The 144179-nt window shown below is 42.1% G+C and overlaps 2 protein-coding genes across 2 annotated transcripts; both read left to right on the top strand.

Annotated features, from left to right (window-relative positions):
* The first annotated feature begins 618 nt into the window (after positions 1–618).
* On the top strand, positions 619–50782 carry CTSD (cathepsin D). The gene is made up of 9 exons (XM_060261320.1): positions 619–812; positions 3835–3991; positions 28343–28466; positions 35792–35910; positions 39763–39962; positions 41233–41355; positions 42907–43051; positions 47755–47853; positions 48283–50782. Exons 1-9 carry the CDS (start codon positions 751–753, stop codon positions 48451–48453), a joined length of 1200 nt encoding a protein of 399 aa, XP_060117303.1. The 5' UTR covers positions 619–750; the 3' UTR covers positions 48454–50782.
* A 4840-nt stretch (positions 50783–55622) lies between these two features.
* IFITM10 (interferon induced transmembrane protein 10) lies at positions 55623–114376 on the top strand. The gene is made up of 3 exons (XM_060261321.1): positions 55623–55687; positions 56832–57264; positions 113341–114376. Exons 2-3 carry the CDS (start codon positions 57052–57054, stop codon positions 113488–113490), a joined length of 363 nt encoding a protein of 120 aa, XP_060117304.1. The 5' UTR covers positions 55623–55687; positions 56832–57051; the 3' UTR covers positions 113491–114376.
* Positions 114377–144179: the final 29803 nt, after the last annotated feature.

A 144179-nucleotide genomic window follows, 5' to 3' on the forward strand; every position in this document is an offset into this window, starting at 1 on the left:
CTGTGTATAGTGTGTTATCACAGAAACTCTCTTCTCCTGTAACCCATATTCTTTTGAAATATAAAATGACTAACAATCAGGCTAGCTCCCAGGCTTATCGATTTTTTTTCCTCCTCAGATGTGATCTTTCATGTCCATTAAAGACTTGCTCCTGATGACACCCCAATGTTGTTTTTGGTAGTTGTCACAAAGAAGGGTACCTTTCCTGGAAGACTTTTACTGAAATGAAAATAATTTCAATAAATATAAATGTGCGTTCAGATGATATTGTTCAAAATAAAGAATTTGTGTGAGGGCTGAGTGTGTCCAAAATGGCAAAATAAGAACTCAGCCTTTGCTATTTTTAAATAACTCTCTTTCGTTTCAGGACAAAATCATGAGTGCTTGAATCAAGTAGCCTGAATGTTTGGCGCTGGTTGTGCTGTACCAAACAGTCACGCTCGCTTCTTGCACCCAACATGGAAGCACGTCGCATATAGCCGCCCCGCGCCCCGCCCCCCTCTCTACCAATATCCAACGGCATATCCAGGGTTAAATAGATCCCCCTCCGCCTCTTCTCTGATCACATGGTACAGAGTTGCAATTTTAGACGGTCAGCTGACTATGCAGTCATAGGACCGGATTGCTCAATCATCCCCTTAATATCAGCGGGTGCAAGGGTGCAGGCACAAGCGAAACCGGGTTTGCAAAGTAGCAAATCAGCCTCAGCACGTAACCGAGCATCTGCGATCCTGCACAGCCGCTGCAGTCATGGGGCTCCGCTCTTTGCTACTGCTGGCCTCTCTTGTAGCCGTTTGCTCTTCGCTGATCAGGTGAGGAGGGTCGGAGAAGGCTGAAGGAGGTGGCGGGTCGGGGCTGACAAGGATGTACACAGGGGCTTTGGGAGAAGATTGCAATACAAAAGCAACCGGCCGCATGCTCCTGAGAGTGGCCTTGTAGTGCTTTGTAAAGCAACGCTGATTCCCTTTCGGATTCTTCCAGTCATTTCGGAGGGCGTGCCTGGATGCAGCCGGCATCGCGATGCTCTTGTCAGTTCAGTTTGCCTGTTCCAGTGATGATGTTGTTTTCGCCATTGTTAATGAGCGTGACTGAGAGATCATGGAGGATTTGGGAAGAGCTTGGTGCTCTCATGTTAGTTCTCTGGGTCTATTTGTAAGAGAACAAAGATCCTTTCTGTTAAAAGAAATTGGGGTTAAGGATTAGATTGCAGTGACGTCGGGGATCCCCAAAACAGAGCTAGTTTTTCTCTTGATGTATATTATCAGCGTTGACCGTGCTTTCTCTTAGAAATTTGTACACGGGCCTCAAGAGATGAGTAGTACACTCCTTTTTAAACGTTACTGAGTTCAGTGGGACTTGCTTCCTCATAGGTGTTGTGGGATTGTTAGCCTAATTCTGACAGGTTAAGATAACATTCTCAGTATCTTTAATTTAGGAACAATGATTTAGTTATCAGTTTGATAGTCACAGATTCAGTTCTGAAAGATTTCCTCCCCCCCACCCCCCACCCCCAAAATTGGGCATTGCTTGGGGCCCTTGATGACCCTGGCTCTCCATATATCAGCACCTTGTCGAATTTCAGGGGTTTATTTTCTGAGACCTTCAAGACGGGGGGGGGGGGGGAGTGGAGAGCGAAAAATATAGATTTGGGTTGTCTTGCAGTTTGTAGAGTTGAAGTGGAGCAACAGGTTATTGCCACAGAAAAAGGCCCAAAGAATGTTAAGAGGGTTATTAAGAAATGTATGCTTTGGCGTGTAAAGATATGTATTGAGAAATCTGATTCCCCCCACCCCTATCCATTTTAAAATAGACATTTGTGTGGTGTAGAATGGCAAAGAGACATTTTTATTCATACCTTTTGAAAAACTGCAGGAGTAAAGTGGCAAACACTAGATGTACAAGAGTATTCACACTCAAACAACATGAGGTCTTTTCTTAAAAGATAAAAATCTTAAAGTGAAATTTGCTGGTATCCCCCCCCCCCTTTTTAATGTGCATGTACATTTGTGCATATGCTCTCATACACACCCCTGCACATAAGACACCACCTTTCGGAAGAGATGGTACTAGATAAAAAAGAAAAATTATCACACTTTCATAGTGAGCAAACAAGTTTCATTGTTGATGTACTGACATGCAGAAAATACCTCCTACACGATTGGCAATGCTGCATAAGTCCGACACCTTACTTGTTCTAAGTATCTAAAAACAGGAGGAACGGCCACACTTTTTAAAAAAGTAAAAAGCCCTTTACAAGAAACCATATCCCGAGGACCTCCACTCCCCCCCCCCCCCCAAAAGGCTACTAATTTTACCAAATGTATTTGAAAGGAGGCACATGGAGAGGCAAAACTGAGATATTCTATAGTTGGTTCTGTACTGGAATCCGCAAATGCAGTCACCCATGTAAATCATACATTTCTTTCTACCAACCAACAAGAAATGAGAAGACCCATCTACTCCCAAGACTTCCAGCGTTGCAGAAAACTCAGCATGGCATCTCTAGTCTTGTACTAGTTAAGAGAGTCTGTTTCAATCCCTGTCTTGGGCATAAGGAACTATCTCAGGAGTCAATTTCTCTCACTTTTTATGGGGCTTTCAAGACATTCATAAGCAGTGTGTGTGAGAGAGCTCCCTACTAGGTTTCTCATAGCCTCTTCATGAAGTGAGAAACTGACCCCTCTCAAAAATGCTTCACCATGAGGCAGAAATGGTGACCAGGATGGTGCCAGAATTCAGTAGGTGGCCAGCCAAAATATATGGGCTCCTGTTTTCCATAGGTACTGTGAACTAAAGAGGCCTTAAATTTGAAGTGATACTTGATTGCTAGCATCTCAGTATATGAAAGCTAGCAAGACCAGTTTGCCAAGGTTTTAGACTTGATTCTCTGCAACTACTAATGTGGGTTGAACTGCAGTTTTCATTAGAATTCTGCTGCTGTCTCTTTAATGTGAATGTCTCCTAGCCAAACTGTGAAATTAGCAGTTTTCTCTGAAACCCCTTTGACTTCCTGTGATGGGTTTTGATGGGTGCTGCAGCTCAAAAGCTTACCTAAGCAATCTCTTATACCCCATAGTGGTTCGCTACAGCTGATGTTGTTGCTGTGTTCAAATTCCTGTTTAACCATGAACTTGATGGGTAGCTTTGTTACCATTTTGTTTTTAAGACTGAACACTAGGGTCCCAAAGTGTTGTGAATGTTGCTACTGATTTAAAGGGCTTAAGTATAGAATGGGAATGGTAGCAGGTAGTGTTCTGGAAGTAGATGGCAGTTTTATACCTTGGATGTTCAGATTGTGCTTGTGATGGTTACTGTAAGACTGTTTTTCCTGTACTTCTTTTAAATGCAAGTCTAACTTTAAAGCATTTATATTTACAGATGAAAGGTGTCATTTAAAAGCATTGTAATTAAATGTTGGATAGTAAATTTCCAGCAGTTTGCCTTGCAGCAAGCATGACATTTTTTTAAAGGAACTTCTAAAACTTGATCCAGTAGGGAGGTTCCCATTAGATAGTGCCAAATTCCTCTCAGGAGTAAATTAACAAGGATCCCTCAACTGTTCAGCAGCCAAACCAGTAAACACCAATGAAGAATGTGATACCCACAGAACCTGTTGTGTATCTGCCCTTCAGAAGGAAAAGATTCTGCCTTTGCTGCAAAGGGAAGTGTCTCACTGGACTGCTTTGGTGTTTAACCTTTGACACTTGCTAGTCCTAAATTAAAAATAAAACACTTTCCTTAGCAGCACTGCCTAGCTCCAGTAGTGGGGGGGGGGAGGAGATGTCAGAAGGGCTACCTACTCCAGCTAACGCAATGTGTGTCTTTTAAAATCAGAATCCCATTGAAGAAGTTCCCTTCCATGCGCAGCATCTATACTGAATATGGGAACAATATCCAAGACCTGATTGAGATGGGGGAGGTGCTAAAGTACAAATATGGGGCTCCAGGTGCAGATACTCCTACCCCAGAAGCTTTGAAGAACTACATGGATGTAAGTATAACAGGTGATCTTTCCTTCTTTAAGGGTTGTGTAAAGAAACACTTTTGCCTTTTCTAATAATCAAGTTCTTGCATTGTGGCAGAGCCCTATTTACTCCATGTTCCTACAGTAAACCAGGAAAGTAGGAAAAAGGTTTGTTTATGTTTTGTACTCAGAGCTTTCAAACAGCACACCTTTTATATATATATGTAGTCATTTCAGTGATGGAATGGCTTGTTCTTAGCTTTATTCTTTTGGCAAGCAATTTTATTTTGCTATTATCCCATCCACACCCAGTGAAGTGCTTCGCTCCTTGGGATGTGGCCTGCTTTTGGAGAAATCCATGTGCGTATGGGATGGGATCTGAGATAGGCTAACTTTGATGGTGGTGATTGCTTCATGCAGTTGGAGCTACTGAAATAAATGGCGATGTGTAGGAGGAGAATGAAGAAATCAGTGACACTAAGGATGAGTCCATTGTTTCCAAGGTTTTGACTTCTGAAATCTTACCCATCCTGTTCAAAGATGTTTATGCTGGAGAAGGAGCAACGGCTGTAAACAGGTTATTACTGAATGTAATTATCAGATAACCATGAAGAAGTGGACTGGAATATAAGGCTGGAAGCTGCAAATCTGGGATTGTTGGCTCTTCTACTGGTTTACTTGAATCTGTCTTGGAAAGCCCCTCCTCTTCTTTCTGAGCACTCCACTCAGCAAAGTCTGGAGCCTTCTCCAGGCTGAGAAGCCTTTTTCCAGTTTCAGGGGCTTTTTCTTCACTTATGTTGGAGGACGAGGCTACAGGAAGGTCTAAAACTTGGTTAACCAGAGTAGTAAGGTACATACCTGTCTTATGTATTTAATTTATTTATTCAAAACATTTATTAGTCTTTCTTCCTTATGGGGCTCAAGGCAGCTTACAACATAGATCAAATATATTAAAAACATAGATCAAATATATTAAAAACATAGAAGCCAAAATTTAAAATTGAATTCAGAACTTAACCAAATTTGGTCCTAAATAAATTGACTTCAACTGCCTCCGAAAGGTTCACATTGAGGGAAGCATCAGTGGCTTTTATTGGAAAATGGGAGGTCCCGCAGCCTCTGCAGACTGTCTTTCCTCTTTGACTATTCCTCAGAAGGCTGAAGAGTAATGTTTGCTGGTAAGGTAATAGATGAATGAGAGAAAGACATTTGAGATTAGTGAAGGAATAACTTATATTGGGATCAGCTAATGCTCAGCTGCAGTACACAAGCTTTTGAGTTGCACAACTGTTCTCCATCTGGATGTTCAAAGAGAAAAGGTTTCAAAGGGAAAAAATAGAAGATGTGGTTGATCCTGAGCATGACGTCAAAACCACCTTATATCTGTATTTGTGAATTTTCATAATTAGGTTAAGAGCAGGCCATATGCTATTCTTCAGTCAATTATATCACACTAAATTCTTCTGAGACAGGGCACTAGTAGGGCTAATTGCCTTCAAAAACATACAGATCATTCACAAGCCATATTTGTCCGGGCTAGGGCTAATCAGAACTTGCAAGGAAATACAGTGAGTAATGCCAGAACTGTAGGAGGTGAACTGTTGAACATTTAAGCCAATGTTCTAGGATAAGCACAATTTATGCATATACTTTTACTGGAAGAAAGTTGATTTTGAACTGATATCCAGGACACTTCAGAAGTTTAGATTTTCAGCTCTTGAGCTCCGAATGTACAACAGCAATATTTAGGGCATTTTGTGAATCATTGAGAGATTTTTTGTATGCACTAATGTGGAAATGCTGAATCTCAGTTAAAAAAAAAATGAAATCCCCCCCCCCCCCCCAAAAAAAATAACATATGTCTTGGTAAAAAGTTCTTTGTAATATTCCAGTACTCAGAGGTACTTCTGTAAATAGCCGTCAATGCTGGATTTTGTGTTTATCCCATTATTTTACGACACATTCTTTGACAGATTGAGCTGGTTGCTCAAATGGTAGATTGTTCCCTATTTCTTGCAGCTGTCAGGATGAAGGAAAGCTTGATCATGGGGTCAGAAATAAGCACAGAATTATTTTTTATTACTCTTTAATTACTCCATTGAAAACATAAAAGTATACTAAAAAGATTGCATTTTTGTTTAATTCTTCAGTGGCATTCTTATGGGTGAAGCATAGATTCTGTTCTGGTTGCTGAGAGTATTGGAGCTAGTAGTTTGTTGGGTAAGGAGAACGCTAGGCAAGCTTTTGATTCCTTGACTCTCATTGTATGATGTATATAGGACCTCTGTAAAATATTTTGTCTTGTCTTTTCTCCAAGAAGCTCAGGGCAGTGTGTATAAATCTCCTGTCCTCCATTTTTTCCTTGTAAAAACCCTGTGCAGTAGATTTGGTTGAGCTCTCCCTGTTCCTAATCTGAAACTTTAAGCACTATACCGTGCAGCAGCCACACCTTGAAGGGCTGAAAAGAGAATTTACAAGCTAATAACAGTATTTTGTCATGGCTGTCAATATTTTGCATTAGGCAAAGACTAGCAACTTCCAGTCATGCTAGCTATTTCACGTAATGAGGTCTCTGTGCTTTTTGTTTCTATACATTGTTTTGAATCTGGAAACCTGGAGTCTGATAGTTACAGCTGGGAGGATCTTTATGTTCAAGCAATTCCAGTGAAGTCAGAGGATTTATTTTGAGGAAATAAGGTTAGGATTCGGCTGTTTGCATTCTTATATTCTGGCTCTTATTTAAAAAAACAAATTTGCAAGTCTCATGTGAGCTGAGAAAATATGCTAATTGCTGAAATGAACCAGAGGGTTGGGTGTCTGTGCTCCTGAACAATTTCCTCTCCCTGTTGACTTAATTAATGTCTCCCTCCCTTATTGTTATCTTTTCTTCTCTTATTCTTTGCCTCCCTTCATCCCAAATTTGGGTTGTGGCAGGACACAACTTTTCCTAATTATGAAAAATCTAAATCTTACATTTCAAGGGACCCTTATAATGTTACCTTTGTGGTATAGAAGCAACTGCAAAGTGAGTCTTTCCTCCCCCTCCTCCTGTGGGTAACACAGAAAGAACCAGGAGAGGAGCTCACACTGTAGTCTCTGTACAGAAATTGGGACAGTGTTGATACAGAAAAGAGCTGTATTTTAAACTCTTGGTCCAAGACTTTCCATGTTACTGAGTTGGTAAGGACACTCACTCCATTAGCTCCCACATCACAAGGGTGATGAGAGAAGGGGCCTTGTATGATTAACTAACTAAATGTGTAATGTTGATTGATCTGCAGGTTTTTGATAATAAAAAAATGAATTTCATGGTACAGAACTTTTCGTTTGTACCAGATGCACAGAGGCTGCCTATATCATCACTCTTCCTAAAAGTGTATAGATCCTGTACCAGTCATGAGAGCAGCCAAACAAGGCAACCCGCAGACAATTTAGGGGTCTGTATACATAAGTGATCCCCAAAGTTTGCAAATAAATATTTTTTTAAAGATGCCTGATGAAGACTGAGCATGCCTAGGGGCACAGAATGTGAGATGTAACTTGACAGTCAGTAGGGAAGTGGGGAAATCAAGCTTCTGAGGACTTACATAATCCTGAAGTGGGGGAGATCTGGGGAGATGAAGAGAAAAATTCTGCGTTCTTCCCATACTTACCATGATTTCTTGAGGGCCCCAAACTTATACATACATAATTTTGATCTTTTAAAATAAATCACACTGAAGAGTCAATGAAGAAAAAGACCTCATGTATTAAAGATAGCAGCAACTGTCTGAGACGTCTAACATGCAGTAGTAAATAGATGGTTCATGATTGTGCTCTGCATTCCTGCTAGAGAATCAGCCTCATGATTCTGAAGTGGGAATTGGCATCTGTGATCTTTTTAGGCCAAGGAGCCCAAATGAAGTGTTGCTATTTTCTGCAAAGGGAATAGTGAAAATACAGAAAGTATCTAGGTCAGTTTTTGCCTGGTTTTTGAACTTGGAAGGGAAACATGCCCTCAACCATTTGGTGAGTGAGCAAAGACACAGAGATATAACTGTGCATGAGAACACAATCTACAGTTTCAGAATCAGGGCTAGCGCATCCAGGTTGGTGAAGTAGGTGGCCACCTATAGCACTATCTGGTGGAAGGTGTGACTCCTGCATGCCTACTTTGCCCAGCTGGCAAAAGGGGTAACCACAGCAGCTGCCCAGGCTGACTTGGACACGCTGGCCCTGCCCAAGACGGCCATTTAAAGGCAGCACCGGGAGTCCGTCTGCCTGTATCTTTGTGCCATTGGGCCATGCGGGCACCAGCCGTTCCTTCCTGCCGCTGCCTCCTTCTCCCTCCCATCCTGCTGCATTGATGCCCTTCAGCTTTTCCTCCCTCTCTGCAGAGCATCATCAATGAAGCTTAGCTTCTCCCTGTCCCGCAGCATCTGAGGTAACCACCACTGCCATGTACGGTTGTTTGGGAGAGATCTTGGTTCCTGCCTGTGCCGCTGGCTTTGCCTTGTCCCTCTCCAGTGGGGGAGCCCTGTTTGGTGGCAGCCACTCTGCTGGTGGGAAATGGTCCCAGGAGGAGGCCCTGCGGTGGCAGTGCCTCAGACTCTGCCAGCCAGCACCATTATAACCAGGTTGTCAATAAGGATGGTGACATTCTCGGCAGGGCAGTAGGTGCACTCTGCTCCTCCATGCAGCCCCCAGCAGGTGCAGCAGCTGTCCCTGAGCCGAGCCAGCATGCAGGAGCCACAGCAGCCACCTGTCCTTTCCTGATGGGGGCAGCGCAGCACCAGGTGTGTACCTCCTCCCAGCGCCTTGAGGGCAGGGATGCCCTTGGCTTGGGCCCGCTGCCATGGCACTCTCCCTTGCCGCCTCCAGCCCCTCTGGCGAACTCTGGGGACTAAGGTAAGTACCTGCACAGGGGCAGGTCAGGAAGCAGGGCCGGCTTGCCCACTAGGCAAACTAGGCAGTTGGCTAGGACGCCGGGAGGGTGGGGGTGCCAAATTGGGCTCCCCCCTCCCGGTGCCCCATGCAAGCGCCTAGTTTGCTTGCCTTCTTTGCCACCGTGTGTGCCCACCACCCCTCCTTTCCCTTCCCCCACCACGCTCCTTCCCACCCCCCTCCCTGCCACGCTGAGGCGCAGCACCCACCCCATTCTCTCTTTCCCATCGCTGACTGCCCACATGAACACTGCCCTGGGGCCCCACAGAGATCCATCCCACCCCGGGCTGGCAGGGTTCCGGCGCAGCGATGGGATGGGACAGGAAGGGAAGGGGGGAGGAGGAGGACGGGGGTGCCTTGGCTTGGCGCGGCACCCAGGGGGGTGGGATGGAGCACGGTGCTGTGTTGCAGCACCACGGAGGGCGGCGGGGGGCCCTGTGACCTAGGACACCAAAAACCTTGGTGCTGGACCTGTTCAGAATGTAAGGTCTTAGGAAGTATACAGTGGAGGAGAGGATGTGAAGGAAGCAGACTGGGGTTCTAGAAGATCATCACCATAGTTTTAGTGTATGTCAGGGGTGGCCAACGGTAGCTCTTCAGATGTTTTTTGCCTACAACTCTCTTCAGCCCCAGCCAGCATGGCCAATGGCTGGGGCTGGTGGGAGTTTTAGGCAAAAAACACCTGGAGAGCTACCGTTGGCCACCCCTGGTATATGTGGCAACTTTTTGCATTGTTTTTACTGGATTCATAAATATTTTGCAATCTTTATTGAACCTTAATAAGAAAGGTGGATGATAAACTTTAGCTTAAAAAATTGTGCCTGCTGTATGGGCTAAGCTAAGATGTCAGTTACAAAATTCCATTATGTTTTGATTATGGATTAGGGATGCTACAGTTAGAATTCTTCTGAAGACCATTTATTTGGCTGAGGCATGTAGTAGGGTACTCACAGTACTTTTAGAAAAAAAATTTTTTAGAAATGCTAAGCCCCAGCTTATGACACTGGATGAAAATCCAGACTCAAAATGGGCATCCAAATGAAACACTTGTATTTGGAGAGAACTGGGGATAAGAAAAGGAGACTAGGGATGTGCATTTGGCATAAATCTAGCCAGAAGAATACCCTCCAAAATAACTTACTGGCAATTTTCAGGTATTTTAAAGCTGGTTATGGAATGGGGTTGGATAGCCAAACTTAAAGGGTTTGCAGTCACTTTAAATGCCTTCTCCATGCATGACTCCATGGTGAGTTCACCCATAAGATGTTTAAATGGTTCACAGTCCTTTAAATGACTTCTGGGTGAACTTGCTGCTTGGAGAAGGCATGTAAAGGGGCTGCAAGCTCTTTAAATGCCTTTGGATTTCAGCTGTGCCTTGCAAAAGGCATTTAAAGTTTCCAGTGGAGGATGGGGGGCACCTACTTCTGGTTCAGTCTTTTTAAACTGGGAGGGGGGGTCTGAGGAGAAGCACCAGCAGCTCTGCTGCAAATTTGATACCTCTACCTCAAAAAATAGCCCAGCTGAGCTCCAGATTAATTTTGCATTACAGCCTATGGGAACTGTTGACTGTAAGGGTCCTCATAGGGTGTAATGGAGCTGAAAAAATGTGGCCTTCCCAAATATTTACTGAATCTGAATAACATACTGGTATTGGGATTCAGGAATATTGGGAAGTATCTATATTTTTCAGTTTTAGTATACCGGAACCTGAAAAATACTTTTTTCCTTCACATCGCTAGAGGAGACTAGCCAGTGGGGCTGCTGGAATCTCAGTACAGTAACACTATCTGTCCATTGGAGATGCCCACCTGTACTTGCTGTGCTCTGAATTTTTAAATCTTTTTCTTGGGAAAACGAACATCGTGGCTTCTCTTTTCTCTTACCTCAGGCTGCTGTCAGCTGCCCAATTTTCTTCTCCTGTGATTTGTCACCTCTTTGCCAATCCCAAAGAAGTTCTACAAGTGTTTAATCAAGAACCTTTGATGATGAAATGTAAAGGTTGCACAATGCAGTACAACCCCAAAATGTCTTTCTTTTTGCAAAGAGCTGCTCATTGGTTCTTTTCTTTCCATGTCTGGAGTTAGTTCCAAATTGTTTATACTTGCAGTGAATTTCAAACTGTTCACAAAAACTCATAACTGACCATGGTTTGTCTTACTTTTCCAACACAGAATTTCAGGTACAGCAAATATTTCCTAAATGGCTGTCAAAATCCAGTACATTTTTCCCTTCCTTGTTTTCTGCTCAATGAGATAGGTTAGGCGGAGAAACTGACTGGCTCAAGGTGTTCAAGTAAGGATCACGATGGGGGGCATTCGAAGCTGGTCTTCCATGCCTGTTCCAGCACCCTGCCCACTAGAGCACACAAGCTCTTTTTAGAGGAATCAATGTGGAATTTTGCCTTGGTTAGGGATGGGCAAACGGGTAGACAATGCAATATAAAATATTGTTTCTGGCATTATGTGATCCATCGCAGTAGCACAAGTTTTGGAAGATAAAGACCTCTGTTACTTTGCATTCAGTGATTATTCATAAGCATGCCTTCTTATGGGGAAAGGAGAACTATATTAAGGTCAGGCATAAAACTGGCTTGGCAGGCTTTATATTTTATATTTATTTATTTATTTTATTAGATTTGTATCCCGCTCTCCCCGCCAAAGCAGGCTCAGGGAAGCTCACAACAATTTAAAACATAGAACCATTATAAAAACACTGAAACATTAAACTATAACAGGTGCTATATAACAACTATATATCAAAATACTAGGCAAGTTCTTTTAACTTCTTCACCATCGCAACTACATTCTGGAGGTCCAGATGATGTTAAAGTGCAGGTGCATGCTGCAGGTTAAAATGCAGGTGCATGCTTGAAAACACATATATAAAACACATTGTGTGTTCCTCTGCTGAAATTTAGTACTGGCCTCCTCCTTGTGTTTGAAACAATCAGATTATCCTGACCATCTTTATTCTTTATCCACTAAAGTCTAGAGGAGCCAGTCCTTCTGAGAATGGGCACTTCTCCTCCTTGGTTGCCATTGAGCAAACTGATGATTTCAGTATCTTTTACGGCATTCCATGCCTCAGCGCTATGACATGTAACTGTTCATGTAACCAGATCACTGAAGCTGTTGGGTATTCAAGAAAAGAGTGCAAAAGAAGGGTGCAGACAATGTGGTTCTGAGCTTCTCTCTGCTCACAAAAAAATCCATGGAATAGTGCCCTCTTCATCTAGTTTTTGTCCCTGGCTTACTGTAAAGCATTTTTGTGCGTCTGTTCAAATACCTTAGACTGTGGTTGTGTAACACCGCTTCTGTAAATACCCTTCCATTTCCCATGATAGTTTGACTCTTTTTTTCCTAATATCTTTCTTCTTCAGAGAATTAGTGCATCCTATGGGAACAAGTTCCTGTCTTTCTGTGAGGAGCATTCATCTTCCCATTCTTCCACTGTTCTACATTACATTTGGCTTTAGTGGTGCAAAGTTGTCTAACAGGTTTTTTTCCCCTCCTGTTCCATGAACATATTAGGCAACTGCTGCTGTCTGGTCTGTCCCAGGACTAGATTTCTGAATAATTTTAACTGGATCTTCTTTCTTCCTCCTCCTCCAGTTTGTCAGTATGCTGTGAAGTTTAATTCTTTTCTCCTCCCCAACATCCCAGATTACTGTAGATAGCAAGTGTGCACAGGCCTTCTTATATATCTCATGTCTGAGGGGGTACAACATAACGTTTTTGAGGTGTGCAGGAATATCACTGCTTAAGTGGGCTAAGATACCTTCTGCTTTGAAACAGCAGTAATGCATCCCTAATTCCTTAATACCAGATTCCTGAATTTGTACAATGCTGTTCTAGGCAGTTTCCTAAAAATGGAAAAGCCTGGTTAATATTAACCTTCTGATATTCACACTATCATCTTTGCTTTGTCATTCAGGATTAAGGTGTAGAGCTGGGATGTCAGGTCAACAGTGATGCTTGTGAGATTTTTCTGTATCTGCCAGCTTTGTGCAGGCTGTCCTGGGGAATCTCAGTGTGTCCCTTCCTTCCTTCAACTAATGTCACTGTCCATGCAGTGGAAGAGAGGATGGATCAGTACTGCACAGGGCCTTTCCCTTCTGTTAGTAATGTGGTCCTAGTTTTGCAAGTAACATTTATTTCTCTTGTTTGACATTTTGCCTCTTCAGCTCTTCTTGGAATATACCACTTCAGAGTCACTGTCCTAAAAACACAATTCAGAAAAAAACCACATCCCTTCATTTAAAAAAAAAATGTCAGCAAGGGGATTATTTGCATAGGTTAGTATTATTGGGTTAAGTGTAAAAAAATGTATTTACCTTGGAAGCACAGGAGCTTTTTTCTCCCCCTGCAGTATCCCTGATTCTCCAGGTTTCCCAGTTAAGGGAAATTCTGTTCAAACAAATACAAAAATGATATGACTTCACTGGTAACAAGAAAAAGAATTTATACTTACAAAAACAGGAGCACATCTTACATGAATATGTCATGTAGGTACATTTAATTTATTGTGGACAGATTAACTTTAGAAAGGTTAAGTTGCTACAGCTCCAGGCCTAGGTAAGAGAGAGAAGGCGCTATATAAGATAAAACACAGAAGCCACAGCCAAAGAGGCTCAACAGCTGACCAATAAGAGGGTGGAACCAATTGCCAAGTGTACCTGAGTGAGAGAATTCTCTTAATCTTACCTTCCCAGATCCTCTTGCATGCAGAGTTGCAATATCCTATATCCGTTCTTAACATTGCTTACAAAGGTTCTCAAATTTCAGTTTATCTCATAGTTTTTCACATCTGTCTCTTGAAAGAGGCTTGTTCTGGATGTTGGCCACCATCTCTTCTGTTGAGCTGTATTCCATCTCTATTATGCCCCTCTCTGTTAGGTCACACACTAAGTGAAACTTTATACCAATGTGCTTAGTATATGCAGCCGGGGTCATTTCGTAGAAAAAGAGGTGCCAGAGCTCATTAGCACAACTCATATGCAGATGCCACACACCCCTGACATCACTGGAAGGTGTACTAAATTGTATCAGCTCAGCATCTACCTTAAAATGCTTCTTGAATTATAATTGTCATAATAAAACCTTACTTCCATCATAATAATAATAATAATAATAAATTTTATTTTTATATCCCGCCCTCCCCCACCAAAAGGCGGGCTCAGGGCGGCTCACAGACATGACTACGTCATGATTCAATTAAAAGCAGATAAACATTATAAGTACAATACAATTACATATATAGATTAAAATACATAAAGATAGGTGCTATAATTTCTGGTGTCACAATTACATATTAACAGCTTCAGTTACAACATAAGATGGCTAGAGTAGAATGATTTTATCAAGTTAGTCTGGTCCTAATTCAAATGCGAGTTGGAAAAGAGAGGTTTTGCAAGCCCTGCGGAACTGGTTCAGGTCCCGCAGGGCTCGCACCCCCTCTGGGAGTTGATTCCACCAGCGCGGGGCCACTAATGAGAAGGCTTGCTCCCGAGTTATCTTCATTCTAGCCTCTCTTGGCCCAGGGATTTGTAGGAGGTTTTGGGAGCTAGATCTTAACGCTCTCCTGGGGATATATGGGGAGAGGCGGTCCCTGAGGTAGGCAGGTCCTCGGCCATATAGGGCTTTAAAGGTAATAACCAGCACCTTATACCGAACGCGGTAGACGACCGGTAGCCAATGCAGATCCCGCAGCACCGGCCGCACATGTTCCCACCTAGGTAGTCCCATCAACAGCCTGGCCGCTGCGTTCTGCACTACCTGAAGTCTTCGCGTTCGGCACAAGGGCAGCCCCATCATACTTTTTACTTTCTCCTATGTGGCCACAGTGGCATGATGTCTGCTTTATATGTTTTGGTTATTTCTCCATTTTTTGTGGGGGGAAATATTAGAAAGTTTGTCAAACCTTAGAGTTCAGCAAAATTCTCACAGGGGGGTTGAACAATGGAGCCCAAAAGCAATTATTTGGGAGGAGGGAGAAGAAAGAAAGAGCACAATAAAATTTAGCGTTTCTGGAGCTCTGCTCCTGTGAGCTCCTGCCCAAAATGAGGTCTGCATGCAGCCATTTTTTTCTGATTTAGAAATTTTAATGCAACTCTGCTTGTTTTCTATAAGTTTAATTGGCTTTTGCTCGTCAGCTCCAAAGTCCTTTATTAATGGTCTAGCCACAGCAGAGTTCTCTACATGCTATATATTCAGACTCTGTGAAAGACAAACATAGTATAGTTTGCTTTCAACTGGCTCAGGAGATTGGTCCTCCTCCATATGGGAACTTGGGGATTTATAATATTCCAGTACTAAACTGTCTATACTGTTTCCTGCCTAGTTTGCATCCATGTAACCAACTAATTTTGGATTACTGGTGGATAACAATTTTACTTTCAGGTCTAAAGTTCCTTTTAGATATCTAGCCACCCTTTTTTACTGCAACCCACTCTTTCCTGCTAGCTGCACTTGTCTTTCTACTAAGGATCCCAACACTGGTTGCAATACTGGGTCTGCTAGTGGTGCTTAGGTACAGAAGTTTTCCTATGGTGCTTCTGTAATGATTATCTTTAGGTAAAGGCTCACTTATTTCAGTATTCACAAGAAAGTCAGTTTCTGTAGGTGTTGCCACTGTGTTAACATTTTCTAGACCTAACATCTGTAAGAGTTCAATTATTTTCTGTCTCTGGTTTAGAAAAAATGAACCATCTTCCCCCCTTTAGTTTGTATGCCTAGGTAGTAAGACACATTTCCTAGCTCCTTGATTTCTTCTTCTCTCTTTAGTCATTTGCCTGTCATAACCCAGAAATTCTGGGCCAGAATCAAGTTTCATCAAAGTCCTGATCATATTTTTGTGAGAAGCCTTTAACAACTAATCTTGCTTTGCAGCGTTCCACGTTTCTATCTGCAATTTGTTTGACCTTAAACACCAACTTGCATCCAATAAGATTCTTTCTTGCTGGTAGCTTCATCAAAGCCCACGTTTTATTTTTGTGTAGAGAATCAATCTCCTCTTGTGCCGCCTTCTTCCACCTACTGGCTTCGGTTGCTGGCATCTGTTCTGCTTCCTTTCAGGTAGAAGGTTCAGATGGTAACATCAACTTTGTGAGGTAGGACAGGTGTAAGGCTGGTATGCTTTTGTTTGGTCGCAGTGAGCATCAGAAGTGTAGCCCTGGATTTTCATCTGCTGTTACATAGCCATTCAGGCCACCTGTCCTCATTCTCACTTGCTTCCCCTTCCTGTGTTGTACTGCCCTGAATCTCTGGCATGATTGCTTTGGAATCTGCTTTCTCAGGTTGATATTTCATCACTGTGCACTGGTTCAAGGTCCAAGAGCCAGTATTGGTCATCTGCCTTTTCTAAGTAACAGGATAACAGTTCCTTCTCTACTAGTTCTGCTTTCATCAAAGTGAATCACATGCCTGACACGGATTTCACCTGTTTCTAGGTACAGCACTCTGTACCCCTTACATCCCAAATCATATCCTAAGGAAACACTTTCTCTAGTTCTGGGATCTAGTTTTTATCCTTTCACCCTAAGTTGAAGCATGAAGGCCTTGCTGCCAGATACTCCAATGTGTCTCATGTCTGGTACCTTGCCATGCCATATTTGATAAGGTGTACATGTACTTTCTTTTGTGGGCAGTTCTGGAGATAGTTTGCAGTCAGGATTGCTTCCTCCCACTGTTTATTGGGTAGGCTACATCCATGAGCATGCATTTGCTCACCTCCAGTAAAGATCTCCATTTCCTTCCAGCAGTACCATTCTCAGGTGAAACGCTTGCTGACTCTCTGTGCAGAATATCTTCCTCTACCAAGAAGGTTTGTGTGGAATGTGATCTAAAACCCACCACTAGTGGATAATGTTTGAAACCATAGCGATGTATCTCTTGAGGAATTTGTAAACTTTTTCCTCAACAGATATGCAACTGAGTACCTTGAGAAATCATCCAGAAAGATATCTATTTCCACCATTTGATGTTTCATGTACTGGTCCACTCCAAGGACATCACTATGAATTAATTCTAATTGCTTGATTTTACATTTCTCAGTTTTGGGTGGAAATGAGGGTCTAACTCAGAGCCAGTGCATGGGAGTAGGCAGGGTTGGCAGCTGCCTAGAGCACTACCCTGCCTTGGGGGTGCCACTAGGCGCCCCATTGCTCCCCCTTGCCCCTGCAGAGCACTGCTCCGAGCCTGCCTCTGAGCCTTGCCCCTGCCGTTGTGGGAAAGCGCCACTCGGCCGCTTTCAACCTGAAAGCAGCTGGGCACTGTTGAAACAGTGCGCTCTTCAGAGGCTTCCTTGGAAAGGGAAAGCGGCAGCGTGGCAGCACTCCTGTGCTCCGCCCGTCACCCCTCTTCCTGCCCTGTGTGATTCGCATGCTTTGCGCGTGAGAGGATTTCCCTTAAGGGAGCTTGCAGGAGGAGGTGGTGCAGCGCGGGGGCTTGTCTTGAGCTGCAGAACCTCTAGCACCGGGGCTGGTCTAACTCCTTTTACTCCTATACAACATGCAAATTTGTTTATATCATTGATGTCCACATGGCTTTACCTTAATGCCTTTTGTGAGATTCTTGTTCTGAAGGTCTAGGTTTACCTTTGGATTACAGTATCCTAGGTATCTGTTACACAGTTCCAGGTTCTCTTCGTCTTACAAGTGTTCCTGTTCACCTGCAAGACTCAATTCATGTACTTTTCCCTTTTGGTTATCTTGTGCATATAGAACATTGTATTTGCTAATATAACATTTCTTATTTCCAAAATTATGTCAAAGCCTTTTTTATATAGACACATTCAGTAAATTACAGTTTGATTCAGGTACATACAGGACATCCCCAACTTCATTTAAGATTTTTTTTTAGGTATGCTACAGCATAAAGTGCCAGTACCTATGCCTTGAATCTGTATGCATTCACCATTAGAAATGTTCATTTCTCTTTTCTCACTTTCATTAAGTTCATCAAAGAAATCCTTACAGTGTGTGCGGTGACTAGATACTCTACTAGATGCCACTTACTCTTTTTCGATTCTGATTCAGCATCCTCATAAATAAGGTTTTTCTGGTCAATTAATCAATTTTTTTTCCTATGTATGCTGCATTAGGACCATCATGCTTTCAATTTCAAATAGCCTCTCTGTTTATAGCATGTGTGTTGTTCCTGTGCATCTTAGAAAAACTACCATTAGCTGGTGACTCTCTACAGTCCTTTGCAAAGTGATCTCATTTATTGCAATTAAAGCAATGCTGTGATTGTTTTTTTTTCCCCTCCCTTTTTGTAGGTTGGATTTGCTCTTTCACATTCTTTCTAGAAATATAACTTGCCATTCCATGATTCAAATTCTATATGCTGTTTTGAGTTTTCCTCCTGCAATTCTTTTAATGCCTGGTTGAAGTTTTTGCATCTCTCTTTTGGCTTTGACTCTGCATACTCACAAACACAGAAGAATCTTCCCTCAAAGTCCCAAGTATAAAATTTGCCTTTTGCCTCTTCCCTCAAAGTCCCAAGTATAAAATTTGCCTCATCAGTTAGATTAAAGCCACAGATTGAAACACTTACCTCAGTTCATTACATATATTATATATATATATATATATATATATATATATATATATATATTTCACAATTTCCCATTACGTAATTTTGTCTTGCAAGGTTTTCTTATCCGTACTCCTTGAGATTTAATACTAGTAACTCCCCCCCCCCCCCAAAAAAATCCCCCTCTTCTAGACTCTTAAGCATTTCTTTTGCTGTCTGGGAATTTTCAAACATGAAAGTCTCACAGACCTCCAATGATACCATAATAATGTTCTTGGCAATCCCATTTTTTATTATCCAGGAGCCTTTCTTTGTTGGTTTTTCTTCCTCTAGGATTCCAGCAGCTCCTTTTGCTTCAAGGAGTATATGAAATCTTTTAACCCAGCTTCTGTAGTTTTCATCTGTAAGTTTGGGAATCTTCAGCCATCCTTATCCAACGTGGAAAAGAGCAATAGATAATTTTTAGATTAAAAAACACCAACAACAATAGAATCTGCTAATCAGAGACTTTTAAGTCATTCTTAAACATTAGCTTCTGATAAGACTCTGAGATCATAACCAATACTCCCTTTAAGCTGTGGAGTCTTGTGAGCAAAAATTCAGCTGTTCACTCACACAAAAAAGTGCATTATTAATGCTTTTCATATCTTGCTCTGCTTAGTCCACCTAATGCTAAATTCTTAGGACTAGAAACTACTGACATTTACCTAGATATCAAAGCTACTTCCAAAATGGTTGTTCAGTTGATGTTACTCTCTTTTTCCTAAGAGTAACCATTAAACTTGAAAAACTGGCTTAGTTTAACGCCTTCCCTGAAGCTCGGGTGGCCTTTTTATGTATGTGTGCAGGTTCAGGGAGGAACTCCCTAGAAGCCTGAAGCCTAAACCTTGTAGCCAGCTTGGTGCCACTCCTCTTAACACCCCCTTCCTTGCATCTTGGAAGAACAGGACACTTCTGAGTCAGCTTTTTAAAATTATTACCACTTTAGAAAACATAATCTGATTCTGTGTCTCTAGGTTTTATAAGAACTCCATATCCTTCTGGGCTTCATTCTATTTTTCTTTGTAATCATGATGTGGTTCTCACACAATAAACTAAATAGGGAAAAGGTTTTGTGTCTTGAAGTGATTTGCTGAGGAGAACTGCCCAAATGCAAGGACCACTGTAACCTTCATTGCTTGGCTCATGCTCTTTTCCTTCTGAACGTGCTTGTCTACAGCCCTGTCCAGATGCTACATTTCTGGTGCTCATATCCTGAATAATGGGAAAACACACTAGGTGGCATGTGCTATCACTGTTTTTCTGAAACAGGCAACATGCTCATTTTACAGCCGTGGTACATGCTACTTGAAACCCAAATTTGGAGAGGTACATATTTGTACATACTGAAGCTGGAAAATGATGATCATGCATACCAAGAAGATAATGTGTAGCATGCTTTCTGGGTATATGGGAAAGGAATGTCAGAAATTTACTGCCCGAAAAATTTAATACCTCTTCTTGGTATATACTGAGTCAATGTGAAAGCAGTGGTTAGAGTGCTGGGAATAGAACTTGGGAAACCTAGGTTCAGATCCTTATTCTGCCATGGAAGCTTACTGGATGACTTTGGGCCAGTCGTTCTCATGGTCTAGCCTACTCCACAGGCTTGTTGTAAAATGAAAGAGAATCACATGTCTGAACTGAGGAAGGGTGAGATAAAAATGTGACAGATAGCTTTTTTCCTGCCAGTGCCATTCTTCCCTTCAGCAGGACTGATAGACAGTCATTCTGTCTGCTGGACAGTACCTTTGGATTACTTAAGTGTAGGTTAATTGCTGAGTGAGTAAGGGGTGAGAGATGTACTTGTGCAGCTGAAATGTCAGGCTTAATGTGAAAGGGTAATTGTGGGGACTCATCCTGAATAATGGAGAAAGAGAAAAATGGAACAGAGCAAAATAAAACAAGGGTGGGGGGGCAAGCCTTTAGCCAGAGTCTGTGGTGTGGGGAAGGTGCAAACCACTGGAAGTGGATGTTATACGTACATAATATATTCAGTTTAGCCAGTATAAGATAAGAAATCCAACTGCTCACTTTTGTGAAGGTAGACTTTGTGGAAAACTGTACACTGCAGAAATGGAATAAAGGTAAGACTGTTGCGCGGTTATGACCAAGATGTAAAACTCCTCCATTTTAAAAGAGGTATGAGCATGGGCAGTAAATATTTTGGGGGACGCATCAGGTCAGTGCTCACCAGGCATGCTGCTTAATTAGTATATCCAATGGGTACAAAATAACACCATGCACTGCAGCATTCTTCTAACAGGTGTACTGTAAAGAGGTCAGATGCACCTGATAATTTCAGTTCAGCAGTCCAGAACTTGTGCTTGCCAACCAGCCACCAGCAAGAAAAATTATCTAATTTGAGCTAGAAAAATTAATGCCATGCTAAATCAGCAGATTTGTTCCCAGGCCCAAAAAATGCTATATACCTAGGGTGATTGCTTGTTTGTTTTTCTTCCTGGCATGACTACTGAGTTTTAACAGCCATATGACAAGTAAAAAATCAACAGCACTACTTTTCTTCAGCATGGAAATTCAGCGATGGAGAAAGCGTCTGTTACTGAATTTGTCCACCACAGCCTGAATAAAAATGGCATGTGCAGGGCCAGCACGTGGGAGTAGGTGGCGTAGGTGACTCCCCTTGCTCAGTGCCCAGCACACTATGGTATTTTAGTAGTGCCTGGCCGCTTTCGAGTTGAAAGCAGCTGGGTGCTGCTAAAACACCGGGCTCTTCGGAGGCTTCCAAAGAAGCCTCCAAAGAGTGTGTCTGCAGGGGGAAAGCGGCAGTGCAGCAGCACTCTTGTGCACCACCTGTCACTCTTTTGTCCACCTCACGATGATGTCAGTTCTAGTAAAAAATAAAGGGAGCTTGCGGGGGGGGGGGGGGGCGGCGCAGGGGTCTGCCTCAAGTGGCAGAACCCCTAGCACCAGCCCTGGGAATGTGTGCTTACCAGAAACAGGGAAGTGGCATTTATTGTTCTCAGTAGGCTGTCCCCACCTCCTTCTCACCAGAAAGGGGAAGGCAGGTGACCTCTTCCAAAACAAAGTCCACATCCAGGAACCTGCATGTAATAGAGCTTGATGTGAGAGATAAATTCTTTGTAAGTCAGTCCCCCTTCTGTTTTTCAGTGGTCAGTGTGTACAGTCAATCAGGGCACTGCTGCTTCTGTTGCTATCACTTCTACCAGTTAGCTTTTCACTAACTGCCAAGAACTCGGGGCCAGATAGCAGTGAGCTGCTGATCAGTTGGGCTGAGTACTTCATGTACTGTATGTGTTTACTTCTATACTTTAGTGAAAGATGACCGTTTAGGGAAGGATCCTGGGATACAGGAAAGGGGTGGGGTGGGTCTGGGCAGGGATGATAACATTGCACAACCATCTCTTGCTAAGCAAGTGGTTCATTAGGCTCCTCACCCACAACTATTTCTCAGCTGCCTAGGTCTGGAGTGAAGTCTTGTACAAAGGTATTCTATCAAAGAAAAGGATACAGTTGCCAGAGACCTCTGTAAGAGTAATTATTCCCAGCTGCACCTACATGTTGGGTATTTCATCCTTTCTTTCTGAGCAAAAGTGTGGACATAGTACAGGCACATAGTACCCTTTAAAGTCCAAGGATGCTGTGATTCATTTGGAGCAGAACAAATGTGATCTGGACCCATGCCCCTCCTGGTTAATTAAGGCCTGCCAGGAGGAGCTAAGATGTCCTATACGGGACATCATAAATAGATGTCTTTCAGAGGGTTTCTTTCCAATGCCCCTGAAAGAGGCAGTGGTCCACCCTCTCCTGAAAAAGGTTACATCAGATCCGGCCGAATTGGCTCACTATCGGCCAGTCTCAAATTTGCCCTTTTTGGGCAAAATCATTGAGAGGGCTGTGGCGTTGCAGTTACAGGGCTTCCTGGATGACGCTTCCACCTTAGACCCATACCAGTCCGGCTTCTACCCGGGCCACGGGACGGAGACAGTGTTGGTCGCCCTCAAGGATGACCTCCGGTGACATCTGGATCGAGGCGGCTTGGCGGTATTGCTGTTGTTAGACCTATCGGCTGCGTTCGATATGGTCGACCATCAGCTGCTGACCCGCCGCCTCGCTGATGCAGGAATTCGGGGGCTAGCCTTACAGTGGCTTTCCTCCTTCCTTCAGGGTCAGGGACAAAGGGTGGCGATTGGAGGAGAGCTGTCCCAGAGACACCTACTTAATTGTGGGTTGCCTCAGGGGGCAGTTCTCTCCCCGATGTTGTTTAACATCTACATGCGCCCCCTTGCCCAGATTGCCCGGAGGCACGGGCTGGGTTGCCATCAGTACGCTGATGACACCCAGCTCTATCTATTGATGGGCGACCAGACTGACAACGTCCCTATAAATCTGGACCGGGTGTTGCAAGCCGTGGCAGGTGGGATTAAGCTGAGTGGGCTGAAGCTGAAGACAGAGGTCCTTTGCTTAGGTCACAGCGGGCTGGGAGAGGAGATTTCCCTACCAGCCTTTGACAGTGCGTTACTGATACCAGTGCGCAGGGTCAAGAACCTGGAAGTGCTACTGGAGCCCTCCTTGACAATGGAGGCACAGATAGCAGCCACTGCTAAATCCGCCTTTTTCCATCTTAGGAGGGCGAGGCAGTTGGCCCCCTTCCTGGAACGTAGCGACCTGGCAACAGTGATCCATGCAACGGTCACCTCGAGGTTGGACTGCTGTAATGCCCTCTACAAGGGGCTGCCCCTGTACCGAACTCGGAAACTGCAGCTAATGCAGAATGCAGCAGCTAGGCTGTTAGTGGGACTTCCTCGGTGGGAACATGTACAGCCTAGGCTGCGGGAACTGCACTGGCTGCCAATTGTGTTCCGAGTTCATTACAAGGTGCTGGTTATCACCTTTAAAGCCCTATATGGCCGAGGACCTGCCTACCTTAGGGACCGCCTCTCTCCATATGTTCCCCAGAGATCACTGAGATCTAGTTCTCAAAATCTTCTAAAAATCCCTGGACCAAGGGAGGCCAAACTGAAAACAACGAGGGAGCAGGCCTTCTCAATAATGGCTCCTCATTGGTGGAATCAACTACCAGAGGAGCTGCGAGCCCTGCGGGACTTCAATCAGTTCCGCAGGGCTTGTAAAACTGTCCTCTTTGAACTGGCTTATAAGGTGGAATCCTGAAAGTGACATCTAGCCATCTTGATATATATGTATTGTACTGTAGCACCTCAATTTATAGTGGTTTTAATTTATTTATCAAATTGTGTTTTAACTGCATTTTATTGTATTAATTGTATTTATTGTAATCATGGTACACACCATGTCTTGTGACCCGCCCTGAGCCTGCCTTGGCGGGGAGGGTGGGATATAAATAAAAGTTGTATTATTATTATTATTATTATTATTATTATTATTATTATTATTATTATTATTATTATTATTATTATTATTATTATTAATTTTGAGTCAAGTTGCACCTTTAAGACCAACAAAGATTTATTCAAGGTGTGAGCTTTCATGTGCACACACTTCCTCAGATACTGCTGCTCACCTGGATTATTTGGAGGAGATTAGTTGCATTTCTTGGAGCAGCTTGTGCAAAGCACACACTGTTCTGAGGCATGTGAGAATCTGTTCAGTGCAAAGACATGTGCCACTTCCATTTCTTTGTAAAGGGCCTTGGCGAGAACAGAAGGCAGTGCCCTTCAGATGCTGGGTTAATAATTCATGTCTCATGACCCTCTTCATTCTCAGACCATAAATGTTGCACGAAGCACTGGACCTTGGAAGGGCCAGTTGCATAGCAAAGAGTGAAAATCAAAGGCAGCATCCTACATAATTACAAGACAGTTCCAGTGGAGACATCTGGAGTGGTACTCTGAAAGTAGCAGCTGGTATCCTTGGCTTATGCTAAGTGTTGTCCAAGTACTTAATAAGAGAACACAGCATTTCCTAATACAGTAAGCTTTGGAGATCCAAAAAGTGAAGAAATCCATTTATTTTTGATCTTGCGTGCTGTAAACATAGCACTTAAAAGCTCATATGCATGAAGAGGACTCAAAAAGCAGTAGAGTTTCTCTTTCCTGTTAATAACATTTATTGAAGCATGTACACCAAGGACATCCTACTGCAGTGCCCAGGTAGCTTGTCCAGGGGAAAGAAGACCTTCTTCTCACCTAGACTGATGGGACTGTTGAGAAAGCAAGCACCCTAGTCAACATGTCTTTTCCTTTTCTTTTGGAATACGTACTGTTCCCATTTGCCACCAGCATGCACGTACAACAGTTTAAGGGATCCCAGAATGGTGTGGAGAAATGGGTAGCTCAGCTATTGTGTTCTTAAACTGCCCCTACCCATTACAATGTGTCAACAGAAATAACAAAACATTGGAGATAGTGAAGTAAAGTTTTTGGTCTAACTCGTAGCCTGTTTTGTTTAGTGTAGTAAGCCTGAGCATTAATATATTGGCACACAATTTGATATAACATTCTATGCTCCAAGTGTGAACACTGAGCTGACATCCCCACACAAGTTAGAACAAATGTAAAACAGATTGTAAGGCTGTATCTAATGTCAAGATTGAGATCCTATATCTTAAAGCCAAAGTCTATTGGCACTTTCCAGCTCTCCCTTTGGCTGTGGTGTGCACTCCATCAGCCATTGGCTGGTCTGCTGTCACCTTTGTTCCATTGCATGGTTGAGTCCACTCCTCTCCCACCCACTGTCACCTACCCATTCTCTGTGGCATTCGGAAGAGAAAGTAGGCAACGACGGTGAGAAGACAGTGAAAAAATAGGGAATGAAGATGGCAGTGTGACTAGATGGCAAGGCCTTGTCCCACTGGGAGCATTTCCTTAGAGGCCATGGTGACTGCCTCTTTGCTGTCACTCCCTCCTCTGCTCAGCCTCACCCCAAGACAGATGGGGATTGGGCCACTGGGGAAGTTGGTAGGCAGTGGCTGTTGCTAGGCAGCCAAGGTTGGTTCTGTCAGTAAAGGGAGGGACCTCAGCTGAATATAATACTATAGACTTCACCCTCCAAAACAGTTATTTTCTCCAGGGGGTAGAGAGAGCAGTTTTTTGGAGTTCAGTTGCGATACCAAGAGATCTTCAAGCTCCACATGAAGGTTGGCTACCCTAGGCCTAGCTGCTTTCTACTGTTTAGCAGCAGCCCCCTATGACAGCCAGTGTGGCATAGATGTTAGTACTTCAGAGCAGGGTCTGCCAGACCCAGATTCTTGCTGTGGAAGCTTACTGGGTGATTCTGGACCAGTCACAGACTTTCACCCTAACTTACCTCATAGGGTTGTTGTGGATATCAAAAAGGGGAGAGAAGAATTATGTCAGCTGCTTTGGTTCTCATTGTGGAGAAAGACTGTCCTTTTTCTAAGTAGAGGCTGCGGGGGGGAGATGGAAAGCTGAAGTGAGAGGGACAGATAAAGGTAGGCTAATGTTTGGCTGAGAAGCAGATAGGGCTGTAAACTCCAAGTTGGGAAATTCCTGAATACTTGAGGGGTGGAGCATGGAGAGGGTGGGGTTTGAGGAGGGGTGGGACCTCAGACAGGTACAATGCCATAGACTCCACCCTCCAAACCAGCCATTTCCTCCTGGGGAGCCATTGTTGTCAGTCTCCAAGTGAGGGCTAGAGATCACTCAGAATTACAACTGCTCTCTAGATGGCAGGGATCAGTTCCCCTGAAGAAAATGGCTGCTTCGCAGGTTGGACTCTGTATTGTTATATCCTGCTGAGGTTTTCCCTCCTTCTTTGGTCCCCACTATGGAGAAAGACTGCACTTTTCCTAGGTAGACGCTGCAGGGAGAGAGGGAGGAGATGGAAAGCTGGGGTCAGGTCAATTGCCCTACAGAAAACAGATTCCATAAGGCACATACTCTATTGTATACAATAGCACAATTAGGCCAGCCCCCCCCCAAAAAACCCAAACCAGGTCATACCACAGGCGCACACTGATGCTAAACATCACAAGGCTGAATATGACAGAAAAGGCAGCAGCAATGCACTGTGAACAAAAGAAATACTGAGTTTCAGCATCTGTGTGACTGTCATGGGGGGGGGGGGTTGTAACAGGAACACCTTTGCATATTAGGCCACACTGCCCTGATATAGCCAATCCTCCAAGAGCTTACAGAGCTCTTAGTACAGGCCCTACTCCAGGAGGATTGGCTACATCAGGGGTGGGTGGCCAAATATGAAAAGGAGTTCCTGCTACAAAAAAAGCCCCGACAGTTGTCATGCCCCCCCCAATACCTCCCATAATTATTTCTTCCTTATCTCCATTCTGGGCCTCTTTCAGGGTTTTGAGCCACCACAGACAGGAAATGCATGTCATTTGGCATCACATGTGCGGGAGAGGGAAGCCAGTATCTGTTTCAGCTGCAGGGTGTGTGGAGAAGACAACAAGGGGGAAGGGGTTATTGCTAGTATCTAAATAAAATTTGTTGTGCACATTCTGAACACAATTCATTAAGCTGAAATGCTAGCTTAGCCCTTGCTTCTGTCTTCCAAGTGGGCTATGAGAGATGCAGAATATATTGTGATTCAGTATCTGAAACAAGACCTCTCACAAATGTTCTACTTCAGTAGTTTGGGCACATTTCAATGCCATTTGTTTTATGCTGTCTTCAGCAAGGGAATCAAAGTGATTAACAAAGTTAAGCCATACTGCCTTCATAGTGCTTATTCATACATTATTCATACTTTTTAAAATAAATTAGTTCCTTGCAGTCTGTTGTGCTCAGGAATGACCAACATTGCTATCCTATGGGAGAGATCCAATCTGAGCCCACTGAAAACAACTGGAATAATTCTGTATAGGATTGCACTGTAACACACCAAACCCAGGATGGGAATATGCAGAAAAGGAACATTGATTTTCAGTGGCTGAGATAACAGGAGGCAGAAAGCACACTTAGTTCCTGAGTGCCATGAGAGTATTCTTTCTTTGTACATAAAGAATGAATTCATTTCCCCAAGGGAATAAATAGAGTGCCACGTCTTGTAAAACTGTTGGGATAAAAGCATTCTGTTCTGTGTGATGAAGCACAGGTATCCCATAGAAGGTGTGTGTGTGGGGGGGGGGACACATAAAGATTCACTGCATATCCCACAACTTCTGCTGAAATATAAGCCTTCCCTCCCCACACATACCATTTACCATATCAATACATTGTTAATCTGTAGTAATTTCCAGTGGAGCCCTCTCAGTCTAAACAAACTGCATATGGATTTTGTGTGTGTTTATGAGAGAAACAGATCACTGGCTGATTCTTGAGGAATGAATTCTCTCTTGGGATGAGCATACAGTGGCACAATAAAGAACTTCAAAGTCTGTTAAATTCCGGAAGAACTTTGCTTACCTGTCCCCTCAACTGTACCAAAGCCAAGCTAAGAAGCAGGACTTCTGGCGGCCAAGTAGAGAATGGACAGGTGTTAAATAGTGTTTGATGCTAACCACATTCTTGATTTTTATGGCATTCTCTGTGACTACTGTTGCTAAATGAGGCTCGTATCAGGAATCACCAGATCATTCCGCAGGCAATTCCACCTCTGCTTAATCACTTGCCCTGAAAACCCTATGCAGTCTCTATATATCAGCTGTGACTTGACAGCACTTTACACAAACATACACATATATGCTTAAGTGGGATGCTGTAGGAATGTGCTTCTTGCATTGAAGTATTCCCTGACATATCTCTTTCCTATAGTCAGTCTCTCTCTGATAAAACAATCTGTTTGCAGTCATCCTTTCATCTATGCACTTGGGGTAACAGGCACTGCAATTTGTACAGTGATTCCACAAACATGGTATATATTTTGATCCTATATAAAATTACCTGGAGTTTTCTTTTCACTAGTGGAGCTCTCACCTTTGTTTTTGTGTCTCACTCTTCAGGCTCAGTATTATGGAGAGATTGGCATTGGGACACCACCACAGAAGTTTACTGTAGTCTTTGACACTGGATCATCCAACCTCTGGGTGCCCTCAGTGCACTGTCATTTGTTGGACATTGCTTGCTGTAAGTATATAGAGAGAACTTCTGTAGATCTTCCTGGTTGCCTTCTTATACATGTGTGCTATGACTAAATTTGAGAAGGTGTTGAAGAGGTGGTTCACTCTTCCCCATTTCTGCAAAGGGTGTTCTTCACACACCTATGTAGCAGGCAGTTGCTTTCCTGTGTCTCTGACTGGCCCTAGTCATGTGGTTGGGATATACAGTCATATACAGAAGCTGCATGGAATAATACCACAGGAAAGCAGATCCAGGGAGCCTATGAAGGGAACTCTGCATCCTATTTCTACACAGAATGAGTTGCAAGAAGCTCAGCTCACCACAGGCTCCACAAGTGCGCAGTGGAGTCTGTAATAAGCTCCCATCTGGTTTTTGAGACTGCGGCTGCGTGAGAGGAATTTCCTGTATGGGTATCACTTCCAAAGCCCCTGCATGTCCATGTGGTGGGATGGCCCTGATTGGCTGCACACCTGATTGAACATGTATGCAGTAAGGTATGTGCAGGTATGAATCCTGTGTAAGAAAAATTCCTCTGTGTGAAGTGGATGTAGAGTCCACCATCCTCCAGTATCTTAACCATTTGTCAGCCACACCTTAACTAAACCAGCAGCAACTAGCTTTGAAACACTGAATTTATTTTCCATATTTCATTAACTGAGGATTTTATTTTGAGAAGCTCATATAATTGTGCAATATTTCTTAATGCTTTTTTTACGTTTACTTTTTCTCTACACACATTCTTTTTAAGGACCATATCTGAAAGAACTGTGAGGGCACTTGGAATGTGTATGTGTGTGAGAAATGCCAGGGCTTTTTTTGTAGAAAAAACCCCAGCAGGAACTCATTTGCTATTAGGCCACACACCCCTGACATCACCATTATTGTGCACATGACTTTTTTGTAGAAAAAGTCCATCAGGAACTCATTTGCATATTGGGCCACACACCCTGATACCAAGCCAACCAGAACTGCATTCCTGTGCATTCCAGCTCAAAAAAAGCCCTGGGAAATGCTAATATTTCTATATTGTTTATCATTTATAGAACTCAACTAGTTACTATTTCCACTGCATTTTCCAAAAAACCATTAGAAGCATTTAAATAAACAGATTTTGACTAATGCTAACTACTGTCCTATTCTCACTTATCTGCAAGCAATGACAGTAATGTTTTTGCCTTTTAACTAATTCAAATTATTTCCCTTGCTATTGAAATGAGGCTGCAACCACTTGTGATGAGATCCTTGTACACATTAGAACTCTACCCAATATCTGGCAAACATATCTAAGCACTTATGTGTGTATAGAAGCTCCACTTCTGAAATGAATGGGGACTGCCAAATATTACATTAAGCCACTTTACCTTTTGCATGGGGAAGGTCTGCATTTAAAAGTCTGAGGGAGGGGTGGTAAGCTCCATTGTATTTGCAGCTGTTAAGATTTTTCTGTATTTAAGCCAGCCTCTCGGTGCCCTTAAGCCACAAGATCCAGTATTCTCTTTATATGTTTCTAAGATTGATTAATCAATTGCCTTAGGATGGAGACAGACAGTGTTCGGTGTTTTTCCTCTCTCAGAGGCTTAAAATGCAATCTGTTTTAGAGTTACTGCAGTCTGAGACCGATTTCTCACTAGCAGTGCTCTGCCCCCAGGCTTCTGTTTCCCTTGGTACAATTAATCAAGTTCCCATCAGTTGCTCCGCAGGCGCATCTTAACGTGGGGCTCCTTCCAATTTCCCACACAGTATCTTAATCCTTAAAAGACAGGATCACAAAGCCGCGAGGGGAACTGGAGGGAGCCCCACGTCGAAATGTGCCCATGGAGCAATTGGTGGAAAATCAGTTGCTTGCACCAGGAAAAACAGAAGCCTGGAGGCGGAGCAACGCTAGTGAGAAATCAGTCTGAGTCAATTAAAATCAGTGGCCTTAGACTGGAACAACTCTGTATAGGATTGCACACCTGTATAGGATTTCAAACCTTTCAAAACGGTTTGAAAGAGAAAGCCTTACTTATGGTATATACATTCATCTGGTTTTGCAGGTTTTAGTGTTTTATTTCAAAAATATGTTTGATCAGAAATAAAAGTGGGACAAAAGAAATATGTGTACATATCATGCAAAATAAAACTTCTGTTAAATTAAGCTCCCTCAAAGCACCACAGCTGTTTATTTATATACTTTCAGGTTTCTCTAGTCTTGGGCACCCTTGAGAAAAGAACCAGCCAGAGTGTACTTCTGTTTCAAAATGTTCTTGCCAAATCAAGATGGGTAGCTGTGTTAGTCAGTCTGTAAGCAGTAGAAAAGAGTAAGAGTCCAGTAGCACCTTAAAGACTAACAAAATTTGTGGCAGGGTATGAGCTTTTATGACTCACTGCTCACTTCATCAAATACAGTTAGAAGGTGAGTCCATCAGTCCTATAAATTGGAAAGTGGAGCTCTGACCTGGATAGCCCAGACTAGCCCAGTCTTGTCAAATCTCAGAAGCTAAGCGGGGTCAGCCTTGGCTAGTAATTTGGAGGGCGACCTCCAAGGAATACCAGGATCGTGATGCAGGAACATGCAAACCACCTCTGAAACATCTATTGCCTAAAAAACAAGTCTAGCTCATCACCTAATGGTGCATAATGGTGCACGACCCTAGGAAAGGCACAAACAGGCATAAGAAAAGGCCTGCGTGGTTAACAAACAAAGTAATGGAAGCTGTAAAAGGTAAGAAGGACTCCTTTAAGTGGTGGAAAACCAGTCCAAGTGAGATTAGTAAAAGGGAACACAGACTGTGGCAAATCAAATGCAAGACTGTGATCAGGCAGGCAAAAAGGGACTATGAGGAGCATATTGCAAAAAACATAAAGACCAACAATAAAACTTTCTTCAAATATATTAGAAGTAGGAAACCAGCCAGGGAGGCAGTGGGGCCCTTGGATGACCATGGGGTAAAAGGATTACTGAAGGAGGATAGGGAAATGGCTGAGAAGCTAAATGAATTTTTTGCCTCCGTCTTCACTGTGGAAGATGAGAACTTTTTACCCGCCCCAGAACCACTAATTTTGGAAGGGATGTTGAAAGACCTGAGTCAGATTGAGGTGACAAAAGAGGAGGTCCTACAACTGATAGACAAATTAAAAACTAATAAGTCACCAGGTCCGGATAGCATACATCTGAGAGTTCTGAAAGAACTCAAAGTTGAACTTGTGGATCTTCTAACAAAAATCTGTAATCTTTCATTGAAATCTGCCTCCGTTCCTGAGGACTGGAAGGTAGCAAATGTCACCCCCATCTTTAAAAAGGGTTCCAGAGGAGATCCGGGAAATTACAGGCCAGTCAGTCTGACTTCAATACCGGGAAAGTTGGTAGAAACCATTATCAAGGACAGAATGAGTAGGCACATTGATGAACACGGGGTTTTGAGGAAGACTCAGCATGGGTTCTGCAAGGGAAGATCTTGCCTCACTAACCTGTTACATTTCTTTGAGGGGGTGAACAAACATGTGGACAAAGGAGATTCGATAGATGTTGTTTACCTTGACTTCCAGAAAGCTTTTGATAAAGTTCCTCATCAAAGGCTCCTTAGAAAGCTTGAGAGTCATGGAGTAAAAGGACAGGTCCTCTTGTGGATCAAAAACTGGCTGAGTAATAGGAAGCAGAGAGTCAGTATAAATGGGCAGTCTTCGCAGTGGAGGACGGTAAGCAGTGGGGTGCCGCAGGGCTCGGTACTGGGTCCCATGCTCTTTAAATTGTTCATAAATGATTTAGAGTTGGCAGTGAGCAGTGAAGTGGCCAAGTTTGCGGATGACACTAAATTGTTCAGGGTGGTGAGAACCAGAGAGGATTGTGAGGAACTCCAAAGGGATCTGTTGAGGCTGGGTGAGTGGGCGTCACCGTGGCAGATGCGGTTCAATGTGGCCAAGAGCAAAGTAATGCACATTGGGGCCAAGAATCCCAGCTACAAATACAAGTTGATGGGGTGTGAACTGGCAGAGACGGACCAAGAGAGAGATCTTGGGGTCGTGGTAGATAACTCACTGAAAATGTCAAGACAGTGTGCGTTTGCAATAAAAAAGGCCAACGCCATGCTGGGAATTATTAGGAAGGGAATTGAAAACAAATCAGCCAGTATCATAATGCCCCTGTATAAATCGATGGTGCGGTCTCATTTGGAGTACTGTGTGCAGTTCTGGTCGCCGCACCTCAAAAAGGATATTATAGCATTGGAGAAAGTCCAGAAAAGGGCAACTAGAATGATTAAAGGGCTGGAGCACTTTCCCTATGAAGAAAGGTTGAAACGCTTGGGACTCTTTAGCTTGGAGAAACGTCGACTGCGGGGTGACATGATAGAGGTTTACAAGATAATGCATGGGATGGAGAAAGTAGAGAAAGAAGTACTTTTCTCCCTTTCTCACAATACAAGAACTCGTGGGCATTCGATGAAATTGCTGAGCAGACAGGTTAAAACAGATAAAAGGAAGTACTTCTTCACCCAAAGGGTGATTAACATGTGGAATTCACTGCCACAGGAGGTGGTGGCGGCCACAAGTATAGCCACCTTCAAGAGGGGGTTAGATAAAAATATGGAGCAGAGGTCCATCAATGGATATTAGCCACAGTGTATGTGTGTATATAAAATTTTTGGCCACTGTGTGACACAGAGTGTTGGACTGGATGGGCCGTTGGCCTGATCCAACATGGCTTCTCTTATGTTCTTATGTTCATAATGCTAAAAGAGTTTAGAACTTCTGGCTACCAGACAATCTTAGGATCTCCTGACTATACACACAAGGCTATACAATCGTAATAATAATTTATTATTACTGGAAAGTGGAGTGAGTTCAGATGCCAAATGACATTTGCAGGCAAATGACAATGGCAAGTGTGATTGGATTAGATGTGATATGAAGAAGTGGAAGGCGTGGAGAAATCAACATTGGTAATGACAGGAAATCTAAATTTTGATTTAATCCAGGTGGATGCATTATCTTGAGCTTTGTTATTAGTTGCAATTCAGCCGTCTTTCTTTCTAATCTCACTTTGAAATTCCTTTGTAAGATAATTGCTACTTTTAGGTCAGCAAGTTAATGTCTGGAAGGTTAAAATGTCCCCCCACTGTTTTTTGAATTTCGTGGTTTCTGATGTCAGACTTATGTCCATTAATTCTTTGTTGAAGAGACTGAGCTGTTTGTCCAATATAAAGGGTGGGAAGGGCACTGCCAACATGTAATGGGATAAGTCCCATTAGAGTATGAGCAGGAGTATGACCCTGAGATGGTTTGGCTGATGTTGCTGGGTCTACTGATGGTGTTGCTAGGATTTATATGAGAGCAAAGTTGGCATCTTGGTTCGTTGCAATCCTTGGTACCAGAGTCCATGTTATTATTAAGTAGTTTATCATTGTGGATGAGAAGTTTTAGGATAACAGGCTGTCTGTAAGCAAGAAAAGGTTGGCCCCCCAGTGCCTGTGCAAGGGAAATTTTACATGGGTTACAAACCATTAATAATGCATTGAACAGGCGTGAGTTGTGAGCTGCAGGTGACCACCAGTGGTGTTCTGTTATTTTCTTTGTACATGTCTTGAAGCAAGCTGTGCCTGGGTATCATTCTGGCCTTTCCATTCATCTTACCATATCAGGAGGATATTGTAGTAACAAAAATGCCTGTTACTCACTTGAAGGATCTGCATCTCTTTCTGAGGAGTTGGAGCAGATGTGACTATAGCATAGGGCTTGGCTATACATAATGGATTGTTTGATGTAGTTGAGGTGGCAGCTGGAGGTACATAGATATGTTTGCTGATCTGTCAGTTTCCAATATAATGTGGTACTTATGTGTCCCTTGTGAATCCCCTCTTCAGGTGTCCAGGAAGTTCATTTCTTGTGTAGAGTAATTCATAGATTGATGGTGGGGTTGAAGTCGTGGAAAGGTTGATGAAATTTCGTGAAGGCTTCTTTGCCGTGAGTTTAGACAATAAAATTGTCATCAGTGAATCTAAAGCAAAGGAGAGGTGCCAATGGGTAGCAGTTCAGAGAATGCTGTTCTAGATCCACCATGAAAATGTTGGCATACTATGGAGCCATACAGGTGCCCATGGCTATGCCACTGATTTGGAGGTATGAATTCTCGCCAAACCTGAAATAGTTGTGGGTGAGAACAAACATATGCAGAGTTCAGTGGCAAGGTCTGCTGTGGTGTTGTCAGGGATGATGTTTCTAATGGCTTGTAGTCCATCTTGATGAACCTGAGATGGTACGGCTGATGTCGATGTACAGAGATTCAACATCCATATTGACTAGAATATTGTTTTCTGGGAGAGTGGTTGGAATGCAGTTTTCTCAGGAAGTCTGTGATATCAAAGACAGATGGACTCACATTCTAGCTGTATCTGAAGAAATGAGCCGTGAGTCATGGAAGCTCATACCCTACCGCAAATATTGTAAGTTTTTAAGGTGCTAGTGGACTTTTTCTCTTTTCTATTGCCAAATCAGTTTAATTATTCATATGTTAGAACAGCTTTAGAAAGTAGTTTGTATTAATGTTTCCTGCTGAAGAATTTTCTGCTGGTAGCCATTTTGCCATACTTAGAAGTTTCATTGATTCAAAGACATGAAAAACAACAGTTACCAGCAGATGGCACTTGGAACTTCTAAATGTGCATTCTTTGTTCTGATAATGGGGCACTGCAAGCATATTGCAGACTAAACTGAATATCAGATTTTGTAGTGATTTATAATGACTGCCTCCTAGCTGCAGAAGTTCAGAGAGTAGTGCTGAGGGTTACAGTTAAATATGAGTTACTTACTTACATACAATTAATATTATGATAGGCATGTGGGTTTTGTATCAATTAAACAAACAGCACTGCTTAAAAAGTGGTGTTTTCCTGGGGAAACAAAGATTAGAACTAGGTTCATATAAAAACAGGATATGGAAATAGTAAGCCACACTGCTGATTTTTAGATCTCTCAACTTAGTATGAGTCCATAGATTTCCAAGATTTTCACTCAAAGTCTGGTTTGTTGTTGTGTGTAAACCGTGCATTAGGTTTCACAGAAATATACCTCTAGACCAGGTCTTTACGTGTCTAGTTACTTTTGTCTGTTTGCTATGGGCATCTGTCTGGGAATCCTGAAAGCTGAGTCAATAATTATATAGCTTTCAAGCAATCCTGGCTTCAATTCTTAGTTAGAAAGATGGTAGGAAAAGGTTTACAAATAGGCTCATTGTTTCTACTTAAACACTTGCAAGTTGTTTCTTTTAAAAAGAAAAATGTCCAGTGTTCCGTGTGGGCAATAATATATGCATGGCATCCATGTGCTGATCTCTTGTTTTCCTGTTCCTCTTGCAGTGCTACATCACAAATATGATTCTTCCAAATCCAGCACGTATAAGAAAAATGGAACTGACTTTGCCATCCATTATGGTACTGGAAGCCTTTCAGGATATCTCAGCGAAGATACTGTAACGGTTAGTATGATATCATGAGTTCTCTGAGCCATTTAAGCCATGAGTATGGTTGCAAGACCCCTGTCCCCCACTGCCAGACCATGTCTCCCAGCCACCAATCATCGGGCCAGCAGGGGGACTTACCAGAAAAAAGAGAAAGGCCCAAGCCACATTGCCACTGTTGCACAGGAAATGACATCATCACGCCAGTGACTTCTAGGTGATGCTCTGGTATTTGGGCAAAAACTCTATGGTAGAAGCCAGTTTTACTATAGACCTTTTGCTCAAATACTGGAGCATCACCATTTAAGTCACTGATTTGATGATGTCATTTCTTGTATGATGCTGGCACTTGGTCTTTCTCTTTCTCCTGGTAAGTTCTCTCCATCCCCCACCAGTTCCCAGAAGGGACCTGGCAACCCTAGCCATGATGCATATTAATATGCATGTTGCCATATTTTGTCTCAGATACTTCTGTATGTGACACTGCCCTGCAGGAGGAATCTTATTAATACTCTTGTTCTCTTCTGCTATCTGAACAGAGCAGGAGATGATTACAAAGATGAAAGAAAGATACTGAAAAAATTATCTTTTAAAATTATATTTATTAAAATATCTCTATTTTTAAAGCAAATGACCTTTATTAACAGAAAACTAACCTTAAATTACAAAAAAAAATTATCAAGTTTCATATAGATTTTTTTTTTAAAAAAATGAGATATGGCTATGCGTGAGATGAAATAGTCCTTAATAGGGTAAAATTGTTCTTTGTCTCAAGAAAGGAAGATTTCTGATTATTTATTTCTACAACATTTATACCCTGCTTTTCTATCCTCACGAGGCCACCAAGGTAGTTAACAAATTGAAACATACATCATAAAATCACATTTTAAAACCATTAAAATCCACCCCCCAAAGAAAAGCACGCGCACACACATCAAGAAAACAATTTAAAACAGAGCTAAAACACATACAAAAACATAAAAATAGCAATTAAAAGTATTAAACCATTGGTCAGGAAGGAGAGATCACTGAGGGAATGCCAAATGAAATACAAGTGACTAAAAGCTGTAACTAATACAGCCACTACCACCCCTAAAAGATGATGATGGGTCTAGAAACCAATTCCTACAAGGAAAGGTTGAAGGAGCTTGATATGTTTTATCTTGCAAACTGAGAAGTGATATAACCCATCTTCAAGTACTTGAAGGGGCTATCAGATAGAGCAGCGGTGTCAAACATGCAGCCTGGGTGCTGAATCAGGTCCCAGGGGGCTTCTATCAGGCCCCTGAGCAACTGGCTGTCATTTGCTTTTTTCGCCTTCTCTTTTGCTTCCTTCTGCATCACAACTTGCTTTGCTAGGCTTCCTCAATTGCACAGGGGCTACAGAGAAAAACCTCTATTTTCTCATTGACTGAGGCTCCTCCCTTGGGGAGGAAGAGGGGGAGGGAGAGCTTGCTTTGCCAAGCTCTCTCAATCACACAGCACAGTTACTGAGCCGAGCTTCTCTTCCTTCTATTGGCTGAGGCTCTTCCCCCTCCTGTTCCCCTGGGGAAGGAAAGAGCCAGAGCTTCCTTTGCCCAGTTCCATGGATCCCATGGGAGAGAAAAAAAGAAAGCACCTTTACAACCAACAAGTGCTAATGTTTTAAGCATGTTTTATTTAAAGAGTTTTTAAAATATATATATATTTAATTATGTTTGTCTGTGTCCTTTATAGAGTTTATATCTCTGCTACCTGGCATTTCACTTTATGACACACATGGCCTGGCCCAACAAGGTCTCATTTATGTCAGATCCAACCCTCATAACAATTGAGTTTGACACCCCTGATAGAGGATAGTTGCTTTCTGTTGCCCCAGAAGGTCAGAGCAGAACCAATGTTGAAATTAAATCAAAAGAAGTTTTGGCTAAACATTAGGAAGAACTTCCTGACAGTTAGAGTGGTTCCTCAGTGGAACTGACTTCCTTGGGAGGTGGTGGATTCTTCTTCTTCGGAGGTTTTCTAACAGAGGCTAGATGTCCATCTGACACCAATGCTGATTCTGTGACTTTAGGCAGATCGTGAGAAGGAGGGCAAGAAGGGTTGCCTCCGTGCTTAGTTCTCGCATCCCTTTCTTACACGCCCAGGGCACTTTGTGGTTTGGAAGCAATTTTCTCCAGGCCAGGTTGGCCAGGGATCCTGGAGGATTTTTTTTTTTTTGCCATCTTCTGGGAATGTACCACCATATGGCGCTCCGGACCATAGGACGCACCTTCCTCCTGGGAGGCGATCCGCTGCCTCCGCCTCCGATCCCGGCGCTTCACCCACGCCTGCCTGCCTGGCTCCAGCTTCTTCCAGCAAGCGCTGGGATCGCTCCACACTGCCCCCACCGCAAACCCAGAGCTTTGCAAGCGCCGGCTGCAGAGGGGGCAGCGTGCTTCCTCCGTGCTTGTCTGCCTGGCTCCAGCTCTGACGCTTACAGCAAGCGCCAGGATCGCTCCCTCTGCCCTCCAATCCCGGCGCTTGCTGTAAGCATCAGAGCTGGAGCCAGGCAGACAGGCACGGAGGAAGCACCCGCCCCCTCTGCAAACCCAGTGCTTTGCGAGCGCAGGCTGTGGAGAGGGCAGCGTGCTTCCTCCGTGCCTGTCTGCCTGGCTCCAGCTCTGATGCTTACAGCAAGCGCCGGCATCAGAGGGCAGAGGGAGCGATCCTGGCACTTGCTGTAAGCGTCAGAGCTGGAGCGATCCCAGCGCTTGCTGGGCAGCGTGGAGCGATCCCAGCTCTTGCTGGGCAGCGTGGAGCGATCCCAGCGCTTGCTGGAAGAAGCTGGAGCCAGGCAGGCAGGCGCGGGGGAAGCGCCTAGATCAGAGGCAGAGGCAGCGGATTGCCCCCCCCACCAGGAAGGTACCTTCGCTCCATAAGACGCACACACTTTTCCCCCCACTTTTTTTGGAGGAAAAAGTGTGTCTTATGGTGCGAAAAATATGGTATGTGTTTGTGTGTGTGTGTGTGGGGGGGTCTTTGTGTGAATTTCCTGCATTGTGCAAGGGGTTGGACTAGATGACCCTGAAGGTTCCTTCCAACTCTATGATTCTAAGCAAACTTTAGAATGACTTTTTTCTGTACCCTTAGAAGCTCACTGATTCAGAAATCTTGAATAGCAGAAGACACATTTCTTATTTTTTGATGCAAGGGTTAAAAGGACTGAGACAAATTTTGTGTTTGCTAGAGTGATCTTAAGATCCTTATCACTGAGCAAAAGAGCCGGAGTTTCCAGAGTATTAGGGGACAGTTGGTTGAATAAAGGCTTAATATAATAATTGGCGGGGAGGGCGGGGTATAAATCAAATTAAACATAAACATAATCTCGCATAATCTCAAAAAATCTGCATTCTAGCAGAGCATGAAAGGATGTATCAATCCTGTTAAGGCCACAGGGCAGATTCTATCAGTATAGGATCTATTCAAAAAATCTCCGTTGCAAAACCATTATAAGAAGAATGCTCAGTCTTGCAAACAAAAAAGCTCTGCAATAACAGGATGGCAAGATAGTACATATAGGGGATTGCAGAAGGTGCTGTCTATGTGAATCCTGCTAAGGTAGTAAGGTGGCTTCCAAGACAGTAACTGTACACATTTTGTGCCATTTATCAGCTTTTGCATGTAGTGGTATGTCCTTGAGTTTCAATTCACCTCTATTTGTCCATTTTATCTGATTGGCATCAAATGGTATATTTGGAGGAGAGAGGAAAAGGGGAGAGATTCTGGCATTTGGACTAAAGTATCCTACCTGTCTGTCAAATTATGTTTCATCTTGTTACCAAGAGAATCTATAATACTTCCTGATCCACAACTTGTTTTTAATGTGTCCCTACCACCACTTTCTTTCAGATTGGTGACTTATGCGTTAAAGGTCAGTCATTTGGTGAAGCTGTCAGCCAACCTGGCGTCACATTCATTGCTGCAAAGTTTGATGGCATCTTGGGCATGGCATTCCCCAAGATCTCTGTGAAGAAAGCTACACCTTTCTTTGACAATGCGATGAACCAAAGACTGTTGGAAAGGAACATATTTTCCTTTTACCTCAACAGGTGATGCTGGCTTTGTCAAAAATAAATGTTACATGAATTCTTTTTATTCTTGCAGTCAGTTCATAAGGCATGTGGGTCAAATACAGAGATCCTTTTGTTCAGGAATAAAGTGCTTCATTTTTTCCTGGATAGAAAGGAGTAACCCTATACCACAGGGAGCCAGGGAATAAGTACAGTGTAGGTGCAGAGTCTGAATAGTCTTTAAGGCCTATGAAGAGTTTTTCTGCTGAACCTAAACAAGTCTGGCCCTGTAAGCTGCCTTGATGGTAAACCACCTTGGAAGCCATGTGTAAATACTCCAAGCTCTTCAGAAGAACATGCTTTAGTTGACAAATATGTATAATACAAGTTAAGGTATAGCTACTTGGATATAGTCCCACTGAGTTTCAGTGGGCTTAATGGAAACTGTCAAAACGCATTCTTACAAAATATATAGAGGCAACTCTGGATAAGAGTACTTGCTTTGAGTTCTGTGAGTTTACCCCATGTTCTACATGATCTGTAATTTGGGGGTTTTATTTGACTTTCAATTACCATAATTCTGCAAGTAGTCTTTACCAAAATGTGAGAGACAGGATCCTTGTTGGAGTGCTGTTGTATTTCTTCTGAAAAAATCCGTATTAGGAATGGACACAAACTGGGAAAATGGTGGTTCATGTGGTTTGTCTGACTGCACAAACCAAACAAACCACCATCTTTCCTGAATCAGTTCATGGTTTGTTGGTTTATTATGGCTGGGGGAGGGAGAGGGAGGCATTTAAATGTGACCCCCACCCTCCCCCAGCCCACAAGCTCTTCATTGTACCCAATGGGCCAATAGGATTCAATGGAAAGATTGTGCCATGGTAGTGGCACAACTCTAGAAAAAAGGAGACCTCTCCCCAGGGGCTCAGCTGGGGCTTGGAGAGAAGGCACCCCTGGCCATGGAAGCCAATCCCAGAAAGGGAAGGCAGTTCAAGCTGCCTCCCTTTGTCTTCCCTAGGAGCCCTTTAGCCACTTGGTGCCTGGGGAAGCCAAGGTTTCGAGGGTGGGCACAAACCGTCACCTAACCTCTCAAAGTTCCAGGGGGAGTTTGGGAATGGTTCATGGGAGGCACAGCTCCTGAACCCCTGGTTTGTGAACCATGAACCAACCTGGTTCATCATAAACTGTGGCAATGCTTGGAACTACTTTGTGGAAATAACATGATTAGAGGATACAGAGCTCCATTGGTCTCCTTATTTGTATTGTTTTTTGTTTCTAAAATTGTGTGCTTTTTTTTTTCTTCAAGGGACCCAAAATCAACACCTGGAGGAGAATTGCTTCTAGGAGGAACAGACCCACAGTATTATAGTGGAGACTTCAACTATGTGAATGTTACTCGCAAAGCTTATTGGCAGGTCCACATGGACAAGTGAGTTATTCCTTATGTTTAATAAATATGCAAATATATATAGTTTGTATGAATACTATATTTAAATACTCTACATTGCTTGTCAAAGCAAAACACATATGGCCTGAAACATTTGCCGCTTAAGGAGTTACTGATAGCCAGGGCTTTTTTTGGTAGAAAAAAAGCCAGAAGGAACTCATTTGCATATTAGGCCACACCAAGCCAGCTGAAACTGCGTTCCTATGTGTTCCTGCTAAAAAAAGAAAAAAGCCCTGCTGATAGCAAAATATTCTTGGATACCAATCTCTATAGAGAGGCTTTAGCTGTTTGTACAGATAGGAAAAAGACCAGAATATGTGTTTTTCACCCTGTCCCCAGATGTGGTAGAATAAATTCAGATTTTCAGTTGAAATGAGATGCTTTCTCTTGTGAACAAGATAAATGACTTTTTTAAACCTGTTGCTTATCATGACTCCAGGCAACATATAAAAATGTAAAGGCAGCCATGTTTAGCTGCCCCATCTGCTGTCAATCAAACTTAGCATCAGGAACAGGTTATTTGATCACATCTAACTCTTGTACTTTTCTGAAGCACTTGTGTTGGATATTCACTTCAAAAGTTGCTACCCAGTGGCCTCTGATCTCAGGATGGATGGTTTGGGGGATGCGGGTTTATTTTTCTCCTGTGTTCTTTCTCCTCATTGAATCTCTCCCCCTTACTCCTGCAACACTATTGTTAACCAAAGCACAGAAACAGGACAAGCACCTATATTCTACCTCCCCTCCTTCACAGCACATCTGCAGGGAGTGGACAATTTTCAGTAAGAAAAATAGTGTGAAAGGTGTTTTAGCCCCTCTCCAGCACTGTAATTCTTATCCAGTTAGGTGCCCCACTCAGCTGTATTGAACCCTTTTTTAAAAAAGACATCCGCTATGCTGTCCTAAGTAAAGTTATACCTTTATAAGTCCATCAAAGTCAATAGTTTTAAAAGCGTATGCATTACATTGCCAATCACAGGTCCTCCATGTGTCATGCCAAGGTAGGTAGACCTTGGGCTTATACCTGCAGCATGTTATTGTAATTATACCTGGGGTTGCAGAATAATTCCTTCTGCATTTGACAGTGCTTTCTCCAAAATGCAGCATGACTGGTCTTCTGTGCCAGTAGCCAATGGACATTAGTGAGCTGAGGATTGTCTGTCTGTAGAAACAATCCTTCTGGTTTTTTGACAATTCCTAAGGATCATTTCTACTCTCTGTTTTAAACTCAATTCACTTCTGATGTTTGAAGTAAATAAATGCAGAGAATGTGAATGAGGAAAATATTCCATGACATCAGAGAGCTCTCCTGCCTATGCTGAATTCAGCGTACAATGTCTCCAAACCCTTTCTCTTTTGCATGGCCTAGTAAGATTTCCACCTCATATTCCTTTTAAATTAAAATGGTCTTTTTCCCCTTCTTTTTTTTCTGGTTTGTTTTAAACATAGATAAAGTAGCCATCTTGTACTCCAGTTGTACCAAAATGGATAGGTTTGAATACATTTGTTCATTGAATGGTCTGTCTTTTACAGGGTTGATATTGGCAATGGCCTGACTGTGTGCGAAGACGGCTGTGAAGCTATTGTAGACACTGGAACCTCTCTCATTACTGGGCCAACTGATGAGATTCAGAAGCTGCAGAAAGCTATTGGCGCCAAGCCAATAATTAAAGGACAGGTAAAATGCAGGCAGGGTGGAGTGTCTGTTCTGATGTTGGTAAATGACTAAATGGGGATCAAACTGCTATTTATGTATTGGTTTTACTCTGGCTTGGATTCAGGTGTGTTTAGTGGCTTAGGTTTGAGTCGCTTCAAACTACCCAAAAGGCAATTTGGTAACAAGTTCAAACTGGTTATATCAAATGATTTATGCTACAGTACTTGGCTTAAATAAGAGCTGCCCATAATAAAGAGTTGGTAATTCCTGCCTTTGATGTTTTCCTGTACCTTTAGTAGCTGAAGGACAATGAGAAGCCTAGCAGGTATTGTTTTTTGGATCGCGGTGCTCCAGTAATGAGAGGCAATGCTTGCCAAGTATTGTTGTGCCAACTGACAACTGAAGACCTGGAAGCATCTTTGTTTTTTTACAAACAAAACTAGGTCCCCCATCTATTCCTGGATGTACTCAGTGATAACATTTCTTTAAAAAGTTGTCAGTCACCCTACCAGTGGAAATATCATGTTGATTTGAAGCTAAGAAGTTACAAGGAAAGAGATTTTGGGTTGTAGTGGACTATTAAGTGAAAATGGCTAACTAGATACCCGTCAGTGATGAAAAAGACAGATTCTGTGCTAGGTATTAAGATAGAAATTGAAAATAAGACTACCATTATCTTAATGTCTTTATATAACTCTGCAGTGCAGCCGCATTTTGGGTGCTGTATATACTTCAGGTCTCTCCAGCTTAAAAATGGTATTATAGAGCTGGAAGAGTCTTTATAGAAGAGAGGTGGATTAAACATGCTGTACAATGTAATCCTCAAAAGATTTACCTCCTCCTAAATCCATTGAAGTCAGTGGTTTTAGAGGGATGTAATTCTCATTAGGATTGCACATAAGTTTTTAAAATGCAGGGAACGACAACCAAAATTATCAAAGGTTTGGAATACATGTTTTAGAAGTTTGGGGGAGGGGAGACAACTCAAGGAGGGGAATATGATAGACCTTTATTTAATGATGGGATTGAATGCTGCCGGGTTTTCCACTTGCTCTCATCCTATTCCCTTCCTAACTTTACCACCCCCACCCTCCATCCCATGTGGCTTTTATTCATGAGGGTTTTGTGATCCCTTAATAGTGGTCTTTCACTAGCAGAAAGCCTGGAAGAATCCAAACTGTGGTGTGGAGAAAGTTGATGGAGAGAGAAACATTCCTGTCTCTCATACTACTGGAACTCATAATTGCACAATAAAATTGATTGGCAGTAGATTGAGGACAGGTAAAATATGCATTTATATTGTGCATAATTAACATTAAGTTTGCTGCCACAAGATGTGGCAATGCCTACTGGTTCAGGTGTCTTGAGAGGGGGAGTAAACTGGGGAATAGGTCTATCAGTTGCTGTTAGCCATGATAGCTAAATTAAACCTCTAGGTTCAGAAACAGTGCACCTCTGAATACCAGTTTCTGAGGGGTAAACAGTGAGTGAAGGGCTATTACCTTCAGCCTAATTTGTGAGCTTCCTGAAACCACCTTAATGAGCACTGTGGGAAATGATGCTGAGCAAGGTGGACTCAGAAGAAGAGCCAGTTTGGTGTAGTGGCTGATAGTAAGAGATTCATTTGTTCCTCCGTGGATCAGAGAAATGGAGTCCAAGTTGGGCTATTATGGACTATCTAAACAATTTTTGCTCAATATGGAGCATAATCTGGTTAAACCCTTTCTTAAACAGAGGATCTTGGATGTTGAAAGACAGCATGATCTGAATCAGCTTAAAGGCTATTTACCAGGAATAGAGGAGTTACATAAAATAACACTGATGCCATACTTGCAAAGTCTTGACAAAGCAGAGTATAGGAGAGCATTTACTCTTCTCAGATTTGATATGTTACCGTCAGCTATTATTGAAGGCAGATACACAGGACAATTATACGAGGAGAGACTGTGTATTTGTGGGGACAATAAACCGGAAGATAGGGAGCATGTACTATTCCAATGTAAATTATATCAGCATATTAGGGCCGAGTATATACTCCCGATCTGTGCCAGTGTCCCTGGAAGAAATATTAGATTTCAGCTAGACAGATTATTGGCTGATAGGAACAAAGGAACCACTTTATGTGTGGCAAAGTTTGCTTCGCGAGCCATAAGTCTCCGGAAGCAATTCTTAAGGGGAATACCCAATTGAACGCCTTGGTTCTGGAATTTAATCAGTGTTTTGGGGAGGAAATTATATTTTATACTGTCTATGTTTTATTCTCATTATAGTATTGCCTAATTATATTTTATACTGTGTATGTTTTATTCCCATTTTACTATTGCCTGACTGTATCTTATTAAGTTATTTGTATTTAATTGATTGGTCTTTGACCGTATTAAACTTTCATTCAGTTTGGTGTAGTGGTTAAGCGCATGGCCGGGTTTGATTCCCTACTCCTCCATATGCAACTCCCGGAGTGACCTTGGGTCAGTCATAACTCTCTCAGAGTTGTTCTCTCAAGAGCATTCTCTCTCTCAGCCCCACCTACCTCACAAGGTGTCTGTGATGGGGAGGAGAAGGGAAGAGAGATTGTAAACCACCCTCCTCTTCTTCTTCATTGTCTTCTTTCATTGAGTCTTTATGAGGAGAGTTAAAATGAACTAGATCTGGAACTGGCAGCTGAGGTGTTTGGTTTAAGTAGGGTAGAGTCTGACCAGTTGTTTGATAGGACCTACTTACAAGGAGCCTGCCTTTAAAGCAGAGGTAAGAAGAGGATGTTTGTTGTTGGCTTTTTCACTGGTGATGGCTAGACTGAAAAAAACCTAGAGCATTGAGTATAGAAGCAGTGTTGCATGGATTATCCGCAGATTACAAAAACAAATGGGAAAAATTGTATAAATACAAACATTCTAGGTATTTGTAATAACTTCTCTGTGGAAGTGTAAACTTATATGTAGTCGTGTCTGGAAAGACCAGATAAGCTCAGTCCAAGAATACTGAAAAGCTAGCATGTGAAAAAATTGTTTGCACTAATAAATTGGCATAACTTGGGGTGGGTGGCACCAAACAACTGGGAAATAACTGGTATTCTGGCCACGGTTTTAACACTTTTTAATGCTTGGAAGAGGTAGGCTGTTTCAGCACACATAAATCACAATATCTCATGAGGCCTTTTCCTGCACTGGAAAGGAAATTATCTGACAGTGGCAGCATAGTGCTGTTGTGCAATGGCACGCAGCGCTTAGTGTCTGCTAGGTGTTGCTCTTCCTTCCACATCACCAAGTCAGCCTTGGGTTGTTAATCCAGACTGTAACAGCACCATCCTAAAGCACCCTTCTAAGCCCACTGACTTCAATGGACTTAGAAGGGTATAATTCTGCTTAGAGCTCTTCTCAGGGATTTTCCATAGAAGGCAGAATCCTACCAAATGTCACTTCAGCGCTTAGGGAAATGCTGCACATGATGATTCTTCCTTCCCTGAAGTTTTAAAATGTACAGGAGGGTGGAATCGTTTGGTTTATGAATCTGCTAACTAACTACTGCTCAGAAGTAAGGTTTTTATTTATTTACTTATTCTTCATATTTATATCCCACCCTCCCCGCTGAAGCAGGCTTTTTGGAGATGCGAGCAGGATGAGTCATAGAACATAGTACTAATCCAGTGTAAAATGTATTCGTAATAATAATAGTATTTATAGAGTGCTTCTAGAATAAAGAGCTTCTCTTTATTCTTTGTAACCCTTACTACAGTCCTGTAAAGTAGGACAGTGCCCCCATAAGACAGATGGCCTGAGATGTTGTTGTACCTAGGGCAAAAATCCAAATGGTGCCTCCACCTCCTTTCCACTGCTTCCCTGTTTTCTAAATGGATAGCTGAGGCAAGATTTAAACCAGTGCTTTAAAGCACAGGAAAATTTGGAAAATAATTAATTTATGAAGGCTGCCACTGTTATTGTGAAGAAAAAGTTTGTGCTGTGGAGTGAATAAATTGTGTGTGCTGATTGAAGCTACTTAGTGCTATATTCCTTTTGATACAAATTCCCACATAGTACATGGAGTAAACAATATCAGCTCTAGCTGGATCTGCTTGTCCAAATAGTTGCCCAGTTGTAATTTTATTTGGCCAACAGAAAAGATGATCCAAACTCTTACCTATTACACAACCAAAAACACTTGAATGTGGAAGAAGGCAGGGGAGGTTGTTCTAGCCACTTTACAACTGCCATCGGCCTGGGAAGAATGGTGAGGGATGCTGCTGTCCCTTTTTCACACTCAGGGCTTGAAGATCTGCCTGGCAAAATGCACAGAGTGTTCTTTGTGGCGGAAGAGAAAGGGGGTAAGGCTGAAACCAGGGCAGGATGCCAAAGGGATAAAAAAAAATGAGGAAGAGGCAGGTTTGGAGCTGTCACACCTGCCTGGCAAGTAGAGGCAAAGCTGGCTTAGAAGCCAAACATACCGTATTTTAGCATCCCTGAAGCTTAGTACTAATCACAAATTTTGATATGACACTCTTAAAAACTTATTCCTAGTTTTGCTGGACTTTGGACTACAGTAAAGTCTGTTCTGAAGGGTGGATGCCACCACTGAAAACATTTAAGAATCTCATAGGGTACTCAGTGCAGATGTTGCAGGATGCAAACACTACTCAGTGCCAGCAAAGTTACCGTATTTTGTGCAGTGGTTATTATTAGCATCTATTTTAGAGTCTTATGCTTCTATTTTCTTCTCTTCCCCTTTTGCAGTACATGCTTCCTTGTGACAAGCTGTCTTCCCTTCCCACGGTGAACCTTGTCCTAGGCGGCAACTCCTATTCCCTAACTCCAGATCAATATGCCTTAAAGGTAAATAATTTCTGTGAACCTTCCCTTAATACATAATATCTTCAGTTTTAATACATACTATATACAGTTTTATACATTTTAATACATTTTTAATACATTTTAGTTTTGTTTAGTTTTAGTTTAAACTGGAACAAGCTTCTTGGATGTTGGCATTACCTGAGTTAACAGTAAAAGAGGCTGTAGAATACCACTGATGGTTTCTAGAATGGGGATTCAAAAAATTAGTGACTCTTACTGGGTCGTTTAAACTTGATTTGTCCACTGGTCTTCTGTTATAAATAGATACTTTTTATTGTTCAGCATAAAGTATAGCAAGTCCCCCCCACACACACACACAATCTGTTGTTCTCCCAGCTGGTTATTTATAAAAGGCTGACTTTTTAAAAACCCTTTTTGTTGTTTCCTCTCATTCTCTTTTTCTCTTTGTAGGTTACTGTTCAAGGAGAAACTCTTTGCCTGAGTGGATTTTCAGGCTTGGATGTCCCACCACCTGGTGGCCCCCTTTGGATCCTTGGAGATGTATTCATTGGCCCGTATTACACAGTGTTTGACCGAGATAATGACTCAGTTGGGTTTGCAAAGTGTAGCGGAAAAGTGTAAAAGCGACTGAACCCCACCTCCCACAATCTCTACAGAATGCACACACAGGCACCTCCTTTAAGCCCACTGGAGTTCTGTATCGTGATTTATTGCTATTAACAACAAAAATAAAGGAAAAAAGGACACATTTCAAAACCTAAATGAGATTTTAAAATTATATGACTTTTTAACAATCACTTGCCCTCTCCTGCATAACAGGCTATAGAGAAGTTGTAATAAAATCACTGTAACTAAGGAGCCCAAGAATTGTTCGTTCTTCTTCCAGCATCAGTTTACTAAAAGGCTGCCCTTTTACATATTTGTGCGTCAAGGCACACAAGGCTTACACTTAATTTAGACTAGTACAGTTTGCCGTTATCTTCCTCTCCTTTTGTAAAAGTTTCTAATTTTTTTTCCTGATCTCCCCTCTTGTTTAAAGAAATGAAAATGTTTCTTGAATAAGTTTCAGAGGTTGTTCCAGAGAAGTACTAGATTACATTTGCCTTTGTTTGATGGTCCCAAATGTACTATGTTAAAAATGAGGAAACGTTTTATGTGTCTTAATTGCATCATGAAGTGCGGGATATAGCAGAAAGGTCCTGAGTTGCAAATTTTACCTAGCAAGCTGTGGGGGGAGGGGGCAGTGGCAGATTGTACCCTATAGACAATCCTCAAGAAGTAATAATAGTTGGGAATCCCCTTCTATAGGATATGGCTGGGTTCTCCAGATAATATTTTGTACTTTCACCTGGCAAAACTGGTTCATGTGATACAGTCTCAAAGTGTAGTTGTAAACGCCTTCCTCTTTAAATTTGTGCAAAACCTTTGTACTTCCCATCTTTTTTCAAAGACGCAAAGAAGTGACTTAGTGGTTTTTTTCCCCCACCGGAAAGTATTTCAAGCAATGATACTTGTGAGGTCTTCTGGATCAAAGTAGTTTTAGAGAAACATGAAAATTCCAATATGTATCCCTTTATAAGACATTGTTTTTTTGGTCTTTACTTAAAAATCTTTCCTCCCATACATGTCCTCACAGTTTTACTGCACAGAAGAAGAATTCTTGTAGATGACACTCTAAAATGTACGCTTTGACAAATTTGGTTGGGGAACCCAATCACCTTAATGGCTGTACACAAGCAAACTTTTGCTACCTTAAGAGAAGTCTACTGCTCTGTTTTGGGTTCTGCTTTTGACTTGACAAGAAAAACGCAAGAGGTAGCCATTCAGGGCAGGGAAGGAAAATATTAATGGTAGAAAGCTAAATTATTTGGAATTTGTTAATATTACCTTGATGTATAAGGAGACTTTTAGTGCCTGTGAGGTTCATTTGGGGGTTCGGTTAGTTTTCTGGATCCAGTTCCAAGTTTGCAAAGTAGCATGAACAGCAGACAGCACAAAACCTGAGAGTAAAATGAACAAAAGACTGTTTATAATAGAAAGTCAAGAGCACTTCACTGAAGATGCTCTCTTGAAATAGCTGAGAATCTGGTATATGCTGAGCGATACAACAGAAAAGCTTGTAAACTTGAGGGAATAGAAGACCTTTTGGGAACTTGAACAAATGTTTATGGATATGCTGCAGGTCCTAGAAAGTTCTTCCCTACTGGGTTGAATATTTTGGATGCTGATATAAGCAGTAAGGTGCCCCCCCCCCCCCAGAAGGCTATGCAGAAGATGTAGGATGAGATTTTGGGGGGATAGTGTGCTTGGAACTTGCCAACAAGTCTCTGGTATTCAATCCAGAATGCATGATAACTATAAGTATCCTATGAACATGGGCATTTGTGGTGGGTTCTGAGTTGCCCTTGGCATACTAAATGGACTTCTCTAGGTTCTGTGCTTATTTCCTACTTTACAGTGGTCTTCAATCCTGAGTTAGTAGCTCAAAGTAGTCTTGAGAAGCATCTCACTGCAAAATATCAAATTCAAATATTCATCCTCATTCAAATTGATCAAGGCTCTTTAAAAGAGTAGTTATAAATAAAAGGTCTGAAATAACTATTTTGTTTAGGGGACCATTCATATGGAGAGTAGGTTTTCTTCTGGGATCGAATGCAACCTTCATTTGTCAGACAGAATTTTGGCTGTTCATACTATGAATTGTAGCCTCCTGACTGCACCTGTTGAGACCAGTCTAGCCTCTCTCTGTAAGGTCTCTTAAGTAGGGAGATCTGTTTGTTGGGATGGTGTGAATGAAGCCACTGACCTGCAGTTTGCCACCATGCACCTGTTGTTCGACTTGCTCTTTTTAAACATGTGAAATGCCATTGTGACTCTCCATTTATATAACAAGCTGTCCAAGCAATATTCTCAGTTTGTCATAGAAAAAATAAAAGTTTTTTCTGCCCCAGCTCTTTATTTTGTAATGTCATCTTTCCCCCCTCCCCCCAGCTTGGAGTTGTTTGGGATTTTTTTATTACAAACCAGATGATAAAGTGCAGACAGGGGCATGAGAGGGTCTTAAGATCATGTTGACTTGAAAAATCTGGTTTTTTTTCCTCTTTATTTTGTAACATCTGGGCAGTTGAAGGGTTCTGAGGAGCCTGAAATCTTGCATGCTCTCAGGTGTCATTGGTCCAATGGTTGGTCCTAATATAAAGTATTTCATATGGGTTGTGTTCCTGAAAAAGTAAAGCCAGACTGGAAAGGGAAACCCAATTAGATAAGCCTCTGTGATTATTTACACAATTACATTGAGGAAATCTCCATTCTGTCATGCTTTAAAAGTACAGCAGCCTAGCCAAGTGTTAATTCTGATGGCTGTGCTTTTCTTTAGTCAAAAAGAAATATTATGTAAGACGACTACTATAAATGTTATTCTGAACCTGAACCAGAGAATCCAAGGAATACAGAATATTGGAAGTAGCTAAGGCAGGGAGGGGAGCAGAGAACGACAAGAAAATCAGTCTGCTCAAATCATTGAGAGCTTATAGAATCTTGGAGGGGAAGATTTGGGAGTGGATTTCCAAACCCACAGTTTCTTGTGGGTCCCAGCTTGTAATACTAAAGTGGGAAGCTCACTCAAATCATGAAAGCAGCAAAATCAGGCCACCTTTAGCCAAGATAGGACATTCTACATATTTTGGGGATTCCCTAGGTATAAAAAAAAATTACTTGGTATAAATAACTAAGGGGAAAAGAAATACCCTCTACCTACCCTCAGAAATGTCTGATGGGAACTGATCATGTGTCAGGTGCCTGGAATGCTGAAGCACTCTATTCAAAGGACAGGAAGGGGATATAAGGACTCTGGCCAATTCAAACCCCATAGAATGCTGAACAGAGATATTGAGATGGAAGGTATTTCCAAATAGTTTCTCTCTTCCCTTTCTGTAATTTCTTGTAGGCCTCCACTTTATCCTATGTAAATCCAAATCATTATTGTCTATTTGCAAGCAGGTGGGTATGTCTTGTAGCAGGAGTACAGTTTTAACAGCTGAAGTCCAGAAATTCGAAGGTACTACAATTGGGAGACCTATTCCACATGCAGGGTTGGAGAGAGAAAGCTTTCTGAATATTTATTTCCCATAACAGGCTCAGGGCAGATCACAACATAAACTGAACAACAATAAAACCCAAAAGCCATACAATAAAATTAGCAAACCAACTGAACAAGATAAGGTGCACCGCAGGTAGGAAGGGCACATTTTACAAAATAAAGCAATTTTCAGCCCAAGAAGAAATGATGGTGATAATAAATAAGATAGCAACATAGTGAAATATGATGTCACAGCAAGGCTGTAAAGCATGATGTCACAACAAAGGAGGCCAACTGATGGAATAGTTACCCACATCTTAAGATAGGAACTGATCATGTTAAGATGTGGGTAAGGTGATGGTGTCAGGAGGAAAATTTTAAATTTATTAGACATTAGGGAATATTTTGGTACAAGTGGAACTAGTTTCTCTCAGCACTGAAAATCAAAAAGGCAACAGAGCAGACTTCTAAGAGAAAGCTGGCAGGTACTGAAAGCATCTGGTTCAAGGCAACTCATTCCTTAGGGAGTGATGATCTGAATGTTCTGTATCCTCAAAGCAAAGGCATTGATAACAGGACCACATGTAATACTAGAAGTCTTAAAGTCAGTAAATTAGACTGCCTTTAGTGTGTATTTATACATTCCTACTCTGCTGTGATGTTCACAATACATTACTAAACATATATTCTCAGAAATAAATCCCACTGACTTCTTTTTTTTATATAAGATAACAAGTTTTATTAATTTTTTCTACATACTGCAAACAATAAGGGAAAGGGTTGTGGGAGACAGGATAGGACAAGAGCATAAGTTCTACATATAATTATCTTTTCTCTTAAAATCATCACCAGTAAGTCTTAATCATGTCATTATAAATTTTGCACACGTTTTCAATATTTAGTAAAACATCTCTATCTCAAGTTCTAATATTTCTTCTGGACCTCCAACACTTTTCAGACAATATATGTTTTATTTCTGTTACAAACTTTATATTATAAAATCTAGGCATACTGGTTCTTAAAAATAATTCAATAATAAAGTATTACTTGTTTTTTCTAAGTCTAATAAATCATATTATTATCTTGATCTTATTGACTCAATATATTTCTCATTTTAAACTATTTACTAAATGTCTTCAACAAGCTATGCACATTCTAAAAATCACCCCAGAAGTATCTCAAATATATGTTTTTTTCAATAAATTATTGCATACCTATCTCCCAATAAGTTTAAACTTCCTCCACATTTAATTTTAGTACCTCTTATCACCAAGATTTCAATCCAGCATTTATTTCTTAACCCTACAATTTTAATCCGAGCCTCTTCCCAATAATACCTCTAAGAACTCCAAATTCTTCCTTTCTACCATTCCAACAATTCTACCCCAACAATATCTTTGTTATTCATTCTTTTCTTATTTTTAATCACCCTTTTATATATTTCCCCTCTCCGCCAGCTAAATAATCTAAATAAATCCTTCCCAATATCACAATCTTTTCTTTCTTTCCCCAAACTGTCCAATTTTTAGCCAATGCTTACAAATTTTTAACTACATCTCTAATAATCCATTTCTCACAAAGTCCAAGGCTATATTAATTTCTTCTCCATTTCTGACAATTCAAAATTTATTCATCTCTCTCTTTTTTCTTTTTAAAGAACTTCCAATTTTTAGCCAGTCCTAATAACATACGTCTGTCAAAATTTTCTGGGCTGTTGTGTTTCTTTTCCTCTTCTGCAGCGGTTGTGCAGCCCTGTGTTTGTTTCATTCCTACCGCTGCTATAGGCAGCTGGACTTCCATTTCCTCTCTTTCATCATCGTTTGATGTGCTGGCATCATCTTCTCCTTTCTGTTCTGTTTTTGGAATCTTTGAGGGACACTCCTCCCCTTCCTTTCTGATAAGGTGTTCTTTCTTCCATGTCTTCCCCTTCTATTTGCCGAGTGATGGGGCTGGATGCCATGATCTTAGGTTTTTTGATGTTGAGTTTCAAGCCTACTTTTGCACTCTTCTCTTTTCACCCTCAACAAGAGGATCTTCTTCGTGGTCTCTGTGCAGTCCCACACATCTTGAAGTTTGGAGGCTTTTATGACCTTAGGCTGATCTACCAGCTGCACCAGCCATGGAAACAAAAGACCACTGCCTTGGGGCCTATTGTAATGTGCTCTAGATAGAGCTTTCCTTTAAGATTGCTTGGAATGTCCATTGGTCCAAATTGGTGCTCGGCTACCATTGATTATGGGCAGGAGGAAGCATATTAAAACTTTGCTTAGTGAATTACATGGGGTACCAGTGTTTCCAGGCACAATTCATAGTGCTGGCCTGGGGCATAAGGTACCTGAAGGAATGTCCATTCCTGTACCAACCTTTCTACTCTTTAAGGTCTGTCAACAAGGCCCTGCTCAAGTTTTATACTCAGGTGGATGCAGGTTTGGCATCCATTAAGATTAAAGTGTTTTCAGCAGACAGCATAAAATTACAGACTTCACTTCCTTGGGATGCTCACTTATCCCCCCCCCCCCCATTTTCTTTTTTCCAGGAGCAAGCAAATAGTGCTTTTTTTGTTGGGCATTTGGTATAGAATAGTAAGATACATATTAGAAGAAGAACTGGAACTTTCTGTTGTCTTTTTCTTGTTTTATTTAGTGGTGATCTTATAGTGCTTTAATTATGTTTTTATTGTTACTCTATGTGTTTTGAGAGTTTTCTACTATAAAACTGCATAGAAAATTTGTAAAAAAAGAAATAAATAAATGTTATCAGCTTGTTCAAAAAATTAGAAATGAGGGGGCAGACAGTGTGGAGTACTTTCTTCTAACACCCCAAGCCTGGACCTTTGAAAAGAGCCTTGTCAAAAGTACTGTTTTGGTTTGTTTTTTTTAGAAGAACTAGTTCTCCCTTTCCTAATCTTCAAGCATAAAAAAAGGTCCCGCTCCTAAACCTAACCCTATTTCCCTCCCTTTTCTGAATATTCCAGTCAGGGGAAATTGCCAATATTTGCATCTCTATCTCTCTGTGCATTTCCACAGGCAGCATTCAATATTTATCCTATTTCTGTCCGTTCCTCATGACTGGAGCACACAGCACTCCTTGCCCCTCGGCTCTGGGCTGAGCGTCAGCACTGGAATACTGTCCTCCCCAGGCCCTTCAGCTGAAAGGGGTGGGGTGGCTGATAGTGTTGCCACGCAGCTCTGTGATCTGGCATATCTCGGAGTGTGTGTTTGTGTGTCTGTGGTGTCTGTGTGAGCATTCCCAGACCCAGTGCCTTTCTCCTAACGAAGTCGCCTAACCAACCCAGAAGTGGCCTCCTTGGTGCTCCCGGAAGACTCTCTCTCTCTCTCTCTCTCTCATGGGGCTTCCAGCACGCCTAGGCTGGAGGATGTCTGCCTCGTTGTGCAGGGGGCGCTCCGCGTTTCCAGCAGGTAGGGGCAGACAGAGGGGCGTGGGGGGGTGCTTTTGGAGCAGAAGGTGGTCGGGTGCGCGCGCGCCACTTGAGGCCAGAAGGGCAGCCGCGAAGGGAAGGGGGAAGGGAACGAACGGCTCCTCAAAGAGAAGGGGGGGGGGGAATGGAGTCGGCCAGGCTCTCGTGAGCGCGCGTGTGTGCGCCACTGTGCCTTGATCTGAGTGGGATGGCGGGCGGGTGGGGGCGGGGGGGGGATGTCAGTTGACCTCTCCCTCTCCCTTTCCTGCTCGCCTCCACCAACTCCAGTTGTTCAAGAAGAGCCGGAGGCAAGTGCTGTATGAGCGGGAGATGCAGCAACTCCCTGGCTCCTTGCTGGCGTAAGTATCCTCTCCTCCTGCCTTTTTGTCCAGTACGAAAGGGGTGGACGGAGGAACGGCGAGACTTGCTTGGGGCTACAGGCAGGCGCCTTCTCCTAATTGCAAAACTGACGGGAGGGGAGGGGAGGGGGAGGGGAGCTTCTTTCAGGCTTATGCCGCCGCTCACCCCCCCCCCCGCCCTCCTGCTGCTCTTCTCCCAGCCGCCCCTGATCGCGACATTGTCCAAACGGGAAAACTGCTGACAGGTGAAGGGCGGGGGGGGGGGACAGTCAATTACATCAGGAATCCTGTAAAGATGGGGATTCAGCAGAATCGGGAGAGCCAGCGAGCGAGCGAGCGACAGACGAGGCAGGGCTGATCTGTCGCAGCCGTGCAGCCTGTTCCAGTAACAGACTCGTTCTAATCACCTCCCCAGCCAGCCAGCCGGCCGGCTCCCCACTAGCGGCTTCGATCCTGGCGCGGGACGGAGATCAGGAGGGATCTGATGAGCAGATGGACCGAGGGGATGAGAAGGGTCGGACCGGGAGGTGGGGAGGGGAACGCTGGAACGCTTGGGGAACTCTCTGCAATCCCAGTCGCCGCTCTCTTCTTTGGAAGTGTTTCTCTTTTTTCATTTGGTTTTATTTTAAGGGTAAAAAGTCGGGAGAGTGTGTGCGTGTGTGAACGAGAGAGAGAGTGAGTGAAAGAGAGTGCGAATGTGCGTGTTGTTGTTGTCAGACAATACCGCAAAGGACTTTGGCAGGGATGAATCCCAGCCAGTGGGGATGGGGAAGAGAGTGTGGTGGACGTGTTGGAGCTCTTTGGCTTCTCCACTGTGTTAATGAACTCTGGGGTTGTTCTGTGTGGGAGGCAAGGGAGGAGAAGTCAAGCATACTGCGGGAGGGAGCTGGGACACCCAGCTGCAGGGAGACCAGGAACTGTTACACTGCTGCATACATTAAGGACTGCTCAGTGTGCCGGAGAATACTCCTTTGTTGTACATGTTTGTAAAACCAGTATTCTCTTTCTTGCCTGAAAATCCTCCCTCCTCTTCCCATTCTTTGTTTTCTTACTGTCCTTTCCTTCTGGATTCTCACACCCCCATTCTGTTTTTCTCTCCCTCAACTGTCTCCTTCCCTGCCTTCTTCCTCCCCATCTTCCTCAGGCGATCATACATTGCTGGGATATAGTTGGGTAAACTGGGAGCTGCCACCACGGAGAGACCACAGGAACCCCCCTTGGGCCCTCCATGTCCCTTTGACGGGGCCTTTTGGACTCGAAGACCCCCCCACGCACCTCAGCAGGGGTGCTTTGCTTGCATCTCTAAGACACCTCCTGTGCAGCAAGGATCACCTGTACTGTCTCCCTCTTCTGCTGTTTGCCTCATGGAGACCAAGAGCTGCAAAGGGGATAGCCTACGGCCACCCATCCAGTGCAAACACTCTGTAGAGAAGAAGACGATGACTAATCCCACCACGGTGATTGAAATCTACCCAGACACCACCGAGGTGAACGATTACTATCTCTGGTCCATCTTCAACTTTGTATACCTCAATTTCTGCTGTCTGGGTTTCATTGCCTTGGCATATTCTCTGAAAGTAAGTATTAATCTCAGCCCTGAATATTTCAGCCCACAACTGGAGTAAGTCAGTGTCTCTCCAGTGGAACTTATTGGAGAGATGCTGGTTCACTCCAGGTCTAAACTAAGAATCATTTATTTCACGTATGTGGAGCGGGGGGAGGAATAGTGTGTGCTTAAAATGTAAGTGTTCTTTAATGAACCACATGCATGGGTTGATTTTGAGAATAAGGTCCAGAAAAATCATGAAAATGGGGATAAGGGTCAACCTGTAGGCATTCTCATGACAAAGGAAGAATTGTAAATAATATATCATTGTTAATGAATAAGATGAGAAGTAGCTGTCATTATAGCTCTGATTTGGCACATGGTACTATTGGAGATTTGTGATAAGCGTTCTGATTTCATTAGCAATAGGATAGACAAATGAACTTTATCTTGACCAGATAAATAATCTGTCATGGAGTGGGGGGGAGTAACAAGACGCTAGTAGGTTAGGATGTTCCTGCCCAGAGGAATAAGCATTGCTGCCATTATCATAATGATCACTGAACACTGTCATAAATCATTCCTATGAGGCAGGTCACTGTTATTCACTTTTTATAGATAGGAAATAGAGGTTAAGTGATTGCCATTTCCTTTGTTTGCAGGATTGTACCAGTGCTCATATTTCATGAAGTATTATCTGTTTTCAGCATTTTATGAATTTTAATTCAGCTCTACAGTGTTCTTGGAAACAAAGTTGTATTCCTGTTGGGGTGCAACTAAGTTTTAGATGATATGCCAGCATTCTTATTCATCAAAATTGGGGGTGTGCTTCAGCTTCTTCAGGTACAAGTCCTGAACCTGGTGCACTATAATTTTTTTTAATGGTATTGTACAAACATCTGGAGTCAAGCTGTTCTAACAGCATTAACAATACTGTTGCCTGCAACGAAACTGTGCTTACTTCCTCTAGGTGAAACTATATTTCGGTTCTGGCGAAAGTGCTTCGAAATATATGTGTCAAGAACTCTTTGACATGTACTATATAAATCTAATCAGAATTAATGGGAATCCTTTCACAAATTTATGGTGTTGGGAACTGAGCCTTAGTTTTAAAAAATCTTCTCTTTCTAGAGTCTGAGAGGTTCTAGTGAGTTGAAGAAAACAGCTGCCAATTGGAAGCCCAGGAAAGGTGTTGGGAAGGAGTCTTAAGTGCAGGTGGATTGTGTGTCAGCTTCCAAATCTGCTCTTAGGAGGACCTCTGGATTTCTTGCAGCCCCTGCTGCTCTCTGCATAGACCAGTTCCTTCCTTTTGGCAAGTAAGAGCAAGAGCAGGAAGGGGTGAACGAAACAGCTGCTGTTCTGCTGCTGTTCAGATTACCCAGGCAAGGAGGAAAGAAACTCATGCTTCACTCTCCCTTGGGCCTCATAAATCACAAGGTCAGCAGTGGACACCTTCTAGGAGAGGAAGGCTAAAGTGTGGAAGATCTCTGTATGTGTGTCTAGGAATAAGAGAGGTGGATTGATTATGAATATTTTGATAAACATGAGATATCAACGAGCATGCAGGAGAGATATACTCAGGCAGGCAACTTAAAGGGAAGCTACAGTCTGTTATAAGGCAGTGTGAGTGCTTTGGCCTGCTTGTTCATCAGAGAAATTGAGATGTTCAGGATGGGGCGATGATCATAGCTAGAGAAGCACTGACTGAATAGCTTCTCCAGCTTGTATAACCCTTTTTTAAGGTAACACCACTCTTTGTGCACACCAGACCTGCTGTAATTATTCCTCATAACTGCAGGGTGAATATGAGCCAGCTGGGCTCCAGGATTTCATTGCTAGTGCAGCCAACAAGCAAATTGTGATCATCTATCAAAGAAGAAAGGATGGCTACTTCCCCCTTTTGTTCTTTTCATCTTTTCTTTTAATAGAAGGGGGGAAATAGCTCCCCAGACATGAGGAAGAAGATCCTAGGCTGTAGAGCAGCCTTAAATATATCAGGGATACAATTGCCTATGAGACAGAGCACCTAACAGGCTTTGGAAGACAGTATGTATAGGAAGGCTAGCATACACAATTCAGTGGGGTTTCATCACAGAAATAGATCAATTAATTGCATATAATGCCAGCGACCGTGAATTCCACAAGAGAGCAATGGGCAGTTTCCAAGCTAGCTGCTTTCTCAGTCTCTGGTATTACAGGCTGGATGCCAAATACAAAGGGGTCTCTGCCCCCAAGTTTTTTTGTGTGTGCTTACTGATTTGCCTTTGTTATTTGCACTCTTCACTTCCCTAGTGTGTGTGAAATATTGTTGTTCAACTGTTCACTCTGCTTTCTTAAAATAAGTTTCAGAAAGTTTAACCTATTTAGCATGCAGTTATGTGCTACTAGCTATGAAAGGCTCTAACAAGCTTCCCAGTTTATCACTACTGTCCTTTGAAACATGGTTTTATACATACTTTAAGAACTACCTTGTTTGCCTTCTATCCGATGAAGGGAGTTTTGACTTTAAAAAGCTTATACTGGAAGATATTGTTGGTATCTGAAGTGCTACAAATCTAGCTGTTGATTATCCAATAACTTGAAAAAAGGGCATGTAACAGATGTGCTGTGACAGACAGCATTTATAAGAAGGTTGTTTGGATCATAAGATTCTTTGCTGCAAGTTTAATGTTCAAACTGCTGTTTTTGTGCTATTACCTGCCTAAACCTTCCACAAATTCCTTGCAAAGTGGGAAAAAATACTGGAAAGGTAGTTCTGTGTTATGCATGCACAGGCTGGCTTTCAATTAATCTCTAGCAAATTTTAAAAGAAAAGTCATATTTTTACCTTTCTGAGTAACAAGCATTTGAAATTAGCAGTTTATCTGTGCTAACCATTTTGTACCTAAGCAGGAAATTGGTCTGCATTTTCTGTGCTCAGGAGGCCAAGCTTCTGAGTCCTATACAGTCTTTCCCCATGACTGCTAGACTGCAATGACTGCTTTCCCCTTGCCTTGTACTTTGATTATATTTTTGCCATTATGGTGATCCTGTGGGGTTTTCAAGGCAAGAGATGTTCAGGGGTGGTTTACCATTTCCTGCCTCTGTGTCACACTCCTGGTATTCCTTGGTGGTCTACCATTCAGATATTAACCAGAGTCCATCCTGCTTAGCTTCCAAGATCTGGTGGGATCAGGCTAGCATACTATGATATCCCTTATCAAAACATTCTAAGTTCTGTGAAACCCGAATCATGCATAATTCATTAACTATAGACATTCAAGGCATATCTCCACAGATGTAGTTTCTTGGGAATCTGTCTGCTACATATTCATACCCTCTGTGTTCTACACTGTACTTTGTGCAAGTCTCCCTGGTTTTCAGTCCTATCCTGAGTCTCAGGCCTCATGCATAGATCCATACCCAGGCAAGAGCAAAACATCAGGGTCAACCTGGAGTTATGGGCCCAAATCTAGACCCAGAGCAGTGAGCACATTCTTCAGTTCATGTACTCCATTGCTGCAGGTGGGCGCTGAAGGCTGGTGTACAACGGGCAGAGGGTACTACTTTGCCAACCAGACAAGGGCAGATGGCCATATTCCTAAATTGTATCATGCCTGGCCATTTCATAAATATAATACTGACTAGCTTTGCTGGGGGGGAAGTGTAGATGACTGGATAAGGCAATGGCAAACCACCCCATAAAAAGTCTGCTGTGAAAACATTGTGAAAGCAGTGTCACCCCAGAGTCGAAAACAACTGGTGCTTGCACAGGGGACTACCTTTACCTTTTTAAATCATTTGTTGGGTTTATCATTTGTTGTTCTCATCTGTGCCTGAAGAGATTATAAAGAGCTGATTACACAGTCCTCAGTTTAGAGCCCAGTGGCACCCTTAAGACCAAAAAGGTATGAACTTCCGTGTGCATGCACACTTCCTCAGATATGCAGAAATGGAAGGAAATTGTTCAAACTTATAGGCAGAGGCTGAACAGCAAATTAGCATATAACATGATAAAGGTATTTTAAGGTATGCAGAGACAAAACAGGAATAACATTTTTATGTATTTATTTATCCCACAAGCGGGCTCAAGGTGGGTTACAAGGTCACATAGAGACTGTGACAATAAATAGTATCAAATTTAAACAATAAAATCAGAGAGTTAAATTTTAAAATAATAGCAGAGAATGCAGAAGCAGACAAATAATAAGTAGCTGAAGTGAACACAAGGATATGCATTGAAGATGCTTTTATATAACAAGTGTTCTGGTATTGTTGGAAAAAGGAGTGTGATGGAAAAGAGGCCTTCTTCTACATTTGTTTTGTCTTGTGATTTGTAGGGCTACCAGCCTCCATGTGGGGGTCTGGAGATCTCCTGCTTTTACAGCTGCTCTATGGCATTATACCATGCTGAGGCCTCTCCCCTCCCCAAACCCCACCCTCTTCCAGTTCCACCCCCAAAGTCTCCAGGTATTTTCCAACACACACCTGCAACCTCAGGGCTATTTTTTATAGAAAAAGCACAGCAGGGTGTCAAGCCCTGCATTTTCTTTGTAACTTTCTCTGTAACTATGGCTCAAGGCCTCTGCTGGTTTTTTTTTATTTACTAACTAGCTAGCCTGGCCATCTGGCAGCCCAAGGTTTACAATTCAAGATAGTGCCTGTTGCATTTCCTGTGGAATGCATCATGTTAACTCCTCTAGTTCCCAGGAACCTTTATCTTTTCACAGGTCCCCGCTAGAAATGCTTTGTAGTGGAAAGTTACAATGTTTATGTTGAGCTGCTAACATTTAGGTTTGAATGTTGCTGCCATTTGGTAATGGTTTAATAATCTTACATATTGTATGTGTAACCTGTATTCCTCAGTCTTTTCACTGACAAGTGTCAGTGAAGCATCTCCTGCTATTCTAATAAATGCATCTATTTGAAATAACAAAGGATCTCATTATTGGAATTTCGGGGCTTGACATTGTGAAAAGACTCCTTACTCTGGGACGTAACCAAATTTAAAGACTTTTTAATGCTATGGTGGAAAAAGCCCCTGACAACAGACAAGACCCGGGAACCCCGACCTCAACGGGGACAGAAGATCGAAGTACCAGAGCAATCCTGAAACAAGCTCCATGGCATTTCCTAGATGCCAGGAGACAAGCAGGGAGAGGCTTCCCGCTGCACATCCAGTGGTTATTCATCACCCCAAAAGACTGAGGACCACGCTGGTCCACATGCCTTATGGACGCAGGTCCAGCTTGAAGAGAAGCGATCTTAGACCTACCTCCACTCCAGATTAGGAGCGAGGAAGAGGAAGAGCAGGATTGGTCAGAGACATGGGGGTGAGGAGAGAGAGGAAAAAGGCACTGACTCGATTCCTGACAAGAGAGAGGAAGAAGAACCGGATCCCAAACCAAGGGATTTCCTTCAACTCATGAAATTTAAGATGGTGGAGATAGCGCACAACCTGCGGGAGGAGATGAAGGCAAACAACGCATCCATAGCGGTGAGAAGGCAGCTCGAACAAGCTTTAAATCCGCTGCCGAACCCCAATCAGCCACTGCCAGCCCCAGGGCCACTACCTCCACCTCCCCCACCCACCAGTGGACTACAGAATGTCAGTGAAGCATCTCCTGCTATTCTAATAAATGCATCTATTTGAAATAACAAAGGATCTCATTATTGGAATTTTGGGGCTTGACACAGGGATATATTTGCATATTAGGTCACACCACTGATGCCAAGCCAGCTGGAACTGTGTTCCTGTGTATTCCTGCTCAAAAAAAGCCCGGGCAACCCAAATGATTTGTTTTTAGAGGATGGTATGGTACAATGGCAGGTCTATTGAATTGAATGGATCATTTAAAGAGGCTCTTAATCAGCCCACAAGAGTCAGACTACAAAGTCTACAATATGTTCACAGTTGGAAAGCAACTTCTGAATGTGCTTAACTTGCTCGGCAACCAAATAAAAAGGCCAGTGATTTTTCTTTCACAATCCAAGGCTTCATAGAGACAGTATATAATGTGTTCTAAAATTTTGATCCAAGAGCAGAAGAAAGGTATTAATCTGTGCTGCAATTTAGGGTTTGCCAGCAAACACAAGTATTAAGCAAACAGGCAGGAGTCCAACACACATCGTAACAGTTGTATCTGCATAGACATGTTAAGATACACCATAAAGTGTGATGGTTTGACAGACATTCTGAGACATTTGCTTTCATGTCAGAGAATGTGTGTTCAAGTCTAACTATTCACATGTAGAATATCTGTCTATCTTACAGCTTTCAACTCTGGCTTGGGAAATTCCTGGAGATTTGGGGGTGTTGCCTGGGGAGGGAAAGGTTTAAAGAGGGACCTTGGAAAAGTATAATGCCATGACTGGGCTTTTTTGCGGGGGGTGTTCTGTGGGTTCCAGGTATTATAAACAGATTCCTAGGATAACCCTCCAGAATCCCTGGGAAAATCTGCCCTGGAAGAAAATTCCTTCTTGACTGCAAAGTGATCACCAGCATTTCCCTGGGAATGTAAAAAAAGGATGTGAGAGTTGAACACTGACTGATCCCTTCCTGTCCTTCCTTTCATGATCTACCTAAACTTTTTCAGCTGAAGCAGGCCCCTCTGCCAAGACCTCAGAGTCCAAGGTTTCTGGGTGAAGTCTGGTGATGCTGGGTTGGGCATCACTTTAGCCTAGGGTTTAGGGTTGCCAGGTCCAACTCAGAAAATACCCGGGGACTTTGTGGGTGGAGCCTGGAGACTTGAGGGTGGAGCCAGGAGACTTTTCCATTTCCTAAAATGAATAAATAAAAATACAACAGCCCTGAATACAGTCTTCATTTCCTTGTTCCCCAGCAGCTGCACTTCCACTCACACATACTCTGTGAACTCACACATACTCTTTCACAAAGCAGCCAAAATAAATACAGTTTGCAATCCCACACTTGTGTGATCTCACTAAGGCAATTTACCCACAGGAGTTGCTGAATGTAACCATCTGCTGTATTTCCAGCCACTTCTTCAAACTACTTCAGGAAATGAAAGGTTCTAGTTTACTCTTTACCAAGGCTTTTTTTTTTTAGAAAAAGCCCAGCAGGAACTCATTTGCATATTAGGCAACACCACTTGATGCCAAGCCAGTCGGAACTGTGTTCCTGCTCAAAAAAGCCCTGCTCTTTATTATCTATTTTACTATGCAAATTTCTTCTAAAAGGAATATAAAACAGAGGGATTGTGCTGGTTTATTTTCCTTTCTCAAAGCTTCACGTGTTCATCAGAACAGCTACATGGCGCTGCTGGCTAGCCTTGCCCCCACTTGGTTTTGCTCCTACTCAGATTTAAAGGCACATACACCTTCCAAGTTTCCAATCTTATTCTAAACCTTCCAAGATGGAAAGGCACAAGATGGCTGTTGGGGCAAGGGTCCCCCTCCCCACTGGCCAGTTGACTGGTGGTGAGGAGGAGCCTGCAAAACCAAGGGATCCCCTGCCGGAACCTGCAGACAGGCAAGCCTACTAGGGTTGCCAAATTAAGGTTTAGAAATTCCTGGAGATTTGGATGCGGGTCCTGTGGAGGGTGAGGTTTAGGGATGGAAGGGATCTCAGTGGGGTATAATGCCACAGAGTCCACCTTCCAAAGCAGCCATTTTCTCCAGAGGAATTGATCACAGTAGCCTGGAGATTACTTGCAATTCTGGTAAATTTAGGTTTCTGGATCTGACTCAGGAAATATCTGGAGACTTTGAGGGTGGAGCCATGAGACTTTCCCATTCCCTATATAAATAAATAAAAATACAGCAGTGCAATTCCCCTGACTACAGCCTTCATTTCCTCATCCTCTTTTTTTGCTTACCTTGGCAGCTGCACTTCCACTAAATGAAAGTGAAATTTGTCATACCCCCACAAGTCTCCTTGTCAGGCTTTGGAAGCTTTTCCAAGCATGGCTTTTTAAAAGAGACACACACACTCACAAAGTTGGCATCTTTGGACATAACTGTTTTAATTTTTAATGTTTTTAAATGTTTAACTGTTTTACTGTTTTATTGTAATAGTGTAATTATTGGTTTTACTGTTTGATATGTTGGAATCCATCCTGAGCCCAGTTTAGGAAAGGGTGGAATATAAATCCACAGAAATAAATAAATAAATCAGCCAAAATAAACAGAGTTTGCAAGCCCACACTTTTGTGATCCCACTAGAGCAATTTGCTCACGAGAGCTGCTGAATGTTGCCATCTGCTGTAACCAGCTTCCTCAGACAGGAACAGAAAAGGAGCACAGCTTAGGGGGTGGGGTTTTCCTCCATCCCATAATCCCATAATCAAGTTCTAGCTAACTCTTTCCTATTCATTTTACTATAGAAATGACTTCTGAAATGTATGCAAAACAGAGAGATTCTGCTCTCACAGCTTCACACACTGGTGGCTCTGCCTGCTCACCCTGCCCCCTGCTTTCCTGCTGCTGAGATTTAAAGACACACATACATTCCAAAACACAAACAGTTGCAAGCATCTTCTAAGCCTGCCGAGGTTTAAAGCTACATGGTGACTGTTGGGCAGGGCTTTCCCCTGCCAGCCAGCTGGCTATAGGTGGGGAGGAACTTGCAAAACTGGGGAGATCCTCCATTGGGACCTGGGGCCTGAAATGAGTTCCCAGATCTTCCCCAGTCCCTAGCTTTTCCTGTTAATTCTCTCAAGAATCTATTCTTGAATCTGTTTCTGACACACTTCACAGCTATTCCAAGAATCACTGAAGGGGTGCACTTTGCAGCTGGGGGGACAGCCACATTAAGGAGGCTTTTTTTGGCTTAATCTTAGAGGCATGTGCATTGGATACACTACTGTGTTCCTTTGAAAGAGATATGTCATTTGAAAATCATGAGAGTTGTGAGAAGTGACTTATTAATATGTGTGGACAAATATTAAATGAACTTGGAATCCAATCCAATCATCTTTGAAACATGCAATATATCACCAAGATTTCAGCTTAGTGCTGTAGTAAGATGAATTTTCTGTACAGAAACAGTAGTCAGGTTCAGTAAGTGAATTGTGTTAAGGGTAATCATATCATAGTTTTGGAAGCGCTGTAAGAGAAGCTAGAGGGGAAATGCTATCATGTTACCAGTATGTGTCTCTCCACATTCAATATACTATTACTTTTTGGTATACAGAAAAATGGAAAGATGGATGTCATAATGTCTGAGAAATTACAAATACAAATAAAATGAACTCACACTTTGCTTACCAAGAAATATGGTACATTATTATAAATTGAAAATAGCACCACATTGAGTTCTATAGTTCAGCATAGTTATTATTATTTTAAATATACTAAATGATGTATACATGTAAGTAGGATTTTTAGCCCCCAGGTTCCAGCTGGGGTTCTGGGTGATTGTTATTTTGCCAGGGACGTCACATGGTGATTCTCTGATTTTGGGGCAAACTGTATGGTTTTGAAGGCAAAAACCATAGTGTTTTGACCAAAAAACAGAGCGTCATGCATGACATCGCCAACATAATGGCATCACTTCTGGGTGACATCATTGTGTTTGGGATGTCGTATGTGACATCCTGCCCACCCCTGGAATGCCCCCTGAAGCCCCCTACTGTGATGGCAAGGGGACCTGGCAACCCTATGATATACTTGTATGTAAACATTCTAGGCACATTAATGTAAAAGAGAATAATTATAAGACTGTTTATCAATGGTACTTTATACCTATGAAGTTCAGTAATATATATAAAATAATTCAGATTTGTGCAGAAGTGGTTAGGAGAGTTGGAATTTTGTGTGTATATGGCTGATTTGTTGAGGTCCTGGCATTTTTTGGGGGAAAGCTATGAAAATAATTCCATATAATAATATTTAGATCCAAGGATGGTCCTAGTAATGCACCACATTGAGTTCTATAGTTCAGCATAGTTATTATGATTTTAAATATACTAAACGATGTATTCTTGAAATTTTAGAAGTATATAGTTTTAATCTGAAGACTTGGTTTTTAAGTACAATATCTTTGAATGTATATTTTTATACTGCGATTTTATATTGTAATGGCTAATGGCCACATGCAATAAAACCATTCATTCATTCATATATATAATAATAGTATTAGGATTAGTTAGAAGTAATGATAAAAAAATGTAACTAGAATCCTAACAGCTACTTTAGCCCAAGTAGTATTTTTTTTCCTTTTTTTCCTTCTTACTGTACACAAATTACTTTTTAATGTTCCCTTCAGTTTCAGATTAAAAATAGGGTTGTCAGCCTCCAGGTAGGGCCTGCAATTCTTGTAAGAACATGAGAAGCGTGTTGGATCAGGCCAGTGACCCATCCAGTCCAACATTCTGTGTTACATAGTGGCCAAAAAGCAGGTGCCACCAGGAAGTCTCCCAGTGGGACCAGAACTTCAGAAGCCCTTCCACTGTGACCGCCCCCCCCCCCAGACCAAGAATACAGAGAGAATCACTTAGTGTTCCATCTATGCCTTGTGGCTAATAGCCATTGATGAATTGCTGCTCTGTATGTTTATCCAATTCCCTCTTGAAGCTGCCGGTGCTTGTAGCTTATGGTAGTGAATTCCACTTGTTAATTACTCTCTGGGTGAAGAAGCACTACTTTTTATCTGTTCTAAGCTACCGTTCGTTAATTTCATTGAGTACCCATGAGTTCTTGTATTGTGAGAAAGTGAGATCAGTACTTCTTTACCTTCTCTATCCCATACATAATTTTGTAACCTCTATCATGTCACCCATTGGTCACCATTTCTCCAGGCTAACCTCTTTAACCTTTCTTCATAGAGAAGATGTTTGATCCCTTTAATCATTTTAGTTGCCCTTTTCTTTAATTTTTTTCCAATACTATAATATTTTTGAGGTACAGTGACCAGAACTGTGCACAACATTCCAAATGAGGATGCACCATAGATTTATATGGGGGCCTTTTCCAGGCACATTAGGCCTGCAACCTTCCTCCTGTGGCCTCTAGACCTGGCCAGGCAATCAATATAGTTTGTCACTCTCTTAGTAGCCAATCCTAATTCATTTCCCTCTAGCACAGTAATAGCTACCCCTCTATCTCTTGGAGATGATCCATCTCGAACCAGAGACATTTCATCCTCTGTTGGCTTTCCTTCAAGATTTAGTTTAAAAACTCCTCCACCACCTTTTTAATTTTAAGCACCAGCAGCCTAGTTCCTTCTCAGGACAAGTGGAGGCCCTCTCTTTTGTACAGGTCCTGCTTGTTCCAAAAAGCATCCCATTGCCTAACAAACTTAAACCTTTCTTTTCTACTTCATTGTCTCATCCATGTTTTGAGAATCCTAATTTGTGCCTGTCTAGCTGGCTCTGTGAGTGGAGTAGTCAGTACTTCTGAGAAGGCTACCTTGGAGGTCCTGTCTTTGAGTCTCTTGCCTAGCAGACTGCATTTTTCTTCCAGGTCCACACAACTACATTTCCCCACATCATTGGTGCCAACATGTACCACAGCCACTGACTCCTACCCAGCACTGTCTTCCAGCCTATGTAGACCACGTGTAACGTCTGCTACCTTCACACTAGGCAGGCAAGTCACCATGCAGTCAACATGCAGGTTTACAACCCATATATCTTCATGCCTAAAGATCGAATAACCAGCTACCAAGAGCTCCCCTTCCTCTCTGCCCAGGGATAGTTCCTTGGTGGGAAAGGATACCTGTTCACCAACTGTTGAAAGGGTAGCTTCTGAGGAACATCCCCCCTGTCTTCATGATAGTACTCAATTTCTCCCTTGACCCACATGTTCCCTGACAGTAGCAAGGATGTCATTATTGGACTAGCACATCTAACAAGTCCCTGAGAGTCTTATTTGTGTGCCTAACTGTCTCTGTTTCTCCAAGTCAGCCACCTTGGCCTTCAGGGTATGAACTCATTCCCTGACAACCAGAAGCTCTTTGCACCAAGCACAAACCCATGACTTCTGTCCAGCTGGCAGCTAGTCATACATATTGCACTCAGTGCAGTACACTGGATAGCTCCTAACCTTCAGCTGGCATTCTACCTACATAATTGCTTTTTTTTTAATCCTCTTTTTTAAAATAAATTTCCTATTTATGTAGATTGTTTGTGGAAAGTGTGCTTACCCTTTTTAGGGACATAGAGAGGCTTGTACCCTGGCTTCCTCATCCTGCTGCTGAACTCGCATGTCTGTTAAACTTGCCCATTCATTTCCTTGTTCCAAACACTTTGTCACTGGAGCTGTGACACTTCATCACTGGAGTGGGGCCTGCTACCTCACAGAGCTAAGGCCTGCTCTTAGGAATCCTAAATAAATAACTTGGGCCAAAACTCCATCCCCACCACTGGAGCTAATCACACTGATGGGAACTAATCAATAAAGGAGAAAAGAGCAAGAGTCCAGTAGCACCTTAAGGAATGACAAAATAAAATTACTGGCCCAAGGTCACATAATGAGTGTCAAGGTGAGGAGGGGCTTGGACTTCAGTTTCCCAGACCTAGGCCAAAATTTTAACCCTTACACACCCCACACTGATTTATTTGAACTGTTATGTTGCATGCTGATCATAGGGTAAAAAATATGCATTGGCCTTAGACCTTAGAACCAGAGGGGGGAGGAGTTCACTGTGCAATGCTATATTAATTGTAGTAAGTGGTAACTTTTCAACCCAACAGTATTTACACCTAAAGAGTAATTATTGACGCAGAATGTAAGCCTTCCTTGTGGAGATTCTGTTAGTACTCATTTTTGAAAAAGCTTGTTTTTCACCCTTCCCTCAAATATTTATTGTTTTAGCAAAATAGACTTGTGAATCATGTGTAGCTCATAAAATGACTTTCATATTAGGTCAAAGAAACAAGGCAGATATTTTGAAATTCACCCAGTACTTAAAGATTTCAGCATAAGTTAGACTTGTCCATTAGAGAAAGAGCAAATACTTGGACAATGCATAGCTTTCTCTGCTTTTCATTGGTGTTATAATTTCTGATTATCACAAGTATATTTCCTAAGCTTTGAGGAACATATATCCAGTCAAAAGCTCCATAAAGCTTTCATGGAGAGGATGGAATAGTGTTTAGTCCTGGTTTCAGAAAAGACTGAAAGGTTTAAAGATATACTTGGAATTCTGCAGGATCAGAACACTCTTGGGTGTCTCTAGAAGACTTTTGAATATATAACCTAATATGAAAGTAAATGCTTAGAACATTGTTTATAGATAGAAGCTACGTTATCATAGGTACTCCAGATGTAGCTCCAATTAACTTTGCTGGCAAGCAGCAATTCTGAAGATATGACAAAGTCATTTGTATTAAGAAAATAGAAATACAAATTGATCATTAGGGAAGTGTCTCTCAGAACATGGAATAGCAACAGTTTACCATCAATGAGAAGTAAAATAACTTTGAGAAGATGGTAAAAATAAATATAAGGAATTGGTCAGCAGGCACATGCAGTAAGCTAGGCAGCTTCTGCAATGCATCTTCATAACTGTCATTACCAGAAGGGACTTTTGTGGTCAATTTTTGACCTTCTGCTTGGCATAGGTCTGATTTTTGTTTTGGTCAGTAATTTCTGCAGCAAGTCTATAGGGCTCTTTTATCTCTTGCAGCTCTGATGTTATGGTAGGGAGAAAGGATGAGGAAGAGACTGGGAGGAAGAAAATTCAAATAGAACAGGAGAAAGGGGCCAAAAGAGGCAGTGACTGTTGCATGTGCGATTTCTGCACAGAGGCCTGTGGAACAGAAACAGAGGCTGAAGGCAGCAAGAGAAAACTTTGGGGAAAGACCTGCAGAGAGATGGTAAAATTATTTCTGTACATGCTTCATATTCTACTTCTCTTTGGCCTCCAAAGATGACTGAAACACTTGAAAAAACCAGAGTATCAATACCATTTTTATTACTCTGAGTCTGCATTGCTTTCATTTTAATTTTTTTAATGGAGCATATGCACTTCCCCTCTCTTGTGGTAGAGTGGTATGTACATGGAGCAAGTTAAAAAAAAATAGTGGGATAAAGTCCCTCCATCACCCACCCTATATTTGTGTAATGAAGCTGTTATATCAGGGGTGTTGAACTCATTTGTCACAAGGGCTGGATCTAACATAAATAGGACTTTGTGGAGCCGGGCCATGCGTGTCATAAAATGTAATGCCAGGTAGCAAAGGTGTAAACTTTATAAAGGACACAAACAAACAGTTATTCTTTTTTAAAACTTAAAACTACAAACATGCTTAAAATTCTACCAATATTTTAACAGTCTTTGATAACTGACACCTCCCAAACCTCCCCCCCCTTAAAATATAGCAGCCTAAAATGGAAAGGTAGAGGGATTTGGCAATGTAATTTTAAAAATAAAATAAAAAGTAAGGGATAACAGCAGAAACTAAAAATATAAATTAAAAATATAAAATGCTCTGAGCCTAGGAAAACATGAAATGGCTGGACAGTGCAAGCTTCTCTCTCCCCCCCCCCCAGGTCTACTCATGACTCTCCAGTGTAATGTCCCCCTTTGGCTGTGGGTTGCCAGGTTAGAGTACTCATTCAGGCACCGATTCTCAGCTCCATTCAGCAGAGACAAGTTGGCTCAAAACATCAACAGTTTATTTGCAAGGAGACTACTCTGGCAAGTAACAGCTTCAGCTAGCAAACACTGGAAAATGAACCTACTTGAGCTCTGCTGCATTGAAATTCATTGCTGCACAGACAAAGTTGCAAGGAAAATGCAGAATGGATTTTCCATTAAGATATCTGGACCCAGATAGACTACTCTAGGGCTGGAATGACAGCCTCCAGAGTGAAATGACTGTCCATGAGAGTAGTAGAAGCATTCTGGGATTGGAATGAGAGCCCCTAGAGTGGAATTCCATTCTCAGAATGCTGCTGCTACTCACAGGGGCTGTCATTCCACTCTGCACCCTGTCATCCCAGTCCCAGCACATTCTACTCTGGGGGCTGTTATTCCAGTCCCAGAGCAGTTTCTATTGCTAGAAACAGTCACAGAGTAGTCTGTCTGGGCCCAGATACCTTAATGGAAAATCCATTCCATGTTTTCTTTGCAACTTGGCAAACCCAGAAGAGCTTCCTGCCCGAGCAGGCAAAGACAAGGCGAGGGAGCTGGGAACTTCACCAGTCTCCAGCTTCAACGGGTCAAGACAGACACAGGATGGATTAAAGTCATGAGTGGACTAGTTCTGTCCCACAGGCCATAAGAAGAAGACACCCCTAAGTGTGACACCCCTGTTATACTGTTGTTTCTGAATTAGGGCTTGCAGAGCAATTTGCAGTATATATATTGGCTAAATTGTGATTGGGGCACACTTTTGCCTGAGCATTCGAGTAGAGTTGTCAACCTTTATCTGGGGCCTGTAGATTTCCCAGGTTTAGAACTGGTCTTTAGAATAGAGCCATTAGTTTCCCTAGAGACAATGGCTTCTTTTGACGGTAGATTCTATGGCATTACACCCTACTGAGGTCCCCCCCCCCCACCCCAAATCCTGCCATCCCCAGGCTGTACTCCCAAATCTCCAGGAATTGCCCAAGCCAGAGTTGACAGCCCTACATCCAAATGTCAGGATAAGTTTCAGGGAAGGTAATGAACTCTTATTAGGGTTGTCCCAAGGGCCCTCATAATAATCATAAATAAAAACCAGCACCTTAAATTGCCCCTATGATCCCACAGGGAAGCAGTGTATATGCTATAGCACTGATAAAATATGCTTCTTCTGACTTGCTGTCTTCAATGCATTATGCACCAATTTGTGCTTTCATGACATCATAAAGAGTAGCCCCCAGTATATTATAATTACCTAGGGACAGTGTGAATGCATGAATCACTGCTGCCAGGTCTGCATCCAACATAAATAGTTCCAGTCTTCTTTGCAGGTAGATGTTGTAAAAAGCATGCTTGGCCACTAGTGTAAGCTACAATTTCACTCTCAGCGATGGGTCCAGGAGCATCCAAAAGCTGTAATTCTTAGTGGTGATAAGGAACCTTCAGTACTAACTCAACTGCGCTCCAAAAGCTTGTATGCTTCCATGCCAATAGAAGGTGGTGTAGTTTTAAAAACAACAACTATTTCTCTTATTTATTGAATCATTCTACAGAACTGAAAAGACAACGTTCATCTCCCAAATTGCTATAGGGTTGCCATAAGTTGGAAGCAACTTGATGGTACCACACATATACATTTTCAGGCTGGTTCACACTTGCCTGTTTATCTCTACACTGTATATTCAAGTGTTGACTTGCATGTGTGAATCAACCACAAAGGCTGATCACTATGAGGGAAGGTTTTCATACCTCCTCATGTCAACTCAAACACAGACTTTTCTGGGGACACAATTAGGCTGGGAGTCATCAGAAGTTGAGGAGTCAAATGATGAAAATTTAAGACCGCAACTAAACACATTTACTAGGGATTGTCCCGTTGAAAGTGATATTTTGAGTATACATGCTGAAAATTGTAATGCAAGTATAGGTATGAATCAGTCCCTGTTGGTTTTTGAAAGCAGCTTGGTTGTATTTTTTCAGGAAATGTTTACTCCAGGCAGTGAACAGACTTCATCAACAACTCTGCAAGGAACTTTGACCTGCTAATGACACCAGGTCCACACTTCTGTTCAAGCAATGCTCACTGAAGCCACAGTTATGAATATAACCAGGGGCTGCCTATTAAAAAAAACACTGTTTTGTGTTAAAGTAAGTACCGAGAATTGTGGCTCAGAGGCAACCAACAGGCTGAAAGCTATAAGATCTTCAAGACTTTGGTCTTTGAACATAAAGTTCTTTAAGAACGTTACAGAACTTAAACATTAGGGTTCCCAACCTGCTGCTGGGGGCAGGAGTTCCCCTGGTTTGGAGGGCCCCAACCCACCGGCAACCCTGTTAAATATTGATCTTTAAAAGCTTGGGGATCTAAATAATATTTTAGAGGGTCAGTGGTTCAGTGGTAGAGCATTTGTTTTGCAGACAAAAGTTCCCAGGTTTCATCTCTGGTATTTGTAGTTAAAATAATCAGGTAGTATGTGATGTGAAAGATCTCTGCCTGAGACCCTGGAGACCTGCTGCTACTCTGAGTAGATAATACTAAACTTGATGGAACAAAGGTCTGTCTCAGTATAAAGTGGCTTCATATGTGTTCAAATGGAAGTGTGAAAACACTATGGGTAATTTCAACAATACTGAGAGCTAATACTGCATCCGTACAGCAGTTGATAGGTTCAACCTTAAGAAGTCCTGGACCAGCTAGATGGCCATCAATGACTACGCCATGCCTGGCATCCTAAAGGCCATTTCAGCAGATCAGGAACAGGATTATCACTCCAGACAGTGCATGAGCAAAGCCTTGTAGCTCTTTCCTTTGACAGTCCATAACAAGAGGTCTAACGTAAAACAAAACAAACCTAATGTTAGGATTGGGAAGAAGGCCCTACTACAGGTTTATTCCTATCATGCTAGTTATTTAGTCCTTCTAAATACAAAGAACTTCTAGCATTTACAGTGTCATTCACAGCAGAGTTACACCCAGGGGTCATTTAGCAGAAAAAGAGGTGCCAGGGTTTGTTAGCTCAACTCATTTGCATATGCCATACACCCCTGACATCACAGGAAGGTGCACTAAATTATGTCAGCTCAGCATCTACCTTAAAATGCTTCTTGAATTATAATTGTCATAATAAAACCTTACGCTCATCATACTTTTTAAATTACTTCCTCCTATGTGGCCATAGTGGCATGATGAAAATTTCCATCTTTCTGCTTTATACGATTTGGTTATTTTCCCATTTTTGTAGGGGAAAATAGTAGAAAGTTGGTCAAATCTTAGAGTTCAGCAAAATTCTCACAAGGAGGTTGAATAATGGAGCCCAAAACCAAGTATGGGAGGGGGGGGGAGAATGAGCACAATAAAATTTAGAGGTTCCGGAGCTCTGCTCCTGTGAGCTCCTGCCCAAAATGATGCCTGGTTGCACCCTTCTAAACCCTTGCAAGTCAGTGGGTTTAGAAGGGCACCACTTTCTGTCAGTTCTTCTCCTACAGTCTGAAGCAGCCTAGTTCAGCAACAAGTACACTCGGTGATGCTGTTGATAATGTATTTCAGTTCTCAGTGAATGGGTCTTGCCTATGCTCAGGATCTACATAATTGACATAGTACTGATCAGAAAGTAGTTTTGCCCAGGGCACTTTGGGTAGTAATTCAGGGTTGGGTCAGGAGGAGGTTGTTTTTCTCTGCAATGTATGGTTTGTGTTAATTATGTGAGTCATAGAGAGCTATTTGCCTTGTGTGCATTTTTCTCTATGCAGCAGGTTTTGATGCATTGTGGTAGGTAGCATTGCACAATGGTTTGGATTACACAGTTTGATATGCAGAGGGTTGCTGGAAAGATGATCCTGCCTTTATGCAGGAAACCAAGCTAAGTGACTTTTATGCTGTCATGCATATTTAAACCAGCCTTTAGATTCTAGTACTCTGTATCATTTTTTTAAAAAAAGAATCCTAATAACATTTTAAAGGTTGTGCATGCCCTCACATACAACACCAGCATAGGAGCACTGTCTTATTTGGATATGATACAAGAGTGAAAAAAAGAGACTAAATTACACCTGGGACGTGCTCGGCGGGTCATGAAGAACACTCCTAACTTTAAATAGAACACTGTTTTCAGAATGAGACTTTACACAGTGTTAAATCAGACACAGAGGTCTAACGAATGTGAAACAGTAGTCCTATGGATACTATATTGGATTGTTCCATGGGACAGCCAACTCCAAGTTGAAACCTATTCAAGAACAGTACTTCATCATGTGAACCTGTGTTTTTTTTGTACACCATCACCATTAAAAAAAACAGTAGAGTTCTGTAGAGAAAATTCTACCCACTCATTATCAGCAAGGCAAACTTCTAGAAACAACTTAACTCATAAAAGCAGCATGGGAAACAATTTTTTTAAAGCCTCCATTAATCAGTATTCATATGCTACAGCCCCCAGGTAAGGAGTGACCAGGTTCTGAGTGTCCTGCACTGCATGAGACTGACTAGAGCAATATGCAGCACAAGCCTAAGCATGTTTACTTAGGAGTAGGCCCCATTAGTTCAGAGAAAAGCTCTCTTCTGTACTCCTGCTTAAAAATGCAGCACTAATAGAAAGAGGTATTTGCAGCTTCTTCTCTGTGAAATAAGAAGATTGCATCTCTTGGACCTGCAGGTGTTTGGTTGACTGACAGCAGATTCTCAATGAAGATAAACAGCTGCTGGGTTCTCAGGATTATTCCCTTTGAAGCACAAGGACCCACAGAACTCTAAAGAGCACCAAGATTTCCAGGAGGGAGTGAGGCAAGTATAGGCAGATGAGTCAAGAATGAGGCTCTATTAGTTACCACAAAAATGGGTCTGTTTACACCAGGGATGTCCAACTCATTTGTTATGAGGACTGAATCTGACACACAGGGGACTTTGTGAGGCCAGGCCATGTGTGTCATAAAATGTAATGTCAAGTTGCAGAGATGTAAATTTATAAAGGATACAGACAAACAAAATTAAAAATATTATTATTTTTTTCTTAAAATACAAACATGCTTAAACTTTTGCAATATTTTGTTTAGAATGTAAAGGTAGGGGGGATAATGGGATTTGGCAATGTAATTTTTAAAGTAAAGCATCAAGAAAAAAAGAATCACAGCAGAAACTAAAAATATAAACTAAAACTATGCTCTGGGCCTAGGAAAACATGAAATGCCTGGGCATGGCAAGCTTCTCTCCCCTCGTGACCAGGGCTGATTCCGCATTTGGTGTTTGCCTCCCTATTGCTGCGGGGCTGTTCCATGCAGGTCTAATTTCCCAATTCTGCATTAGAGGATTTTCCCCAGATTCGATACCCAATCTGCTGTGCGTGTTCTGTTTCCGCATTGATTTTGCTCCCGTAGTTCCCTCACAATCGGAGCAATTTCCCCCTCCCTCCTCCCTTCCTCAGATGTGCCTGCCCCCCCTTTTTTTATGTATGCATGGTTACATTATAACATAACGTCATGATTTTTTTGGGGGGGGGGAGGGGAGAGGATTGGCCATCTGGCTTTTGGCTGTGAATGTGAATGGATTCTCATGTGAGAATGTGAAGATGGGGCGATGCTTGTATCTTATGATGCTTAGGCAAGCACCATCAAACCTCCCCCCCCCCACCCCGAATCCCACTCGGCGGCCAAGTCTACCCGCCGGGACCACGATGTGCCAGGACTCCGCCTCCAGCGCTGTTTCGATGAGCGCACAAGTGCATGGAGAAAACAACACAATATACACAACACACGTTCAATTTTAAGCACGCCATCAACAGCACACAGCCGCAAAACAGTACCATGACTGCCACTTTTTATGCAGATGGTTTTTTGTGAGGGGTGAAAGACGCTTTACCAAACAATGAAACCTGAGTGAATTCACATGGAAAAAAAATAAAGAGTGGGGGTGGGCGGAAGCACATAACGATGTGTTCAAGGATGCAGGAACAAGAAGGGTAATCATGTTACATCGTAAAAGGTAGTTACGTTATAATGCAAAATGCATTTCCTAATAAAAAAAATTTATAGAGATAGGCAAGTTGGGAGATCTATGACAAAATAACAGGGTGGAATCATGGGCGTGGAATTTCTGTGGGTGTGTTCTGCTGCTGTGGGAGCTTGACAGCGAGTTCATATAAGTTCCACACAGAAATCTAGAGCCCCGAGCCCGAAACAAAAATAAACTTTTCATAAAATGATTTCCTTGGCGCAGGGCGACCCTGCTTTAGAGTTGGGTCAAACAGCCAATGCGGGTCAGAACATGCAGAAATCATCATCTGCCCTGGGGGAAATAAAGCCGTGAAACCAGAGCAAAGGCTACTGCAGAATCGGCCCAGGTCTACTCAGAGTGGCAGTGGCTCTCCAGTGTAATGTCCCCCTTTGGCTGTGGGTTGAGTACTCAATCAGGCACCCATTCTCAGGTCCATTCAGCAGAGACAAGCTGGCTGAAAACATCAGCAGTTTATTTGCAAGGAGACAGCTCTACCAAGCAACAGCTTTAGCTAGCAAACTCTGGAAAGTGAAACTACTTGAGCTCTGCTCCACTGAAATTCATTGCAGCACAGACAGAGTTGCAAGGAAAACATGGAATGTATTTTCCAGTAAGGTATCTGGGCCCAGATAGACTACTCCAGGACTGGAATGACAGCCTCCAGAATGAAATGACATTCCCTGGGAGTAGTAGAAGCATTCTGGAATGAAGGCCCCTAGAGTGGAATTCCATCCCCAGAATGCTGCTACTACTCCCACAGGCTGTCATTCCACTCTGCACCCTGTCATTCCAGTCTCAGAACAAGATTCTGTTGCTAGGGATAATTATTCCACTCTGGGGGCTATCATTCGAGTCCCTGAGCACTGTTTCTCTTGCTAAGAGCAGTGCCAGAGTAGTCTTATCTGAGTGCAAAGACCTTAATGGAAAATTCATTCCACATTTTCTTTGCAAGCTCCGAAGTGCTTCCTGCCAAACCAGGCAAAGACAACTGGAAACTTCAGCAACTCGGAACTTCAGCAACCTGGAGCTTCAAAGGGTGAGGACAAGCAGGGGAGAAAGGAGTCACCAGCCAGATTAAAGCCCTGGATGGGCCAGTTCCATCCCACAGGGTGCAAATTTGACACCCCTCATTTACACATTGCCAAAGATAATGTCTGTTTACACATTTACCAAAGCGAGGGGTCATTCAGAAACCATTGCAAATGGATAAAGTGGTTGTTTCAGCTTTTACGGAGTACTGCACAAAAGGAGGATCCCTTAATTGTTGGGAGGAAGGAAGCAAAAAATATGAATGGGGAAGCGGGCACACAAATTGAGGAAACATTCCAGAGTTGCCTGTGCTGGATAAGGATCATGAGACAGATTCTCAGTTTCTAGAAGATTCAGACAGATTACAGACATTATATACTACTTCTTATCTGGTCAGGTTCATTACCCACACAGAACCAAGCTAATGATATTTTGACCACTGCGGCTGACCACAGCAACATCCACATGGCAAAATTTCTTTATATTCCTGTCATCACTGCCATAAGTATAAAGGCTTTTACATTGGCTATAATGTGTCCATACAGAAATTCTGTGTGCACTTTCTTCCATCAACCACCATTTCCCCTGCAGTTTTCCTTGTTGCCCACCACAAGGCTTTTCCAGGGCTTTTTTTTAATGACAGCAATGTTATAATGATCCATTGAGATGATCTACTCATTCCTCAGAATCCCCAGCTTTTGGGAGCGGGGGGGCGGGGTTAATCTGAGACTTAACATTTTTTTAAATAAAAATTGGGAATTCAGAGGAATGAGTATATCATAGCCATAGATTGCAATAATAGTACATGAGCTGGTAACATCTAGATTAGATTACCGCAATGTGCTCCATATGCGTCCTTGAAGAATGCCTTGAAGAATGTCCAGAAACTGCCTTGAAGAATGCCCAGAAACTGCAATTGGATTAGATTGCTACAGTGAGAATGCAAGCTGGGTCATAGGGACCATATCACTCTAGTCTTATTGTTCCAGATACAGTGGTTTCCAATCTGCCTCCAGGCCTAACTGAAGATGCTGGTGTTGACTTTTAAAGCCCTATAATATGGCCTGAGATGTGCATACCTTAAGGACTGCCTACACCCTTACAAACCTACCTCACCGTTACAATAATCTCTAGAGGCCAACCTTTGGATGTCTCCATCATCTGAGTCTAGATGGGTAGCAACCCAAGAAAGGGCTCTCTTGGCTGTAGCAACAAAATTATGAAATACCCTCTATGGGGAGATTCACCTGTCCCCCTCAATAACTATCTTCCACCAGTGATAGAAGACTTTTCTGTGTCATCTGGTGTATCTTAGGTTTTTTTAAAATATATATTTTATTAATTTTTCTATACGATACATTATTTTAACTAAATAATACAATACTTTATCTTTTGAAAGATTACATATAGTGTTTGATGAGTACAAGATCAATGAATATGCAATTTTAATTCTATTATTTTACAAGTATTGTATTAAATTGTTACCATAATATATTTATTATATCTGGAATCTCTGACTTGAAGATATAAATATTCCAGTATTGAGAACCATATTACCTCAAAATCTGTTAGTGTTTGTATAGATTTCATTTTGTTATTAAGTTTGGCCATTATATATATTTTCCAAATATTTTTGTGCCAAATAGTGAGGTTTTTTTCTGTTTTCCAATTAGTTGTTATAACATTTCTAGCTGCATATAAAAGTAACATTGTTATTTTTTGAATTATTTTAGTTGTTTTATGCTCGAACCTTAAATTTAAGAGCAATGATTCTGGAGAGAGATTTATTCGTTGTCCAGTTATATTTTGAATGCCTTTTAATACTTTCTCCAAAAGGGTTGGATTTTTGGACATTCTGTCCAGCAATGTGCATAAGTACCAATTTCATTGCAGTTTCTGGTGTATCTTTGTTGACCTTCCTTATTGTTCATTTTAATTGTTGTTTTATATATGTTTGTGTATGCTGTTTTTAAGTTGATTTTTAATCTCTTAATCAGGGCTTTTGTTGTAGAAAATACCCAAGCAGGAACTCATTTGCATATTAGGCCACACACCCTGATGTCACTATTGTTTCCTATAGGGCTTTTTTGTAGAAAAAGCTCAACAGGAACTCATTTGCATGTTAGGCCACACCTCCTGACACCAAGCCAGCCAGAACTGCATTCCTGTTCAAATAAAAGCCCTGCTCTTAATTATTTGACACCATGAGGGCCCTAATTGGGTAGAAAAATGGTATGATATATATAAATATCATAATTATGTTACAGCAAAATAGAAATTACCATTTTAACCCCACCCCCACCAATTTTCCAGTGAGTCCAATATAAGTAGGACTTTCAAAAATGCCCACTTTCCAGCCCTTGGGTTGTCCTCTTTTTTTAGAAAAAATATACCAAATCAGGTTCATTTATTCAGATGAGCAAAAGACTTCATAGATAAGTTTTTCCACTTAATTGGCTTGGGGGGCTTGGGGGGTGGTCTCTGTGTAACTGGGAATGCAGGCAAAGGGTTTCCCATTCCACTTTATATGTACAGGGAGATTTTATGCAGAGTTCCATGTAGCATGAGAAAAAAAGAGAAAGGCGTTGCTTTCTCGGTGCTATAGAGTTGCACCTGATAGGTAATGCTAGGTAACGGATACAATTTCTTGACATTTAACAGTTGTGGAGACAACACATGCTCCTTCTCAGCCACCCTCCACCATGTTCAAGCATGGCATCCTCCACAACCAATGGGGTCACAGATGCACCTTGTAAAGATCTTCACCCCAGCCAACTGATCAATGGCAGCTGTCCCTTTAAGTTTGAAGCAGCCACTGACAGCTGGCCCTTTGACAGCTACCTATCTCTTACGTTCTTAAGACATGCCCAACAAAATGTCAAAATTTAGAGGATGGATAGGGGATGGAATAGGAAGTACAGTGGTCAAGGGATGGGGCATTAGAGGTCTACATGATGCTTTGCCATTCTCAGTGACTAGTGTTACAGGCAGCGCTTTAAGTCTCTTATTTTGTCGTTTTAAAAGTTTTATTAGTTTCAAGAAATTAGGAATAGGGAGTAGGAAGGGATAAGAAATAAAGATTACAAATCAGTCTTAATCTGCATAAAAATACTTTCAAAGAATACAAGTCTACATCTGCAATACTTTCTTAAAATACATAAATTGTCACATATTGTTGTCTCTAAACTATGCATCATCAACATTTTGATATTTTATATTATAATCTTTTTGTTAAAATATCTATTAAAATTGACATTTCCAATAAAGGCAATCTTGTAATACAGAATACAGGAAAAAGGAGATATAAGTTCACACCAGAGAATCTTAAGAATCTTGAGTGTCTAGCCAGGCATAAAATTTCATCCAATATTTTCTTGCTTCTTCCTTAGATTTCCCAGCCAACAGCTGGGATAAAAAGTCCAGCTCTGCTGTTTCCAGAATTTTTCCCACCAAGTCCATTCTCATGGGGATCTCCTGAGATTTCCATCTCTGCGCCAAGAGAATCCTGGCTGCTGTGTTGAAATTTACCAACAAATGTCTCATTTCTTTAGAATAGTCCTCAGGAAATATAGTCAATAAAAATAGTTCTGTTTTGAATTGAATCTGTGTCTTCATAATCTTCTATAGTAGTTCATGAGCCATTTTCCAGTAGTCCTTCACCATCTCACATATCCACCACATATGATAAAAAGAACACACCTGTTTAGCACATTTCCAACATTTGTTAGACATATGTATAAATCTTACACAATTTCTGTGGAGTCAAGTACCATCTATAAAACATCTTATACAAGTTTTCTTTAAAAGTTACTGACCTAGTTAATTTAATATTGAACTTCTACAATCTCTCCCATTCTTCTAATGTAATGTAATGACCCAATTTTTTCACCCATTGGACCATACAATCTTTTACAACTTCATCTTGCGTCTTCATCTGTAGTAGATATGCATATAATTTAGAGATTAGCTTTTCTTGAGGGCCTAGGAAAACTTTATCAAATGGGTACTGTTCTGTGTTAAAGCCTGTCGTCTTGTCTTTGACATATCTAGATTCAACTTGCATTCTCAACCACCAATGCATTTTAATGTCCATGTTTTCCAACTCCTCTCTGGTTTTCAGTTGATTGTCTTTTCCCAACTGGTCATCATATCTATAATTCTGATTAGGTTTTAAAAGATTTGGATGAGTAAATGCTTCCACTGGAGATACCCATCTTGGAATTTTTTGGTAAATTCTTGTTTTTAACCATGACCATGTATTATACAAAGATTTCCGAAACCAATGGTTCTTAAAATAAGAATGTCCTTCAAGTCTTTGATACCATAGATATGCATGCCAACCCATAGTGAGATCATGTCCCTCTAACAGCAGTTGTCTCTTGTCATTCAATAATATCCAGTCTCTTACCCACAAAAGCACAGAAGCTTTGTAATACAATTGCCAGTCTGGGAAGCCCATACCCGCTCTCAGTTTAGAGTCTTGCAATATCTTTAGTTTGATTCTAGGTTTTTTGCTTTGCCAAACATACTTGGAGACCATCTTATTCAATTCTTGAAAAAAACCACTATTTAAAAATACTGGAATAGTTTGAAATAAAAGTAATAACCTTGGGAGGATATTCATCTTTATTGAGGCTATTCTTCCCATTAAGGATAAATTCAAATCATGCCATTTTTCCAAACCTTTTAATTTCTTTAAGTAGTTTATAATAATTGTGTATTTTTAAACTGCTGCACTTATTTGAGATAAGTACACCTAGATATTTGATTCTTTTCTCATACGAAAACCCTGATTTTTGTTCAAGCGATTGGATTTGTTCCATCGTCATATTCTGTGTCAAAAATTTTGTTTTGTGGTAATTGATCTTCAGTCCTGCCCAGTAACCAAATTGAGTGATCTTGTTTATAAGACAGTCTATTGAGTCTATTGGTTGCTCTAATATAAAAACTAGGTCATCTGCGAAAGCTCTCAGTTTGTATTGTTCACCTTTTATCACTGCTCCCTTGATACTTCTGTCTTCTCTTATCTGATTATTCAATATTTCTAGAGATAGAATAAAAAGTAGTGGTGACAGCGGACAGACTTGTCTTGTACCCTTTTGAATATTAATTGCTTCTGTTAATTCACCATTCGCTGTCACCCTTACTCTTTGAAAAGAGTATTTGCTTCTACTGCTCTCAAAAATCTTTCACCACATTCCATACTTTTCAGTTGCTGTAACATAAATTGCCAACAAACATTATTGAAGGCCTTCTCAGCATCTAAGCAAATTAATGCCAATTGTTTCTCTGGGTGTGTCTCATAATATTCCAAGATATTACAAACTGTTCTGACATTATCTTTCAAGTATCTTCTAGGAAGGAATCCAGCCTGGTCTTGATGTATTGTAGACTGTAGAACTTTCTTCAGACATTGCGCCAATATCGCAGCAAAGATTTTATAATCCACATTTAAAAGAGAAATTGGACAATAATTTTTTATATCTTTCAAATCCACACCTTCTTTTGGGATTAAGAAGCTGGTATTTGGCCTTCATCTTGAATCTTTTCAAGTAGACGCTTAAATGGTAACAGTAAAGACTCCTCATAAGCTTTGTAGAATTCCTCAGGCAGTCCATCTGGGCCCGGGGCTTTGCCATTCTTTTGAGATGCCGTTACGTCTCCAAGTTCTCTTATTGTTATTGGTTCATTTAAAAAATTTTGCTGCTGTTCTGTAAATTTGTTAAGATTATTTTGACTAATGTAATCTTCTAAATCTGTCTTGTGAACTTGTTTATCTTCATATAGTTTTTTATAGAATTGTTCCACGATTTGACATATCTCCTTTTTTTTGAGCTTTCTCTTTATTATTCTCATTATTTTCTCTTTATTATTCTCATTATTTCAAGACTGATATTATTCTTTTTGCGTTCTCTTTTCTCATCCTATAGGCCAACCACCTTCCAGGTTTAATGGCATGCTAAAAAAAAATTTGTCTAGCATATCTCAATTTTATCTCCATCTCCTCCATGAGTAACAAGTTCAATTGGTGTTGTATTTCATTCACCTTATTTTGGAACTTCTGTCTTGCCGGGGGGTTTTAAAATTCTTTTCAGCTTCTCCAGCTTGTGATATTAGTTTTTGAAAATTTTCAGTTCTTTCTTTTTCTTGACACTATATCTAATTGCAAGGCCCCTAAAGTATGCTTTAGCAGTATCCCAAACTACTTGCATCTTTACATCTTGTGTTATGTTCTGTTTGAAAAAGAATTCTATTTCAACCTTAGATTCTTTGAGAAAATCTTTATCTTTCAGAATTGAGGTATTTAACCTCCATGATCTTCTCATTCGTGTACCTTTGAACTTTATAATTACAGGACTATGGTCCAAGATAACTCTTGTTTGAATTTCTGTCTCAACTAAATCTTTGACCAAATTTGTAGAAAGCCAACACATATCAATTCTTGACCACATTTGGTGACTAGGAAAGTAATAGGTAAAGTCTTTAGAATTTGGGTATCGTATTCTCCATATGTCAACCAAATCCAATTCTTCTGCTAGCTTCCAAAAACTTATTGGCAATTGAAGACTTTTACTTTTAATCTGTTTATGTGGTTTTTTGTCCAGTTGTCTATCAGAAACTGCATTAAAATCTCTTATTAAACAGTATTCCACATATTCCAAATCTGATAGTTTAAGATGTAAATCTTGAAAAAATTTCTCTTGTTGATCGTTTGGGGCATAAATATTTGCCAATAGGATTTTTTTTTATTGTCCACTGTAATTTCCACTAATAGGGTTCTTCCATCTTCAGAGGCATACTGCAATTGTGGGTTGAATTTATCCTTAATATATATTGCCACTCCCCTTTTCTTTTTATTCATATCTGTTGCTGTGAATAAGCAACCATCAGAAAATTATAATCCACTTTAGAAATTGGTACAGGTATTCTTCCTTCAACCAAGAATCATGTTATGTTTTATAATCCAATATACAATGCCCACTAGGATTCAAGAGTCTGGTTGGAGCTCATATAAATTTGTTCAGAGCACTTCAGCCTAAGCTTCAAATTACTTCTTAAGCCAACTGTTCTTCACATCCATATATGCTTGCAAACAACTTTCCCAAAATCAGATCTTTTTCCAGAAGAAAGTTTAAGACAAATGAATTAAGTTCAGTCATCAAGTCTCTTCTGTGTTTAAGAATTAGTGTGATTCTTCTCATGCAGGGATTATAAAGATCACCAAGATAGGCAGAACCATTTAGAAGCCTTGAAAGAGGCTTCCCCCGTTCTCTATCTTTTTCCTCTATTTGAATTCTGCTTCAGCCCCAGTTCTCCATTTTTCCTGCTTATCAGAAACAATGCCTCAAAGATCAGCAAGAAGAAGAAAGAAAACTCACAGTTATAATAACGAAGATGCAGCTTGTCACTTGAAATGCAGAGTTGCTTGAATCAAAACAGGAAAAGAGAAAGTCCGGCAATCAACCCTCAAGCCATTTAAAAATGGCGATCGGGACTGCGATGCTTGGAGCGAGCTGGGATCAGGGGGCAGCCGCCTCCACTGTCACCCCTGCTTGACTGCTTGAGCTCCCTGCCTTCCAGGACCCTTCCTGGGTTCCAGAGTCGAGTCACCCCTCGTGGGGGACCCCTCAACAATCCGATGTAGAAGCGGCTCTGGACATGTCGGTCCGAGCCGCTCTTACAGTCACGTCACCAAAACCGGAAGTCTTTAAGTCTCTTATTTTGATGGGGAAATTAGCTAAGAGACTTGGTAGAGTGAATTAGGAGCGAAGATCTTTGCTTTCAATAAGACGAAGTTCAGATTTTCAGCCAAGAATAGACCAAGCAATTGTATCTTTTATAGTGTTTACTTAGAGTATGTAGCAAGAGGAGTCATACATCCACATATCTTTATACAATCAATCAAGAGTCTAAGAAAAATAGAGGTTATCGATAGAGGAATTTAAGGGTCATTGAAGCGGGTAATATTCACTGGATCCAGAAGAAGATACATCCATCCAAAGGAAAATATATGGAGAGGAACGCGAATGACCGGCATAATGTGCCCTATAGACCCAACAGGAGTAACGGGTGGTACAGACTGTAAATGGCGCTCTACAGAATGCACACCGAGGTGGGGTTTTGACTCACACTTTATAGGGGTACGAGGATGGGGCTCGGTAGTTACCCAAGGGGTTTTGATGTTCCATTGATGGCTATCTTGAATCACTATGTTAGGAAACTTCACACATTTCTCTAGGATGATAGGCTTGGAGGGACTGCGTAATTTGTTACTGGGTTTTGTCTGACACTCGGAAAAGGGATCAAAGACTTTAAGGGTAGGATCAATCAAGTTATGCATTTGATTGGATTTGGCACGATAGAGGTGATAGACTGGAGGAAGAGACAATTGGCAAGTAGCGAAAGATCAGTGTGTGAGTAATACTTACCCACAGTTCCCATGTTATTATGCATCACGTTTGGGCGGGGACACTGGACGGGGAAATGGGTGAGATTGTGCTGAGATACAGACTGCCGGCACCAACCAACCCAGGCTCTCTACTGGGTCCACTCCACCTGTTTAGATGGAGTGTTGTCTTGGCCTGTATTTGGTCAGACTCCATTTTGTTTACCAGAAACGGGAGACCCTCTCTCTTTATTTGCACTGGGGTATTCCATTTATATCAGGCCGCGCCTCTCAGTAACACTAGCATATGTAAACTAAGTGTTTCAAATGGAGCTAAACTAAATGTGTGCCAACAGTCACATGGAAGATTTTGAGTGTGGTATAAGCAACATCCATGGTCTACATGAGGAATGTAGGTGGGAAATGGAATGTGCAGATCTTGGCCCCATAAATTACAGTGCAGCCATGCTTATCCCATGATAAATTACATGCCAGGAGTAAGGAATCTTTGGGTCTGTGTGAGTGGCTGAGCCTATGTGGCATAAAGATGCACAAAATGCTGTATAAAATAAAAATATCTTCTTTCCCCGCCCCCCGCAAAAAAAAAGTTTGTATTTTTTTAAGCACCAAACCAGAACCACAGAAAAATTCTCCACAAACACACACTAAGAAGCCTGAAAGAGCAGGAAGGAAGCAAGAAGAAAAAACTGAGAAGTCCATCATTAGCTATTTGGCAAAGATTTAAGTGTTGAAGTCATCATGGGTCTTGAAAACAGAGACAAGCAGTTGGAAGGCGATGAATTATTACAGGAAGCCAAAAAAGGATTTGGAAAGAGTGGGCAGTTTCTGCAGATAGGTATTAAAGACTAGGAGATCAAAATGAGCATCAGCACAGGATTTGTAGGTAAATTGCATGGAGGAGGCAAGTTACATTGATAGGTGTTTGCACAGAACACTAGCAAGTGCTACAGAATGGGGGAAAGTAGATAATTTAAGGTGGGGCTGCTCCTACCATCTGGTGTTTCCTCCGAATCATATCTTGATGAATTTTAATAAATAATTCTAACTGTAACATAAGGGAGAAAAATTGTTTGGTTTTGCCATTTCAGGGCAGAACTTTGTACATCACAGGACTGACTAATAGAACTCTTTGCAACAATAAGTGCTAATGAATACAGTTTCACATGATTTTACCAGCTTTCAAAAATTTATGCTGCAAATACAACCTCAGTATTGAGAAGCAATATATCTCTGATCAACAGATGTTGGAGACAGATGACAGAGAGTAGTTAACTCCATCCTACCCTCACTGAGAGCCTTTAATTGATGCCATCGTTGGAGGCAAAAATGCTGAACTAGATGAAGTAGATTTGTTATCTTATCTCACAAGGCTGTTTTGTTGTTGTACATATTTTGGTCCTGTGTGTGTCATTGCATGGCAGTTGGGGAGTAAAGCAAGAAAATACCGTTTGCTCAAACCATGGATCTGTCTTAGGGAAAGGGAATGGGGCAGGGATTGTACTCTTATATTTGATTCATTTTCAGAAATTTCAGTTGGATGTTAGAGCATTGAGCTGGACATGAGAGGCTCTCCTTCAGATGTGCTTTTGCATTTTAAGTGAGATGTAAATTTCATCTATCAAAATATGGTGGAGGGCGGGGGGGTTCCCCATGCACTGATCTCTTTTGAAATTCACACCAAAGGCAATATTCTGGAGGCTAGATTCTCAGGGGCTTTGCCCTAATTTATTGAATGAACAGCGCCTTTTCAGAAAAATCTGGGTCTGGATTTTTCACACCATCTAGCTGGCAACAAGCTCTTGGGAAGCAGTTGGCCTCAGGATTCTGTGCCTCGGCTCCCCATTTCATCCTCCTTGCCTCATTACTAGGATAAATATATTGGGAGTTTTATGAAACTTGGTAACTGTCCCACATAAGTAATTTGGGTTATCTGAAGTCATTTTAGTCTTAAAAAAGAGAAGAGGGCAGCCCCGTAGCTGGCACCCTTTTGTTCAGGGGCCCAAGTGAGGGCTGCTATTATATGACTGTGGAGCTGTCATACCATGCTTATATTTATAAATAACCAATGAATAAATAAAAAATACAAGTGATTTATTGCATAAAAATGTTTCAGGGTTTTATTATTATTGTTACAAATAAGAGTGGTTTATTGCACAATAATATTTCAGATTTGTTATAATTTGTTGCAGTATTAGTTGATGTGATTGGAGACGGAATTTTTCCAGGAATGCATCCATATCAATTTTATTTGTGAGTGATTTCTCATAACCAAGCAGCACTAAACTGTTTTTCCGGAGCTTGGGCATTGTCAGCCTCTGTGGTTGCAGAATACGAGTAAGGCAGGAGAATGCTGCTTCACATGTGGCGGCTGAGGCTCCAAAAGTCACAGCAGCTGCAAAGACTCTATATACATTGGGGAGTGCACCTTGATAAGAAAATAGCATTTCAAGAGCATCATGAATGCTGTTCTTTTCTTTCAATTGTTGACTTATAGGTGTTCTAACATTCCCTTTAACAAGATCTGCTTCTTCAGCAAAGTTATCCTCATTAACTTGTACTAATTGTAGGATAGACTTTAGAGCTTCCACCTCTAAAAAGGATTCTAAATTAGGAATCAGGGAGTCCAAAGCAGATAAGTATTCCACGTTGCAACTAGAGAAATGAGATTCAGTCTCTGAAATGGAATAATCATGAACTTCAATGAAAACCTGTTTCATGTACATATGAGAAGGCATGTCATGGCTGGTTCCGGTACTTCCTTCTACAATAAAATCCTGGAAATGTTTCTTCTTCCTTCTTTTGATTTCCTTTTCTGCTGTGTCAACAGCTATTCCATTCTGTTCATATTTTGCAGTTGTTTTCCTCATAAACTCTTCACAGAGAATGTCTGCTTTACTTTTCCCTTTAAGAGCAGAAATGCAAGAATTCACCACTTCTGCAGCTTTCCCTAAGTGCATGTCTTTGCTTTGCAGTGCTGCATTACCTGGCTCAAATATAGATAACACCTCTTTCATTAACAATGCCAAGAAAGCAAACGTAAAATCTGCACATGTGGCATATAGACCTCTTGCCTCCTGTTGCAGTTCACTGCAAGCTGCAGCTTCCCCTTTAGGATCTGCTAGGTCAATGAGCACTTCCAACACCTCTTCAAAGTTATCACTTATGGCTCTCACTGTTGCAAAATGTCTGGTCCACCTATGTTCTAAGAGTCTCTTGAGTCCTGAACCAGAATATAGTTGGTTCACTCGATGCTTTCTGGTGAAGTTGTATAAACCATTACACGTGTCAAAAAACTGTTTCACGGGTAATATTTTTGAGCATGCACTGACAATCAAAAGATGCAACTGGTGACTAGCAGTGTATGTATGGTACAGTTTTACCAAGTTTTTCTTGATTTTTTTTTCTGAACTCCACCAGACCTGCCTGATATTACACCAGCCCCATCATAGCACTGTGCTATTAGCTGTTTTGGATTAAACCAACACTCAGGAAGAACTTTAAGAAGGAGATCAAATATGTAGTCTGCTGTTAACTGTTATACAAACCCAGAAGATGTTCAGCTGATCGTCCATCTTTTACAAATCTGATGACAACTGCTAAATTTTCAACACCACTTGCATCCCAAGTCTCATCAGCTTTTATGCAGAAGAAATCTACTTCACTGGCTCTGTAAAGGGAAGCAATCTGCTCTTGTACCATTGAGCCAAGGATAGAGATTACTTCATTTTGAATCTCTGGAGATGTATAAGAAGCACAGGTGGGTATGCCTTGGACAATCGCTTTAAGCTTTTCATCAACCTTTATGGTATGAAGAAAGAAAGCCATGAACAGCCCATCAGGACTGGGTTTCTCCTGTTGAACTTTCTCACTAATTGGTCCATGGCCCTCACTACCATGGAAAGACGGTGAATTTACAGCAAGGAACAGGATGGTTTCTGCAATGTTCTTCACATAATACCTGTTCTTCATGATTTGCTCTGGCCCCAACAGAGTATGAATTTATTTTCCTTGTTCAGCCTTTCATTCTTCATGTGGGTTTTTTATGTGCAATGTCTACTGAATCCCTTCTTGGACTCCAAAGCAGTCTTCCAGTTACTGAAACCAGAAACTGTAAATGCATCATCCCCTTCACCTTCCTTGGCAAACTTTCAGCAGGGAAAACAGAAAGCTTTGTCAGTTGCAATAGAATATTCCAGCCAAGGACAGCCACCGTATTATTTGCTACTGAAATACCGTTCTCTGGTCCCAAATCTTGTTTTAGGGAAATTTGGTAGTTGAGGCTGCAAAGGATTTTCCACACCTAAGTCTGAGGGACAGGTTAGCTATCTTCTCTGTGTGGCTGGTGGTGGTCCAGAAGATGGCTGGGGTGCAGAGGATGGCTGGGGTGCAGAAGATGGATGGGGTCCAGAATGTTTGTGTCCACTTTTGATCACAAACCTGTCCATTTCCTGCCAATAAATGATAGAACTGTGATTGTCAGTCTATGGAAGCCCAACATGTGAGCCGGAGTTGTATATTTTTCTAAAACTGTTTCACCAAATCAATACAGAAGGAAGGGAGAATCATTGGAAGTAACAGAAGGCTGAAGTTGGTCCCTTATTTCCAGTTCTTTATTAATTCCTTATTCAACCAGAAACGATGAGGAGAGTTTGAAAGCTCTGAACACCAAAATGAAGGGTGGGCCACCATACAGCACACATCACCATGTTCAAAGGACTTTCCCTTTCTAGGAGACATGTTCTTGTTCCCTATCCAAACACCAGTTCTTGTGCCAGCTCCTCTGACGCAGAGTGCCCCCAAGACAATCACACAGACAGACACTTGGGCCTGGCTGTGCTCCAAAACAATTTTTGGACTACTCCAAATGACACACCCCACACTCTGGAGACTGTGTCCTCCATGAAGTCATGCAGTGGTGCCCAGTCCAAATACTGGTTCTGAAGCCACAAACTTCTCTTCAGAGTACCATCAAGATGTCTGTATTCCAAAGGAGACTTGAGTAAAGAACTATTTTGACTGTTTGCTCTCTACAGTCCAAAGTAAGATCTGGACCACCATATATCACAGGGGTGGCCAAACTGTGGCCCGGGAGTCACATATGGCTCTTTCACACATATTGTGTGGCTCTCAAAGCCCACACTGCCCCCTTGGCCAACTTGGAGAAGGCATTTTTCTCTTTAAAACACTTCCCCAAGCCAACCAAGCTGGCAGCTTGGAGAATGCATTTAAAGTTGCTTTCTTTCCCCCTCCCCCCAATCTACTTCCTTCTTCACTTCTTGCCCTCCTTCCCCATGGCTCTCAAATATCTGACATTCATGTCTTGTGGCTCTCAAACATATGACATTTATTGCACGTGGCTCTTATGTTGGCCATCCCTGATACATCATATGCCCCCACATTCAAGGGATTCTCTCCTTCTAGGTAACATGTGCTGGGTTCTGGTTCAAAAAGCAGTTCTTGTGCCTGTTGCTCGGAAACCAAGTGCCCCCACAATCACACAGACAGAAACAGAACATCACTATGCTCTGGCACCTTTAAGACCAACGAAGCATTATTCAGAGTAGAAACTTTTGTGTGCAAGCACACTTTCTCAGATACAAACAATCAAATAAAATATCCTCAAGTCCTGCTTATAAGGAAAAGAGAGCCTGGGGGCAGCTGTTACGAAGGGGCACGCAGAGCCAAGATGCATTGAGCTAAAATAGGCCTGTAAGATCAATGAATGGCAGCAAGTTAGCACATAAATGCAACAGGTAACCGAGATGTGAGAACGAAGCCAGCATCATTCCTGCAGAACCCCCAAGCCAAACAAAAATCATCCCAAGGTACATTTGATAACAGACTCTCAGCATGTACACACTTCTTCAAATACATTGAAACAGATTTCCTCAGATATTATGTTTAATTGCTAAATGAGAATTAACAGTCTTCAGAAATGCTTCAGTTCCTTGTACCAAACTGCATTTCCTGAATTTGAATTCATTCACAGGCACATTGAAAGCACACTGCAACTTTGCATCTTGACTTCTTTCTTTAAAATAGCCCTTGTATGCTTTTATATGGATAGAACAAAAATTTCCATTCAAATTCTGTCTGAACAGACAAACTTTGACAGTTGAAACCTCAGATTCCCAAATCCAAGACAAATCAATCGCTAGACACACCGAGATATGCTTCAACATTGTATATGGTGTTAAATGCCAGTAATTCCTGTCTGATTCAGTAGTAGAAGAAGATAATGGATTTATATCCTGCTCTATTACTCTGAATCTCAGAGTGGTCACAATCTCCTTTATCTTCCTCCCCCACAACAGACACCCTGTGAGGTAGGTGGGGCTGAGAGAGCTCTCACATGGCAGCTTCATGTGTTTTCATGTATGTGAGTGAGCTGTTATTATTATTAGACATATTACATAGTGAAGAACTCTTCGAATTTAAGGATTGTAGATGCACAGTAGGCAATAAGGGGAACTCATTTTTAATACAGTTTTCTCATTTTAAAAAGACTTTTTTTCTTTTTCAGTGTGGCCTACACAAGGAGGCTTAAAAAAGAAACAAAGAAAAAAGATTTACATTTCCCCCACCCCCCGGGCAGGACTTACAATAGATGGAATGTAGGCCAAGCAGAGGCCTGAAAACAAAACAAGCAACTGATCTGGCAAATGGTCATTTTATAGCCGTGAAGGTGTGAGCAAATGTTAATTTCAGGGAGACAGGATAGTCAGCTGGAATTCTGAGTCTCAAATTTCACTAAGCAAGCCAGAGCTAAAACCAGAGTTGGGTTAAAATGCTTGAAATTTGTCTTCATTGAAAACACATCAAAAGGAAAATTACTGAAAAGACAACCATCAAACAAGATTGAGACAACAGCAAGTCTGCCCCCCCCCCAAAAAAAACGATAGGGAAGGTAATTGCATTTTAAGTGTGTCAAAATAGCTGTTACTGGTGAAGAGGCATACACTTTGTTTCAGAGTCAGACAAAGATCCCAAGAAATTGCAATCCTTACAAAGCTCCCCCGCCCCGTCCTCACCAGCCACTTTCAATCTAACTCACCTGGAGTCCAATCCAGAGGAGACTTAAAGAGTTTGCTTTGCTTCCCCGGCAGGCTCCAGCGTTCTGTAGAAAGGATGAAGGTGGCAAGAGGAGCGGGAGGAAAGCCAAGGCTATGGGAGGGGACTGATAAAAAATGCAAGGAGGCACCTTCCCCTCCAGCCCCTTGAGACCTACAGCACTGGAAGAGGGTGATTTAAAAATCTCTCTCAACTCACTTTGTTTAGCACCATCAGAAGGGTACTGGAGATTAGAAGAGTACACAAAACAAAGCCTCCTCATGAAGTCACCATTGCAAAGTTTGTCAGTATCAAGACAGCATGGGAGCCTGACCTTATACATACATTGGTTGCCAGTGAGTGTCATTAATTTAGACAACTGAGAATAGGTCAGAAGCTTCTGTTCACACACATGACAACAGTCACTTTCTGGTGTGAGGAAATGGAAACAAATTCAACTTGTTGTGTAGCAAATGTAGTGGTTTCATATCACAGAATGGCTTGCAACACCCTATGGAGGGGCTTTTCCTCTTTGGATTCACTTCAAACCCTATAAGTGGCAGGAATAGCAGAGACCTTGGAGGAAAATTCATATTGCATGTGCCAGCATCTTGCTTAGCCTAAATGGAAATGATGTTCCACCTGGCCTAGCTATGGAGAAGTCCAAACCTTATTGTTACTTAGCAGCACTTCTGCAGGGAGAATCTGTCAAGCGCGCTTATTTCTGGACTGCATTTTTCTAGGTAGAGAGCAGGTCATCAGCTCTCCATGTTTCCCCTCCATGTTTCCCCCCTTATTTACAACCAGAGGGTCAGTAGTAAAACCATCTGGCCCTGAGATGTTTATGTTACAGACTGGCCGCTATTACCGTCAAGTTGCCGCTCCCACGGTTTCACACAGACAATCCTTATCTCTCCCCAAAGAAGTGTGAGAAGGTTTGATGTTTCCAATAGCCTAAAATTCCTTAGTAATAAAATAGATAGTTGCTTGGTAACCTTTGAACCCGTGACTCAAGCATGCACCTGTAGTGTAACCTTTGATGATATCCTATATAGCAACTGGGTAACTGTTTGTATTCCATTACTCCCAAGGCTTGTGTTCTTGGTAAAGCTCCTGAGTTTCTAACAATAAACCTACTTTTGATTTAAAACAAAGGACTTGGTTATTGAGAAATATCGGCGCTTGACAGAATCAAAAGAAATCTTGTGGTACCTTTTATAGACTAGGGTCAAGGTCATCCTTTTCAGGATAGATGTCCTCAGTTGAAAGGAAAAAATGTAAATGGGGAGGCAAATGATATAACAACAGAAATATGCTAAAGCTCAAATGTATGCAAGATGAACATATCAATATTCCCTCTAAGCTGTGTAGTCTTGTAACTAAAAATTCTACTTTGTGAACTACTGGCATTAAAGTTGTGAGCTACTGCATAAATTAGTTTGCTCTGGGGCCATTTTTTCTTGAGCTAAGACAAAAATATGTGAGCTGGAGGCTAAAAAGCTGTGAGCTAGCTCACACTAACTCAGCTTAGAGGGAACACTGGTAGCAATACAATCTTGTTAGAATCGCTAAGCTTATTTAACATCTATAGTGTGAGAGGAAGCCATAATCACTACTGAGCCCAATATGCAGTGTCAAACTTGCGGGGGAGGGGGATCATATTTGGGTACATTTCTTCTTTCATACAGACATGAACAAATCTGTGACATAAAAACATCAGCAGAGCATGACTGGTATATCATGGGTTTAAGAATAAGCAGAAAAAAAGAGTCTCTGAAGGCACATCTGAAATAGCTCCTGTAACTGTGTTGCCTGAGTCAAAACGCTGGGTTTAATGCAGGGTCTGATTCTTTGGTGGACCAAGGAGACTTGCTGTAGGTGAGGGAAAGCCTCCCATTCAACATCTGTGAGAGAGAACTAGCATTATCCAGGATACAATGTAAATAATTGGTGATGTGCTGGACTGGATTGAACTGAGCTCTCTAGGTGACAACATGTGGTGTCCTATATTGTGGGGAGGGGTCCTGTGCTAGACTAATTCATTGGATGTGATTTGTTAATTTGCAGATTCTGCAATTGTGAGAATTGTGAGAAATATTATTGTATCATAGCAACTGAGTGTTGCCAGTGGATTTGATGATGTGTCCTGGGTAATAGCTGGAAGCATGTAAATATGTGTAGTGACCAGGAGGTTTCTGGTATAAGATGGCGCTTGTATGCCCATTGTGGAATTGTACAAGGATGTCTGGGACCAATTCCACAGTAGCAGTTGCTCCACCCTCAGGTTTCTGTTTTCCCTGGTTCAACAGATCGATTCCACACCGGTTGCTGTGTGGGTGCATTTTGACCTGCAGCTCCCTCCAATCCCACCCCCTCCCCATGCAGGTGTCTTCCTGATCTTGTTTTTTAGAGATCAGGAAAACACAGGGGTAATTGGAGGGAGCTGTGGGTCAAAATGCACCACATAGCAACTGGTGGGGAATTGATCAGTTAAGCCAGGGAAAGCAAAAGCCTGAGGGCAGAGCAACTGGTACTGCAGAATCAGTTTAGAAAGTTAAGCCTCCTGTGTGAATTGGTCCAGGTTCAGGCTGACTGTCACATGAGAGTTGTAGATCCTGGAGGGAACTTTTAAGAGCTTCATCCTGTGGGCCAATATGATGAAAATATCATCAGTATATCTCAACTCGAGAAGAGGCATTTGGGACATGTGCTTTGGAGGTGCTGCTTGGAGCTCTAATAGGTTGTCATACTGTAGAAGCTAGTTGCGGCAGCATTATTACCCTAAAGAGACAAGCTGCAATCAAACTACGGATAACATTCCTGATATCTTGCTGTTCATCTTCGTGCAGATTATTGGTCCACAGACCCTGTACATTCACAGTAGTCAGGACAGTGTTCTCATGGAGTTAGTTAATAGACTGCATTGCCCTTGGGAAGTTAGTAATGTCCCATGAATAACTTGGTAGCAAAGCACAAGAGGATGGAGTCTACATAACCAGATATCCTTACTGTGCACCTGTGGCTGAAATAATGGAATATTGAGGGTGGTCTGGTTTGTATATTTCAAGAAGTAGAAAGTTCCTTGTCAAGGCATGCCCCTGTAAGTTTGTTCCTGTACAAGTGTGGAGAATTTATTAAGTAGGGAAAATACGAAATTCTTTCCAGTATACTTTAGAAGAATGTGAAGATAAGTGCAGTTTTATATAGAATGGTTCCACTGCCATGCCCAGACTGAGGTCATTAGGAAGTAGCAGCACTTGCTACACTATCTCAGCTGTGCTAAATGAGATCCCTTGCATAACCTGTGCGGGGGGGGGGGGGGGGACTCTGATAATCAAAGGGACTGACTGACAAAGCAGGGGCAGTTGTAATGAACAAGTTGGACTACAAACAGGAAACTGAGAAGCAGTTCTCCAAAATGTTGCTACAAAGTAACTGCTTGGTTTTTATTCATAAAGCCTTTCAGTGCTTTGGGCCCATATATGTCAAACTTTATTAGCACCCTCATCTCTTAAGACAGGGGTGGCCAATGGTAACTCTCCAGATGTTTTTTGCCTACAACTCCCATCAGCCGCAGCCAGCATGGCCAATGGCTGGGGCTGATGGGAGTTGTAGGCAAAAAACATCTGGAGAGCTACCATTGGCCACCCCTGTCTTAAAAAGAAGAAGATATTGGATTTATATCCCGCCCTCCACTCCAAAGAGTCTCAGAGCGGCTCACAATCTCCTTTACCTTCCTCCCCCACAACAGACACCCTGTGAGGTGGGTGGGGCTGGAGAGGGCTCTCACAGCAGCTGCCCTTTCAAGGACAACCTCTGCCAGAGCTATGGCTGACCCAAGGCCATTTTAGCAGGTGCAAGTGGAGGAATGGAGAATCAAACCCGGTTCTCCCAGATAAGAGTCCGTACACTTAACCACTACACCAAACTGGCTCTCCTAAGAGCATCCTAAAGGACTTGTTTAAAGTATGCTCCTTTAAGAACATGAGAACTATTTGGTAGCAATGTTCTCAAACATAGTCCCCAATGAGATCCATAAGCAGTTGCTGATGCAGTCCATTAGGATGTTGTACAAGAGTTTTTGTTTATGTAGACTCTCTTTTGCCTGCTACTGTGTTGACTGGGCTAATTTTTTAAATATATTGGTTAATACAATGGTTGCTTTAATGATGAAGCAACCTTTTATTGCTGCAAAACAACTTAATCAAATAAGATGAGGTAGGATAGATTTTTAGGGGGGAAAGTGGAGCCTCACATGTGGGGTGCCTCCTTTTTCTTCTATGAGAAAGGGGGGGTGCTCCTGACATGTGCCATAGAGAATCTCTGTGTGCTCATTTAATGTTTCCCTTCTTAAAAGAAAATAAGAATTATACATAGTTTTGAATACATTGGATTACTGTCCCTAATAGTAACTGTTGCATTTATCTCTAGGTAGATAGGGCTATTTCAGGTAGACAGAAGCAGTGGACAGAAATATACCTTCAGAGAAAACTGAGCATCTATAAAGAGGCTGTTTAATGCTGCATTTTGGGTAGATAACTACTCTACTAGTAAGTGCTGCAGAAACATTATGTGTGCATAACTTTTGGGACAAACTGTCTATTCTGTGCCAGAATAGCAGTCTTGGTTGAAATGCCAAGATCTCCTTTATTGATCCTTATGCAACAGCATCAAAGACAGGAACAGAAGTACAAGGATAAATGAGAGCAAGGAGGAAAATATTTGTACCCTGAGGGAAGCCACTGAGCAGGAGTTCTGTGTAACAAAAGATAACTGTTTTGAATCTAGAACAAAGTTTGAGTCCAGTGGCACTTTTAAGACCAACAAAGTTTTATTCAAGGTATGAGCTTTTGTGTGCATGAACACTTCCTCAGAAATAAAACTTACCAGTTCATCAGTATAGGTAGAGGTTGAACAGCAAATTAGCATACAACATAATGAAAATGTTTAAACAGATGCAAACAGGAATAACAAGCTAAGTTTATATAGTTAACCATTAGTTTAGATTTAATTTTTGGGGGGGGGAGAACAGTGAAGCAAATAAATATGTCAAAATTGGAGATAGATGTGTAAATGTATCCCTCTTAGTTATGAAGTGCTAAGAGTAAACTAAGAGTGAATCTGTTCATGCACAAAAGCTATAATTGGCAAAGTGTTCAGAAGCATGTACAAACAAATAGTCTGGTTTTTCTAAACAACTAGAAAAGTGTTTCACTGTACATTCTAAGGTACTAAAAACTAAGTCTCTCAAAACATATTTTGTGCTATGTCGTTCTGCCTGTACCAATATAACACTGTGGAGTTGAGGGTGGCCAAAGGAGGGGTAGACTCCTGTAGCTTTAAGAGTTGTGCAGAAGAGAGAAATCCACTAGGTGAATCTTCTCATTCCTATATGACAAGCTGACATTCCTTTCTCTGCATGACTAGGAAAGCCACTGCAGGCCTGTTATTCTTTGTAACTTGCCAACTCAAGGCACCTATCATAATGACTGTGTGATGCCAGGGATGATGCAAAGATCTGTACTCATGAATCCATGGCTGGCAAAATATGAGTTATCTAGGCTTCCCAACCCTCCCGCCCTGGCGGGGGACCCCCGGGTTTGCACCCTCCTCCCCCGCTGTCCCAAAAAATGGAAGCGGGGGGAGGGAAGAGGGGAACGGCGCAAAGGCCGCGGCGCGAGTCGACTCCGGGGCCTTCGGAGCAGCAAGTTGAAGAGGCGGCAGCGGCGCACAGCATCGTCGTCGGCCTGCTCCGCTCCCCTCCCCTCTGAGGTCAATCAGAGAAGGGGAGGGGGCAGGCCAGGACTCAGCAAGAGCAGGCAGCAGTGCGCAGCGGCGGCGGCCTGTTCTGCTGTCCTCCAGTCCTCTGAGGTGAGGAGGATGCAGCAAGCGCGAGCGGGCAGCAGAGCGCAGCGGCGGCGGCCTGTTCTGGGAATCACAGGGATTTGTATTGATAGCAACTACACAGGATTCAAATAAACAATGAAAGATTCCATGCATAAAATGAACACCAGGGATCACAGCCAGCAGTGCACCTTATAGAATTTAAAGCAGGGTGAGTGCTAATGTTTTAAGTTTCTTTTTTAAAAAAAAAAAATCTTTAATTGTGTTTGTGGAAGAAAGGCATTTAAAAAGGTGTGCTGTCCCTTTAAATGTGATGGCCAGCACTCCCTTGGAGTTCAATTATGCTCGTCACACCCTTGTTCCTGGCTCCACCCCCAAAGTCTCCTGGCTCCGCCCCCAAAGTCCCCAGATTTTTCTTTGATTGGACTTGGCAACCCTAGAGTTATCAGTGGTAGCAACAGTGGGTGCAGTCAGGTGGGCAGTTGCCATGGCAGTATCTTGGCTTTAAATAAGCCACTTGCATTTGGGGCAGCTTCTGTCAATCAGACAGCACCCTCTAAGCCAGCATCATAGTGCCACAGGCCCGTAGTTGGTCACTCACATTGCTATGTGTCGCAACCACAGACTCATGGCTGGGTTGGGGGTATTTTCTAAGTCCTGTTGTGCGGGCGCAAAAGCAGACAAGTGCACACGCGCTCCTGGATGTGTTCTACTGAGGCGCTGAAATGCACATTGGAATGGGGTTGGAAAAAAGAGGACATGCCAGAAACAGAGTGGAACCATCATGCCACTCATGCGTTTCCATGGCATGCCTGGGTGATCAGATGCCTGGAAACCCACCATGGAAGTGCTTTGCTGAGGTAGCCATCAGAATTTGCTGGTGACTTTTTAAAATGACTTCCGCTCAGATTAAATAGCCACCAGCAAATTCTGATGGCTACCTCAGCATGAGGTAGGGATGAGTGGGACAGCAGCCAGATGTGCATGTTTGATTGTGCCTATTTGATTTGGAGAGGAGGAGAGGCTATGTTGGAACAAACTGCTTGTGTAATCATACCCAGTGTGACATCAATGGTGTAGTGCTTTGGTCCTATGTCAGAGGAATGCAGCAGTTGCTGCTATTTAATTTATATAGCCAGTGAGCTTGAGGGAAGGAGGAATGAAAGCCCTTTGTGAACAGTAGTTGCTGTGAAAAGAAGTAACCTATACTTCTTTAATGTGATGTCCACAAGGGCATGTAAAAGTACCCAAGGTATTGTTGGCTTGATTAAACAGTGCCTGCTTTCTCTGTAATCCCTGCCGATGCTCTGCAGTGATTCACAAAGCATTAAAACATTCAGAGTGCCAGATAATCCATGTTAATCTTCATAAGAATGGGAAGGGGGAGCAGCAGGAGGAAGAAGATGGGAAAATCAAGAGAAAAAGAGGGGAGAATGTTAATTCCAGAGTTCCTGGGAGATGGGTGCTGTAGACGGTTATGTAGACCAGGGGTGGGGAACAGTGGCTCTCCAGATGTTTTTTGCCTACAACTCCCATCAGCCATTGGCCATGCTGGCTGGGGCTGATGGGAGTTGTAGGCAAAAAACATCTGGAGAGCCACTGTTCCCCACCCCTGATGTAGACTGTCATCAGTTGTGTCCCACAAGACATTCATGGATTCAGATCCCCTTCACCCCAAAAAGGTGCTGTGTCCTTGGAGCTTCCAGGGACTTATGCTGAGGTTTTGTCTGCCTGCCACTCCAAAAATCAGGCCAGCAACAGTTTTGAAATAGCTTCAGGGCACAGTATCTTGACACCAGAGCAGCTGTGAGTGCTGATGCTGAGTAATGTACTGAGGCCCCTCTTAGCTAGCAGCTGTGGTGGCAATGAGGTATGGAAAGAAGAGAAGTATTGGGAAGAGAGATCAGGCGAAAGAAGAGGAAGAGGACAAGTTAATAGAGGACAAGGGGAAAGGGTCATTTCACATGCCGTGGAGCAGCAAATCTGAAGTAGCCACCAAATGTACATTCAAGAGGGAGCTGCAGCAAACAATTGGACATGCCAACTGAACATGCCTGTATGACACGTGTGTTTCTAAGCTCCTCGTCTCATTCATGTTACATTTCCAGGGTTACACTTTGGAAAATCTTAGTTGTATTACATATCTTAAAAAATGTAATGTGCGAAGAAGCAAGTAGTAAGAACACATCCATCCACAAGTAACTTCCCTATATATGCAAAATCTTCTAAGATCACAATACTGAACACTGATGATAATCATCACATATGAAACACTGCAGACCTTTTGAATTGTCTCAAACACAACACTTTTCTCTGGAAATAATTCAGAGGTTTACTTCAGAATAGTCTGATGATGATGTGACTGTATTGGGGTTCCGAACTTCGTTGTGCATGCAGGCACTTTTGGAATTTGAAGAAAGGGTAGTTGGTAGCAACAAAATGGCTCCATGTAGGGAGGGAGAATTACAAAACAGCTGCTATAGGGGGTGAATGTTTGATTTGGGAAACAGTTTGATTTTGATTTCCAGAGAAAGGGGAAGGATAACTCTGTGCATGGATACCAGAGAGTATTGCCAAGACTGGAAGCTTAAGAAAGTCTAGGGCCAAATTAAATATGCATAGAAGTGATATATCCACCGAGGATGAGCTCAGTGTTCTTCGAATTAGTTTGCTAGCATGGAGTGACCCAAAACTCTTTGTTTTACCCCTGTTCCATTCAAGACCCTTTGGTTTTGTGCCCAAGAAGCAAGTAGGCACCAGGAAACACATCAGCAATCACTACCCGGATGTTGCTTGTCTAGAGTGTTGGTTTGGCTGAGAGAAATGGAGCTCAAATCCTCCCTCAGCTATCAAAGTCTTTGGCTTGGTTTTTTGGGAAGGTTCTTATATCTACCAGACTCATGTACAATGCCTGGTTTTGAGGAATACAATGCCACTTTGAATTCTTTGGTCAAAGGCAAGATGCAACATAGCTGATGATAACTGGCACTTTAATTGAGATGCCAGTTGCCCCTGGCTGTGGCCTAGTCACTCTCTACACTAAAAACATAAACCATTTTAACTGTTAGGAATTGTCCCCAAAAAGTACTTTATAAGTGGCCAGATGTACTGTGCTCTTCCCTGAGCATGGAACTTAAACAGAATTCTAACTAGCCTTACAGATCTCAAGAGTTCCGTGGAGGAAGTTATGTGCCTACATTTTCTTCATGGAGGTACATTTATAACACTACAGGGAAGTTTTTGTTTAGTGACAGAGGCTTTCTCCATTTAGTGGCCATGTAAAACAGAAATCTACAAGCATGCTTTTCCCATCACTGCCTCTCCATTGCAAGGAAACTATACCTGGTAATTTCTATCCATTTTACTACAGTAAGACTGTGAAATGTGGCAATATTGATAAAGATTATGGAAAAGAGCCAAAGACTCATGCAAATGAAGTTTGGGTAGATGCAGTAGGTGGGTTTCTATATGCATTATTGTTCTTATTTTCAAGTCCATCTCAACCCATTTGGCATCTAGCTATGCATGAGAGGTTTCCAGCGTCATGTAGTAATTGATTAGAGTAGTGGACTTGGGACTGAACTAGATGAGATATTAGAAGACCTGTGAATGGATTTCCAGCTATGTTTGGGAGTGGGGCAACCTAATTTAAATCAGGCCCATGACACTGAGAATGGGGGAGTTTGCTGTCTCCATGCCATGATCCTGATTTCTTAACAGAGAGAAAGAATACTAAACACATAGTATGTTGCTTACACATTCCCTCCCCTAAAAAACAAGTAGCAACTTGAGTGGGAGTGGGAGGGTGAAGTACAAAAAATGGTGTGAGGAGAAAAGTTTGTTTTTTCATTGTTATTTACCAAGAAAAAATGTCTGGAAATGTATTTCTTGATAAAGGTAGTTGATCCCTCAGAATAAAGCAAACCAAACATTCAAATCCCTGTGTTAAGTGCTATCAAGTTGCTTCCAACTTATGGTGACCCTATAAATTAATATCCCCCATAGGGTTGCCAGGTCCAATTTAAGAAATATCTGGGAACTTTGGGGATGGAGCCAGGGGATATTGGGATGGAGCCAGGAGCAAGGTTGTGACAAGCACAACTGAACTCCAAAGGGAGTTCTGGCCATTACATTTAAAGGGACTGCACACCTTTTAAATGCCTTTCCTCCATTGGAAATAATGAAGAATAGGGGCACCTTCTTTTGGGGCTCATAGAATTGGACCCCTGGTCCAATCCTTTTCAGAATTTGTAGGGTGTTTTGAGGAGAGGCATCAGATGCTATGCTGAAAATGTGGTGCCTCTACCTCAAAAAATGGGGAGGGGCAGAGCCCCAGACACCCGCAGATCAATTCTCCATTATATCCCATGGAAATAGTTCTCCATAGGGAATAATGGAGTGCCCAGCAGACATTTCCCTCCCCACCTCCACTTTTTGATGACCCTGAAGCAGGGGGAGGACCTCCAAACCAGGGGATCTCCTGCCCCCACCTGGGATTGGCTACCCTAATCCCCCAAATGTCCTCTCATTAACAGCCTTGCTCAGGGCCGTGGCTTCTTTGATTGAGCCAATCCATCTCATGTTGGATCTTTCTCTTTTTCTGCTGCCTTCTACTTTCCCTAGCATCATTGTCTTTTCCAGTGACTCCGGTCTTCTCATGATGTGACCAAAGTATGATAGCCTCAGCTGGGTCCTTTTAGCTTCTAGGGAGACAGCAGGCTTGATTTGATCTAGAACCCACTTGTCTTTTTTTGGCAGTTCACTGTATCTGTAAAACTCTCCTTCAACACCACATTTCGAATGAATCAACCTTCTTCCTTTAAGCTTTCTTCATTGTTCAGCTTTCACATCCATACATAATAATCCAAACATAGTATCCATACATAATAATTATTTTAATCTTGGTCACGAGTGACCGCATTCTTACACTTATGAATCTTTCCAAGCTTCTTCATGGCTGCCTCCCCCCGCCCCCCCGGTCTCAATCTCTCTCTGATTTTTTAGTTGCTATAATATAGTGGGTTCAACGCAATGAAGAGGTGAGGTGGTAGTGATCATAGCTCTTTTTATTATCACAGCATAGTATAGGGCTGTGTTCTAAGACTGGCTACTGGGCCAACAGGGCCAACTATATATACAAGCAAGGTTCCCGTACTAGCGTACTATTGGACCATTCAAACCAGCAGGGGACCTGTGATTGGAGCAGGACAGCAGGGATTTGGATTCTACTGCCTATTGTTCCCGAGTCCCCAAGCTCAGTTCTACAGGCTCCAATGAGCCAGGCAAGAACACCATACATTATACACATTTCAGACCACATATACAACAGTTGCAGTCTCTCTTTGGTTGATGATTGAGCCAAGGAATTAAAAAAAACCTTTAACAATTTCAATTTCTTCATTGTCAGCCATAAAGTTGTGTAATTCCCCAGTAGTCATTACTTTTGTCTTCTTGATGTTCAGCTGTAATCCTGCTGTGGAACTTTCTGCTTTAACCTTCATCAAGAGCCATTTCAAATCTTTACTCTTTTCTTCCAATAAGAAGAAGAAGAAGATGAAGAAGAAGATATTGGATTTATATCCCGCCCTCCACTCCGAAGAGTCTCAGAGCGGCTCACAATCTCCTTTACCTTCCTCCCCCACAACAGACACCCTGTGAGGTGGGTGGGGCTGGAGAGGGCTCTCACAGCAGCTGCCCTTTCAAGGACAACCTCTGCCAGGGCTATGGCTGACCCAAGGCCATTCCAGCAGGTGCAAGTGGAGGAGTGGGGAATCAAACCTGGTTCTCCCAGATAAGAGTCCGCTCACTGTGGTGACATCTGTATATCTCAAACTGTTAATGTTGCTTCTAGCAATTTTCATCCCAATTTCATCTAAATCTAATCCAGTTTTTCTTATGCTATATTCTCCATATAGGTTGGACAGATAGGGAGATAGCGTATATAGTTGTTTAATTGGAAATGATTCTGTTTTTCCATATTCTGTCCCAACAGTAGCCTCTTATCCAGAGTATAGGATGCACATGCACATCAAAACAATTATATGTTGTGGCATACCCATTTCTTTTAAAAACCAATGGTTTTTCATGATTTTGCTGTAAACCATGAAACACAATCTGATTTTCTTCTGAAATTCTCTCTTATCCTTCAGCAACCAATGTAAATGCAATATGATCTCTAGTGCCTCTTCCTTTTTCTGACTCGAGCTTGAATATTTGGCATTCTTTGTTCCATATATGATACAAGATTTTGAGCATCATTTTACTCTTATGAGAAGCTAATGAGATGGTCTGATAATTTCTTCAATCTTTGATGTCTCCTTTTGGATCTGGAATGTAAATTGAGTGTTTCCCGTCTGTGGGCCCTTGTTTTGTGTTTCAGATTGTTGTAGGGTTGCCAGGTCCCTCCGGGTAGCTGGTGGGGGTTAAGCTTACCAGGAGCTGGGAGCTTTTGCACATTGCAGTGACATGCCCACATGATTTCCAATGTGACCTGGAAGCGATATAGGCATGTCAGTGACATTAGAGGGATGCTCTCATTTGGGGCAAAAACCATAGAGTGTTGCCCCATCATCCCTGATGTGCCTATGTCACTTCTGAGTCATGTTGAAGTCACATAGGTAAGTCACTGAAATATTGGGTATTCCTTGTTTGGGGGGTCATTTCCCCTTGCTGGCCAGCTGCTCTGTGCAGAAAGGCGGGGCCAGTGGTGGGGGACTCCTGCCCCCACCAGGGGGGTCTGGCATTCCTAATGTATTGGTATAGTCTTGTTAAGAGTTTGATGGACTGTCTTTCTGTGGCTTGAAATAGTTCTATTATTGTCCCATCTATTCCTGGTTATTTGTTTCTCCCAATTGCTTTGAGTACAGCTTTCACTTCACTTTCTAAAACTGCAGGTTCTTATTCAAAATATTCTTCTTTGTATGGATCTGATCCTTTTACATCTTTTGTATAATTCTTTAGTGTATTGTTTCCATCTTTTCTATATTTTGCCCCATTCAGTTAAGTGTATTTTCACGTTGATATTTCAGCATGCCTAACTTTAAAGTTCCCTTTGATTTCTTGTATCATGCTGAAGAGATCTCTTGTTCTTTCTTTTTTGTTGTTCTCTTCTATTTTTTTACACTGGTTATTATAATAGTTCTCTTTGACTCCATGTGGCAAAAAACCTGCTGGGTTCCCTTGGACTAATATCTGCCTCATCGCCTAGTTTACCTCACAGAATTATCTTGAGGACAAAAGGCAGGCCATATATGCTTCCCTGATCTTGTTGGAAGTAGGGTGGAATAAAAACATAAGAGAATTTGATATCAGTTCCAAATGGCAGAGCTTGCATTTAATAAACCTCAGTGTACAAATTCAAATTTGCATTTAGCAGATTAGTATACTGGTCCTGCAACATATTGGATCTCAATTAACATCACTTCCTCTCTACAATCCCAGATTTTTTTTTTTTGCAAACACTTGAGATTTTGCAAGTGAAATGAAGTCAAGAAAGTTTTGAAAATGCTATGCATTTATTCTTACCGTATTAAAAAATGAAGCTTTTAAATGTTCTGTCACATTTGAAAAGTAGTGAAAAAACATATTCCACCCTTCTCTTCTTTCTGTCTCCTCACCCCCCACCCCAGCAATGCTATTTCCATTTAATTTTGGCTGCCTAGGGCATGAACGTAGCCAGGCTGTATTTCTGAAGAATGCCAAGGTTCCATTGTTCTCAGCACTACAGTTACTCAAGATTTAAAAGACCTGCCCACTTCAGTGTCTAATAAATCCCAGTTCAGAGGATTCAGGAGCACTAGACTGCAGTAGAAAGTGGAAGGGATCAGCTGATAGGGATGCCAGCCTCCAGGTGGGGCCTGGGAATCCCCTGGAGTTACAGGTCATATCCAGACTACAGAGATCACTTCATCTGGAGAAAATGGATGCTTTGGAGGGTGGAGTCTAGTGTTCCCTCTAAGCTGAGTTAGTGTGAGCTAGCTCACAGATTTTTAGCCTCCAGCTCACACATTTTTGTCTTAGCTCAGGAAAAATGGCCCCAGAGCACATTAGTTTATGCAGTAGCTCACAACTTTAATGCCAGTAGCTCACAAAGTAGAATTTTTGCTCACAAGACTCTGCAGCTTAGAGGGGACATTGGTGGAGTCTATGGCACTGTACCCCACTGAAGTCCCTGTCCTCCCCAGGCTACATCCTCCAGTCTCCAGGATTCTCTCAATCTGGATCTGGGAACCCTACTGCCCTATCCCCTGCCAGTGGTCAAGGGGAAACTGCCAACCCTAGATCTGAACTGCATACCTGCAATCATATCTCATTTGCAGAGTGGCTGCTTGGGGGCAGTTAAAAGCAGAGAAACGGCAGACAAGAGGTGACCTTTCCCCATATGCTGTTTTTTCACTGCAAATCCCGCACGCCTCACTGCTTTTTCCATCCTGGGAACTTTCAATACAAGAGCAGCAGGCACAGAGTGAGTTAAGTACTCCTTCTCAGTGCTGCTTTTTCCTGCTAGAAGAAGCTGTTGGGATTTTAATGTTTCTGTTGCATGTAAGATATTTGGTTCTAAGCCTTGTACAACGCAGCCAATGTGAATCATTTTCTTCAATAGAAACTGTACCAGAGTGCAGGCAGAAGAGCACATCTACATTAGTATATTTGTAAAGGCAATGAGGGGAGCAAAGTAAAAGATGCCACATATTTAAAATGCATTTAATAATGCTCTTTGACCTGAAATAAGCTCCAGGCTTTGGAAATTGGTCAGTTGGAATCATAAGTTGACGTTTTCAACTTGTGGCATTAGTTTCTACTGTAAGTTCATTGAGCAATGGCAAACACCCAACATGGTTCATATGGGTTTTACAGAACAGATCACTTATTCAGTAAAGTACATTAATGATGAAATATTTCTGAAGATTCTTGGTTAATGCATTAATCACTTTCTATGCAGTTTTCGATATGTGGTATACCACTGACACCTGGTGTTTAGCTTGGTGCAGTGCATGCAGACTACAGTTTCTGAAACAAGTTGGTGATGAGTGTGCTGGAGCAATAAACCAACAGAATACAAATTCCTTTGTTCCCAGTAAAAGTCAGTGAGAGCCACAAGCTACAGCCTGCTCCAACCTCCATGAGTTCCAGATCTCTTTAATGTGAGAGTGCTAGAAATTAGGGTGTCTCCTGACTAGGGAGATTTTCTCATTGCAGGAAAAGCTGCACTTGGTAAGATTCCCTCTTCTACACAATCCTTCATCTGGTTACCCTTGGAAGGAGTGAACTATGAGCATTTGAACTCCACACATGAAACATGGGTGTCTGATCAGCTACACCAACCTTTTGCAAGCAGGGAACTATTTGCATTGAAAGGTGTAGGAGGGGGAAAGGAGCAAGCCTCAAAATATAGCAGGGGAGAGCTGACTGCCTGGGCTGTGGGAATGGGCTCAGTCTTGCCAGAGGTACCAAAATGCTTTCTCCACAGGATCTGAATCATAGACAAAGAGTAACAAGGGCAGTTTTGTTGTAAAAAGGTAAAGTCATTTCCGACTCTGGGGTGATGTCGCATCACGACGGTTTCATGGCAGACTTTTTACGGGGTGGTTTGCCATTGTCTTCCCCAGTCATCTACACTTCCCCCCCCCCCCCCCAAGCTAGCTGGTACTCATTTTACCGACCTCAGAAGGATGGAAGGCTGAGTCAACCTTGAGCCAGTTTACGCCAGGATCGAACTCAGGTCGTGAGCAGAGGACTCAGACTGCAGTACTGCAGCTTTAGCACTCTGCACCACAGGGGTCTTAAGTTTTGCTGTGCTGATGTATATAAGAACATGAGCCCTGCCCAGGAGTGGAATTCTAGCAGGAGTTCCTTTGCATATTAGGCCACACCCCCGATATAGCCAAGCCTCCAAGAGCTTACAAGGCAAATATGCAAAGGAGCTCCTGCTAGAATTCCACCCCTGGCCCTGCCAGATCAGACCAACAGTCCAGTCATCCTAGCATCCTTTTTTACACAAAGCCAACCAGATGTCCTGGAGGGACAGGAAGCAAGGCCCAGAGGCCAAGGCATTACCCTGATGTTACTTCTCAGCATTGGTGATCAGATATTTACTTTCTCTGGATGTGGAGGTTCTCTTTCATCATCACGGCTAATAGGCACTGATGGACCTCTCCTCCTTGAATCTGTCTAACCTCCTTTTAATGCCATCTGTGCTTATGACCATTACTGTTTCCACTGGCAGTGAAGTTTACATGTTAATCACTCACTGAGCAAAGCAGTATTTCATCTGTCTTGAATCTATTGCATGTCAACTTCACTGAGTGTCCCCAAAGTTCTGGTATTATGAGAGGAGGAAAATAGTTCAAGTACCTTTCCTATGAGGAAAGGCTGGAGAATATGGGATTTTTCAGTCTAGAAAAAAGATGGCTAAGGGAAGACATGATAGAAGGTTATAGTATTGTGCAAGGAATGGATAAGTTGATAGAGGGAGTTGATAGAGGGAGTCTGCCATGATACTCTCCTATAATACTATAACTTGAGGGGACCCAATGAAATTGTTGGGAACAGGTTCAGAACAGGCACATGGAAATGTTTTATTACTTAATGAGAAATTAAACTATGACATTCACTGACAGAGGAGACAGTCATGGCCAGAAGCATAGATAGATTTATAAGGGGGTTCACAGTTTGATGGAGGAGAAAGCCAACAGTGGTTACTAGCCACAGTAACTGGAGGGAACTTCCATCTACAGGGAACACTGGGAGGATGCCTTGGCTTTCATGCCCTGTTTCATCCCCTTGGTTTTCATGCCCTGTTTGTTTGGCCCTCCAGGACAATTGGCTGGCTGCTATGAAACAGTGTGATGGACTAGATGGAACACTGGTCTGATCCAGCTGGTTCTTTGTTCTCTCAATCCACTTTCTTCCAGTCTTCTTTATCATTTTGGTTGCCTTCTTCTGCCCTTTTTCAAGTTTTCATAAGGATACAACCATCCTTTAATACCTTAAATGAGGATGAGACCATCCAGGTAAGTGGTGACTTGTCTCAAGCATCCCCTTTTAGTGTAGCTTGAAGCTGTTGATTCAATCTGGATTTGTTTCAGATAAGATATAGCTAAGGAAGCTGTGTTAGTGTTCTCTTATAATGTTAGGCAAATATTTATAACAAGGTTTATGCAGCTTGTGATGCTCAAGCCAAATGCAGCTTACTAACCACATAGGGTAAGTCACCAGGGACTTGATAAACTTGGAATAACAAGAAGATGGTGTGAGTGTCAAACGCCTGTCAAGATACAATGTATGCTGATATCTGTTCAGCTTTGTGAGTCACAAGTTTTGCTGGGCTGGTTTGAAGCATCCTGTCTCCCCCCTTCATTAAATCATTGTAGTCAGCCCTTTGACACATGATTGTTGTGTTAGTAGCCACACATCAGTTATGCAGTTCATGTACACTCAACAGGTGTCTTCTCTTTCGCAGAGTGCTAATGGAATAATTTCACATATCTAATTAAGTCTTAGCTTTACTAGGAAGTTGCAATTGGGATTCTCCCCATGGCAATAATAGCATCAGCAAGTCTATATTAAACACATAATCTTGTCAGCATCTTATATGCATATGCAACAGATCACATAGTCTGTTTGCAGGGTCAGACTTATATAGTGTATAGTGTATGTATGAGAGAACACAACCAGTATGAAAGGCCATAGTGCATCATTTCAGCAGGCTAAATTTAGGTCTGTATTTGGGTGCACAATGGCCAGCCATTATGGCACAATTGCATTAGCACATAGTATTATCAAATGTGGCTATAATCATGTCAAATTAGATCCAAACATCTACAGCTTGCAGAAGAAAGGGAAACTGTGTATGCCACCCTGAGCTCCTTGGAGGAAGAGAGGATAAAAATGTAGTAACTGGATAATTTGTTCACCTCTGGGTTATTGCTTGGTGATAGTAGGTCGGCCTCTCTTGACAGAGGTCACAATTCTGCAGTCAAATTATTCCAGAAAACATTGGTGTTGGAATGACTGCTGCAGAGAATGTGGCTTGATTATTCCAAGCTTAATGGTGCTCATAATATGTAGGGTTGTATATAGGTGAAAAGTGCATTCTAGCCAGTGTCTATAGGTTAAATTGCATAGATGTTGCCGCAAGAGGCTTCCATTAACCTAATCCTATTAATATTAATACATTGTAAGCTCCATAAGCGACTTCTTACCGCAGTGGAGTCCCATGCCAGATTTCAGCAGCTAGTGGACTGCTGCTATTTCATTGGCTGAGGTGGAACACACACACAAAAGTGGAATCATTAACAAACACAGTATAAATGACCATGATCAAGATCCTACAAGATCATTGCCCAGAGGTACTTGATTCCTTTTGAATTCAGTCTTTGAACTGCATGCTGCTGTGCCATCATTATTCTTTATTCAGAAAGAGTTTTATAAATCAGTGAGATCATGTAGCAAACAGCTAAATGTGATTGCTTTTTCAGAATGCTGAAAAATCTCAGCTTCTGTTTACTTGCTTTTTCAGGGCTATGTGGGTCTTGCTTATATTTCTGACCCCAGACAGGTAGATATGACAGATTTCAGGGAGATGCAGTTTGCTGCACAGATCGTATCCTCCCCTGCTTGATGGTCAGACAATATTCATCTTCTAATGCCCTCATTCCATTATTTAGTTCCAGTATACACAGATTTTGCAGGGATGCAATATCCCCAGGACAAGAGCCTGTTGCTTCTAGGGATGCACAAAAAGCAAATTACATCTATCTGGCCTAAAGGTAAAGGTAATCCCCTGTGCAAGCACCAGTCGTTTCCGACTGGCCTACCAGCTGCTTAATTCACCTATTTCTATTACCATCACCTCCTCATCTGCAGCACCGTGTCCATGGCTGGGAAGAGGACAGTGCTGCTGTTTTGACATTGTAAAGCAAAAAGAGATAGGCTGGATACCCTTGTGTTTCAGTTTGCCAGCCAGAAGAAATAATGCTGCAGCAGTTTTATGTAGGAGCAGATACAAAGTGTTCCAGTCAGAATAATGGGACAAGTTGTGCAACACATAGTTGTTCTTGTTGCTTTAAAATTATTCTTACTAGTTAACTGTGTCTGATGTTACTAATGCATCTTCTTGACTCTAATTAGGCCTTCCTGGCAACAGCTTCCCCACCCTCTACCTGTACATAATGGTTGGTGATTTCTGTTTCAGTGTATCTCAAAAAGATGTCACTGGAGTCAACCTTAGTTAACTGTTTATTTGACATGCCCCCCATTCATTTTTCTTTGTTTCCAGGTTCGGGACAAGAAACTCCTCAATGACCTGAATGGTGCTGTCGAAGATGCCAAGACTGCTCGTCTTTTTAACATCACCAGCTCAGCACTAGCCACCTTCTGCATTATCCTTGTCTTCATCTTCCTGCGATACCCAATCACCGACTACTAGAATGTGGCCAGCAGTTGCTGCCCAACTTTTCTCCATGCTGGAAGCCATCATTGAGTTTCCTATAGAAGGGTTGCAAAGAAATCAGCCCCCCTAAACAACTTCCTCTCAATGGCAAAAAGTTGCTCCCAAACAAATCAAAGAACAACCAGGACTTTCCCGACACTCCCCCAAGGCCTGACTTGTATGCAAACTTGTGTAGCAGAGTTTTACTTTTACATTTTGTACACAAAGTATTTATTTTCATGATAAAGAAATAGGGTTTGATGGTGAGAAAGAAATTTGGTGCAGATTAATTGAAGGGGATGGTGGACTGCAACAAAGGAGAAGGATGAGAAGAAGTGGAAGAAATATTGGCTCATCAGGGACCTGGAGAAGGTGAAATAACCAGCTTGACTGCTGAACTGAGAGGATGCAGCAGAGGGCCCTCTTGGACAAGTTGAACGGCAAATTTACTTTGGATCTTTCAATGCAAAGATTCAGAGCTCAAGAAAGGGAATGGGGAAAAAATTGCTTGCTGCTAAGAGATAGGCATGGCCTTTGCAGAACATATCAGTCGCATTCAGACTGCTTCCAGATTCTGTCTCTCCTACTCTGTATCCCCAAAACAGCACATCTTTGCCATATAGGTTTTACCTAATTTCATATTGGTTTTGAATGATGCCCATACTGGCTTGCGAAAAATTTTTAAAACAGGACATTTGGATTAGAAAAAGTTTAAATAATGACTCCTAGAAAACCCTGGAATCTTCCAGGGTAAATCCCAGAGAAATGTCTATTGATCTTTGGAACCTCATGGAAACACTAAGAATGTAAACAACTTACAGAAAATTTGCATAGATCCTGTATCTCTCTCAACATTCAATAAAAAATACCTCTAACCATCAAACATTGTTTTTCTTGTATACGCCTAACCAGCAGCAAAAAAAAGCAGGGTGTTGTCCACTTATTTATGTTTTTGGTTCTTAGTTGTTAAGAAGTATCTTACTTTTAAACTAGTTCATTGTTCATTTTAAATATTACTGTGCATAATTCACGCTGCCAAGGCTATTTCTTTCTTTATTTGTTTGTTCATTTGATATATTTACAGGGCTTTTAGGAACTCCTTTGCAGTAGGCCCTGTACTAAGAGCTCTGTAAGCTCTTGGAGGATTGGCTACATCAGGGGTGTGTGGCTTAATATGCAAAGGAGTTCCTGCTACAAAAAAATCCCTGTATATTTATATGCTCACCTTTCTCCTGAGCATCTCAGGATCCAAGCAATCTTCTCTCAGCTTGCCTAATGTTGCAGTTCCAATCTGCATTTAGTATGCTAACAGGTCAAGGGTATAATTTACTTTTAGAAAAATGTACAACTGAACTCACATATGTCAATGGAAATCTCTCAATAAACTGCCTCCAGCAAATTACATAAATGAAATGCAAGAATCAGTACAGCTGCTCACCAATTGTAATGTGTGGTCCAAGATATTTAGGCATTTTGGAGAAGTCTATATCTCTAGTTCTATATCTCTTCTGGGTCCTTCTCCTGTTCCCAGCAATTCAGTCCCTTCCCTTCACCTGTTAAGTAGATATTGGTTTCACATCTGAATTATTTTCTTGCCCCAATGGAAGCCATTGCAGATGCTTAGCAGTTGCGAGGAAATGTTCCACAATCATTTCCTAAGGAAGTGGAATTGGATTATTGTCTTAGTGGTTCTTCAGTGTGACTCGTGATTGTTTTCCTTGTTTATTCCACTGCATACATGGTCCAAGTAGCATAGTTGCTGCTGACTTGAGGCTGACCTCATGTGCATGGGGTAGCATATGAAATGGAATGATATGCCATGCAGCCATGGAGAAACAGTAGTCATGCCAATGAATGTGCCATATGTGAATCACATCTAACACAACAACTAGCTAGAGGTCTCATATTATGTGTGGGCTGAACCAATGAGCTGAACAATTTGCATGGTATCTTTGCTGCTGAATAACTGCAATTTTCCCATAGACCTGCCACTTTTGGCAAACATCCACTTTTTTCTGAAGTGTGTAATAGCAGTGACCTCTCATTCTTGGATACAGAGGTCTCCCTTCTGAAGTCCATGCTTTACTTTTCAGGGAAGACACCTTGTGATCATTTCAATTGGCTTATTTTTTATTAGATGAAAAAATAGTTTCCATTGGGCCAACATTACAGTTGTTTACTGTGTGCAAGCTACTGAAACACATAGTTTCTTCAGTGGACAAATGTGATTGGATGAAGAATAAAAAACAAAAAATTCCAAACAGGATATATTTCAATCAATCAACCTTTAATGGCATATAGCCAAACAGGATATAGCTAAGTCTCATCGCTAATTGCAGATTTCCTATCTTAAGAAGGATCATCTGAGCATATTGTTAAATGCATCACAATAGTATTGGAAGCTGCTTCCTCTTTCCAGTTGTTCAAAAGCTTTCAATATAAGGTATTATTAATGCTGCTGGTGTTATCACTATGGATTAATTGATTATTTTTTAAAATTTAAAACCTTCTCCTTCTTGCTTTGTATATGACTTCAAGCAATTGTCAACCATGTTTGAACAAACTGAAAGAAATCAAATACATCACAGACAGACAGTAGCGCCATAGGCTCTGATGTATCAGCAGAATAGAGGAATTGATACGCAACCAGCATACAGAACAGCATGCTGAAGGAGAGGGCATGATATAGTGAACAGCTCCACAAAGACTAATTTCAGATTTCAAGAATGCAAAAGGCAAAGTCTACAGCTTGCGGGGGGGGGGGATAAATTACTCAGTTCTTTCTCTCTCTCAGGGCTCCTACTAATGTATATACATACACAAATATGAACTCATATGTGTACTTATTTGGTGATCCACATACACACATATATTGCAGGGACAATTAGAGAACAAAAAAATTGAAGACATAATTAAATCTCTTTACACCAATAGGGTGTATATCCAAAACTCCATGGCTACTGACACTAAGGGCGTTTTCGCACTGACCTTAATCGGCAGCAACATCCCTCTTCACTGCACAGGATCTGCGCGGATTTCGCACCAATTGCTGCGGAGCACCCGGAAGAGCCACAAAGTCCCACGGCTTTTGCGGCGCAAATGGAAACCGCCAGTTTCCATTTGCGCCGCAAAAGCCGCGGGACTTTGCGGCCCTTCCGGGTGCTCCGCAGCAATTGGTGCAAAATCCGCACAGATCCTGCGCGGTGAAGAGGGACGTCGCTGCCGATTAAGGTCAGTGCAAAAACGCCCTAAAACAAACACAGCTGAAACTGAATGCAGATATCTCACTCACCTTATTTAATTATTCCCTTTCCATTCCACCTTTCATCTTTATAGAATTCAAGGCAATGTATGTGTGGAAAGTGCTGTCAAGTCATAGTCAACTTATGGAGACCCCATAGGGTTTTCAAGGCACAGGATGTCCAAAGGTGGTTTGCCATTGCCTGCCTCTGCATAGCAACCCTAAACTTCCTTGGTGGTCTCCCATCCAAATTCTTACCAGGGCTGACCCTGCTTAGCTTTTGAGATCTGACAAAATTAGGTTAGCCTGGGCTATCCCGGTCAGGGCCAATATTTGCACGTCTCCCTCCCCACCTCCAGATAAAACCTTGTTTATGGTTAGGTAGTGAAACAAGCATTCAGCTGACTGATGATCATTCAGTGCTAGGTTGCTGTGACAAATCCTAGTTTTAGAGCTTTCTTGTTCTGCTTGCTACCCCAGCCTTATTGCAGCATATGACTGAGGGAAAGATTTGCTGTGTCAAATTTCATCCCATTATGTGCAATGTTATTCCATTTCTGCCACAGGAGCTCACCTTGCTTTCCTGTGGTGGCAAGGCAGGTCTGGAAGTCCAGCAGGCAATAGCGTTGTTGACAGAGAAGAGACATGTACATTTCAGATCTGTGTCCATGTCACTTTGACTTCCACTTGAGTTTGCATCCTTGGACTCTACTGGCAGTGACATGAGAGACACAAGGCATTTTGCCAGCCCAAGCACCCTCTCCTCATGCCCCCCCCCCTCCAAGCTGGATCGAACAGATTGCAGAAGCAACACTTATACAGCCCACCTTGGATCCCAGCCAAGTGGCAGCAGTAGGAGTGCTGGGGTTTTGTACCCTCTCCCATACTCCTCACCAGCTACAAAGCACTCACTGCAGCATATTTCTGAGCCTAGTCAAGCTGCAGCCACACTCGTGTAGGGAGAGAGGGTAGAAGTGCACCCTCAGATGTTCCTGGCATGTTCTGGGAGCCCGTCTTGCAGCCCAGAGCCAACAAGACAGGTCTGGAAAGTGACCCACAGCAACACTGCTTTGGCTGTTGAAGCAGATTAAGCTGCTTTTGATTGCTTCAGATATGGTTGGAGGATGCCAGTGTCCCTAAACCTTTAAGAGTGGGGATGAACATGGTAGGGAGAACTATTTGTGGGAGCAGTTTTGATTCCGAGCTGTTGTTGCCAGGCAGTTCTGTATTTGGAACAGGTGCAGAGTATCAGCAGGAAACAAGCCAGGATACCTCTACATAATGCAGAACTGTAGTTAAGGGTAACTGCAGCTAGTAAAACAACTTCATATACTGACTTCAGATTTTGGATTGAGGTTACTGTAGTATCCTGTGCTCAGACAATCAATGAACTATAATTAGTTTAATTAATGATGTATTTGTGTTATATCTGCACAGAGCCACACTAGGCAATGACCAGACATAGGCTGTAGTCACATAACCAGTTTGATCCAATATTGTTGCAGTACCCTTGCAGATTTAAACAGCATTATCAGACAGTGACATCTGCCTTCCAAGTCCCAGTCATTGCCACCCTGTTCTGTCCAATCTTCGAAGCAGAGTTAATGGACAGCGGAGACAGTCTGGTCTTTATGGATGCCAGCACTTTCACCCTGCATTTCTGGATGTCTGAACTCCCCTCTTGTGAAGTCAAATTGTTTGGGAAGTCTGAACCTTCCCTTCCATTTCCTATTTTTTCTTTTGGATCAGGTAACGATGTGTGCATAAGCATGTAATTGCTCCTGGTGTTGTCAATCACTGTGGCTACGTAGTCATTCTGGATTGGGAGTCCCCAGGAGAGTTGTTTTGGACCAGCAACCCCCACTCAAAGCCCTTTCTCCTGTTTCTGCATCCGAGTTGCTATTTGAGAGTATCCCATGATTGACACAAAGGTAAATGTGCTGAAGTCAATGGGACTACTCCCATGTAAATCTGCACTTTACCCTTCCAATGTATTCCAAATAAGAGACCCAAAGGGAAGGAGGCTGAGAGGGGCTGGACTACTTAACAAAGGGATTGTGGAGCTGTCAAAAAGGAAATGGCACTTCAGATACATGTTTACACACATGCATGAAAGAAAAAAAAAGAATGCCACAACAATCTGAACAATTGACTATGAGACAAGCATGTGGTGAAGCCGGTTCAGAGTGATCAAAACTTCCCAATACAAAATCAAATGGTTTAATTAGAGGTGCAGCCAGATTGTGTCAAACCTGCAGCATGACCGCAGCTCTAGAACTGTTTTGCTGGCGTCTTCCAGTCAGATTGCGGAATAGAAAGTTTGTTGCACTAATTACAATGCAGGCAGTATATATTTCTTTGCACACATTAATCTCCTTCTTCTGAAGTACTGAGTGGAGCTGACTGCAGCAAAGAGAATGCATTCTGAAAAAAGTCAGGTCTCAGAAGACAGTTTTTCTTATTGCCATTATATTCTGTTCTTTGCAGTGACTTGCATATTTCTGTTTTAGGTACTGCTCCAGTGATCTGAGAATCTTTCTTGTCTGATTGCTTGCTTCATTTGCCAGGAGGGTAGCATTTTGGAGCCTAAAAAGCAGCAAGATGCAGGCCTCAATTTGTGATTTCATTTCGATATAATTCCTCCACACACACACCATCCTTCCTTTCTGCTCTTCAGTAAAGGGTGTGTTTGCAGCAGAGGCCATATGCCATTTTCAGTGTATTGATTAGATGAGGAACAGGTCCAGCTCTCCTCTATAGCTGCTGCTGCCACTAAAACTCCTGGGTATACAAGGGGAAAATCCACTTTTTTCATCATTGGAGGCCACAACAGAAATATAGCAGAAAGAGAAAACAAAGTGCTGCAACCAACTTTTAATTAGCAAATAATATATCATAATTTGCATGACTAGGAAAAATTCCACTTCAAAGCTCACAGATACTGCATACATACTTATGATATTATTTTAAAAAGTAATTTCTGCTAGGAATTCAAGGTGGCTGCTCAGTACCCTCAGAAAGATTTTACAGCAAAGCGAATTCTTCTTTTCAGCTGTAACTGTAATAAGTTTTTCTAGAGCTTAATTTTGTGCAGGGCCCAGGAACAGTCGTCATGTTCATTCAGAAATACATAAAGTCATAAAAGTTTGCAGGATACTAACGGAATGGCCCCTTCTTTGTTAATTGTTCAGTTAGATCAGCAACAATGGCTTTACAGTGCAGGCAAGACTGAATCACTCAAACACAATAGAACGTGTGGGGAGGGCAGTATATTCCTGAAAACTGAATTAAATGCCACCTTGTTCCACTTCCTTCAACATGAATATTCTGTTGTTCATGACCTGCTTCTTTGAGAAGAACTTCTCATGCATTCAGAGACACAGTCAGAAATTTTATCATGAGTGGGGATGAATACATAGAAGTGGGGGTAAGCGTGGCAACTGTTGGAGTAAGGCAACTCCCTGTACACTGAGGAACATTACATTGCTCTGCATGCATATATGTATCATCTTCTTAATGAATGGGATACCTGTCTTTGTCTAACTTGGGAGCTTCTCTCTGGCCCCTCCTGCTCCACTCATATGCTTTGTGTTTTCTCTCTCTCTCTTCTCATGGACTTGCAAGGAGCAGGTCTTTCCTGTTGAAACTATGCTTCTATGACTGTGCAACTTTGCTATATTAACTAATCCACATCCCCAGTAACAAATCCCCATCATCCCAAACCTTGAGACTCATTGACTGGAGCCTTCTGATGTCATGACTTGGATTCTGTGATATCATGGTGTGAGACTTGGTGATGTCACACTGAATAACAGTACTAATGACAGTACTTCTATGCTGCACTTTATATTGTACCACATGGTATGTGTGAACATGTGTAGTCACAATTGTGATGTTGATAAGATGGGGTATTTACCAGACCAAAAAACAAAAACACAGACTCAGTCTATGTGCTACGTGCAAAATAAAGTTGAGATAGTGTCAGATTATTTTCTCCCATCTCCAATTGATATGTATAGTAGGTTTCACAAACTGGCATGAAGTCTTAGACCAAAGCCATCAATGGTGTGGGCTGCCTCATGGCTCAGATATGTCATCTTGCTATCCCCTGAGAATGAGCTCCCAGCCTAAGATTCCAACATGCTGCCCTGCTAATGAAACTCAAAAGCTGAAATTTCCACCTGCTGCTCTGAGAATGAGCCCCCAAACTAGGGCCGGGGCGTGGGAATTGGCGAACTAGGCGATTGCCTAGGGTGCCAGCTCCCAGCAGGGGTGGGGGCAGTTGCCCCCTCCCCATTCGTGCCATCCCTGAGCCTCCAATTGAGCTCTGAGGGGTCAGAGGAGCTCCCCCGGCTCTTCAGAGCCCAGAAAGAATGGCACTTTCCGGCGCCCCCTTCCAAACTTGGAGAGTGCCGTGGAAGGGAAGTGCCATGTGTCTGGGCACTGAGGTGTGAGAGGCGCTCCCCCTGGCCCCTCAGAGTGGCGCCTGGGCTCAAACTTGGGGCACCTGGGCAAGCAGGCTGGGCAGCCACCCGCTCTGTTCCTCCCGTTCATTGCCCGGACTGTGTCTGCCCTGCCGCTGCCGGCCTCTCTGATGCTGGCCAAGGGCTTTGTGGTGCCACGCCTCCTCCATGCCGCCCCAACACCAGAGATGCATTTCTCCTTCAGCAGAGAAGATGTCAAGGAGGTCAGGTTGGTTGCTGCTCAGCTTGGAGGGCTGGGGGTGGGAATAGAATGGCCTAGCATCTACCAGAGACCCCTCCCCCGCAACTGCTCGGCATGATGACATCACCGACGAGCATGCGCTTTGTGCACATGATAACTTTTTCTGGGGAGGGGGCACGCAGTGGGGTTCTGCCTCGGGTGGCAGGACCCCACATACCGGGCCTACCCCAAACTTGTGTTTCAGGACCAATGTCTGAGATAAAGGAATCCTAGGGGAAAGGGTTATCATAGATCAGCTTCAAACAACACAAAAATACATTCCAAATGCTTAAAGTTTATTAACTTAAATTAAGTTTACTTAATTTAAATTCAACTGGATTTTAAGTACTAGGTACTGAAAAGTTCAGGCCACATATTTTAGGATAACCACTATGTATAAAATCATGTAATAAAATCTTATCTGACTAAAAATATTTGAACTGCAAACATAAAGCCAGACTCATTGGTGATAAGAATACTGTTTCATCCAACAATATAAAAGGGTTCTAAACAGTTGGGAGACTCACAGTAATGCAGAAATAAAATAGTAAAATTCTGAAATCCTTCCCAAGGGGACCTAACTGGGAAGAGCTCAGGTTTCACTCCACACACTTATGGGGGAAGGGTACTCAGCTGAGTGGCACCCAGATGTGATGGAAGACCACCTGCCTGCTTTCCCTCCCCACTTTGCATATAAACTGGGCAAGGCAACAGAATACACAAATGTGGCTGCCACAGTCCCCTGTAGCATGACCCTAAATGCACTACTTTTCACACACACACAAAAATTATTCAGAAAAAAATTGATAACTTCAAAAATGAAGAAATGTATTGTTATGGTTTTCTTCGAATGGTCTAACCTCCATAGTGACAGTGCCCTATTCTTTCTAGCAGAATTTGTTTTTCTGCCCTCTTCATTTTCATAGTCATCCTCACATTACTATCTTCCTTAGTTTGCTGATATTTGAGCTTTCCCCACACAAATAGTTGGGGAGGGAAAAATATATATATTTGATTTTTAACTTGTAACTGTCTCCACATCTCCTCTCAATATTAATGCTATCACATATTCTGAGCAGTCACCATATTAAGTTGTTAAGGAAATGCGATGCTCTGCCCCACTCTCCCCAATTGCATTGTTCTGCAATGTAGAATGCAGCTTTGAAAGTGAAATGAGTACCTATAGAATGAAGTTAGTGAGATCATTAATAATGAGTTAACACCCTTCCAAGTCCCCTTAAGTCAATGGGTAAAGGGTATATCCCTACTTAAGGCTCCACAGTGAGTGAGGCAAACAGAAGTCTTCCTCCACCAATCTGTCTTCAAAGTGACTCAAAGATGTCATGCATTTGTAAATTGTTTAGTTAAAAATTGTTAGGAATTTTCTTTTTTTTATTCCTCTTTCTTTTAGGTAGAATAATTAGTGTATGAGAGAACATATCTCATGGAGTTTCTTAAATTGCTCAAATACACTATGTCATTTTTGAACCATGTTGCTGTTGTAGTGACTTTTTTAGCTGTTTGGGGGTTATGCACTTCATTGCACAACTTGTGTCTGAGAGCATAGTGTTCAGGATGACTCTGGACAAGAGCCCTTGGCTGTCCTCTGGAGGTATTGGGGTGGCCCCTTTCTGGGAAAGTTGGGGAGTAGCAGAGCCAGCCTCCCAAGCTCCTGGCTGGGCTTGTGGGGTGGGAGTTTTCCCTGTCAGGGGGCTACTGGCCCCTCTCTGTGAAGGTTGGAGGTGGGGTGTGTGCAGTGGAGCTGGGTTTGCTGTCCCCAAAATGGAGATGCTCCACTGCCTCGGGTGGATTCTGCTGCATTCCCTCTCCATCTCTTCACTGTGGGAGTTCCAGAATCCCCTTACCCTTCTCTGTAGCTGGAACCGGAAAAGAGATACACAGAAACAGGTGGTTCCCCCCCAGAAGTCTCTGGAGAGAGAGGGGTTTTTTTTAAGCATGTAGAAAAAACAGGCTTCCTACTTTAAAAACTAATCAAGGAACCCGCCCCCCTCTTTGGTTGCTCCTGACAGTGAGTCTTCTGTGCTCAGGATGGCTTTAAAAGCAAGCCTGTGTCTGTCAGCAAAAAGCGAGCTTCAGTTGGGAAGCAGGGCTGGTGTGGAAAAAAAAAAATCTGTCTACTCCTTTCCCCCTCCTCTACTCCAAGCTACTGAGAGAGAGCATGGAGAGAGAGCAATGATTTCCCTTCTCCCTTTGTTAGAAATTTAGTGGCATGGTTTGGAAACAAAGCAAAACAAACATCTCTTCCACCCAACCCCGTAGCTACCAAGCGGCCTGCCTGCCTAGCAATTTTTATAAGCCCCTTCTGCAGCCTCAGTTTCCCCAGCCTCCTCTGGACCCCTCATTTGTATCACCTGTTGGTGCTAAACAGACTGAATGCTGGATTAAATTGGGCAGGGACAGGCTGCAGGAAGGATGACAAAACAGGAAGATCAAGGAGCAGAACCTGAGTCCCTCACAGAGCCTGCCTCACACCTTCAAATGGGCAGTTTGCTCCTCCCTTTGTTCCTGCTAACCACTGATACTTTGTGTAAGGACCTCACCCTCACCTATCTGAAAGAAACAAACATAGTGCAGAGAGAAGCATGCAGTTACAGAATTTGGGATCAGGCAAAGGAAACCAAACAAACCCTGGAAAGCAAAGGATATTTCTCTGGAAAGCAAAGGATATTTAAAGGTTGCTGGCTTCTTGTGCTTGAAACTTAAGTTCCCTCCTGGCTCTGCTCTCCATTTCTCAATTATCATTCTTAAAGGAAACAAGAATCAGAAAGCCAGGCATTTTACTGAGAACAGTGTGGCGGGGAGTTTGAGCAGTAGGCGGGCTATGCTGGCTGGGAGGGGAAGATTCAGGGTAGGGCTCCCTTATAACAACCACTCATGATGAGGAAGGCAGAGTGGGTGACCCCTCCCATCATTTTCCTCCTGGATCTATCCCCATTTGTTGGTGTAAAGTGCTGTCATAGTGGATCAGGCTCTCAATTGGGCAGTTTTAACACTGACATAGAGGCCCACCAGATACAAACATTCTACTAACAGTAGTGAGAGCACTGCAGCCTGGTTGAGCCTCCACATTTTCAGTGCTCCTATTCTTCTGTGTGCAGCCTGTAGTAAGCCTCTCTAAACTCCAGGTAGGAGAGTGAGAGCGGGGGCGGGGGGGGGTCTTGTGGAAGTTGTTGCAGAAGTCACTGTAATTGTCTGGGATTGTGGTGGGACTTGATGCAGTCTTGCACCATATTGGCACATTTTCTGATTTTATGCTTTTTCTCCTTTTATTGTTGGGGTGGGTGACTGAGGTAGCCTGGTGGTTTGCTGCTGGCTCCTGCCTACCGCAGGCTAGAGAACCAGTTTAGTGTAGTAGTTAAGTGCGTGGATTCTTATCTGGGAGAACCAGGTTTGATTCCCCACTCCTCCACTTGCACCTGCTGGAATGGCCTTGGGTTAGCCATATCTATCACAGAAGTTGTCCTTCAAAGGGCAGCTGCTGTGAGAGCCTTCTTTGCCCCACCCACTTCACAGGGTGTCTGCTGTGGGGGAAGAAGATAAAGAAAAGTGTAAGCCGCTCTGAGTCTCTGATTCAGAGAGAAGGGCGGGGTATAAATCTGCAATTCTTATTCTTCTTCTTCCCAGTCCTACTCCTGGCTTAGCGTATTGCCTGGCCTGGTTCCTGTTTTCTGTTTCAGTTCTGGGCCATCTGCTGCAGGACTTGGAAGCAGAAAGGATATTAAGACCCTGTGTTTCTGGGAGGGATGGAATGATTTTTTTTTTTACTGAAACCCCTCCCCCCCTTGTGTTTCACTGTGGCCTGGTCTGGGCTTTGTGGGGCCTATGTGACATGGTTCCTGCTTCAGCTCTGGGCCATCTGCAACAGGACTTGGAAGCAGAAGGGACATTAAGACCCTGCGTTTCTGGGAGGGATGGAATGATTTTTTTGTGTGTGCTGATCCCCCCTTCTGCTTATATGGGGTGGCAGATATCACGGAAATTATGCATGGACTTTTTTTAGCTCACCATCAGCTATCAGTAGTGTTTGTGTAGTTTATGTGCAGCCCAAGACAATTCTTCTTCTTCCAATGTGGCCCAGGGAAGCCAAAAGGTTGGACACCCCTGTATTAGAGTATTCCATTCTAAGCTTTTAAAAAAAATATTAATGTGTAAGTATTTCATTTTAACATAGATTAATCCACAAATCTTTATCATAGACTAATCCACAACTGGGAGAGCCAGTTTTGTGTAGTGGTTAAGTGCGCGGACTCTTATCTGGGAGAACCGGGTTTGATTCCCCTCCACCTGCACCTGCTGGAATGGCCTTGGGTCAGCCATAGCTGTGGCAGAGGTTGTCCTTGAAAGGGCAGCTGCTGTGAGAGCCCTCTCCAGCCCCACCCACCTCACAGGGTGTCTGTTGTGGAGGAGAAAGGTAAAGGAGATTGTGAGCTGCTCTGAGACTCTTCGGAGTGGAGGGCGGAATATAAATCCAATATCTTATCTTATCTTAATTTAACATAGACTAATTCATAGACTGATATCACCTATCCATCACTGATACAAAGATCATTAAAGGACAGCAATTACATGAGTCCATAAAATTTTCTTTCCCCAAAAGTAGGAAGGTCTCAGGCACCAAGCCTCTTCTAAGAAAACACTCTTGATCAATACAACTTTCCATATTTATAGAATTCTAAAATCACCTCCTAACAATAGCTAACTGCCCCACTGATAAGGACAGCATTCTTGGCGAAATCGTTATCTCATAACTTTAAACACCACACAAAGTTACCTTTACTTAAAATATCTTCTTGGACTATATTAAAAAGTTAGTTCATTCTTGCTACTTTTTATCTTAACAAAGTCTATTTTAAAATAAGAATTATAAGTTTATCATTCATATGAATATTTTCTGGTCTTCAGACAGTACTCCCATCCTTGAACTGTATCTTCACTTCTGTGAAGTTTGACATTCTTGCAATTCTCAGATGCTTCTGGACCTCAACAAATTGTATCAACTGAAAATGGGTTAGATCAGGGGTGTCCAATCTTTTGGCTTTCCTAGATCACATCGGAAGAAGAATTGTCTTGGGCCGCACATAAAATACACTAACACTAACAATAGCTGATGAGCTAAAAAAAAAGGTCTGGGCATAATTTTTGTGATATCTGCCACCACAGATAACCAGGAAAGCCCTCGCATAATAATTACTGATATAGAAACCAACTTGAAATTGCTACTTTTAAAAAAATAATTGTGAGAACAAGTAATACAACAATCCTTCATTTTCTTCTGCAGAAAACAGTTTTAGCACACAAATAACAAATCATTTGGTATATGAATACATGTACAGTGAAATCCTAATCAGAGTTATATCCTTCAAAGTCCAATGAAGTCAACAGGCTTAGAGTGGTGTAACTTAGTTTAGGACTGCATTGGGAAGTTTACATAGGCAAGCTGATTGATGAGTGAATGAAATCATAGGGATTGACTTCTATGTAGCATGTTTATGATTAGTTATCCTGGTCAATGAAAGACTCCATTAAGGTCTCAACACTATGAAGCCTGAGCACAAGAACTATTGATTCAGAGACTTGGAAGAGAGGCTGGTAGAAATCCACCCTTGTCTTTTTATTAGCAAAACTTTTTAAGTGTGACCAAAGAGATGTGAGGACTCAGGCAGTTTAACAGATTTAATAAATCTGTTATAATAAATAACAGATTTATTATAAGTGCTCAAACAATAGTGGGTCGTAAAACAGTAAAGGTTGGTGTAAAGAAAATAACACCCCTGACGCATCTAACTAGACATTCCCTGCTACTAATACCAAAGACTCACCACCTCCATTGGGTGAGGGATCTAGGGTTGCCAAGTCCAATTCAAGAAATATCCAGGGACTTTCGGGGTGGAGCCAGGAGACATTGGGGTAGAGCTGAAGCAAGGTTGTGACAAGCACAATTGAAGTCTAAAGGGAGTTCTGGCCATCACATTTAAAGGGACTGCACACCTTATGAATGCCTTCCCTCCATTAGAAATAATGAAGGATAGGGGCACCTTCTTTTGGGGCTCATAGAATTGGACCCCCTGGTCCAATCCTTTTGAAACGTGGAGGGTGTTTTGAGGAGAGGCATTGGATGCTATGCAGAAAATTAGGTGCCTCCACCTCAAAAAACAGCCCCCGAAGAGCCCCAGATACCTGCAGATCAATTCTCCATTGTACCCTATGGGAACTGGTATCTTTAAGGAATAATAGAGTGCCCAGCAGACATTCCCCCCACTACTTTCTGATGACCCTGAAACAGGGGGTGCCCTCCAAACTAGGGGATCCCCTGCCCCCACTTGGGGATTGGCAGCCCTACTCATATTCTAATCCAACCACTATACCACATGGTTTCTCAACCAGACCAAAGCAAAGGCCAGGACTTCAAGTGAGCAGGCTGAAGTATAAAGAATTCATTCAGAGGTGAATTCTGAGGCAGGCAGGTTGAGTTCCACATAGTCAGGCTGGGTTAGAATAAAGTATGAACAAAGCAGGTAAACTAAGCTCAGTCTAGTCCAAGTTCTTATTTGTTGACAAGATGTGAGACAATTGTTGACAACAATGTGAGAAGGCAGCTTATAAACTCAGGCTTTAGGGATGCCAGCCTCTAGGTAGGATCCTCCAGAGTTACAGCCTGAGATCCTCCAGAGTTACAGCTCATCTGCAGACTACAGATATCAGTTCCCATGGAGCAAATGGATGCTTTTGAGAATGAACTCTGTGGCATTGTATCCCACTGAGATCGCTGTCCTCCCCAGGCTCCATCCCTACATCTCCAGGAGTTTCCCACCCTATCTACCCATTCCCCACCAGTGGCCAGAGAAGACCTGGCAAACCTAATCTCAATTCTGTGGAAGCTCATTAGGCTATTTAGCAAGGGTGTTATTTTAAGAGTTATTAAGGGAAAGTCTAGATTTGCAAGAAAATCAAATGGGCTTGCTCATAGATAAATAAAAATTAAATTACAAAAAGCAGGAAATCAAGGAACATTTAGTGTCCCATATTTCTTCCTTGGAACCTGTGGTAGTGTTGTGCGGCTCTCAGATGATCTCCTATTCTGTCATTGACCTGACTCAGACCTACATAACGTTTGCAAGGTTTTCACATTGCAGGCTTTCAGACTATTCCCTGAGACATTTCCGTGTGTGGGTTTTAAAATGTTTATTTACTTCGTTTATAGCTACCTTTCTTGCTGAGATACCAAGAGATTACAAAACATAAAAACAATATAATTGCATCATGTGAGACATTCATCAAATAATGCAATAGGAGTAGGATTGTAAAATCAGCCAATCAAAAACACATTAACACATGACATATCATAAACAATTCAGGAAACATGACAAACGTAGAAGACAAGGCAAGTAAAAAAGTAGAAGACCAAGACAATACATAAACTGTGCAACAAATTACATTCCTATTTCATTTATAAAAGCACCCTCCTGAACCATTCTGTTATACTACAGCCCATTTTCCTTCATAAAAAGATCTCTTGAATATTTCACATAATAGCCAGGAATAAAAGTACTCCCCCAAAAATAAGTGTAGGTTGAAATACAAAGGAATCAATTGTCCCTGTTACTCAGTAATAAGAGAAAAGATTTGGGTGCATCTGCCAGACTTCACAACATGAAAAGCTGCGGTAGAAAACAGGTTCCCCACCTGATGACTTGGCTCCAATTAAGTTCCCATCTTCCCTTCATTCTCAGGATAGCAGTCCAACAGGCTCCCACTCCTTCACTCTATCAAGCCTGTGGTTTGCAGTTGTTCACAGGTGTGTTGACCCAAAAGAAAAAAAACAACACAAACCATATAATACTGTTTATTAGGATTATTGAAAATGTCACAAAACAGGGTTTCGATTTCACCATCGGAACTCTTTATCAGCCTGGATGTTACAAAAGTATGTATATATGTGTGCGCAGTCACACACACTAAATAATGCACTTTCGATCCACTTTCCAATTGGATTTGCTGTGTAAAATGGCAAAATCCACTTTCAAACAGTTTCTGAAGTGGATTGAAACTGCATTATTTAGCATGTGTGACCATACCCTATAAGTGTCATCCAATTGCAACCATGAGAACATAAGAGAAACCATGTTGGATCAGACCAATGGCCCATCCAGTCCAACACACTGTCACCCACTGGCCAAAAAACCAGGTGCCATCAGCAGGTCCACTAGTGGGGCCAGGACACTAGAAGTCAACTTATGTTGACTCCACTAAGGGACTTTCAAGGCAAGTGAGAAGCAGAAGTGATTTCTCATTGCCTTCCTCTGCAGAGTTGTCCTTGATAGTCTCCCATTTAAATACCAACCCTGCTTAGCTTCCACGATCTGACAAGATTTAGCTATACCTCCCCTCCCATTAAAAAGGTGTGAGGGGGTGCAGGTGTCTCATGTCACAATTTTAAGAACTTGTTATGCCAGTATCCTTTACTTAATGTTGAGCAAGCATACAGATTTAAAACAGCGCTGGTGTCAGTTTACAACCTTGACTTTCTGGGAATAAACAGTAACAAATGATTTCTTCCAAATTGCGGGGGGGAGAACAGCAAGTCTGTGACTGTGGATCTACGTTCGGTGCCTTAATACAAATAAGCAAGCAAGTTTATTCACAGCAAAAGCCATCAAAAACAATACAGATAAAACCAATGCCGGTTACAGTAACCCATATAAATTGTGCTGAGAGAACAAAGGTAAAATTGCTACAATCAACTATAAAACATACATACAATTAATAATGGGATTAAACTACCAACTAAGAGAAAGAGAAAGAAAATGCCTAGCTGTTTCCCTTCAGAGCTATGAGTGACTTTCTAGTTCTGGTGGCAAGCCAGCCAAATTTAGCTAATTTGAGTATAACCCTGGGGTTCCTATCATTCAAAAGATCTTTCAGTTGTTGCATTTTTTGATTAAGTGTGGTAGGAAAGATTGCAGGAGATGGAAGGATTTCACAGTGAATGTTGTACACCTTGCAGTCATACAGGACATGCACTAAAGATTCTATCCCTTCATTACAGCAGGGGCATATACGATCTTCAAAAGGTATTTTGTTATATCTGCCCTCCAAGACTGCAGAAGGGAGGGTGTCCCACCTCATAAGGTTAAAAATTCTTCTATACTCATAATTTTCCAGCTGGTATAAGTATGGCATGGGTACTATTCTATTAACCGGGTCTACAAGGGCATGCCATTTTGGGTTACTATTAAGATAATTCTGTCTGGCAATATCTGATATTCTCTGTTTCACCAGCTGCAAGCATAGACAGCTTCAAGAGGGGACTGGATAAACATATGGAGCAGAGGTCCATCAGTGGCTATTAGCCACAGCGTATTGTTGGAACTCTCTGTCTGGGGCAATGATGCTCTGTATACTTGGTGCTTGGCGGGGCACAGTGGGAGGACTGCTAGTGTCCTGGCCCTACTGGTGGACCTACTGGTGGCCCTACTGGTGGTTTTTTGGCCTCTGTGTGACACAGAGTGTTGGACTGGATGGGCCATTGGCCTGATCCAGGATGGCTTCTCTTATGTTCTTAAAGGCTTGTGTAACTGGAAGATGCTGTGGTTTTTGAATTATGCAAACAGAAAGCAGTGTTCCCATGTTCCAAAAGGTATGATGCTCTCCATTTTTGGCACTGTAATCCTGTGCAGAGTTTCTCCAGTCTAAGTCAATTTTTGTAGTACCTGCTTCATTTGCAAAAAGACAGGCAGGGCACAGAGGGAAGCAAAAAAGCAATCTGACATGGCAGCAAATCCCCAGAGCAATTCCACCATCTCACAGCTTTGCCTGCTTCATTCTCTGTCTCTACTAGCATCTAAACATTATGTTGTTTATACAGACACATATTTTGCCCCCTCCCTTCAGCTAGTGGGGACTCATCTCTTCCAAGCTCTGACAAGCACTTTGCCAGAGCCATTTCCCGACTCTTTAGCCCTGCTGAGAGGATATCTGTGATCACTAAGAAACATCACTTGTTATAGGTGCTGGCTCCCACAAGGCCTGCGACTTCAGAGCAACCCCAGAGAAAAGAACCACTTACTGTAAATCTGCAATAGTATTAAAGAAAATCCTTTTGCACCGCAATTATATTAGAAGCAGGAAACCAGCCAGGGAGGCAGTGGGGCCCTTGGATGACCAAGGGGTAAAAGGATTACTGAAGGAGGATAGGGAAATGGCTGAGAAGCTGAATGCATTTTTTGCCTCCGTCTTCACTGTGGAAGATGAAAAGTGTTTGCCTGCTCCAGAACCACTTATTTTGGAAGGGGTGTTGAAAGACCTGAGTCAGATTGAGGTGACAAGAGAGGAGTTCCTACAACTGATAGACGAATTAAAAACTAATAAGTCACCAGGTCCGGATGGGGACAGAACTGTGGCCATACAACCAGGGCTTTTTTTTGTAGCAGGAACTCCTTTGCACATTAGGCCACACAGTCCTGATATTGCCAATTCTCCAAGAGCTTACAGTAGGCCCTGTAAGAAGAGTCCTGTAAGCTCTTGGAGGATTGGCTACATCAGGAGTGTGTGGCCAAATATGCAAAGGAATTCCTGCTACAAAAAAAAGCCCTGCGTACAACCATCCATCTGGGGTAATGGGAGTAGGGATGGGCACGAACCAGGAAAATGTAGTTCAGTTCAGTTCACTGTATGTGTAGTTTGTGAACCATGAACCGTCATGATCTTTTAGCCACCAAACAAACTGGTTTGGGTTGTGAGGTTCATGATGCAATAGAACAGACCTGTGCAAGCTAGAAACACCAAACAGTGGATCTCCAGCTGACTCTCCTCCGATTCCCTCCTTGTCAGCCCATACTGAAGCCCAGTCTTGATGAAGGTTGTGAGGTCCTCTTGTGATGCACCAGAGAACACATCATCCATCCCATAACAAAAAGTATCACAGGATTTTATTTTTCTCCTCTGCAAGGCTGTCAAGGACTCCTAAGTTTACCCATCTATAGTGGCAGGGCGGGGAGGGTGGGGGAGAACACACTGTGCAATTCATATTACAATTTAATATAATTTTTAGATTGCATTCACAATAAGCTGACTAGTTTATTTTTCTGTAATTAATTAACCTAAATGTCTGGAAAAGTGAATAAGAAGAATTTCAATTTGTATTCATATAGCACCATTTGAATGGGCAAGCATCTTTACAGTGACTCCTTAGTACTCTTAATAACTGTTATATGAACTTGCAAAGGCTTTGTTAGTACTCTGCTAATTCACTTAAATGAATGTAACTCAGCTTGATGAATACTAGACTACTTAAGTGACCAATGCTACTGTCCTACCTGTACCTCTTTGGGAAATAAGTTAATTGTAATCAATGAAACTTTCTAATCCACACAACTACTGTGTGTGCAGGGCTTTTCTTCTTTTCCTCCCCCTTTTCACAGTCTGTGAAAAGTGTCTATGACTTCCACATATTTGGAAGTCCAAAATGGTAGATTCTGCTCATGTTAAACCATGCACATTGTCCTGCCCGCTGTAAGCATTGCTCACCGCATGCAAGGGCTGAAAAAAACAAACAATAATCTTGTGAACAGTTCCTTATTCTCAATATGGGAACAATATGTAAACATAATCTGGAACAGGTTCCACTGAAATGTCACCAGTAAACTGCATTTCATTTTTACTGGTGTATATGTAGGATTGGATACCCCATGCTTTCTGGCTGATTAAATACTCAATCCTATCTAATTTTCAAAAACTAGAGCTGAATTCTGATGTTTCATAAAATTCATTATCAATGTCTATCGCTTATGTCTTAAAACCTCAGAACTCCTGAATAAAAAACTGCCCCCCCCCCAATTGTGGCACTCCTAGCCATTTTTTTTTTAATTTTGATGTCTGATTAAAGATAAGTGGATGGTATAGACCAGAGGCTTTCTTTATTCTTTGCATTGTGATAACCGGGGGTTTTTTTTGAGCAGGAATGCACAGGAACGCAGTGCTGGCTGGCTTGGCATCAGGGAGTGTGGCCTAATATGCAGATGAGTTCCTGCTGGGCTTTTCCTACCAAAAAAGCCCTGGTGATAACCATAATGGCATCTACGCCTAGTCCAAACACATGTTGTCAATCTCTTTGGGTTTTGAAAGAAAATCATAAATTGGGCTTAAACACTACAATTAATTCAATTTCCCTCTTTTTTTAGTATATGGTTTTTATGTTCTCAGGATCATCTTCTCCACTGTAAGGAAATTTCTTGTAGCATCTGGCATGCCACTGTCAGATACAGAATGCTGGGAGGTAGGGTTGCCAGGTCTGGGTTGAAAAATACTGAAGACTTTGGGGGTGGATCCAGGAGATGGCAAGGTCTGGGGAGGGGAGGAGCCTCAGCATGGTACAATGCCATAGAGTCCACCCTTCAAAGCAGCCATTTTCTCCAGGGAAGCTGATCTCTGCCAGTTGGAAATCAGTTGTAAAAGCAGGAGATCTCCAGTTCTCACCTGGAGGCTACAACAATAGGAGACTTGTGGCAACCAGGATGTAAACAATTAAACATGACTGTGGATTAATTAACTAATCAATATCTGATATTTATGCAAATCTACAATTTTTACACAATTTGTTACAAAATTTAAGATAGTGTACACAAATACAATATACCATTTAAAATTCCCACAAAAGTTACAGAATCTGAATTCCACCAGTTGCTAGCAGAGGCAAACAAGCCTTCTCTTCAGTAAGCAGCATCCTCATTTAAACTCAGGTATTTCCAAAAGTTGAAAACATTGCCGTTTCCCCAAGAACCACAATAACTCACTTTAATTGGCAAAAAGCTTCACAGTTCAATTCAAAGATACCTTCTGCATGGAAATTGAAGTCCTTGTGCAATAATAAAAAGTTCTCTTCTCATAAATTTATTGGACTCCTTCTCCACCTCTGATGGAGCCCAGCTGGCTAGAGAGGAAAGCCTGTTTCAGATCCCTTCCTCCAAGAGGGATATAGGCAGTCCTTAAAATTCAAGCTTTGTTATATTTAAGCAAAAATAAACCAAACCAAACATTTAAAGCACAAATTTTAAAGGTAAGTGCATTAGAAAACTATTCACCATACAAGTCAATACTTGTTACATTCGTACAAGAACAGATCAGTAGACGTGTACATCTCAACTGATTCAACCCGACATGCCTTTGTACCTACTGAGGACTATCTAATCAACTACTGCTGTTGTCAAGGGAAGCCAACATAAAAACTGAATAATTAATGTTTACAAAAAAAGCAAGAATAATTTATGCAATTGTTTAAACCTATTTGAGATAAGAACTTTAAATGAAAAATTCAATACATTTCATCCTGCAATAGGACTTTTTGCACATCCTGTATACAACTCGGTTGTCCTCTGTATTTATAAACAACCACAAACCTCATGTCATCATGTTATGGGGAGGGACAGTGGCTCAGTGGTAGAGCATCTGCTTGGTAAACAGAAGGTCTCAGGTTCAATCCCCGGCATCTCAAACTAAAAGGGTCCAGGCAAATAGGTGTGAAAAACCTCAGCTTGAAACCCTGGAGAGCCGCTGCCCATCTAGACAATACTGACTTTGATGGACCGAGGGTCTGATTCAGTATAAGGCAGCTTCATATGTTCATCAATGGAATGGGTTTTGTTCACAGGCAACTCCATAAGTTTATGTTTAAGACACTATGTTCCAAAATTCTATAGGTCTTGTGATACTTTCCACATGCAGCCTGGAACATGGACATACAACCACATATGTGACACTGTTTCAAAGGTACACGGAAATCCATATTTGGGGGTTCAAAAACCTTAGTTTCAAAGGCCAAATGGCAAACAGAACAACCCCCACATTTGAAATTTCTGATCACCTGGGAAACCGTTACTTGTTTGTGAGTCATACCCGAATGAACTACAAAGTATTTGACATTTTTTGGTTCTCCTGAAACCAGTAAAAGGCACTTGCTCACAACCTTGGAACTCACTCAGCAAGTGCCAGTGTTTTTATATTCTTAATATAAAAGATGGCAAAATAATTTAAAAGGAAAGCTGAAGTATTAATAGCCCTGCATATATGACCACTCTGCACATTAACTGAAGAAGTGGAGAAGGAGAGCAGGTATAAGCATGCTAGCTTTGCCCCCCCCCCCCCATGTAATCACCAGCTTCTGAGCATGGCATTTGTGCACAGAGGCAGCAGCCATGCTTATGCTGTTTCCCCATGATCATCAAAGTCTGGAAAGCAGCATCCTATTCGCAGAGAGGATGCATACACAAAAGCACGGCTGCCATGTGTAGATGCTGTGCTCATGAGCTGGCAATCAGGCAGAGGTAGGGGACTGCTGAAGATGACCACCATGGTCAAGTTGGTTCATATGGGAGTAGGTGGTCCTTCAGGTACATTGATCCCAAAAGCTAATCATTGTGTCATATTACAAAGACAGGTGATTCTGTGGCCTGATTCTGAAATGCTGCAGGATGGACAATGTAAAAGGCACTCCTACCTGTAAGTCTATTCTTTAAACAACCAACATTCTAGACCACACTATGCCACTAACAGAGGACGAGGTATGATGTAGTAAAGTGTCTACAAAGCAAAAGAGGGCAGGGAGAATGCTTTGTTTTGTTGTTCAGTCACACAGTCGAGTCCGACTCTTTGCGACCCCATGGACAAAGTCATGCCAGGCCCTCCTGTCTTCCACCATCCTCCAAAGTCTGCTCAAATTCATGTTTGTTACATCAGTAACGCTATCCAGCCATCTCATCTCTTGCTGTCCCCTTCTTCCTTTGCCTTCTGTCTTTCCCAGCATCAGGATCTTCTCCAGTGAGTGCTCCCTTCTCATTTGGTGGCCAAAGTATTTGAGCTTCAGCTTCAGCATCTGACCTTCCAAGGAACAATCAGGGTTGATTTCCCTTAGGACTGATTTGACCTTCTTGCATTCCAAAGGACTCTCAAGAGTTTTCTCCAGTACCATAGTTCAAAAGCATCTATTCTTCTGCGCTCGGCCTTCCTTACGGTCCAGCTCTCACAGCCATACATTACTACTACATATCACTGCTTTGACTATACATACTTTTTATTATACTGCCCAGATTTGCCATAGCTGTCCTCCCAAGGAGCAAACATCTTTTGATTTCATGGCTGCAGTCACCATCTGCAGTGATCTTGGATCCCAGAAATGTGAAGTCTGCTACTTAAGTTCAAATACAACAAGGGGTCATGAGCTTGAGAAAAACCCAAACACGGAGCCTTCCCAAAAGCAAAAATCCACAACCCATTTTTAAATTCTAGCAGTTACATATTTGTTTGAAATTGCAGAAGGCAGTATGTTTTCCTGAACTCAAAAAACCATGAGTACAACACCAGAATAAAAAACTTCAGGAGAGGGCTATTTTTGTCTTGGCCAGTTTGTGGGTATCTTCAAAATATCTGACTGGAGGCCACTATGGGAAACAGTATGCTAGTCTAGATATCTGGACTTCTGTGTGATCCACCAAGGCCATTCTTCTGTTACTATCATGATAGTATTATTAATTTTAAGAGATATTTATTAATTTATGTCATTTATACCCTTTCTCCACAGTGGCTTACATCACTCTCCTCTCCATGTTATCTTTATGAGAACCCTGTGAATTAGGTTAGGTAACTGGTCCAAGACCAGTCAGCAAGCTCCCATGAATCTAATTCAGCACTCTGTGCCTCATAGTATAATTTCTGAAGAAAGCCTTGTTGCCTGAATATGGATGACCTGACTGTTGTTCAATAGATTAAGCAGTAATTCAGGAGTATTTAAGTGTCCAGGACAGGTTTATAAATATTACCAAAGTGTACAATACAAGAATCTATCTTTTATGTCAGAATACTAACCCTGACACCTGGGGTTTGTCTATGGTGACTTTTGTTCAACATGGCCTGTGTTTTGACCCAGCAGTTACTTGCTGTACAAAAGGGTGTGTGTGTGTGTGTGAATGCCATCAAATTGCTTCTAGGGTTGTCATGTCCAATTCAAGAAATATCTGGGGACTTTAGGGATGGAGCCAGGAGACTTTGGGAGTGGAGCCAGGTTGCAATGAACACAACTGAACTCCAAAAAGAGTTCTGGCCATCACATTTAAAGGGACTGCACACCTTTTAAATGCCTTCACTCCATTTGGAAATAATGGAGAATGGGGGCACCTTCTTTTGGGGCTCATAGAATTGGACCCCCTAGTCCAAACTTTTTGAAACTTGGGACATGTTTTTGAGGAGAGGCACCAGATGCTATGCTGAAAAATTGGGGCCTCTACCTAAAAAAACAACCCCCAGAGCCCCAGATATCAACAGACTGATTCTCCATTATACCCTATGGGAACCAGTCTCCATAGGGAATAATGGAGAATCCAGCAGACATTTCCCTCCCCCCGCACCCACATTCTGTTAACCCTGAAGTAGAGGGAGGACCTCCAAATCAGAATCCCCTGCCCCAACTGGAGATTGTCAACCCTAATTGCTTCCAATTTACGGTGATCCTACGAATTAATAACCTCCAAAACATCCCATTGTCAACAGCCTAGCTCAGTTCTTGCAAGCTGAGGGGCATGGCTTCCTTTTAGAGTCAATCCATCTCATGTTGGGTCTTCTTCTTTTCCTGCTGCCTTCAATATTTCTTAGCATTATGGTCTTTTCCAGTGAGTCTTGCCTTCTCATAATGTGACCAAAGTAGGATAGCCTTGGTTGGGTCATTTTAGCTTCTAGGCAGAAAGCAGGCTACATTTGAACTAGAACCCACTTGCCTTGTTGGCAGTCCACAGTATCTGTAAAACTTTCCTTCAATGCCATGTTTCAAATGAGTCTCCTTTCTTTCTCTAAACTTTCTTCATTGTTCAACTTCCACATCCATACATAGTTATAACTTCTAGGGAACATTATAATGTGAATTATTTTGAGCTTTGTAACAAGTGACCACATCTTTACACTTAAGGATCTTTTCTAGCTCTTTCATGACTGCTTTCCCAGTCTCTGTCTCCTGATCTTAGTTGCAGCCTCCTTTTGGCTGATGATTAAGCCAAGAAAACATATTTAACAATTTCATTTTCTTAATAATCAACTGTAAAGTTGTGGGAGTCTTCAGTAGTCATTTATTTTGTCTTCTTTATGTTATATAATTCTGCTTTGGAACTTTCTGCTTTAACCTTCAGTAGTAATGTCAAGTCTTCACTATTTTCTGCCAGTAATGTGGTACTATCAGCATATTGCAAATCATTAATGTTCTTCCACCAAGTTTCACTCACCTTCATCTAATTCTAATTCAGTTTTCCTTATGATATACTCTGCATATGGATCAAAGAAATCGGGAGATAAAATACATAAAGATCTGACATCTTTGTCAACTGGAACCATTCTGTTTCTTCATCGTCTGTTCTAATAGTAGCCTCTTGTCCAGACTACAGGTTGTGTATCAAAATAACCAGAGGCTGTAGCACACTGAATTCTTTTAAAACCAACCACAGATTTTCATGATCCACACAATCAAAAGGTTTGCTGCAGTCTATGAAACACAAGCTGATTTTCCTCTGAAGTTCTCTTGTATACTCGTGACCAACATAAATTTGCAATATAATCTTTATTGCCTCTTCCTTTTCTGTATCCAGCTTAAACATGTGACATTTCTATATGGTAACAGTCTTTGTTGTAAAATTTTGAGCATCACTTTACTCCTGTGAGAAATTAACGTGATAGTCTGATAGTTGCTGCAATCTTTGATGTCTCCTTTGTTCTGAATTGGAATGAGCATTTCCAGTCTGTGGGTCATTGTTTGGTTTTCCATGTTTGTGACACAAGATTTTTATGGATTCAATTTCTGTGGCTTAGAATAGCTCTATTGATATCCCATCTACTCCTGGTGATATCTTTCCCAACTGCTCTCCATGCAGCTTTCACCTCACTTTCTAAAACTACAGTTTCTTCTTCAAAACATTCTTCTTGGAAGGAATCTGTCATAGTTTCATCACTTTTGTATCATTTCCATTTTCTTTATTTTTGTCCTGTTTTTCTGAAAGAATTCATTGCCAGTTTCAATAATGAAAATCTAGGGGGCATAAGAAGAGCTGGTTAAAATGCATTTTTTCCACACACTGCAAATCCTTGTTATTTTGCTAAATTAGACTGGTGAAAAGAATTAATCATCCTAACAACATTGTTCTGCAATACACAGATATCACGACTTGTCCATCTGCTTGCTATATGATCAGGAAAAACAAAATTGCTATTAGAATAGCTATTCCTGTTTTGGAATCCTAGAACATTATTGCTCTTTGCTAGGGTTGCCAATCTCCAGGTGATGTTTGGGGAGCTTCTGGAATTACAATTGATCTCCAGAGACCAGTTTCCCTGGAACAAAAATGCAACTTCTGAGGGTGGCCTGTATGGCATCACATTTGGGGTCCTCCACAGGCTCCATCTTCAAATCTCCATGAGTTTCCTAGTCTAGAACTGGCAGCCACAGCTCTCTCACAATTCTGATTATTTCTTCTAGAGACAGGACTCTAACCTCTGAGAGCACAGCTTGAAGCTAACAATATCAGCCTTCATAACTGATTATGCAGCAAAACTGATGTGTTTAGAGGGGATGGACCAATGCTGTTGATGTTCATGGGGTTCTGAGGACTGGACAGTATTAAAGACAGTCTTTAGGGAATTTATTGGGGCAGAAAGGGTACCTTCAGATTAAAGATTAGAAAACCAGTTTGAGATGAAGAGGTGAGTCAAAGAGGAAAAAAACAGCTGTGTAGCAGAATGAGACCTCAGTGAATTATTCCCTCAATTTCCTCTTAACAGAAAAATAACTGGGCAGAAAGATTGTTTGAGCCATATTGCATGTTGAGGGAGAACTTTTGTAATGCTAATGTCTCCTATCATATGTCAAGCCTTTGCTTTATCCAAGTCTTTACATCCAAACATCATTTAGGAGGAGCATCCGTACTATCAAAGGCTCCTTCTGAAACAATCATGTTTTTCAAACCTGCCCAATGTCTTTAAAGCCACCCTAGTCTAATCCAATTTTTAACTGACAAATGCATCCATACTACTTAAAATGTATGTGCTGGACTTTTTGGAAATGAAGTAGTTTTAAAGCATGAAAGGATGTGCCAAGAACCTCCCTGTGAGAATTCTACACCAACACATTAATGAAAATGCTCTTTGCATGGACCTCTGGTGTGGACAATCTATTTAGAGGGCAATAATACATAAATGCACTGGCAGGGGGAAAGGATTGGAAATATTTTTTAAAAAACATAAATGAAAAGGGGAATAACCCATATAAAATTTATAAAATGTCAAATGACATAAGAAATGTAGCACAAGAAAAATCGGGTATATATAAACAAAGGTAGAAATTTGAGAAGGAAAACTTTTATCTCACATTCCTTATGCTTTTTGGATTAACAGGATTATAAAAGATTATTAAGGTGGTTCTTGGATAAATTTTGTACCGACTGCTATTCCTGTGACTGAGGGAATCATCCATAAAGTGTGTCACAAGTCAAGAGAGGGTGGCAAAACTGTGACAAAGGAGGGATTCGCTGCAGTGGTGGTGGGGGTATCAGATAATAATTAAACAGGCATTGTTAAAGGCATTATTAAAGTGTTTATGGATAGTCACACGTTGGCATTCAGCCTGGAATTACACCACAAGCAACTCCTAGCAGTCAGATATAAATTGCGTGAGAATGACTCCTATGTACTATGGGACTATTTTAGCTGGCTCTTACTTGTTTTACTGGCTCCCCAGCACCAGCATTTCATTATCAAGTCCATATAGAAAGCACAGCTTGGCTTTCGATATGTTCTCATTGGAAGTCACCAAGCGGTTCATTGTGACTAAGATCTGATTTCAAAGTCTTAATCCGGCTTCATCTAGCATTCAATCAATAAAGTCCCCCCACCCCCGCCTTTTGACACTGGGGGAAACAACGGGTCCCGGTTGCTCTTTTGCAACATCAGGGTTTAACTGCGTGCTACCAAAACGAGCCTGCCTACCCTTTCTCTCGCGCAACAATAAATGCCACATTGATTGAGAATGGGTGGTTTATTTTCCACTGCTAAATCTCTGCATCAGCTTTCGCCATCAAGGCAGATCATTTCCCTTTTAAGAGCTTGAAAACCTAGGAGAGAATGAGATAGAGAAGCAATATCTAGGCCATTGCCCCTTTTAAACGGCAATTCTGCCTGCCTGTCTCCCTTTAATCTGCACCCAAAGCCCCAGGATCAGAGGCTGACGTCATCCTGCCCCTGAGCCTCCCTCTCTGATTGGCTGGGGGTGACGTCAGGTGCTTTTTTTCAAGGCATGACCTCATCCTCGGTTCATTTTTAGTTCTAAAGTGCAACCTTCTGTCTTCCTGGATCCCTGCAGTCTGTTCATGCTTATCTGTACTAACACCACCCTCAATCCCACCCTCCCACCCGTGCAGGGGCATGCCTGCTCCTTAATTATTGAGCTGGCATTATGAGTACATTTCAGAGTGGCTGCATGTGCGCCTTTCCAGAGGGCTAGAACTTGCATCATCAGCACTTGCCCCAGCATTTTCAGAGCTTTCCCATCTCGCAATTGTGGTTAATCATCCTTACGAATGTGCAGAAATTTGCAGTCAGCTAGAACATTTGAGGGGCTTTGATCCCGGACTGCAGAGGAAGTGCCAGGAGGTAAGTGTTGAAAAATGGTGTAAGAGCGGAGGGATGGTAGCGATGGTGGATGGGCACGGGATTCCTAATCATGCTTAGTCTGCAGAGTGCTGCAATACGGTACGTGCAGTATTGGACTGGAAGCTGGCAGGGAAATGGTACTGTGAGTACGATTTTACCGGGCTTGTTGAACCTTCAAAATCGGAGTACATGCAGTATGCTGCAATGCCTGCATGCATATGCGGATCATATGGAGTGTAATTGCCGCTTCCTGATTTGTGACTGTGCATAAATTTGGTGCACCGTAATTTATTTAGAAATGGAAGTTTGTTGGGGGAAGAGCTTATTTTCAGGGAAGGGTAATTGCCACAGATTATTTTAAAGAGACCTCCCTCCCAGAATATACTCGAAACAACTCTTGCATGTACAGAAATCCGCAGCAGATAGCTGTGGCGCAGTGAAGAGAGAGCTGCAGTCAGCGAATCGCATGTTTATGACGTGTATTTAAATATCAGGAGGATTAAAAAAACAACACTATTATATTGAGAGGTAACCAAATGACCAGATCGTGCGGAGTGAAGGTAGAGCTGTGTGCGTGCGCACTTGTGAGTGGAGTGTGTTTTCAGTTGTTACAAGCATGCAGTTTTGCCCGGAGGGTTTTAAAAGGAAGATCAAGAGTGGGGAGTGGTCAAGACACGCTTGGATAAAGGAATGTGTGAGCGTTCTTCTTGCGAGAAGGGCGAGCAGTTTGAATTGAAGAGGGTGCTGTTGATTTTCTAACGATTGAAGAGTTTGGTTTGTCGCCCGATGCCCTTGGTGACCGTAGAAAACCAATGTGTTCAACAGCGCATTTCTCTTTGCTAGTAATGTGAATTCTGGTATAATAATATAAATGTTGCGATTGGTCATTAGTTAATTTTAAAATATTGAAAAAAACATTTCAACTGCGATGCTTTTGAATAACAGCCCCAACCAGCACCCATGTTTGGACTGTGATTCAGCATTTGATGGCTTTAAAGAACCCCTAATGTAGTAGCAGGATGCAGTCCAGCTCCTACTGTTATCAGTAGAAAGAATGAGGTTTGTGTGCACAGATTTTAATTCAGTGTATAGCAGAATATACAGGCCAGTTATCTGTTTTGATTTTGGTGGTGGTCATGAGGAACAAAAGCAGAATGGTATGAAGGTGTGATATGACAATGGATAGGAAAGATTACATGCAGGTATTTTTTTTTTTTACCGTTTAGTAGGAGCATCTGCCCTCTGCCATGATACATGCATCTCTGGGATATTATTGCTTTGCACAGATCCAGACCCTTTGAAATGTTTGCACACCAAGTAAAAGCACCACCTCAGCTTGATTGCAATCTAAAGGTTTTTCTTTGTGTTCCCCATATAGGAGTCAGAATCGGAGTTTCTGCCTTCCCTTACAGTCTAACCTTTACTGCTATCAAAAGACTTGTGCTTTTGTCTAACAGAAGTGCTATGCTGATCTCAGCAATAGTCTTGCAGCAGATTTTGTGGTTTTGCAACTCTTTGGCTTAATATTAATGTTGCAATAACCCATTTGCTCTTCTCTGACGGAAGCGCAAAAGTTGCATGACAGGGAAGCCCCAAATAAAAGTACAGTAAAACGTAAAACAATTCCAAATTCCAGCAGAATAGCCCTTTTTGCAGCAGCCAGAGCTGAAATGAGTCATAGCAATTTAAAGGCCAAAAAATGTATTGAAGCATAACCTTTCATGGTCTAGAGTCGACTTAATCAGCTGCATGGAATGAATTCTAAGTCAGCAGATGTATGTCCTTGCACAGAGAGGCAGAAGAAATAATGAACAGGCCATGAAAGACAAGGGGCATAATTGGTAATATTTCTGCGCAAAACTATATAAGACTGACCACAAGAAATGGGTATGATTTCTAAAGGTTTGTGTTGTGCCCTTTTTCTAGAGAGCTCAGAGCGTCACAACAGTCTTGTAGGGTGGCAATTCCCTGAGATCTAGGAAGACTGAGTAGGACTTGGAGCCTGGATTGCTCCTGTCGAAACCGAACATTCTGGTCACTCCATCATGCT

Source organism: Heteronotia binoei, chromosome 21 (assembly GCF_032191835.1).
Source record: "Heteronotia binoei isolate CCM8104 ecotype False Entrance Well chromosome 21, APGP_CSIRO_Hbin_v1, whole genome shotgun sequence".
In the NCBI taxonomy this organism is placed as follows: Eukaryota; Metazoa; Chordata; class Lepidosauria; order Squamata; family Gekkonidae; genus Heteronotia; species Heteronotia binoei.

Excerpts from the sequence above, each read along its gene's own strand:
- CTSD (XM_060261320.1), top strand. The coding sequence starts at position 751 with ATGGGGCTCCGCTCTTTGCTACTGCTGGCCTCTCTTGTAGCCGTTTGC. Across the intron at positions 28,467-35,791 it reads TTTGTTGGACATTGCTTGCT|TGCTACATCACAAATATGAT; the intron begins GTAAGTATATAG and ends TTCCTCTTGCAG. Across the intron at positions 41,356-42,906 it reads TGGCAGGTCCACATGGACAA|GGTTGATATTGGCAATGGCC; the intron begins GTGAGTTATTCC and ends TGTCTTTTACAG.
- IFITM10 (XM_060261321.1), top strand. The coding sequence starts at position 57,052 with ATGGAGACCAAGAGCTGCAAAGGGGATAGCCTACGGCCACCCATCCAG. Across the intron at positions 57,265-113,340 it reads CCTTGGCATATTCTCTGAAA|GTTCGGGACAAGAAACTCCT; the intron begins GTAAGTATTAAT and ends CTTTGTTTCCAG.